The following is a 136824-nucleotide window of genomic DNA, read 5'->3' as shown; positions in this document are numbered from 1 at the left end:
ATTCCGACTTCATTTTTAAAAGTAAACTAAAGACCAATCTTTTTCATCTGTTTTTTTTTATTTGGAGTTAATAACCGGCCTGGTTTTTAAGTTTTAATTATTGTTTTTTATCCCTCGTGTATATTTTGCTTTATTGATCGATTGTATTTTCTATTTTTTATTTGCACTCGGGGCTGAAGGCTTGCATGAAAGTTGTTGGATAAATAAAGCTGAATTGAGTTCACGCCGCGAATGCACAGAAAGACGGAGACAAGTTCTTGCTCCTTAAAATAAAAAGTTTGCCTTTTATAAATTACCCCGTTAAATCAATCTCAGTTCCTCGTTTGTCCAACGAACAAAACAAAATGTGACTATCGAGGTTTTACTCGCGCTTCCAGCAACAGTGTGAAGTCTGTTGATCCCACCGACTTTGGGTAATCTTGATTTCATGGACAACTTTCGACGCGAAAGCATGAATTAGACTCACCATATTGAAGTATTATCTTAGCCTGCCAACTGCTCAAATTGACTGCAGGAGCAGAAACTAAATTTATGCAAACAATATGTCGGAGCGTGTCCGCCGCGCCGTCTATTTATCATATGCTCGACGTTTTCTTGACACGAGGAAAGACATCGAAAACACTCCTGACAGCAGAGCATGTGCAAGAGAGGAGCGAAGTTGCGCACACGCGTGTCTGCGTGCGGTTCTCGTGTGTACCGTGTGTGCTTGTGTGTGTTCTCTCACCCTGTGATGCCAACCTCTCCGCTCCCTCCCAGCTCTGGCCAGGCACGACCCATCTGTCACATTCCTCCTTCCATCCCTTCTTCCGTCCCTCCCCAACCCGCCTCACTCCGTCCATCCCTCCCTCCCTCTGCGTACCCGTCCTCCCTTTCCATCCCTCCTGTTTCTTTATTTACCTCCGTCTCTCTCTCTCTCAGCCTCCGTCACCCTCCGTCCTCTCCTCCGTGAGCTCCTCGTATCTGTTTTCTGACTCTTTTTTTTTTTTTTTGTCTCTCTAACGAAGTTTCCTCCTCCGTGTTTGCTCGTCCCGTCCTTTCGCCGCTCTCCGTCTTCGCGGTCTGCGTCTCGAGCGCCGGTGGATAAACCCTGACGAAACTGAGACAAACGTGTGGTGGCCGACTCCAGGTTGTGTAACAATAGTAGAAACAGTCGTCGTCAAAAGATAACACAATCGAGCCTCGGAGCTTTTTTCCACCGCGGCCACGGCGACTCGAGGCCACCGTGGGACCCTGCAGGCCCATGTAGAGCCCTAAGGCCCAGTGTTACTGCTCCATGCTGAACCAAAGTGATCCAATCTGGGCTAGGGAGACAGGGGTCCTGCCTAGGGAACTGGCACTGTCTCTGTGTGTGTGAGTAGTGTAGCATCATGGGTGTAGCCTGGGGTGTGCTGGCATGGCTGTGCATTGGATTATTGAAGGCAGCTTGGGACCATCTGTATGGTGGCGGGGAAGAAGGAGGAGAAGGAGGAGGAGAGACGAAGCAAAGGAGTGAAGGGGATCTGTCGAAAGAGATGGGGTTTTTTTTTCATTCTTTTTAGCAACATAGATTTTTTTTTTTTCATCCTTACAAATTCAAACAGAAACCGAGTTTACCAGCCTCAGTTTCATCAGCGTTTTAGTCGCGTTGTCTCCTCGCGTGTGGAAGAGAGACGGGTGGGAGGGGGGGGATGAGGTCAGCTCCAAGAGATTAAAAAAAAACCGGACCGGAGGAGAGAAGCGAACCTTTCTTCTGCTTCAAACATACCGTAACATATTAATTTTCCCTTCTCACTCTCGAGTTGGCAGCGTCAGTCACAACAACGTCTGGACGGATGAAATTCTGCACGTTCATCATTCCCAGATCATCAGTCCCGATGACTTCCATTCACGTTTGTGGTTTTGAGAGGAAAATCTTTCTCTACACCAATTTCGGCACGAACATGTCCCCCACCAGCCCCGTATCCCCCCTCCCTCCCCCCACCTGAAGCTCTGTCCATCGGTCCACTAGAGGACACCGTGTCAGTGTCCCGTTTTGCCTCGCCTAGTTAAAAATACACGTATCTATCACAAGCTAGTTCTTATTCTAAGGGGTTAAAAAAACAAAACAAAACAATAAAGGTAAACTCCATGCAGGGAGGAGGCCGGGAAGGATGGAAACACAGAACCTTTGACCCGGGAGACCGGCGCTGAAGTCTGAAAAAGTGGACTTACTTCTTTTAAACTGACGTAAGTAACTTGCATACTGTAGCATATTCAACCACGGTAAAGTGCGTTCATTTACTTATGTGACAAACATAACATTGCTTATGTAAAATGATTCATTCTAATCCAAAACACGACCTTTTTGTTAACGCTTATAAAGAGTTGTTTTTTTTTTTCTTTCCTAAACTTAACCACGTGATTTTTGGTGCCTGAACCTAACGTGCCAGGTCAGCCTACGATACTGATGAGCCGTGACGCCGGGTCGCCCCCGCAGGATGAACTGTATTTACTTCGATGTATTTACTTTTCACCACAATCGGGTCCGACTGTACTTCCAGAAATAATGTCATCGGCCTCAACTGTACTTTGTGCTTAGTGCTAAGTAGCAAATGTTAGCATGCTAAACAAACTCCAAACATTACCGCGGCAAAATATCAGCATTTTAGCAGTCATTGTACTGCTGTGCCTCACAGAGCTGCTGACGAGGCGGTTTGAGCCTTGAGAAATATTTCAAATAACGCCGTTTGAAAAAGGGAAAATCTCGTCGTCAAAGGGCTTATGCAACTCACCGACGTACGGTATGCAGCATATGATAAGAAGCTGCCAGAGGGGTTATAAGGTATAGATTTAGGAAGCAGTGAAGGATTTCTTTTGAATTAATGGAAGTATCTGAATTTTTGTAGTTTATTAGCACTAAAAAAAAAAAAAATCACAACTGTGGCTAAAGCGTAATAATCAGGACTATCAGTCAATGCAGTAAAACGTGATGAATGAATCTAAATTCTTACACAGCAAGGTCAAAGGTCAGGGTCGACTACAAAACAGCTTGGGGGAACTCGGTGTCCCGAGCGATGTCCTCTCCACTCCCGATATCGATTCTTGAGACCTGAACAAATTTGACGATGTGTGACAAAAAAAAACAACAAAAAAAACGGTACTTATTCTAACCGGTACGATGAGTCGGCACAAATCAGTTCAACAAGTACCGACGCAGGTGTCAGTCCAATATAATAAACACGTGCATGCAGCCTTTCCCTTCAAAGAAAGCCTCTGAAGGAACTCAAAGACTCATCTTGAGTTTGTAGTTCCACTAATTCGGGACATTTGCCGGTAAAAAAAAAAAAAAAAAAAATGTATCACAGCAAAGTGGAAAGCTTTCAATTCACCCGCTCAGAGGGCTTCTGATGTTCGGCTGCCTGCGGTAGGAGGAGTCCTTCCCGGCACACGTCGAGTGAGAGGTGAGAACGCGCCGGACAGGTCGCCGGTCTATCACAAAGATGACACACACGCAGGCAAACGGAAACCGATACTTGTGGTTTCCAATTCACCTACCCTGCACAAACCGGTGCACCCAGAGGAAAGGCAATGGGAACCGCTTCACACAGAAATGAATGTCCCAGCAAACCAGCAGCAGATTGGATTTCCAATATGGAATGCTCTGATCCAGCTTTCTCGTTTTATAAATACAGATTTATGTAAAGTAACATGAGACCAGAGATCGTCGGGCCACTAAAAAAAGAAGGTGGTGGCTCATCACATCTTATTGTGGGAAGTTCCAAGTGGAAGCATAAAAAGAATATACTGTATGAATGGAGGTGACAACGGAGAAGGATTGTGGCAGTTTGACGTGAAGCATCTTCATCTGAAAACACGACAGGACAGGACAGGACAGGACAGGACAGGACAGGACAGGACAGGACAGGACAGGACAGAAACCCCCCCAGAGTCCAGATGCTGAAGGTGGTGAAGTAAAGCCAGCAGGTGGTTAATGGAAACCTTCAGTTCGTGACATCAGGAGACCGACAGACTGACAGAACTGCAATGAAGTCCAAAGACGGTGTCAAGAGATCGAATGACCGGAGAAATGCAGGCAGAAAGACCACCGATCCAAAACTGTGAATGTAGAGATGTTGCCGGCGGAGGAAAGCAGAAATTTGGAAGACAAATGGAACAGGAAGAAGTTGATTTTTCACGAAAGAAACGACAAAGGCAGAACAAAGACTGTGTATGCATATGATAAATAGACAAAAAACTGTATTTACCGTGAATCAGTCAAGGTCGCTAGCTGAACCAGGTCAGTATCAGCATCAATACCTTCGATGCATCCCTAAAAAACGGGAACAAACTGGTACCGTACTGTCCAAAAAGTTCAAAACTGCTATAACCTCTCCGTCACTTCAGAAAGTTTTCATCTACTTTAAAATAGAAATCACCTCAAAGCTTCAGACGAAGAAATATGAGATCAACATTAAAGGACCAAAAGGCTGTGTGTGTGTGTGTGTGTGTGTGTGTGTGTGTGTGTGTGTGTGTGTGTGTGTGTGTGTGTGTGTGTGTGTGTGTGTGTGTGTGTGTGTGTGTGTGTGTGTGTGTGTGTGCGTGCGTGTGACATGCAGTGAGCTTGTATGTGTGTGTGTGTGTGTGTGTGTGTGTGTGTGTGTGTGTGTGTGTGTGTGTGTGTGTGTGTGTGTGTGTGTGTGTGTGTGTGTGTGTGTGTGTGTGTGTGTGTGTGTGTGTGTGTGTGTGTGTGTGTGTGTGTGTGCGTGAGACATGCAGTGTGTGTGTGTGTGTGTGTGTGTGTGTGTGTGTGTGTGTGTGTGTGTGTGTGTGTGTGCGTGCGTGTGACATGCAGTGAGCTTGTGTGTGTGTGTGTGTGTGTGTGTGTGTGCATGTAGTAGGTCTTCCAGAAGGTCTTCACAAGAAGGCAGACAGGCTGGCAAGCAGCTGTGGTTGTAACTCTCTTTTCTCACACACGCGCACGCACGCACACACACACACACACACACGTGCACACTCACCACAACACAAGCTGTTGTTGCTTAACGACTGGGCTGCTCCGGAGCACATCTGCACTCTGCATTATCATTAGCTCTCTCCCGCATCCCCAGGATCGCTGACAAAGTGAACAATACCGACAATCACCCCCATCAGCTGCGGCCATATGGGCGCCATCCATAGCTGGAGCCCCCCTCCCCCCCCCTTCCACCTCCCCTCCCTCCCCCTGGCTGGCTAGGTGGGTGGAGGGAGTGAGGGGCAGAGTTGGTGCTGGTTGTCGGGAATGTGTGTGTGTTTGTGTGTGTTGGGAGGGCGGGAGAGGAGGGAGGTGGAGGTGGAGGGGGGAGGGGGAGGGGGGGGGGCATGGCAGCAATTGTACCGGCATCTGTTTGGCCCTCCCTTGCTCACTCTGCCATTTTTGAAGATGAGTCGGCTGAGTTGGCGATGAAGAAAGTTTCTTTTTGCTGTTATCACAAACAATCCTAACGCGTGTGCCGTGGTGTTTTTTTTTGTGTTTTTTTTTACCTAATTACTTCCCTTTCCCTCCCATCTCATTTGTTACTCCTCCTTTTGCTGCCTCCTTCTCGACCGGCCTCTTCTCTCCCCCTCGCCCCCCCTCCACCCCCTCTCTCTCGCCCTCCTGTTTCCCTCCCCTGGACAGTTAAATGTATTGCCAGGTACGCTCCTGTCGGCTGCGTCTTGTAATTGCCACCACCTTAATCCTCCCTCCTAATGGGCTGGGAGGAGGAGGAGAAGAGGCAAGGAGATGCGTGTGTGCGTGCGTGTGTGTGTGTGTGTGTGTGTGTTTTTGTGGTAGGGGAGTCGGCCCAGATGGCACAACAAGGTGCGCTCCACCACTCTTCTGCTAGATCCCCAAATCTCTCCCTTCCTGTGGCCCTCTCTCTCTCCTTCCCTCTCTGTCTTGTCTTCTCTCCCTCCTGGACTTTGAACCCAGCTGGCGGAGGTGTTTTTTCTGGGATCAGCAGCATAATTCTTCACTGCTGTTCTAATTATCTTTCAACTCCAAACCCCAACTGTATATCATTCTTTTATATCCACATTCCTCTCCAACTTCTCTCTCTCCGACAGGATCACAAGCAGAAGCTTCAGTCGCTCTTTGGAGACTTTTGAAAGAAACACAACATTTCACCGCCCGTGTGTCACCTTGCGATTACCATTTGTTGATGTGCAGTTTTAGCCCCTTCCGCGTTTCTGCTGTTGTCTCTGTATAAAACATGAAAACGTCGACTTCAATTAATGCCGCTCTCTTCTGCGGCCATTTCCTGAACGGCTGCTGTGCAGCGGTTTCAAACTCGTAGGAGGGGGAATTATTTGGGAAAACCTCGCAGCGAGCTTGTTTGCAGGATCAGAGGGAATCATGAATTCCCTTTGACTGGATGCAGAAAAGGTGGAAATGTGCGCACAAGCGGACATTATTTCACTCTTCGTTATGCATTGTGGTGTGATAATTCATATAGATGAAGTTCAATATTTGATCAGAGACGAGCCAAATCCATTCACTGATATCGGAGTAACCAGATGCGGTTGAAAGCTCCTGAAAAACAAGTGCGCGGACTTCATTTGGTGAAATCGGGATGTGTATTTCTACATGTATGTGATTCATTTGAAAGGTGAAAATTAACGAGAAAGGTTTTTTTGTCGTGACTGGTGAGGTCAAATATTCATTTACGCAGTTTCGAGTCCCTATTTTTGCCTTCCTGTTGCAGAAAGCTGTAAACGAAAACCTGATGTCAAATCCCTCTTTAAAATTGATACGAGCATTAGTATCGATTTGGAGCTTTGTTCCCAGCACAGGATGAAGGAAAGTCTAATATTGCAGCTCTGTTTTGCTCTTAAGAGTAATATCAGATTCTTTAAACACTACTGTTTTAAACTTTCTCTCTTCAGTGATTTTTGCATACAGAGCTGAAGAGGAACTGCACAGGCAGGTGATAATAATCTGTAGCTACATTACTTCACGATACGTATTTAATTTTTTTGCGTTAAAGAAGTCTGAACTTTGTATTTACTACAGTAAACCCACTTCTGTGGTAATTACTGTAAACGAATCGTAATCTGCATAAAATTGTTTGTTTAGCAGCGAGTTCACACCCACTAAAAGTATGTCCGCACTACAATACGAAGCCGCATCATAACTTCACATTGGAGACCTGTGGTTTCTACGGCTGACGTTTCTTTGAGGTGCCATAAAATCCCAATTCTCTGAAGATCCATTTGCTGTTGGCTGTTAAATCCTGGTGTGTGGTTTTTTTTTCTTTTTTTTCTTTTCATTACCCGTCAGGGTCACAGATCACTGAGCGAACTGTTTTACTTCTCTGTGTTTGTACACTAACAGGCTTTTATTCTTGAAAACAAGATAAACCAGCTCTCCACCTCTGCCCATACAGGTGTGTGTGTGTGTGTGTGTGTGTGTGTGTGTGTGTGTGTGTGTGTGTGTGTGTGTGTGTGTGTGTGTGTGTGTGTGTGTGTGTGTGTGTGTGTGTGTGTGTGTGTGTGTGTGTGTGTGTGTGTGTACACGAGGGGGGAGGGGCACATAGGCGTACATATTCATACACGGCGAGTGTGTTTGTGTGTCCGCGTCCCGGGCGTACTCTACTCCTCTTCAACCCACCCTCTTATTGCCCAAAGACAGCGAGCGCCTCCTGGGCAAATATTTAAAGTCAAAACAGGCCGGGCCCATAAAAAGCTGAGAGGTGGCGGTGGTGTGGCTACATCTGTCGGGGGGGGGGGGGGGATGAGAGGGGAGGACTGGGGGTGAGGGGGGGGGGGGGGGAGGTGGCAGCAGCTGCTGAAACGAGTCTGGACACTGCTGACGCCAACACCTGTCCATACTGGAGACACGCGGCTAACAAATGTCCAGCCACAGCCCTTCAAGTGTGTACACACACACACACACACACACACACACACACACACACACACACACACACACACACACACACACACACACACACACACACACAGAGAGAGAGAGAAAACGTGTGAATCGATCTCTAATTATGGAATAAGCAATTCGGCAAACACACACATATTAAAGAGACACAGATAGAGACCAGGACACAAACACACACCTCACCCTGGCCCTTTGTAGCCCACCACGCCCCTTTCCTCTGGCTGACCCCCATCTGTTGCCTCCCTGGGGAGTGTGTGCGTGCATCTGCGCGTGCGTGTGTGTGTGTGTGTGTGTGTGTGTGTGTGTGTGTGTGTGTGTGTGTGTGTGTGTGTGTGTGTGTGTGTGTGTGTGTGTGTGTGTGTGTGTGTGTGTGTGTCAGGGTAGGAGGTCAGGGGAGGGGACAGGCAGGCGTTGGCCCCGACAGCCCATTGATCAACAGCTGCTCGGCTTCTCATGCTGGGCCGGACGGCTGGGAAGGCGACAGCAGCTGGGTTGGAGAGAAGGTAAAAGCTCAGGGCCAGAAGCTGGGACCAGGGGTCGGAGCCTACAGGCCGGGACCGGGAGCGGGGTCGGAGCTCGGGCTCGGGCCGCAGTAGAGATCAGACAGGAGTGAGTTTTGAGGGGAGGGGTGGGGAGCAGTAGGGGCAACAGGCAGGGGATAAAGCTGCCAGAGATGAGCAGCGAGGCCTTGGACAGCGGCCAGATGCTGAGCAGGGGATGGATGCCAGAAAGAAACAATGAGGTTAGATCAAGTAGAGTTTAATCCGGGGTGTGCTTGGGAAAAAAAAAGAAAACTATTTCGTACAGTACGTAGTGTCATCGGAACATCTAAAAGCCAAAGTGACGATACAAGCAACCACACTTAAAGTTACGGTGAAAGACCTGCCGTCGCAGGAAGGGACGCCATTCAATCAACCACAACCGGTTGCACAAGTCGCTCCTCAGATGGTGTCGCCGCAAAGCCTGGCTTCACCCGCCTACCGCTCACAGCTTTAGTCTCCGCCGTGATCGTAGTCTGGAAACCCTGTTTGCATTAAGGTTTAAAGGGCAGAACAATCAGCGACCGGTGGGAGAGTTCGGCTGCTGTTTGACTATCAAGCCCATCAATTGAAGCATTCTGTCTTCATACGTTTTTTTTTTTTTTTATCCCGTCGTTGAAATTCAGGCATCTTCAGCACGAGAGCAAACGTCTGCATGTATTTAGAGTAACACAAAAATGTTCAGTATTAACATAAAAAGATCAGATAAACTAGGGATTGAAACTATGCACAATAATTGTAAATTGTATGTGCGGTATATGTGGGAAGAATAAAGTCTTAAGTGCAGCAAGTAGATTTTTTTTTAAATGTTTTTGAGAGGCTCATGACACAAAGTTGGGGTGCAAGAATTGTTTAATAGTAAATAGCATAATCCCGGTGTTGATAATGGCACCAAGTAGTAAAAGCCATACTTGTTGTCCCGGCGATTCAAACACAACGAAATATTAACACCACAACGGGAATAAATCAAGACAGACAAATTGTAAAGCAGCAATAACCAAGTCCTCCACAGATGCTGTAACGAGACCATCAGCAGGATATTCCATTCAGTTTTCTCAACTCTTTTTTTTTTTTCTTTCGCATTTTCTCTAAACGTCAGGAGAGACAGCGTCACAAAGACCGAGCGTGACACAGCGACAGTCTTTGAAAGCCTCCCTTTGTACTCAAGCGACTTATTGAAAGAGCACCTCTCGTACTTTTTCCTCCCCTATTTTAATGACTAAAGGCAAAATGAAAGTGCAGGAGATCCTGCGTGCGGTGAAGCTCAGGCTGTGTAAAGTTAAAAAAAAAAAAAAAAAAAAAAAAAGGAGACGGGGAGGATGTAAAGGATCTCGGCTCCTTAATAATCGAATACTTTCGATGAAATGTAGCGTCAGGAATCAAATAAAGGAAAAAAAAAAAAAAGAAACCTTTGGCCTTCTCTGACTGGCAGGTTGGGTTTCACCCTTGAGATTTGCACCACAACTGTTCGGAGACTATATACTGCAGGTTGGCGCGTGGGGTGAGAGGCTGAACAGGAGCTGATATAAGAGCTGACAGCTGTTAACGGCGTCGGCCGTCACACATCTGCTGCATATGGGCTGTTTTACAGAGCGGCCACAGTTCAGGAGGGCGCGGTGGTGGGGGTGGGGGTGGGGGTGGGGGGAATAGGAGGGGGGGGGGGGGGTATCCGGGAAGAGAAGGAGAGAACAACTGAAGCAGGTGAAGGAGGGTCGAGCGGGATGCCGAGCAAAAACAACTTTAAAAGGCTTTTACAGCCGTGCATTCCTCAGGAGAGGTCAGGGTGACGGGTGAACGGCAGAGCAGGGCAGGCGGAGGGTCGCCGGGTTGCTCAAGGGCCCTGCGGAAGCTATCGAACACCTGAGTAGCGTTTGATAGGACGAAGGAGACCCCCCTCCCTCCCTCCTCCCCCCCCCACTCCAAAAAAAAAAGAAAAGAAAAAGAAAGCGTGCCACATTTGATTTAAGAAAAATAAAACAAATCAAAAAGCCTGACATCAACCTTCACACTGGAGCGCCTGACGTCGAGACTTTCGAGGTAAAGAGCAAAAATGTTCCCGTAAAAAGACATTTCACGTATCGAACTTTTGTCGTCAACTTGCCCCGGGGTGGAAAGTCCCTTTAAAAAAAATAAATAAATAAAAAAGGTGAGAATGCGGGAAAAGGCCTCCGACCGTCTGCCCGAACAAAAGCACACGCGTGACCTGAACGCTGCAAGCTGTTGACCTTTGCACGCGAGTCAGACCACCTTTGCCGAGAGGACAACACGAGCCCATCGGGCCAGCAGCGCCCTCAGCCCCCGGAAACACATCAGAGCTGCTATTTAAAGGAATATTTTTGACAGTTTAGGAAACTCATTTATTAGATGATTGTATCTGCGTGATTAATCTGATCTGAGAACCAGGAGCTTAGCTAATAAAAAAAAAAAAAAAACAGTGACAGGACTCCTTACTTTTGTCGTTATGGTAACAATCATGATTGCTAGGTCAATGGAAGTCAAGTTTTTAACCTCGTTAACATGTCCGCGCGGTGGTTTTTATACAAGCAAGAAGATATATCAACGAAATATCTCAACGTCAGTGATGATTTTGATTTTGTGACATTTTGTCACAATTCTTTATTTTCTGTGTTTCAGCTTGTAAATCTCAACGGGGACTTCCTAGAAGCTCAAAGCCGCGCCAATCAATATTTGTACGCAACGAAGGTCGCGTGTATGATGCGAAACGAGCCGACGACCGTGGCAAACCCAACTCTGCAGATCTGTGTGGAGCACTTCAACCATCTTTCAGCTCATTGTTTTGGCACAACGGCCACCGACTTTCCCGCTTTGAATCACTCTCTGCTCTCCCTACGTCTCAAGAGCTTCCTGGTACGAGAAGGATCGCAGTGAAGTAAAGTGATTTAAAAAAAACCAAAAAAAACCATCATCAGCCGCCTTTTCTAAAGCAGAGCTCGGAGACTGAAGGAGAACATGATGGATTTGATTATAGGTGAGCTCTCTGCTCTCTCCCCTTCCTTTGTTTCCAGGTCAAAGGGTCAGGGACACACAAAAGAAAGACAACATTCAGTTCAAGAAAACGTTTAAAGCTTCCTGAATGGGTGAATCGTTGCATGTATGTTTGTGCATGTCGGGGAGTGCATCAGGGCGTGTGTGTGTGCGTGTGTGTGTGTGTGTGTGTGTGTGTGTGTGTGTGTGTGTGTGTGTGTGTGTGTGTGTGTGTGTGTGTGTGTGTGTGTGTGTGTGTGTGTGTGTCCAAACACCGCAGTCATCTGCAGGAGAAAACTCATTTGCTTGTGCATTTACTCTGCTTCCCTTCTCAGCACAATGCAGCGGCAGCGACTGGACAAAGAGGCCTCACTGTGGGATTCAAATGAAGGGGGGGGGGGGGAGGAGGAGGGGCAGCAGCGAGGCAGTGAGGCTGAAGGGGCTGGTGCTGGTGGTGGTGGTGGGGGGGGTACGGAGGTTGGAGGGTAGACAGGACTGAATGAGTCGGACAAGGAGAGGGGGAGGTGATAGATGTTGAGGGGGGGGGGGGGTAAAAGAGGAGGGAGGGGCGCGCTGGTCACAAAATTAGCGCGGCCCCGACCCAAATCGCGGGGCAGCGGTGCCCTCCGGCCCGCCGTGACGCCGTCCAGCCTCTCATCAACATAGTCACACAATACGGACGAGGGCTAGGCTTCATGCCAGATGCCACTGTGTGCGTGTTTCAAGGTGACACACTTTATTCAACATAATGACCTCACTCTTGGCCATGCAGCTGTGGAGTTTTGGTACACACACACACACACACACACACACACACACACACACACACACACACACACACACACACACACACACACACACACACACACACAATGAACGTCCAGGCGAGGTGTGTTTCGAGCGCCCGGACGCATCTGGGCAGATCCAGTGGGTGTTTGCGGGTTTTCGGAGGTTGTTGGTGCATTCAGATGCAGTCAAATAGGGAGAGGAAGCCGGGCGAAAGCAGGGAAATGAGCTGCAGGTGAGGCTGTGGTCAGAGCCAACTTGTGGTCACATATTAATAGTAAACACTAAAAGAGAGGAGAGAGGCTGATGTAAAACAATAACTAATTTAAGCTGTGTGTGGTTCGTTTGTCTTTCCGTGAAGTGATATATATATATTATATATATATATATAAAATTATTACGTTGCCTGTCTTTCTGCACACAAATCCTGTGGAGAGAATAACGACCTCTCAGTTCATTAACAAGTGTTTAGCAGTCATTTGCGGTGGAATGGCGCCCTCTAGTGCTCGGGAAGAAAACTGTTCTATACATTTATATTCGCATTAATTTAAGGGTGGACCTCCCCGAGAAACCAAGACAGAAAGTAACAAACCCAGAAAGAAAATTAATAAGACTGATTCTTTATATAAAAAGGAAAAACTAGAGAATGCAAAACCTCTGCAAAGTAAGACATTAACATGACCAAAAGCCTATTTCTGATTGGTTGATTCAGTCTTGTTGAAGCATAATAATAATACCTCTTTACCACTATATGTGTAACTGCAAGGTAAAACTAGTGCTCTTAGCAGCAGTGTGTAATATTGCACACGCCACATACATATTTCTTCTTTAACACCTGTTCACGTTCACGTTATCTTTAAAATGTTGTTTCTCTTTATTTATTGAATTTTTCTGTCATGTTCCTGCAACTATTTCATTTATATTAATGGTCAAATGAATGCAGGACTTTAACCTGTAGTTAAGTAAAGGAACTGAATACTTCTTGCTCCACTTTAAAATGATTTTCACAAATGTCAAACACTTATCTGTCACGGACTGAGATGTGCATTTTGACTTGTTTGACTGCCACCAGGTGGTGTATGTATAAATAAGGCTTTTACTGACGCTTTATAAAAGGATCAACTGTGGCCAAAGCAACGGCCTTTAAAATTGTTTGTTTACAGACAGTACGATCTGTACAAGTCAGAAGTTCAGCCTGTTTTAGTCATTACCAATTTTTTTAAGCTGAAGAGCACACATAATAAATAATTAGTTATTTGAGACTCTTAAGCCTCAAGCACACTAGTGCCCACAGATTTTGTGTCTGCCAGACAGAAATAATCCATCCTCATATATTGACAAACAAATGAGACTACTTTATTATCATATCTTCATCAAGTTTATTCATCTTTGTTTGGACATCATTGCACTATTAATACCAGAAAGGACTTGATTACGTCTGTTTTTTTGTTGTTGTTTTTTTTTTTTTAAAGAATAAAGCCGTCGAGATCCGTGAAACTAAATGTGAGGGGAAAAATGAGAAGTTAAACCATTTTACCTCACTGATGTGAATGAATGTAGCTGCTACCTTTAGGACTGACTGGGACTGCAGAGCTTTTAAGACGCCAATACCTGCGGTGTAGAAGGTCTGCAATCAAAGAAAGGCCCAAATTAACGTTAGTGAGAAGCAAATATATTCATAAATCAAGAACAAAATATGCTGCCTACTGAGTGCACATGAGGCTACGGTGTTATGGAATTAGACAGGTCAATTTGTGATCCCGTCAAAGCATATTTCAGTAAACACAGTGCTGAGCGTGTGGGACTAAACACTAAAAAAAAAAAACAGCCGCAAACAAGAGCAGAGAGAGTGAACCAAGCAGTACAGCTGCTGGACATGAAGCCAAAACAACGAGCTAAAAGACGCTTAAATGCTCAGAAGAGTTCCGACTAAGCGACAGACACGCAGACGCCTTTTAAACGTTTTTCAAACGGTCAAATTAATTTTCTACTTAAGGCATCAAAACACAACAACACAAAGCAAATGGAAATTGTTTTAGTAAAAAACGATTGTGTGTTTAAATGCGTTATTCCATAAAATTTGAATGACTTTTACTTTTTTTTTTTTCTTGAACTATGTTGACTGGCGAGTCTCCAGTCATCATGGTAATGAATGCTGAATACAAATTAAATAAATAGATGGATGGATTTACTTTGGATTAAAGAGCAAAAAAAAAGAAAAGAAGAAGAATGTTTTCGCGCCTCGGCGCGGCCACGTGACTCCCTAGCAGGTTGAACACGTGCACCTCCGGCGACGCCACACGGACACAGGAAGTGACAGAAGATGTGAAATACATCGCGCCCGACGCCACGCAGGGGGCGTAACTACTAAAAACGAAAATGCTGAAAACTCCACGACCGCGTCCGTCCCCGTCCCGCTCGTCCCCAAACCGGGTGCGAGGGTCCATATATCTGCTGCCTGAAGTTTTAATTCTCAGATCTGAAACCCCACTGATGTTACAAAGTTAAGCTCTGCAGACAAATGTTGTTCAAACCCACAGAACTTTATTATTATTATTTTTTTTTTAATTCTAGTTGAGATCCCAAAAGTTTCCAGAGACACCAAATATACCAGAAACAGAGAGGAATATGAAGATATGGTGATTTTTTTTTTTTTTTTTTTTTTCAACCTGAATAGAGGAGAGCTGCATCTAAAGAGGTTAAATGAGACCAAACAGTTCACAGAACGTGTGTGGAGGGTTTTGTGTGAACGTTGTGCGTATGTAGCTATTTAGTCTTGACCAGATGTCTGGTAGGAGTCTGTGATTCAGAGAAAGCTGGCAGTGTGGGCAAGTAAAGGGATAAACGTTCATTCAAAACAGGAAGAGAGAAAAAAAAAAAAAAAAAAGTGCCGCTGTTGGGAAACAGGAAATAAAGGGTCACAAATGTCAAACATACTGTTCAGTAGAGCAGATAGAGATAACAGAAAGATCCTGTTTTGTGGTGGTTGTTTTTTTTTTAGCATCCGAAACTCCACAACACACAGACAGAAGCAAAAAGGGTGTCAATGAATCAGTAGAAAACACAGTTATAAAATTAAAAGGAGTATTTGAGACCATACAGACTTTTGGTGAGTGAGACTCAACAATCTAAAGACAAAAGAAACATGAAGAGTTAATACATTTCTTTTTTTTTTTTTTAAATTATAAAGGAAAATTGAATCTGTCCTGAGGTTTCGCCTGTATGCGGGTTACGTTTATGTCACCGGAGAAGAGGTGGATTACATTTTCTAGGACTCATATTCACAAACAAAAATGACATATTGATCATTTGACCGAATGCATCACTCATTCATGTCATCAGGTTTACAATTCAATTAATTCAACAAATTAAAAACACGACTACATTCGGAGTTCACCCGGCTGCAAATATCGCCTCCAGAGATGTGAAATTAAAAGTATTCCAGAATCTACCAGCGCATTCAAATATCGATAACATGCCTTCAAATTGTGGACTTTACATTTACGACAAACGACCGTGTCATATAAACCCGTGATGGTTTTCCAGCCAAAATTGGTTTATCCGTGTCGTTTTCTTTCACCTTCACCTCCGATCAAACGCCCCGCCAGTTTAACACTTGGGAGTTCAGTTTCGTCCTCGCGTCGAGGGGCCTCCGGAGAAATGTCACTGTGTAGTTTCCAAAGTCAGGACAAATTCTACATTCACGTCATAGCAAAGTTACTGCGTGTAGCTCAGGCTTGTCGAAAAGGTCCCTGTCAAAACCAAAGTGGCAACTTACAACCGAGCAGCTGTGATGAATGCAACTTACAACCGAGCAGCTGTGATGAATGCAACTTACAACCGAGCAGCTGTGATGAATGCAACTCGGTGCTTCATGATACGGAGGCGTCTGCAAAAACAAACTCACGTCATCGCAGTTGGCCGTTTACGTGATGAAACTCACATTTAACAGATACGGTGTTCATTTATTTTGTCAGCGAACTGCATTTCGTCACTCTTCCACGGCAGTTCATCCAATCGTGTGAGCTCACCTTGTCTTTTAGCCTGCAGCATGTGAATGAAAGCTGCTGAATACCTTGAGGAAAATGTGTGGTACAACATTTGAGGGGGGAAAAAAAAAAAAAAAAAATCTGGATAACTTTGTCTCTGCTTCTTCAATTTTGACTGGTTTTTTTTTTTTGTCTTTGAAAATCTCTTTCTTGTGTATACAATACTTTAAAATCACAATCTGAACAGATTAAAGCCAGATTAACATGTATACAAACCTGATTTAGACCAGAAACTGGCAGAATAATACCATGTTCATGTCACATGGTTGAGACCATAATTACAAGCAACCAAAGTTGGGAAAAACTCACGTCAGCTTTCTAGTTTCAACAAGTAGTTTAAAAAAGAAAAATGGTTGGTAGCTACTAAAAATGTAAACAAAGTAGGATAATAACACTTAATACTTGTGATTCGGGGAATTTAAAATAAGCTCATTGATGTGATTGAAGGACTTGAAATCAGGGTGGCCGTGCTGAATGAGCTGTGAACTCTCCCAAAGCTTTTTCCATCCTGCAAAACATGAACGCAACATTAAACACTAGTCGTCCATTTCGTTGGTGAAACGGCTTTTCGCACCAGAAAAGTTCTGGTTATTGATCCAGGAACGTTTACCCGCAAGCTTTTAGCATCTTATTGTGAATATCTATTTTAATCTGACAGAGCTACATGATCTAATTATGGATAATTCACAGATGGAAACGAGTACCTGCCAGAGGAACGGAGCGTACGGGTCGGCGATTTCAGGGTATTTCTGCCATATTCTTGACGATGCCACAAAATACTGAAAATTATTTTATTATTAATCTCAAGAACATTCAATTGCAATAAAATAAGTGATGTGATATAAACGAAGTTTGTTGGACATCGTATCTTTTAAAAACCACTTTCGCGGAAATCTCTGCTCGTTTTAGAACTAACTTCTACCACCATTAGTTGCAGATTAAGACGCACACGTGATGTTCATCGTGCTGTTACAGAAACGCAGCGATATGACGGCGTTACGTCAACAAGTCAGAACATTGCCAATATCGCGTGATGTTTTTTCCATCTCTAAAATCATACCAATATTATTAATAACGATACGATACGGCACATTCCTGAAGGCATGTTAAAACACTTTTGTATTTGCAGACGCTTTCTGTTGTTTTTCTCTGAGAAATAAGATTTGCCCACTGATGACGCTTCACGTTCCTGTATTTTGTAGTTCAGGAACCAACCATTGGGTTCTGAATCCTTTATATTTGTTTCTTTTTTGGCAGAAACACATGGAGCAATCCAAATCTAGTTTTGTGAACCAGTTCAGCGTCAGTCGAAAACGCTGTGAGTGAGTAGTACTGTTTTTTGTGTGTGTTTTTTTTTTTGTCCTGATGGCAAAATGCAATACAAGACTTGACAAGCCTTTTCGTCTGGATTGAATTTTTTTTTTTTTTTAAATACACGTTATAACAAAAGCAGAAGACTGGACACAATAAAGATGATGACCAACTGTCTGATGCAGTTATTTATCAATTCATAAGTTATATAAGTAGTTGCTTCCCTCCCACATCAACAGAACAGTGTGCTCAAAAATCAAAAGGTAGTACCAAGATAAATAATCACGAGAATGTGAGTGGAAAGATGCTGGTCTACTGAAGTGATATTAAAAAGGGTTTCATACACCCGATTCTCTGTACCATTTAATGAAAAACTCACCTGCTAAGTTTAAACCTTGAAACAGTACGCAAAGATGTGCGCCAACTTTTCATCAGCAGCATTCACTCGAAGCAACCGCTAGCTACAAGAAAATGAAGCGCACATTTCTTTTTTTGGTTAAATGACAAGGCAATATCAGTCCAAACACCCGTCCGACAACCAAAACACAAAAATAAAAAGACACGTTTAAATTATTTACGGATCGCTTTATCGTGTCAGGATGTGCCGCACACCTGGCAGAATAAAACACGAAGCAGACGTAGTCCAAAGCATCTAAAGGGCTGAGGTTAAAAACTGCTCAACTGATTTACACCAGACTGGCACAGCGCATTTAAATCAGAGCATGGATCAACAAAACAATACACGTGAACAGAGTTTGACCAACCAAACGTCTGCCGACAGTCCCTCCGGGCAGTGATCCCGGTCTGCGTCAATGTGTGTGTGTGTGTGTGTGTGTGTGTGTGTGTGTGTGTGTGTGTGTGTGTGTGTGTGTGTGCGCGTGGAGTCCATTCCCTCACGTCCTCTCAGACCTGATGGCAGCTAGTGTCGTACCTCTGAGTGCGTCGTACCTCTGAAATAAACCGCCACAATATCAACAGATACAAATAAAAGAGGGACTTGTGACGTCGAATCCTAAAGTAAAAAAAAAAAAAAAAATCCAGATGGAGATGTTTGAAACGGGGGTGGGGGGAGGGTGGGGGGGGGGTGGTGTAAGTCAGTCTGTTGGGATCCAGAGAGCTCCTCTCTGTAACGTGGGACAGTCTGATGGTACCGTGATGAAGCACTAAGAACAGACAGGATGCTCATGTCTGCGTCGGGAGTCGAGACAGGTAGGTAGGCTGTGTGTCGGAGGGGGAGGGAGAGAGGAAGAAGGGTACAGTTGATTCGCCGCTGTGCATCCCCTTTGCTTGTTTTTCTGCTCCCCCGGTCTAGAACAGCTGGATCATGGACTCCCGAGATTTTCCCACCCCGATCCATTTGACTGAGGACACAGGAAGCAGAGATAGTTGTTCATTTCTCTCTAGAATAAACAACAGGATGGACGACATGGCAGCACCTGAGAAGTTATGCCAAAGCAACTCAATCGCCCCCTGGTGGCTGCTTTCTGTATAAGTCAAAAGCCCCGCCCCCCTTCATGTTAGCAGATTGGACGCGAGTCAAACTTCTGACATATTGAGCACATCTTATGACGGTGTTGTTTGTTTTTGTGTTTATTTTTCAGTGCTTTGAGTTAGTTACTCAATGCTAGTAAAAGCGTGTATATCATCAGCATTGATAGGTGCTATAAAAAAAAAAAAAAGAAGTAGCCATGGCTACACCTGCCAACCGAAATAATATTTAAGAACGTGAACAGATTGCTGCTTTCGTTAACGAAGCGAGATTTATCGCCGTCTGCCACAAACCACAAAAGAAGCCGTCCTGCGGTAAACCAAACGAACCGATTTACCCAGCTGCAGTTTGTGTTTTGAAAGCCAACTTATTACCAAGTTAATGTTCATGTAATAGACAACAGGCAAAGAGCATAGCCTTCGTACGAAGAAAAAGTAGCGGATATCTAGCGAGCTAGCCAACTGGCAGTTACTCATAAATATTATCTGAAAAATAAGAGAGTCGGCTGGGCAACCTCGATACGACGACCCCACCGCGCCCCGCGTCAATAGGAGGAAGTGGTGGCATATCGTCCATCTTTACATATAGTTTATGTTTTTTTTGTGTTTTTTTTTTTTTTATGGTTTATGGTCGGTGTTTATGTGCACTCAGAGAAACCAGATCACACCAGTAATCGCAGAATGTTTAATCGACGCGTGCAGCGGGTCAGTAATCAGATTTCATTGCCACCCGTGATCTTACATCAGCAGCACGTCTTACTTGTTCTGACTGCATTAGCGAGAGAAGACCCAGTGAGGGTGAATTAGCGTGTGATATGTAAAATTATGACGGACAGTCTTTTCTGACATTTAGTGGACCAAATGAATAATTGATTAATGCAAAGACTACTCAGCACATTAATCAATTAAAAATGACCACGAGTCGCAGCCCTGGTTGTTTTGCCGGGTCGCAGCTCCTTTTAGTCACATTAAAAGAAGGTTAAAGCAGCACTGGGATTAAAAGTGAAAGCACTTTACGAGACGTACAAATATTTCTGCAGCATTCAGCTGCGACACTTTAAATCCTCTAATTTATAAATTAAGGCGCTCAGTTTCCCTGTGTGCGTGCGTGCGATCATACCAGGCACTCCCACGTGCTCCTGAATGAAGTTGACATATTTCCGGGCGTTCTCAGGCAGCTCCTCGAAGCTCCTCGCAGCCGAGGTGTCGCTGTTCCAGCCGGGCAGCGTCTCGTACTCGACCTCCACACGCTGCAGCACCTCCTGATTGGCTGGCACGGATCAACGAGAGCAGCAGAGATTGGGGCGGTTAATATCACACCATTAGCTTTACGGCGGAGCTCAATCAAACAGCGATGACAACGGGTCGATGTGTTTCTGCCTCGAAGTGGAGCTCTCTTGTAATAAATCATAACAGCCAGAAGAAGAAGAAGAAGAAGAAGGAGGAGGAGGAGGAGGAGGAGGGGCGGGTCAATAGTATCCACCGAGGGCAGAGATGCATCGACCCCACTTTTTTTGATACATTCTTGGTTCAGTATCTTTAAATACCACTCATCTTGTTAGTTTGACACCGCTGTGTACGAATACCTCCAGCCTGTCTCATCCCTCTCTATCGAGCCCCGAAAAAGGGACAACCGGTACGACAACGACATTGTCGATTTGTTGACTCTGCTCACCTGGGAAGTGAGGTATAGTTTGGTTGTCGACTTTGTACGCTATGCCCACTTTGATCTCCGGGAACACGTCAATGATGTCGAGTTTGGTGAGCGCTAAACTGAAAGAGAAGACGGACAGATTTACAGCAGCAGCAACAACAACAACAACAACGGAATAAAATATGTAGTTGAGACATTTTCACAGCAAATCACAGATCAGAGAAAACTGATGTACCTTGTTATTTGGAAGGAAGAAAAAAAAAGTTTGCTGTGAATTAATACTCTCTGTTCTTAAAACTAATCTTTTAAATCAAGGCTTTTTATGAATGTTAACCCAAAATTTCGCCCTCCCAGTTCCGCTATAATTTATGCATTTTTATCCCATCTTATTTTGCTGCAGCACTTTTACTAGTTTATTAAGATCCCCATTAGCTTTCACCACAGCAGTTGCCAGTCTTCCTGAGGACCACGAGCTCAAAATACATCATGAAGGCAAAAGGAGCACATATAAAAGTATTTTATTAAACAATAACTAAAGATAGTCTTTGTAAACAAAACAGACCAGGAAAACAGCAGGTAATATCAAAGCTGTCATATAATAGCGCTAAGAGGTGGGTTTTTTTTCATGTATTTGTAGTGTTTAAATAAAGATTTATAATAGTAATTATTAATACTATTATTATAGTTATTTTATACTCTAAACACACACAAAAAAAACATCTTTCAAAAACATTTTAAATTTATGTTTCTTTCTTTTTTTCTTTTTTTAAACCCTGGAAACTCACGCGGTGAAGCCATTAATCATGTGTGCATATTTGATAAGCACCAGATCCAGCCAACCACACCGTCTCTTCCTGCCCGTGGTCACACCGACCTCCTTCCCTCGAGTCTGAAGCAGCTCTCCGATCTCCTAAAAACAACAAGATCAGATCCCGAGTTCTCAGATAAGCTTTTTTTTTTTTTTTTTCTTTTTTGCGAGTGTTTATCGAGCGTCATGTCATCCTATAGTGACCAAAGTAAAAAAATATCTGGCCATTAAAGCTCGGCCTCTACGTCGGGGCTTCAGTTCTAGTCGTGAGCCGGTGTCACGGGCTGATTTATTGACCTCAGTGAACGAGGTATGCTTGCAGCCGGTTGTCGGTAGCCGTGGAGCAAATTCTCCTCTGGGTGGTGCTGCCGTTTGAAAACAAACTTCAGTCACATTGTGTCGTTACACAAGTCATATCAAGCCGTTGCACCACGTTGTAACTATGTACATAGAAACCGCTGACAGAAAGACGTGTGGTTTGGGGACGTGTTTTCCTTCCCCAAACGCTCTTGATTTTCTCAGACGCACAAAGTTCTGGCTTATCCCACTGCTGGCCCTGTTAATCCACATTTGGAGCCAAAAACAAACAAAAACAAAAAAAACCAGTATTTAAAGAGCTCCACTTTATATTTCACGTCGTGTTTCTGCGTCTTCTTACGTTGCTCTGCTCTGAAGGGAAAGCTCCGATGCCCACTCTGGTGGTGTACGCCTTGACGACCCCGTAAACCTTGCCGACGTTCTGAGGCGGCATGCCGAGACCGGTGCACACCCCGCCCACCGTGCAGTTGGACGACGTCACGAACGGGTACGTCCCTGCAAACGACAGCAGGAATGCAGACTGATCACACTTCTCATTCACACTGTGGAAACTGGTGGAGCGAACGTGCAACTTAAAAACAAGATTTTTTTTTTTTTTTGGGGGGGGGGGGGGGGATTTGTGCGGAGCAAAGTTTAGACACCGTGGCCCCGTCAGGCACACCTTCCCAGATCTTAACCGATCAGTTGTGGTTTTATCGACTCTGCATTTGGATTTTTGCGTACTCAGCCAATCATTCAAGTCATCGTTTTGTAGCAAGTTCTTGGAATTTTTTTTAATTTTCCGGGCATGTTCGCCTTCGTTAGCAGCGACGGGAAAAAGCACATCTTGACTGAAGTGATTGTTGACGAGCGGGACGGGGGACAAAACCAAACAAGTTAGATAACCATATATAGAAAAAAAATATGACATTTTCTTAAGCAGCAACTACAATTTAAACATGCTACAAAATAAAACTCCACGTCTTGGCCCAAATTTTTTTTTTTTTCAAATGCCGAGACTTTCCACGTCTGGAATAGACTTAAATCGATGGTCTTCCATGTGGGAAAACTGTGAGACTGAACTCTGACCTGCCTCTCCCTTTAGTCTCTGGACGCTACACCTGATCAGACAAACCTGCCCACCAAGAAGCTGCCTTGAAGCCAACGGGCTCTTTGATAATGGAGCTGCTCAAGAAGAAAAACACGACTTTGAAACAGAACAAAACTCTGAGTTTAAAGCACTTTTACTCATCTTGTCTTTTGTCGAACAAGACCTGAGGACGTCCCTGAGGTGGTAACCACTGACAAGACAGTAAATCAGCTCTGCCTCGGATATTCAGAAAATACTGTGCTCCGTTTCAAGTACTGTTGTGTAATCAAAGAACAGGTCTCGTGTCTCCAGCAGCGAGTGTGCTCTTTACACAAATGAAAGTTTTGTGAAGCTCAAAACGAACAGATTGAACTTAAGACTTGCTGCTACTGTCACATTTTCTAATCAACTATAGATGCAGTCAGTCAGACCGACAGAGAGGTTGTGTGGCTGTCAGTGTGCAGGACACTGTGTCCACTGGTTATTACCAGCATGGTGTTTTCATAATAGCTCTGAACCTTGACTGCAATTCAGTCTGATCGCTGCTCTCGATAATAACAGGTCTGCTCTGTAACAGCAACAGACAACTGCTCAGTCTGGCGTGTCATCATCTGGAAGGCAAAAACACCTTTAAAACATCCGTCTTATGTAAATACTTGTGTGATTCTGATTGACTGACTGACAGACCGCTGACACAAGGTGCCTTCGTGCTCATGCGCAGGCAGGTGGCATTGAGTGGTTTTAAACTGCGTGAGCGTGCACGTCAAGCCCGGATGCCACAGCACATCAGTAACAGTTCAAACTTACCGCCGTCCCTCGTCTGAGCTCCGAGCAGCCTTTTGTAAAGAGCACCGCAAAGCTAAAGTGTTTCTGGGCAACATCACTGGGTCACTGCAGATGCACCAAACGGCGCGTTGCAATCAGAAATGACATTTATTCTGAGTTCAGGTTAGCACAAGGAAGAAGGCTTGTTTTAGAAACGATAAATGTACCAGTTAAGATTAAGGCATGCTTAACTGCAGTGCACGTGCACACACAGAGCTTCACTGACCGAAGTCTATGTCCAGCAGCGCCGCGTTGGCTCCTTCCACCAGGATGTTCTTCGGAGGACCGTGAAGCGCCTCGTACATGTAGTGCACGCCGTCTCTCACCATGGGCTTGACCCGCTCCACGTAGTCCTAAAAATAATACATCATGTTACTGCAAAAAAGAATGAATACGTGTTTCCAAAAAAAAAATATGTTTCCGGTTGATTTGTGTTACCTTTAATTTGATCAGCTCTCCCTCTATGTCAATCTCCAGAGTGGGGTACATAGCCTTGTACTGCTGGGCCAAAACGTTATACCTGTAACAGGAAGAGGAATTTAAGGAAGACTGGTCACTGTTGCCTGTCATTCACTCCCATAAGCAGGCTGATACGATACCACTCTGCATCATCTTGCAATGGGATTATAAAGTCAGGCAGCTCGCAAACAATTTATCTCTTCTCCTTAATGTCGGTATTTCTGTCACATCAGCAAAAAAGATTAACCAAACTATATCAGTAATGGAGACAGTTATTTTTGGCTTTAAGTGACGTTTGGTTTGACCACACTGATCCACAGTCATCAGGAACCATAACCCCTGAAGCAGACTTGTTTTGTTTTGTTGTTGTTGGGGAGGCAGAAAGTATTTCCTCAAATAAACCTGAAGAAAGGTACGTGTTGTTGGAATGTAAATGACATTTCTGACTCCCAGACTTTAATCTGGGAGTATTCGGCCAATGCTTTGTGAGGCGCGTCACCATTAATACACTGAGCAAATACATTAAAACACAGCTATCATTAAAAACCCCGGTCATATAACAGACCTTTCAGAGAACTGCGTGAAGTCCGCCAGCAGATCACATATCCTGAGTCCGTTGCGTGCTGCCTTGGCCGAGTACACCGGACCGATCCCCTTCTTTGTTGTCCCGAGGCTGAGCAGGGCCGAGACAGGAGGGAGAAAATACAAAACAAAATACCATTAACATGTGATCTCTGTCTACAACATGCCTTATTACCGTTTCAAAGTTCATCAGGTCATCCACACACCTCTGGACTCAGTGGTTTGAGTATAAAGGAAAAATCCCTGAGTCGAACAAGAAGAAAAGTCCATCGCATGCAGAATCTACAACAGACATTCAACCCGCCATGTCGGATTCAACATCACCAAACTGGATCCAAATACAGTAAATTTTGTAAACTTGTGATGTGAAAACTTTCTCTAAATCGTTTGCTGATGCTTGATTATCTCCCAAAAGACATAAAGCAGTTGTTTAACTCTTTTCTGAATCTCTACAGACTTGAGAAATCCAAATCCCCAAAACATTAAGGCCAAACTCAGACACAAAATGTCTTCTGACACTTCTGTATCCCAACAGTATGGTCCCTTAATATATAACAGAGTACTGGAGAAGGACTATTCCAAAAACTTTTTATCTTTTTACCTTTGCATGTACCCATGATAACTCTGCCGAATAAAAGGAAGGGCACGGCAAAGTAGACATTTGCTCACCGTCCATGCAAACTAAAGAACAGAAATAGTAAAAGATCCTCTACGGTTGCTAACTTTTATCATGACCCATGTAAAACGTGCAATATACCGTGTCTGCAAAGTGCACGAGTGAAAAGCCGACATGTTTTTGCCAGCGGTGGGAGAAAGTCACGACAGAAAAAATTCAAAGCTACAACATAAATTTGTGAAATTTTTCTCTAAACTTTACTTTTTTTGAATGATCAAGTAAAGTGCAAAAACCTCAAAATTTTATCCACGTACAGATTAATATATTTCAGATTGTAAATGTGGCAACAAAAAGGAAAGAAGTATTTGTCACTTTACATGTGCAAAATGAAAAGTATTTAAAGTGAATACATATCATCGGAAAAGACACGCTTGAAGGTTGAGTACCTTTTGTAAAATGGAAATATAAATTTGTAACTGTATATCCGAGTGAGCTTTAATTATCTGTATATTTTGTAAACTGCTGGATTAAATTCAAAATGTTTATAAGCTTTAATCCAATCTGCTGTAGGATTTATTCAGATTTATAATGTATGTTAAGTAAATGATGCGGCCATTTGGCCCGTTTCTATAATACTATTACAGGCAGAAACCTAAGCGTACAACATTAATTAAGGCCGCAAGCTTTGAACACAGGATTAACAGTTACAAACAGCTGACAGTTGTGATATTTCATGAATCTGAACTGCGCGATCCGACTCCGTGACTGTATTCTGCTCGGACTTCCGGCAGAGCTCGTGCTCTGGCATGCCTGGAGATCCAGCAGCCTGACAGAGCAGTCTGCTGAAAGCTTATAATGGCTCTGCCATTAAGGCACCTTGGTGAACATGCACCCTGTCTCTGTCTCTGTCTCTCACTCTCACACAGACAAAATGTTATCAATGCAGAAGTTAAATACAAGTACAGTGAATTTACGGACACATTTAAACCAGTTTAACTCGGCGGCTTGCGTCAGTGGAGAGTGGTGTGGTGATCAGAGCTAAACGGCAGGCCTCCTTATGGTCTCGAATGTGGCAGTTTGCCCCGTGCGAACAAATCAAATTCGATTTTTTTTTTGGAGTATACTCTGAAGACAACACACACACACAAAAAAAAAAAAAGAATTTGGAAGGTAAAAGCCCTCAAATGTCCAGCAGGGGTGTTCGTCTGTGGCAGGACAAGCTGGCCAGATGTCGAATCCCGACCACTCTAGCCCTCGCCCTACTACACACACACACACACACACACACACACACACACACACACACACACACACACACACACACACACACACACACACACACACACACACACACACACACACACACACACACACACACACACATCAAACATGAACATGAACATACACACACGTGCTGACTGGGGGAGTTTGTGGCTTTGGTTGCTAAGCTGCTAAAGACAACCGAGCTTTAAACAGAAATACAACGCGTCTCTCTTCAGCTTCTGCTGCGTATGATTTACTGCCTGGACAAATATCAGGAATGTCTTTGAATTTGGTGTGGAATGAAACAAACTAATGAATACCTGGATTTATAAAAAGAGGGTAAAAAGCTGGCCCTTAACAGAAGCCACCTGCTTCAGGGCTGCGAGACTCTGCCCACCCTGCGACCTCTCTGAGTTAGACTCCGGAAGGAGCCGTGTTGAGGTTAAAGTCATGTATGACTGCAGAAAGACGTGCATATGCACATATGGAAACTGAAGCCAAATGTTTGTGCAAATAAAGGAGGATAAGTAGGTTTCTGCTCCATCTTAAAGTAATAATCTTGAATATTTTCATTTAAATAAATATCTTTTAGGTCATTAGCTATCGCTCGATGAGGCAACACAGTGGTTGATTGATCCACTGATGAAAGCCTATTTACAGTATTACAAACTGAAGATGATGAGTGTTTGTGGTGAAATTTGCAGGAAAACAGTCACGAGCAGTGCGCGATTAGTGGCAAGATTTCATCAGCAGATAGGGGCTATTCCACAAGAAAGGACAGACAGAGCAACGTTCTTTCTAGGAAGTGAAGTAAATCAGCGATAAACCATCTTAAACCCGCAAACACAACACATTTGACAGTTGACACATCCAGCAGCAACACGGTGACATTAAGTCCGTTATTCCCTCTTTTAGCTCCGTTTCGGTCTCCACCAACTCCTGAAGGAAATATCAAATGCTTTTAGCTGCTGACTCTTCCACTGTGTCCCTAACAGTGTCCGTTTGGTGATGAGCAGGTTGTGTAAAGTTGATTATTAAAGCTGCTTCTCTAAAAAAAACAACACGGTGAGAGCAACGAGAGCGAAACAAAACAGCCGAGCAGCTAAACAATGAGCTGAAAGTCACCGTAAAGGTCAGTGACACAGAAACTTTCACACCATCCTTTGCTTGTTACTAGAAAAACATCATTTATCCCCGCTTTACGTTTCTAAGCAAACTCCAGAGGTTTGTCCGAGGCAGGAATACAAACTGAATTAGTAACTACAGCTTTAGAGTAACAACACAGTATGTTGTTTTCAGGTATAAAGGTGTGGTAATATTGTTTTTTTCCTCAAATTAAAGTTATTACATTCCACTTGCAATAAATCTAACATTTGCACAGCAGATTTAGCAACTTCATCAAGGTTATCGTGTGTTAATTGAGCGGTTTTAGTGTATTATATCCGTAGCAGTGTTGACCCTGAGACAACAAAGAGGAATAATCTCTAAAGTCATCCAAACGGAGGAACGGAGACTTTACTGAAAGTCACATGACAAGAGGATGAATCACTGTCAACGAAAATAAGCTGCACACGATCTGAGCTGAGGAACGCAAAAAGTGGTGCTTTTTTTTTTTTTTTCTTAAATCCATGACCTACTTTAGTCTTTGTTTTGTTTACAAACAGACTGAATAGTTGGATGGGATGTAACACTGAGTGACTTGTGAGATTCAAAAAAATACCTCCCGAAAGCAGAAACGAAGGCCGATCCGATTTCTCCCTCTAAGTTTTGTGGTGAAAGTGAGTGAGTGCGTGAGTACGTGTTGCAGCCATTGTTCAAGCAACAGGTTTCTTACTTCTTGCCTGCTTGCTCTTGTCTCTGCTGTTCCTGAACGCCATCAACCGCTTGGTGGAAGTCAAACACTGCGGAGGAGGGAGAGAGGGGACACACACTCTCACACACCTCGGAGAAAGCAGGACTCGCGCACCCACATTTCTTCATGCACACGTTCCAACTCTCACGCACAGATCCGTGAAAAAGGAGCAGACCCGGGAGGACTTACCAATATGTGCTCTGTCGGAGATGATCAACCTCTTCTCCCAGTCCTTCAGACCTACACACACACACACACACACACACACACACACCCACGCACACGCGCACGCACGCACACATACAGAAGCACACTTTGAGTCTCAACACTGAACACAACCTTGTTTTGCCCGTTACATAAAAAAGAAGCTGCACATAACTCACTTTTTCCTTTGCGTTCGTTTTTTTCTGCCTCTTCAAACAAGCCCGGAAGATGGATCACCACACCATTACCTGAAGTAAACAAATAAATGAGGTTTAAGTTCACAGTCTCTGATAAAACAGAACCACGCACAGTTTGATTTCAGTGTCCACTTTACACGATTTACACAAGTTGATACAGACTTGTGACACCTTGGAAATACGAAGCTAAAATCGACATCTAAAATGCAATAAAATAGGTCGATCCAGCGGGTCGAGGGCTGCCGGCTCCCCGACGTGCATCACGCGAGGGTCCGCATATTCCCGCTTAGTCTTAATTTTTTTCTCGATCTTGTTCCTTATTCTTCTTAAAAAAAAATTGCCTTTTTTTGGCGGCTTTAACATCTTCAAAAACTCATGAAAGTTGGTGCCTGACGCATGTGCAAAGTTTCGTCAGGTTTGGAGCATCGTTTGACCTTAAACATCAACTTCCTGTGTCATGGCGAAACATCAAACTTAGCCGCATCGCTCCGGCTATACTATATACTCTATACTATGTACTATATACTATATACAAAACTGACTTTTGGGTCACTTTTTGGACGACATGAGATAGTATGACTTTTTGAAGTATGACCTTTTTCTGAACGTGCTTCAAGTGGAGATCGAACCATTACTTCTCACTGTGAGGTTTGTGATGCTGTGAGACAGAGTCGTCCTGAGCAGATGTGAGGAGCGTTATCGAGGCCAATCCAGGCTTATTTAATAGATGAGTATCAGCTACAATAAACCTGATCAAATTCCAAGCCTGTTCTTACAGTACTGTGTGTTTGTCCATCTCAGCCTGCGAGTGTTTCAGCACCGCTCATACGGAGCCGCATTTTGCTCCGTGTAAACCAGTGAAAGTTAATGGTGCTCTGAAGCGAGTAAATCTGACCTATGACACCTGAACTTATATCTTCTCCGAGCGGAAAACAAAACATCGGGGTGGCAACTTCTCATTTCTAGCCATCACTTTCACCGGACTCACTAATTCAGTTCAGTCATTGAGTAACTTGATGAGTGTGACCGTTTCTCTGCAGTCACTGTTTGTACTCGGGTTACTCTGTAGCAGCACTGTATGGTCGTGAGTGGACTGATTCTGTCGTCCCGATAACTCAAACAGAATATTTGGATGAAGACACTTGTGAAAAATAAGATGCACTAACTTTAGTAGGCAACACCTGAAACTCTTACCGTTATACTGAGAAATGTATAAAACTTTTTGTCCAGCCACTTTATCTTCAGTCACTATTCATGACCTCCTGGCACCTGAAGTCGAATTACAAGTTGCATCTCAACAAAAGTCAGTATCTAGCATTGTGAAAGGAGTGCCGGCTGTGCGCCGCCATCCTGACTGCGACGTTAAGAGAAATATGTCTGTTCAGCACAGCTGAACAAAACCAGCTCACCGGAGTATTCAAACAGCTGGCTCTAATTATCCTTTAATGGGGCTGCATTAAGTGGAGGAGGTGAGGTAATTACTTTGACCAAATTAAATGTACGAAATGTGGAACGGAGCAACAAAAGCTGCAAATTCTCTTTTCATTCACACTGTAGGAACACAGTGAGGGTGATGTAGATAGAAACCGTTTGTAGCTCAAGATCAGGAAAGACGTGAACAGATTTACTGTCAATGCTAGAAACCATTAATGTACTTTTACATATAGGAAGTAAAATGACAAACAACAATCCCCCACTTTGTAAAAACACTAGAACTAATTTTCAAACAAATCTAGATTTTCTTTGCAAAATGAAAAGCAGGTGCCCAAAATATCGGACTACCATGACTGACAGACCAGCCTGTTGTGTAATTAAGAAATAATCTTCACACCTTCCACAGCACAACTAGCCCAAATGGTGATTTCAAACTAAAATTCTGATCACATTTATAGTAGAATATACAACACAAACTAATCGCAGCCTGAATTAGCGTTTTAGTAGTGTTTTTGGTAAAAGCTGCCACCAAATTGAGCATATAGTTATATTATACATGCTTTATGTCTCGTAAAGACTGGCCAGTGATGAGAAGAACTCAGAAAAGCACTTCTCATGACAAAATGGCTTAAAAGTGTCATGAAAACACCAAATGAGTTGATGAGAAAAAAATGTTGAAAAAAAAACTATATACGTCTGCAATTGAATAACGTCTTAAGTTGTTTTGTCAAATGAACTAATAAATAAAAAAAAAACATGTCAATAATTATGGGTCGTACAAGTGCGATGTGTGCTAAAACACACCTTCATGTCACACTTGCTGCAAACCTCCCTGAATGTTAGTGCCTGCAGAGGAGCATTAATGTGTCCTATATCAAGGACGAAAAATCAGAAACGTGATTAAGTATCGACAAATCATACAGCCGAATATGTTAAAGTGCAGATGTGTGGAGGGTTGGGAGCCTTAAAGAAGGAGTAAAACCCCATTAGCTAATGAAGTTACTGCAGATGAATGGATGTGATGTAGCCTGCAGTCTGGCTCCGCGTCAAGCCGATCACACAAACTGTAGCAGCCGTCAAAATGGAGGCTGCAGCAGCGATGACGTGCACCCGGCTAAAAAGGAATCTCGATCAATTCGCCGGGGAAAAATAGCGAGGGGCGGCGGCCTTTCAGCTGTGGGTAACCGCTGTGTGTGTGTGTGTGTCTGCGTGCATTACACACCGATGAAGGCGGTGACCTTGGGGTTGATGATGCCGCTGGGGAGGAGGTGAAAGTCGTACTCCACCGAGTCGACCACCACTGTGTGTCCAGCGTTGTTGCCGCCCTGCAGAGAGGAAACAAGAGTCCGATGAGGCGAGGCAAACGGAAACACGGAGGCAACGCAACTTTTGTTTTGAAAAACAGGAAGAAGGAGGCTGAATGGTTTGACGAGTAACAACAAGCATCGTACATAAACCGCTGGCAACCGTCGGTTAGTATGCGTGTTACTCTGCGCTGTTGCATAGAGACTCCTGTCCTGCTGACATATAAAGGCTTCTCTCAAGATTAAACATATTTGACAAATGACAAGTATAAAGGAGTTAAACTTGTACATAATCTTTTCGTTTCCACACCCTAAATCACCGACACGTCCTGTCAGGACTTTGCTGCTCTCGGCACCAAAATAAAGTATATTAAAAAAGAAAAAAAAAATCGACAACTTGTTGCAGTTCATAGTCTTAAAAACATCTGCCTTGAAGCAATACAACCCAATCACACCCCATGAGAAAACATGTAGCTGGAGGAAAAGAACAAGCTAAATCAAATGTGACGATAAAACTTTTAACGACATTTACAGGTTTGGCAGCAATAGTCACTTAACTGGTAAACATGCTGGAACTCAGTTACAAGACTCTGCACCAGTAACACACCGATTCAGTGTTAAAGGACAGATATCTTCTCTCTGGTTGCGTACTTTACATGCAAACTCAATCGTTCTCTGTTAGCGTGTCGTGCTATTTGTTGCTGAAATGGCCCCGGGACTTTAGCCTCAAGCAGAGATGAAGAGCGAGCTACAGAGGCTGGTTTCTCTCCGACTCCACACCACCACATTTCAATGCGAGATAACATAACCTGAAACAACTTATCAGACTTTGTGCACCTTCCTCTGGCGTCAATAGAGGTTTTCTATAATTGTATTTATTAACCTCTAACTTTGCAGAAGGGGCACAACAAGGACATTTCACTAAAAGAGCTCCAGTCAAAGTCCAAATGATGGAAAACAACGTGGAAATACTGGTTGAAATATAACATTTCTATTCAACTATTTACATACAGATGAATGGAAACGACTCTAATGATTATGCAAAAGCATTGCAGTCAGCTCAAATAATCGCAATTATGTAATAACTGTGACAGGCCAGGCCTATAATGTACATGTATTTATGGCAAGATTTCCCAGAAACAATCACGTATACAGCCTCCTTAATTAGGCCTGTTAACCAATTCAAGCATTAATTGTAAATAGCAGCATTTTTTTGTGTAAAAACAAGCACTCTAACCGCACAGTACTGAAACATGGCTTTACACTGATTCAGTTACATCAGGAGAACACATCCACCAGTCAAGAGGGAGCATAGTTTCCAGACAGCCAGACACCGAAGACTATATTTAATCTTGCTGTATTTGATTGTGCTTGCTGGGTGTTAATCATCGAGGCCTGTACATGACTTCGCACAGCTGACTTCAGAGATATGAATGCATAAGCAGTGAGTCCTCGGGCCAGAACGGCACGATCTGACCCGCTTTGCTCGTCTCTGCTTTACTTCAGTCAGAAGTTAAAGATGATTTCTGCAGATAAAAAAAAACAACAACAACAACAACACACACACCAAGAGCAAAAAAAAGAAAGAAAGGAAGCTAGATACAACATTTTAAGTACTTTTGCTGCGACAGCAACACAACTGCAGATCTGTTTTTGACTCGAGAGCTTGCGTCACCGGCCACGACCCGAGGTGCCATTTCAAATCCGTCTGTCCTGCGACCAGGATGTGTTCCCAGCACTGTAGCCTGCGGATATAAATCGAGCACAGCATGTGCTCCGACCACATGGAGTTATTCCTGGCCACAGCGGCACCCTGAAGATGGAGCGGGGGAACAAATGGGGGGGGGGGGGGGTCAGATGCCTCTCCTTTTTAGATACTAGTTTTACAATTCACCCCACCCCCAACCGTACCGAAGAACTCTGGTCTTCCTGCGGTCCCATGATCGGCCTCCCGTTCCCATCACGAGATACGCAACCTTTGTCACCGCTCTATGGTTTGTGCACTGCTGTGTGTTACAATGAGACGTCCCTGTACCTGCAGACGAACACAGAAGTGAAGGTTTGAAAAGAGAAAGGACCTGGATAAAACCTGAGCTGACCTGGTGGTAACGGATCCAGACTGTCCTGCACCCGATCTGACCCTGAACTTGTGATAAACACGGGACTCGCAGCTCTCTGCTTCGATATAAAAGGGCAGACACGGGTTACTATTCCTGCTGGGAATGTCGTCGTCATATCAAGTATCAAGTCAAGTAATTAGTCGATCCACACATGTTTGTGATGAATCCACCTTCACTCTACCCTTTAGCTTTAAGCATGCAGGTTTTTTTGGTGCTTTTTTTTTTTCTATTTTGGTTCAGTCTCAGCGCTTTCGTAGCGGCATTTTTTATTTACTGCCCTCCAAACCTTCCGCACACATTTGCCATGTACCAAACAGGCCCGAGACGCAAAGGGTGCGTGGCGTGCGTGTTTCATACTGGCGACGTGTCTGCTGCAGTGCTGCTGCTGCCAGTCCCGTCATTGAATCAGTGAGTTTTCCTTTGATAACGGCCATCATGAATCAATGTTTGAGGTCCAACAAGTGAAGAGTTGCAACCAAAAAGCAGGCACGTAATTTTTGCTAAGACACCGTCCTTCACCTGATAAAATATCACCATGACATACCAAGAGCAACACTGGGTGTCTGATATGATTACATAGTGCACATGTGATCACACATCATTTCGATGTCTATTTTGCTGGGAACAGTGCGTGACAAATGGGTGTCAGGTCTATTCTGTAGACGACACGCCGTACTCGCCAAGTCATGCCGAGTGGCGGCTCAAACCTGTTAACAAGAGCTCCAAGATGAAAACCAAGACGTTACATGACCCCCGCGCACATGCAGGCAGTGTGTCCCCGGCTGAACTACACAACTGAGTGACAGACTAGACTATTCAGACTATTTGGCAGCGAAATAGCCAGATGTTTCCCTGCGGTTATTTGGAAAAAAAGAAATGGAGCTAAAAGAACAGAAACTACTGGACTTACATTCACTGGGTGTCCACAAACACCAAATCAATGTTGTTTGGTTTGTGTAAAAGGGCCGTTTGCTCAAAAAAACTGAAAGAAAGATTGAAAGAAAAGTTATTTAGATATTCAGATTTTAGTGTCTAAAAAGGGTCAAATTCTTGCACTTCACATCATAAAAGTCAATCGTCTCATTAAATCCTACCTGCAAGGTAAACACCCAGTTTCTGGCACATATGCACTGTAAATGTTTGAGGAGACATGTCTAGAAACCAGATCCACAGACGACATCACACATCTGTTTTCAGTGGCAGAGTAGGACTCGGACACCTTTGGGCTTTTTGCTCGTCAGATAAATGGACTTCTGTCACAGAAGACATTTTGACATGTCAAAGTGGGAAAATCACAAGTGTAAATAAGAAGCACTGAGATGGTTGAAATGAATTTAGCTGCTGCTGGTGGTGTTACAAACACCATCAGTGTTCAATGGAACACAAGACACATTGTCTGTGGTGAAAAGGCCTATTGATGGGAGTTTGTGCTGCTCTGTCAATGCTGCCGCTTCTTTGATTAATCTAAAAACACATTTAATAAATCTATAACGTGATAAATAAAAGAAAGTAGCCCTGTGCTTTGATAACCATCGGATTACAGTACTAACCTGAGGTTAGATATTAAGGATTACTTCAGCCACCGTAAATTCTGCTTATTTTGATAGTAAACATCATTCTGTTATATAAATTCTTCAGAAGCAAACCAAATAAACAAAACATTTAACAATTTGCCAAACTGTGCGCACGCTGAATCTTCGGTGTAAAAACAAAACGGGAACTTTTGATTCGAGTTGTTTCAGGTTAAGACGTGATCTTTAAAATAGCAACAGTCCAGCGTAAACTCCGTTCTGTTTAATGTGTCAATCACTTATTAGTTGATACCAGATGGGGGTTGTGTCAAACACACGAGTTGTGAAAAAGCACTTTTGTCTCTGAGCAGCAGGGTGTCATGGTGAGCACACGAACCGCCTCCTGAATAGGATTGAGGTTCTCAAGGACAAACCCTGATGTTGGCAACCACCTGCCCGTCATGAAGTACAGTTTGACATTAATCTGCGGGTACTTGTGTCGTGCATTTCCGGTCAGTCAATACAAGCTGAATCAGATAGTTTGCTCAGCCTAGAAGACATTTAAGCTACAGTAGTTAGCATTTAGCAGCACTTAGTTTTCTCCATTGTGCTTACATTTAGTTGCAGTAAATTTTCTTTAGCTAACGGTAGCTGTGATTGAACTCAGACAAGCCCTGACTTAGCGCAGCCACTGTGGTTTGATTTTTATTTATTTTTTTATTTTTTTCCCGGCCTATTAAAGACATCCTCATCTGGGTATATGTTGAGCTATATGTGCCAATATAAAACTTTTTTTAAAGAACATAATGCAAAAAAAAAAAAAAAAAGATGCTTGTCGAAAATGAGAAACTGCTCCATTTTTCTTTTTAATTTATAGTTTTCTACAATTGTTAAATTCCCAATGAAATTTCAGTGCACTGATGTCTGTGTGTACAATAAACTGTAAAATATTCTGTGTCAATTAGTTATATTTGTGATGAGTGTCAAAGTTGTTCAATAACCATATTTGAGGGATTGTTGCAAAAACATATATTTTTTAACATTTTGTATACTACAAATATAAATAAAGAATATCGGCCAAAATATTGATATCGGAATTTTTATACTCCCTAATATCGGAATCGGCACTGGCCCAAATTTTTTTTATATCAGTCGGGCTCTAAAAATGACACATTTCTGATAAATAATCGATAAAAATATAAATGTGGAAATTTTGAAAGGTAAACCAATCAAAAGCACAGATTCTTCAGCAAATTGGTAGTTGCTGCGTTTTGGCTTTGTAGGCCTGTGCATGGATGGATGTTTCTGCAGCGTCATGACAGATAAATACATATCCAACCTTTTTAATAAACCCTTTTAAGTCTTGAAAGATCTTACGCATACAACCTCTGTGTACCAAAACCTCTAGTGAAAGGGCGAACAAGGCAACAGTCTCTGTTAGCCAAACAAGCCTCGTTTTGTTTTGTTTTTTAGCAAAAAATCTCCACAGCAACAGAGTCCAGTGCATCGAATCTGCGTGTGTGGTGTCGGTGCGGCCAGCTGAAATCATGCATCACTATGACACAGCCCATTGCAAATAAAGTGACTCCTGGCAAGACAAACACTGGCTGAACCTACAGATTAAACATGGCTCAGCTTCTCAGGAAAGAAATGTGATTTGTTTAATCTGATGAGCTTTTGTCTGCTTCAGGTTCGCGACCTCAAAGCTAAAGAAACCATCCAGGGTTTCTACTGTAAAATCAAATGTCAGAGGATGGTGAAACATATACCCATTATCCTTTCCCAAACACCAAAACGCTGTAATACACTAACAAAAGCAGCAAATCTTCCCATGCGAGTGGCTCGGAAATGCTTAACGTTGTTAAAAACAAAACGCCTTGCATAATCAATTGTCAAAATAGTTGCCGAGTCATTTTCTGTCAACTGACTCAGCTCTAAAAGAATATTTTTAAGATCCTGTTCATTGCAACCCATGTAGATAACCTTGTTGTCAACTCAACTTAATTTTTTGGTATGATTTTGTAAATTGAGAGCAGACATTTTTGCAGATCATCAGACTGGCTGGCTGCTAACTTGTGGCTGTTTAGTTTTGGGGGAAATTATCCGATTTATTTTTTTGTTTATTTTACAGTTAAGTAGCAGCGCCAGTTCCCTTCCTGCATAATTGGTTACAACACAATAAGTGCTGTTTTTATCTTCTACTATTCAACTGATGCGTTCAAATACAACTCCAGACTGAGAATACTGAGTTTGAGTTTTTTTCTGATTATCTAAACGACAGAACTGCTCAGTGTTTTCATCATAACTAAAAATCTAACCGTTGCAAGTAATTGTTTTAAGAAGCTACATGTAGAAGACCTGTTTTAAGAAGCTACAAATTATATCCAGCTACGAAAAAAAAAAAAAAAAAAAAGAGTTCAAACAGAAGTACAGAGAGACGTTACTATGGAGACGGTGTAAACTGGCAGCATGTTACAGACTGGCTAATTGGGAGTAGCAGAAAGTTTCAAATCGGCACGTCGTGAATCTTTGATCTCAACTGGCCCGAAAAGGTTTTCAGAGGCTTAAGCATCTGCAGTATTTGCTCGGCGCAGCGTATATCTGCATACGACACTCCACAATAATTACTGACAAACCAACCGCCGGTCTCCTCGGCGGTGCTTTTCGGGTATGACGCCCCCTCAGCTACGCACCCCCTCTCTCCATTGTAACCCAAACTGTAACTTATGGGCTGTCTGGACTGTGATGCGCACAGAGCGAGACTGCTCACGAAGCCTATTTCATAAAAAGATCAACGTTATCTGCTCACTCACACGTTCACCAGCGCACGCGCGCGCACACGCACACACGCACACACACACACACACACACACACACACACACACACACACACACACACACACACACACACACACACGCACTATAATGTATGGAGGGGACGCTGTGCGGGGCCCTCTGCCAGAAAACGGTTTATTTTTACACGTCTTCAGCCTTGGCAGGACCGCAGAACTGCAAGATAAGGACGCTCCAGCACTCAGGAGAATCTTTGTTGTGTCAACTTGTTATTAACAGTAAAGTAATAGGTTAGGTTAGGTTCGGTTAGGTTAGGTAGTTACTTTATTAATCCCCGAGGGGAATTTTTTTTCGCTACAGCAGCATACAGAAGCAATAAGATAATAATAGAATAATAGAAAAGCAATAAAATAGCAGTAATATAGTTCTCTGAACTTCAGTTATTCTGAGTGTTGACCGGGTGCGTTATCAATGAGGCCGAGGAACATGCTGCAGTTGAGCTTTTTATTTATTTTATTTTTTTTCATTACCTACACCAGAATTTCCTCACGGAACCAAATTTTTCGAACAATTCGACAGGAAACACACTTTTCTTAAATTACTTTTTGCTCGAACAGTTTTAAAGTACACGGAAAGCGCCGTAATAATGGGAAAATAACATCGTATGGGTCGACTGACTCAATATTATGACACGTCTTCCTCTACCAACCACCTCAGGAAGTCACAGTGTGCAATGCTAACACTATGAACACTATGCTCATACACCAAAGTAGGACACAACCTAGTACAAAAGCCTTATTGACGAGGTGAGAGTGTGCAGCATCTCCCGGGCGGTATCAAGTACGTACCTCCACGAAACGTCCCAAGCGTCTCATACATGCTTATTCGTGACCACAATACAGTTCCTTCTGTCAAATCCAGAATCTACCCTGCCAGCACGCCTGACTTGTGACTTCTGCTCGAGGAGATTTAAATCATTAGAAAGGTTTATACTGTATCTAAATTAGGCAAAGCTCTTGTATGGTTGCTTAATATTAGACTACGTTCTGATAGTTAAAATATTTTGTCATTTTTCTTAAATTAAACGAGACTGAATCTCTGTACCTACATGAGCACAGCAGAGGGTTGAGCTGAAAGGTAGCGTCAGTTGAGCTTCGTCTGACTTGTATTAATATATTTAACTTAAAACATTCAACACATTAATCAATAATTAAAGTGACTATTCATTGCTAAATGTCACATATTCAACACAAATAGGAAGTATTGTTACACAAGCCAAACTGACTAATGTTTTGTTGCCTTGACAATAACTGGACCAGTCCAAAGCATTGGTATTTTAAGTGCAGACAGGTTGACTAAACACACTCGATGTGGTTACACATCATACATCAGGGACCAAAGAACCAAATATAATATGACCAGTCTACGACAGGCAGGCCTGACTTCAGCTTTGTTCTTCGGTTGAATACGTGACTCTATGCCATCACAACGGAGACTTTAAAATAATAATAATAATAATTCTTTCGGGCTTTCACTCCCTACGTATATTGTCTTATTCACGGGGGATCGAAGACAGGAAAGTTCCCGGGACCCACTGGGCAAAGAATAGAGAGTCATATCACAAGTCAAAGGCTGCGACTCGTCGAGTCTCCAATCCACCTGTTTTGAATGAAGAAACCAGAGCGGATGCAAAATCCAACACATCAGGAGATGAACCACCGAGGGGAAACGCACACCGGGCATTAACAACACCTGTACTTTTATCTGATCACTCGTGAACCAGGACAGACGTTGATGCCGGGTGTCCCAGTGCCAACCCGCTGAGTACTTCTGACCAAGTCTAGATGGGGCTGTCACAATCGTGAAATTTGAGTTGCCAATGTATTAACGTACGGATCACTGCAATTAATTCTTTGTCTTTTTCTGTTCATTTCAATTTGACTCCCAGCTTTTCGCTGCAAATCTGACACATCGCCTCTCCTAATTTATTGGGCTCTCAGTTTTCATCTGGCTTGAAACCAAAATGCTCTGTGGTGTTCCGCTTCGCGACTAAATCTTTGATGATCAGGTGCCGTCGGACAAAAATGAGAGGCTAAGTGCCTCAAGACAAACAGTTTGTGGCGCTAATTCGCCGCTAATGTGCCATTAAGCCAAAGCAGGAGAAGAAGGCAGCACAAAGGGAGGGCGTCATTCAGAGAGAACCAGATGAATGAAACGACTCAAATGAATATGCAAAATTAGTATGTTCAGTTCAACTGCCACTTTTTAAAAAGGTAAAATAGCAACAATCACAGTCATTGAAGGTAAAAAACAACTCATCATTCGCTAAATAATCCCATTCACACGGTTTTATGTATCGCATATGACCTAATTATACAGCACTAAAGGATCCCACAGAACCAGTCACGAAGCAATTGTCAATTCTGAAGTCGTCATGTTTACATTATCAACCCATAGATATGCTGTGTCATCTTGTTTTGCACCCCGGCCCCTCCCAGCTTGTCCGAACTGATAAGGCGATGAATACGTGATGCACATGTACGGTGTAAGTATGAGTATGTTGACCAAGTGCAACTGTAGTTTGTACTTTAAAAAAAAAAAACAACACACACATCTGAATGCTCAGAAATGATTTTACACCAAATTACATTTATGTGTTGATGGTCGACTCCAGCGGGACGTTAAAAATATTTAGTATTGTGGATGTAATTAACAAAATAAAGGTGGTTACATCATTCGCTTCATAACGGTGAAGCATGTTAGTGTTGTAGCTGCTGCAGATAGATTTTATAACTGGTATCTTTATAACCATGTTCATATACAGAAGCAGCAGATAAATCTTTAGGGGTTGTCAGGTGATTACCGGGAAAGGAAAGAAGAAAAAACTAAGTTGGTTTTCAGTCGTATCTAATCTTTGATACTCGATAAGAAATTGGATCAACTGAACATTTATTTATTTATTGTTTCCGCTCTGCAAGAACCTCTTAAAAACAACAAAAAAAGTCTACAGGCTCATAAAAACAAAGCCAAGTGTTGTTTTTTTTTTTTTTTTAAATAGTTTATGTATCTTAAAAAAGTATGAGAACCTTCAGTTTATCATAAAGATTAATTCCCCCAAAATTTATATGCGTTTTTCACTGGACAGGAAGAAAAACTGGTCTTAAAGGCTGTCAAAATGTAGTCGAGTAAAAAAAAAGGTACAAGATTTGCAACTGAGATTTAGTGAAAGAAAAATACTCAAGTAAAGTACAAATACATGACTTTTTTTTTTTTTTTTTTTGGTGTTGAGTGCAGTACCGGAGTGAATGTACGTAGTCATCTTCCACCACTGTCAGCCAAGATGAATGAAAACCAGACCTGTGGCCAACAACAACAACAACAACAACAACAACAACACAATAAACCAGCCCACCTGGTCACCAGCAGGTAAACCAAACCCGCCTCCAGCTGTCTTCTCGACGGGATGTAATTCATCACCACGGTGAGACGTGTCCGCGGAGCTGCGCAGTTAGCAGACATCCAAGGTGACATTAGCGGAAACACCGACAGCGACGCGGCCGAGATGTTCGTTAGCTAGCCAGATGCTGCATTCGCGTCACGTCGGCAAAAAAAAAAAAAAACACACACAACTCTTATTGAGGTTTTTTTTTTTTTTTTTTTTTAAGTGATTAAGCGCTCGTGCTAACATTTTTTTTTTTTTTAATTTTATGCACACCCGGTAAAACAGCCTGCTTGTTTTGTTTGTTGTTGTTGTTGTTGTTTTATGTATTTTGTACGGATACGACACGGTGATGTACGTGGTTCACCTGTGCGGCCACCTTACCGTCGTCGCTTCGGTACCACGTCCGGATCAACTGGTATCGTTGCTGTACAGAAACTCCTACAATCACCCCCCCCCCCTCTTCCTCCTCCCCCCCCACCTCCTCGTACTCGTAATCAAAACAAAGCGAGATGAACGCGGCGCTTTCGCTGTGACGGTTTACCGGCGGAGAGAGGAGGGGAGAGGGGAGAGGAGGGGATGGGGAGTGGGGGGGGTTCCCCACCGGGGAAAAAAAAAAAAAAAAAAGCCGAATAAGTGAACGCAAAACCTACCTGACATCGGCACACCATGTCCGCGTCTTGCGCGAGCAGATCCACAACTTTTCCTTTCCCCTCGTCGCCCCACTGAGCCCCCAACACCACGGTCACTTGGTTGCCAACGGCCGGTCGAGGCGCCCGTTTCGTCGGGCTGTCTTTGCCGCCGTTTGGGGGCCCGGCGGCTTCCTGGCGCCCGCTTCCTGACATTTCTGCTGCTTTGACTTGTCCACCCTAAAAAAAAAAAAAAAGCACCGCGCTGCCCGCTGCACCAAAAGACGGCAGGGAGAACTGACTCCCCACTCCTCCCTCCGATGACTCCTCCACGGCAACGTTGGACGCTAAAGCGGAGTAGCACATCTCACGCATGCGCACAAACGTCTGAAATCGCCACCAAAAAAAATTTAAATAAATAAATAAATAATACTTTCTTCACTTTGCGGTACCCTTTTATTTTTTTTAATTCTTTATTGTATTATACGAGCGCAAAAACAAAATATAAGAAGTAAAAAGGAGACAACGGTCAATCATACACAAGCAGGCTGCGCAATTGATGTGCTCTTCACGTTAACTTTTTCTGAACAAATTTGGACATTTTATGACACTCCAGCTGATACTAACCACTTTTAAATCTAAACTAAAGACCTATCTGTTTACCACTGCTTTTGACTGACATCTGTGTGTTTTTGGTTGTTTGCTTTGTTTTTATTGATCGCTTCTGATTGTGCCTGGCTTTTAGCCTATAATTTTATCACTTGTTTTTCTTACATTTTGTAAAGCACTTTGTCTGGCATGGAGGTATGAAAAGTGCAAATTAATTTCACCTTGCGTTATGTATGGCTTGGTTTAAATTTTCAAATGTAATAAATAGTGGATTGGAGTTACTAAACCTGGATTTGTGGATATGAAATTTGGCAAAGAGAAGGATCAGGTTGATAATATAATATTCTTTGATTTTATGGTCATTATATTTATTGAAACATTGCATGAAGTCAAATTAAAGTCAATATTATCATCATACAAAAGAGCAGCTGAGTTTCACAGAATAGTAAAAGCAACCATTTTAATGCTAAGTTATACAAATGAAAAGTAAAAAGATTAGCTGTATAACAAGAAATGTATCTGCTATTGCAGCATTCACACTTATTATATTGATCAACAAGAGACCAAAGGTGTGAAAAAACAGTGAAATGGAAAATAACAGTAACTTAAGTATTTGATGTCGACATTTGGAAACAGCATGTCGCAACATAAACCATTACAGATCTGTCAAACAGCTGCATCCTGCCCCTGCGTGTCTATATAAGGAATAAGGATTACTGACTTTCTCTCAACAGGCAACAAGCTTGTAGTTACAATACTGAAGCTGTAAAATGTCATATTTTGAAATATCTGGCTCCCTCTGATGGTGACTAGAAATGCACGCATGTTCCCATTTCCTCAGTATGAAGCATTGCTGTGTGCTGTGCTTACTACACTCCTTCCTTAAGGAAAGATAAAACAAAAATAATATGTGGAACCCACCGATTTTGCAAAACTTAGTTGAAACAATGACCGTGAAACACAACATGTTGTCAAAGTTGTTCAAATTAAAGCTCGTTAATCAATCAATTATAAAAACGTTTTCCTTTTTTTTTTTTTTATTTTTTAACATAATTTGTTATCTGTTGCAGATGGAGGTCAGCGGTCCTCGATGCAGCTCACGTCACGACTGTGCTTTCATCTCCTTTGAGCTCAGCGTGGCACAGATGGTCAAGTGGGTGGACAAGAGGCAGCTGAAGGATCAGGTCACGACTCAGGCTCAAACAACCTAACGTCATGCAGGTTTTTCACACTGACCTTGTTTTATGAAAATAGTCAGACAATTATGTCTCCATAAGTCAACATTAACTGGAATTGTGCTGTGAGGTCACATATTTCCTACTAAATCCATGACATTACTGCAAAAACTGATTTCATGTGAGTGTGACTATTTACCTGTTTACACATATTTGTGTTTCGTCATCCAACAGCCCGCCAGAGCACTGAACTCCCTGAACTGCTGCCAAGGAGCTCAGTGCTGCTGCCTCAGACCTTGTGTTCACTTGTCAGCTGTTCTACACAGAATTGTTAAAAAGGAAACTGGTGTGAGAGGATTTCACGTTTGCTTTTCCATCACTGCTCTGTTTGTTTCTTCCACCAATTATAAATCTCTTTATTAGGGGTCCAAGCAGCAAATTTAGCTACTAGGTTGCAAATTCACCCCGCTACTCAGACACAAATAATGACACATTCACCTCAAGGTGGCGGTATAACAATCAACTATACGTTTATGCAATTATTTGGAAAACGGTGAAAAAGATGCATGCTGGGATTTCTTGTAGTCTTTTCTCCGAAAACTCAACGAATACATTCCCAGTCAGCAGGTTTGCTTCTAAATGGTGAGTCAGAATTATTCTGAATATCACTTTTTTTTTTGTTAAAACAACAACAACAACACATTGCCCCACTGGTAAGTCTACATTAAATTACACATTAAAGTAACCTGTAGGTTTATTTTAGTGTGAATGGTTTTTTTGCAAGAAAAAACAACAACTATGGCCTTACTTTTTAAAATATTGAACTTTTTTTTTCTAATTATTTGAACCTCGCGCAGAAACATCTAACGGTTCAGATTTAAGTTCAGCACCAAAATTTACTTTACTTTCGAGTTCATTCGCATCAGAACAAACATCCTCCGTCTTCCTGCATTGAGTAAGAAACATTTGGTACAGAAAATACAAAATAATGCAAATTAATTAACTGTATAGCCACTCAAAATACCAAATGATGTATTTGGGGGTATGCGTATGTGAATATTTAGCAAGCAAGACTCACATGTCAACATGTCAGGGTTTCTCAGGTAAGGCGCAGATCATCTGTTGTCCTGCAGGGGGCAGCGCATTTCTGATGCGTCGGTGGTCGCTGGCCGCTACACTCTTTGTTTGTTTTTATTTCCGTAGCATGTGAGCTCACGCCAAAGGAGCCGCTGCTGCCGGTTATAACCTCCTCCATACGTGGGGTGTTTCACGTCCTTAACATTGTCCTGAAATGTCTCCTCAGCTGCTTCTCAGGGCTTTCGTAAGCGAGCGGCTGACGGCTGCTGCCGAGGAAATATTTCATGTTTTTGAAAAGACGATAGCAAAATACGAAGAAGAAGCTTCCAGCTCAAAGCAGGAGATCGAGCGGCTGAGAGGCCTGCTGCAGAAAACAGGTGTGTTTACAGGTAATTTAATGCTGTTTAGGTGTCACACTAATCTGGAGTATTTATCATACAGTGTCGTCTCTCCGAGGGAATCTGTTTTATGTCTTTTTTTTGTGCTCCGAATTTAAATGATAATCTAAAAACTCAAATTATTGATATTGTAATTGAATGACGTGAAGGTGATGTTTGAAAGTATTAAAAAGTTTTTAAAAAAAGAAGAAGTTTTGCCTTACATTAGGGCCAAAGATAACATAGTTTTGATTACTGATTAACTGTTGAATATTTGAATTTGAAATTTTGGAAAAAAATATTCAAAGATTGAAATTAAAGCGTCAACACTTTGTCGATTAATCAGTCGATTGAGAGCAGATAGGGAACTCCTATGCCATTAAAATACTTACTTGTAATCTTTTAAGTAAATAAGTAGATTTTATGCTTTTGTTTGTCATACATTATACAGAGTAGGCTAAATTTATTTGGCTTACGGACTATTTGCTTAACAAAACAAAGACATATGAAGAAGTCAGCTTCAGCTGTGTGAAATTACAGGAATGAGAAAATAATCAGCACATTAAAAATGATTACAATAATTATTCTGAATGATTATAGTTAAACCACTCTCTAGGCGATAAAACTGATGAAGAAATAAGATGCTTTTACTCTTCTTCTTTTTTTTTTTAGACGTCTCCCAGTCGTGTGTCTGTAAAGTGGAAACTCCACCCGAGCAGCACCAGTGTGAGCAGGAGCTGAGCTTCAGCATCCATCAGGTGGATCCAGAGCCTCGACACATCAAAGAGGAAGATCCTGAACTCTGGGCCGATCAGCAACAAGAAGAGGGCGAACAGGTAGGAGAGTTTAAGGATGCCGACGTCTTATATCCACCCGATTCCTCTGTCCGGGAGGAAAACCAGCAGGAGGACACAAAACCGTCTTTGCAACATCTGGCGCAAAACTGCGAACGCGAGGAGGAATTTCACGAAGTGCAGGAAACCAAAACTGCACAGTTCATGTTACCGCTCGTCTCACCGCTGTCGTCACAAACTCCGCTCCAAAATGAAAGCGTCCAAGACGAAAGGGAGAGCGAGAGAACTGCTTCGAGTTTTACATCAGACCAAACGCAGACAGAGCAAAGCCCGACCTCTTTCATCACTTCCAGAGAAACAACTGAGTTTTCTCACTTGAACTCGGTAGCGACCGACTTTCATTGCTATTTGTGCGATAGATCTTTTTCCTTCAGTAATCACTTGATAAATCATGCTTTTCGCAAGCATTCAAAGGACGCGGGCGTCCTCTGCGCTGTGTGCGGAAAGACCTTTGAGTCCACCGAGAGCCTTCGCGTGCACCTCGGCTCGCACAGGGGCTCAAAGTGTCACATGTGTGGCAAACAGTGCAGAAGCGTGTCCGCGCTGACCGAGCACATGGCCAGCCACACCGGCGTGAAGCTGCATCGCTGCCACATTTGCGGGAAGGAGTGCGGCCGCAAAGGAGATTTGAAGATCCACATGAGGATTCACACGGGCGAGAAGCCTTTCTGCTGCTCCTACTGCTGCAAAAGTTTCACCTCCAGCGGACATCTGAAGAAGCACATGAGGAGCCACACGGGAGAGCGACCGCACCGGTGCCACGTCTGCGGCCGAGGATTTCTACAGAGCGGCCACCTGAAGTACCACCTCGGGACTCACACTCAGAAATACTGACTGTTTCATCCACCGGGACACGGATTTAAAAGGTGCCATTAGGAGATAAAATGATCAATCACTTCTGGCTCTGAGCATAAAGAGTCAGTCCCTCCAGGATATAGCTATTTTTTTATTTTTTTTTGTGATTGTTGCAATCAAAAGTGCTAAAAAAAATTCCAGCATATTTTCTCAAAAACTTCTGAAGTTGGAGTTATCAAGACATGTTGACCTTTGTAAGGTATTGTTAGTAAAAGGCAGTTAACGAGGATATCGAGATCTTATGGATTATATCGTTAGCAATATACTAACTTTGAGGATGCTGTCGACTTTATAATAATAATAATTGGTCAACTGACAGTTGGAGCAGGTGCAGTGCACTTTTTGCTGGCAGAAGAAAGCCTGTTGTGCTGTGCCGTCTCTCTATAAAATTATCCTCTGCGCCTGGAATTAATTAAATTGTAGTAACAAATTAATTAAAACGTCGGAATAAAGTTGGTAACACGGCAATGTAGTAAGGCATCAGAATAAATATTTTTCTCTCTCTATGATCACTCCAGGACAGCTGGAAATGAGTTAAGTTCTCATCTGTATCTTACCATCTGAACTAAAAGAAACACAGGGCTCAAAGATACAAAAAAAAGTCATAAAAGTGACATAGTTTTACAAAACATGATAAAGAACACACAGACTGCTACTTCGGTAAAACCAGTGCTTTGAAGGTGCCTTAAAGTGCTTTAAATGCATTTAAAATTATATTAAATCAGACTGTTTGCACAAAATCACAGTGAAGTCTCTTCCAACTGAATGTCTGCAAACTCTTGTCTTGTCGATGAAGCAAATTGTTTGTCAGGAAAGGTTCACGTTGTGCCATAATTCCCTCTGCAGAGCCTCTCCTTTTTATTTTCGCATCAGAGAAATTGTGGAAATCTTGCTAAATTGCAAGCTTGTTTGAATTTGCATAAATGATTGCCTTCGCTGGCGATTCCCTGGAGGGACTGAATCAGAGAAAATAAAATCTATCTTTTAACAAAGGTATTACATTTTACCGAGAGACGTGTCTTTATTTTTAAAATTACTGAGATGGAAACGACAAGAAATACAAACTGCAGCAGGACACATTTTTGTCTTATTTTTAAGTAAAAAAGTTTTACTTTTAGCTGTTTGATAAATGCGGTTTGTTCCTCTCTAAAAGAAGCAATAACGCTGCTGTAAACATCAAGAGAAATTTAATGGCATTAAATCTGTGCATACAGTTTTATTGGTTCAGATCAGACTTGCTGACCAACACTAACCACTAATAGTAGTTAACTAATGACAAACTGGAACATGTTGCACTATCTCACCAGGATTTAATCAGATGTGCTGTCTGATACATCATCTGATTATGTCCATAAATATAAAACAACACTTTCACACTTTTACACTTGTGTACTGACTTGTTTAACAGCTGTTTTTATTCTGCTCTGTTCGACTTGTGTCATTGGTTTATTTAAAAGGTTTGGATTTTTATTGTGAAGAACTTTGCTACGAATTACAGGAAAGAGTATATATTTCCGTGCAAGCACTTATTCATTCACTGCTTGTTTACTATTGGAAGTTAAATTTTTCTTATGTGTTGAATTGTACACTTGCGTGCAAGTTTACAATTTTCTGTAGAAACAGATTTTCTGCCTGTAGTGTCACAAAGAGAGTTTATGACTGAAACTGACTTCAAACCCTTTTCATTCTCTAAAGAAAATCTTTAAATGATGTTGAAAATATGCAACTGAGATTTTTTTTTTTTTAATATTAAGGAGCTGTTCCTGTGAATTTCAGGAGAAGTCATCAACTATGAAGTGGGTGAAAGACATGATATTGTAGCTGCATTACAGGTGACTAAATCTAATCGGTTAAAAAAAAACACGGTAATAAAAATAAAAACTTCTGTATTCATGGTAGAAGAGAATTAATCTAATGTCCCTTTTTTTGCACCAAACAAAACGATAATTAACAATCATTTTTACAGGAGGACTGTTTCTGCTGAAAACTACATTATAGTGTGTAAAAAAACTGCATTAAATGTTTATCTGCTTTTATGGATTCTTAATAGCACGGGTTGCAGAAAAGTGTTAACCTATTTTTTTAGTCTTTACATCGCTCGTTTCTGATCTGAGAGAAATGTAATTTACCACTAGGTGGCACTGCAGGAGCTTTTATCTCACGAGCAGGTCAGTCAGAGTCTACACTCAAACTGCCACTTTTATATCGAGGTTGAATTATTATTTAAAAGACAAATCTAATTAGTTTGAGAGTGATTTTAATCATACAACTGTTAAAAAGTATTTGTGAGTTAATGACAACGTTTTTTGTTGATATTTGGCACATCTTGCTCAGTCTGAGAGCAGCAACGTGTTTAAATTTGTAACTTGTTTAAGTCATCTTTCCATTTCCAAAGAACTACTCCTCCAAGAATTTAAATCACACATATTTTTTTTGTCCAGAGCGCTCTTTCCTCAGATCCCCCGTCCAATGTTGATTTTATTTCAATTCTCACCTTCATTCACACAAGTCATAAGGTTTTGAGCCATTCATTTGTGACTTTTTGCTCGAATCAAAGGACCATAAAAGCATAAAAAGCTCAATTTGGTAATTTCACTCAGAACAGGACCTCATTCAGGACTCTGTGTGTTTCAGAAGCCGCTTCAGGCGCTTCAGATTTTAGATTGTAAAACTGAAGAGCTAATCTGGCCTCAGTGACCCTCGAGCCTAAAGCTAATTGCCCTAATCTGATTATGCAACACCCCACCCAAAAGACACGGGGTCGCCAGCAGACACCTCTGGATCCTTGCGGACAGTTTCCCACGTGTCAGCTCATGTCTCATCTTAATGGGGATTCAATGGTTAAAATCAGATAAGATTATTTGTTTAAAAAACCCTCTGCTGGCCTGATCTGCTTGAATCATTGCTAAATTATAGATGAAAATTATCTGAGCTGCAGCGTGGTTTTACACTACTGTACTCTATAGTCTTCTGTTGTGTTTGATCCAGAATTGTGGCTATTTGAGAAAATTGCCCCATACATGCCTGAAAAAAATGGGGAAGAAGTTAATCTCTGATTTAAATAATGGGACGCTTACTCAAGGGAACTGGAGGGATTTTCTTTATGCGGGTGTGTCTCTCAGTCCGCCACAGGAAAAAAGAGGGGTTTACGTTGGCAGCTTCTCTGCATATTTGTGTGCAGGTTGTGTGAAAACTGACATTTTGCACCCACAAAGAATTTAGCTGGAAGTCGGCCACAATCAAGAATTCCACAAGTCCTCGGCTGCATAACTGGGTCACTGAATTACTAAACCAGCCAGGGAAGTCTCTGCACAGGATGAAGGAGAAGCCAAAGTATTTTGGGGGGAATCCAGTTGTGAAAGAAAGGGATGAGCTCTGCCTCGCATCAGCATCATCCCACATGGGCCGGGATTGGTGCAGAGGAGGACGGGAAACATCTGGTGGACATTTTCTAGAAAATGAAACACAATAACAGCGACAAGGAGGGTGTTGGTTAAATGAAAATAAGTTTTAGTATAGTCTCACATCCGTTTGAATGTGGGAGTTTGAATGGGAGGAAAACATTTGTGTTTAGGATTGTGAACAGTGATGATGGTTTTGATGGTGTAGATACTGTGCACATTTCTGTTTTTTTATTTTGCAGTCCATCTAATCACATTCCTGCAGGAGATTTTATTTTATTTATTTATTTATTTTTTTTATCCAAGGCGTGAACTCGAAGACGGTTTGTTTCGTGGAAAAACCTTGAGGATGGCCAGATGATCCATTTGGCTTCTTGTTTACTTTTTATTGCTAATCCCAGTGGATATAAATCACACGCAGAAGAATTCGTGCATGCGAGGAGCTCGGCTATTAAAAATGGAGTTGCTGCAGTTGTTGCTGTGTCGTCGTCTCCCACCCCCCCCCCCCCCCCCCACCACCAACACTCACTTGCCCTTTACAGATCAGATGACTGGATCGAGCAAAGCCTCACTTGTCATCTGTTACCTTATTTATACGAAAAGATTTCAACCAGAAAAATAGGATGCAAAACATAACCTTTTAGTGGAAAGCTACATTTAATACACATTTAAAGTGAGTTTTACATGAAAATCAACAATAAATAGAAATTATTTTTAATGCATAGGTGAGTTGTCAGAATAGACAGAGAATGCAGAAAACAGCTGATCTGCCTCAGAGTAAAAGCAGCATTGCACAACTCACTTCCTTTTTTATCTTTGCTGATCAGTAACAAATTCACCCTCATCAGACTTCAGCGGTCGATGCAACTCATGCCTGAAGATGTTTTTATTGACAAAATATGATGTAACACGTTCTCAATAAGCCAACCAACGACAGTGTGAAGCAGACAGGCTTCTTCATTTTAAAGAAATATGACGTGGATTACTTTTCTTTTTTTTTTTTTAAAGCAACATAGCCTGAAGAAGCATTATTAATCCACATGTATGCCATGTTTTTACATCTGCAAAATGTTAAAACTTTTCTCAGTATTTGCTTACAGCCCAGTATCACGCCAACGTGTGTCAGTGTCACGTTTTGCCTCACTTCAAGTGTGATAAGTACTCTCGGGTATGATCCAGAGATTGGTTGGATGGATGGATCAAACCCGGGAGACCAGAGTTTAAATCCAACAGAAAGCAAAGTGGATTTCTTTAAATAAATCTTACCCTAACCAAGTAGTTTGGTGCCCAACCTGCTTTTCCTAAACCTATCAGGCAAAACTGACACAGTTTACAGAGTTTGGGGTGATACTCGGTTACGCAACATCTGCAGGCTGCGTGCAGGAGATTGTGTTTACTTTATTGACATTCAAATGAAACCGCTGTTTCCCTAACGTTCACAAAACCACGAGACTCAGACTGCTTTTAAGTGCTGAGCTCTGCATGCCGGTCATCCTCCCTGACCTCTTTCCTACTTGCGTGCTGCAAAAAAATGTAGCATTTCTTAAATAATAATGACAGAAAAAAAAAAAATGCCAGTGGAGAACAAGTAACAGTTACTTTTCCCCTCAACATATATGTTGTAGAAACCTCAGAAACAGCTTTCATCGGATTGCTTCATAGTTCTGGATGTTTGATGTGTAAATTATTAGTGGTGTTAGGTGTGAGCCGGTGAGAGGATTGTTGTATGAATAAGGAACTTGTGACTCCGTCTCTCTCTCTCTGTCTGACCCAGTATCTGGCTCTGCTTGTTTTAAAAGGATTATAAAATGGTGGTTTATTTGTAAAAATTCCAAATAACCAGGCGGCCTGCTATTTGTCGGAATCTGGACCAGTCACGCACCCCCCCCCCTCCCCCCCCCCTCTCTGCCGCCCTGCAGCCCGTCTCTCTGTGCCAGCTGCATGAATACGGAGCTTTGAGTTTTGCGGCTGAATGAGACCGGAGGGGGAAAAAAAAAAAAAAACAGACGAATGCGCGTGCCAACGCTGTTGCCCACGAACCGGACGTGCTGCTCAAAGGCATCGCAGGCCCGTTGTATGAGGGTAAGTCTGTGTTTGTCATACGTCTGCTGAGAGTAAAAGACGGTGTGCAGACTGCTGACACAGCCTGGCAAAAAAAAAAAAAAAAAAAAAAAAAGAGCCCGGGGGTGGGGGGTGGCGCGAGGAGTGCATGATGCCCACAAAGTGCACGTTAGTATTCTCTGCTAGTAAACTCCAGTAATGCATATGTTTGCTTTTAGAGAAGAGCTGCGCGAGCTCCAGCTGCAGCAGTGACAAGGTCAAATGGTCACCAAGTCGCAGTGCGCTGGACGTGACTGGCCCATCGCGTTTCCACGGAGCTGAAAGTGCGCGTGGCTCGGGGCATTTACTGAAAGCTATACTTGACTTTTGATATCAGACAGTCTAAATGCATTTGTGCGGCTGCTTTAAGAATCCACATTGGGACTTGGGATAGTATCTCTCTGTCAATAATCCTGCATCCATGTTGTGATAGCTGCAGAGGACGTTAAAAGATGACAAGTCTGTGGATTCAAAGGTGCTGCGGGTCAGAGGATGAGATTTATACACAGTCTGAGTTGAGGCATCACAGCAGGGGAAAGTGTGAGAATATAGATCCTACACACACACACACACACACACACACACACACACACACACACACACACACACACACACACACACACACACACACACACACTGTCCACAGCAGGAGATAACATGAAAGAGCTCTGAGAATAGACCCACTGAGCTAAAAACACTACCGTATCATGTAAACAATGATTTGTTTCATTGCACACACACTTTTCCAAACTCCTCTCTCCTCAGTGTGCTTGATACAATGTTGGTGGACTGTGTTTCGCAACTTTTGAAGTTGCTTGCTTATCAGTGGTCCCGGGGCTTTGAGAAAGCTGCTATTCTCACAGTGATAAGCTGCTCTGTTGATGTCAGTTTTCACCTGCAGCGAGCGCTGCTGGGTTCGTAAGGAGGAGAGAGTTTAAGATGCTCCGCTCAGGTCCAATAAGCTGCTGTAGCCAGAGCTGAAACATGTGTCAATAATCCGTTAATCATTAGTACAATAGATCTTAAAGATTTGCTGCTGTTCTCAATCTTGTGTCGTAAACTGAATCCATTTGGATTTTGACTTTTGTTTAGACGAATAAGAAAGTAAAGACAAGCTTGTGTTGTAGAAACTTAGTCCTAATTTTCTGCCATTGAATTGACTAAATAAAAAAATAAAAAAGAATGGTCACAATCAAAACAGCATGTGGAAGTTATCATATACCACCAGCCCAAACCCACATAACCCTGATGACATCACTATGACATCATCAGGGGTTATTTTCTTGGATTTCTCCTTTTCCAGAGGAACAAAAACCTCTGTAGGTGGGGGCGATCAAAAAGTTCAGAGACTGCTCCAGTTGCATGCCAACAGAGTGTGGCATCACGACGGGCAAAACCAAAGAAGGTGCATCGGGCCAGGCGCCAACCAGGTGCTGATTTTAATAAAGCAACGAACCGTGGAATACTCCCTCATGAAGATTTCATCTCCACTTCGGTCACAGTGCTCCATTTGCTCCCAATGGGAATAGTCTCTGAACAGTTTGATTGGCTCTCGTATACTATTTTTCACAGGCTGAGTAATAGTTTCTGTTCCTATAAACTGCCGTGTATGTGCAAAATCAGTAGAGTTCCACTTTAATCAGTTATTCTGAAAAATGAAAGGGGAGATTAACTGTTAATGACAGGAACCCCATGTGACATCCCCGACTGCTTTCTGTCGTAATTTTCTTAAGTGGCCGAAGAGTATAGAAAGAAGTTGGACATGTCACGTGAAAGCGCCTTTGTATGGGACTCTGAACCTCCTACTAGCTTTGTACTCAGCCTCCAGCGCTGCCTTAACCATAACCCAGTTGCACTGTCACTTTCTGCTGCTCTCTCAAACACTTGATCTCCCACCAGGACCGTGTGTGACCGTGAGACAATTAGACGGCTATTCTTAGAAGGCCCAATCTGAAAACCAGACAAGGGCAACAGCACGTACTGTAAGTATGCAGCAGGGTAACATGATGCACCAGTGAAACCAGGCGACCAAAACTGGATCATGAAATTCGTCATTGTGTTTACAACCCTCTGATGCCCTGGATACTGATGATCCATCATAACGCAAGAGCAGGCACGTAGACATGAGTAGACTGGGTATTGTTGGACCTTTTGTGGGATCTTATTATTCGTGTTTTTGTGGTTAATCTTTTAAAATTGTTGAAGTTCTGAGTAGATTCCATCACGGCTTTGGTTCAGACTGATACACTTCAACAAGTTTGTCAACGATTGACATGAACTGTCAGATGTTCATGGAGTCCAGAGGATCAACCGTGTTTTGTATTTCCTGCGTGCGTGCGTCCGTGCGGTCCGTTCAGATGTTTAGGTTGCATTGTATTCTTCATGTAAACTGACCTGAAGCCTTAAAGACGGAGAGAAGAAAGGAACAAGTTGAATTTAGAGAGCTCCTATATAGTCATCGGGAATAAAATGCTGAGGTAAAAAAAATCTCTGAGGTAAAATACTTAAACATATTTGTTCAGAAAGTATGTCATGCGACAGGTCAGTTTAATGTAAACACACTGGAATGTGGTCTCATTAACTTTCGTAAGAACATAATCTCAGGTTTGTTTTTACATCTTGGATAAAGCATCTTATACACACACACGAGTTTGTTGAGTTTAAAGGAGGCAAATTGGGGTCAGTTTGGTTTTTATCAACAAATATTCACACAGATTTATATTCACCACAATGTTGATGAATATGATATGTTTATGATAAAAGGAACGACGTCGTCTCATAATGTTTCTGCATGAAGACTGGGAGGGTCGGAAAGCCATTTTTCATCAAGGGATGAATGTTATGATTACATAACTTTCCCATGTTGGTTCAGGAAAACTCCTCGCAATAATCAAAAACATATGTTTGCCATTTTAAACGTTCAAATATCATAGGAACATTGTTATACTGCCAGCAGCTTTACGTCTGATGCTATTAATGTATTGTCCATAAAGTAAACCGCGTGAAGACATTCAGTATCAGAAAATAATTTCACTTAATCACACGACTAATCAGAGTGTCTGACTGATGTTGAACCTCAAATTCAGGAGGAAGAATTTTAGCTTTACAGACTTTGAGGAGATATCCTCATTTTGTTTGTATGTATTTTGTAGGAAGCATACGACCATCATGCATTACTTATAATTAGGCTACTTTAAGAGACGCACGTTTTGAAAAGATCAAATTTAGCACATGGATTAAATCCACAGAGGGCTTGATTTAATATAAACATGTAAATTGACAAGCATGTATTTAAGAGACTTGCCGTTGCCTCATGTTGGACTGCTGTTCTCTTCTATTTGTTGTTAGTTGTAAATACCAGCGCCGTCAGGTTTTCATGTGTAAACTTAGGTTTCACCTTTTATTGTGTTGTATAATGACCTCGGAGCCACGCGGGGACACGGCTAAAAGCAGCACAGTGACTGATAAATAAATATTGTCATTATTGTGTCGTTAGCTGTGTTTTATAAGAAGTATGAGAAAATTCTAATGTTACAATATTCTTCAGGAGACATGTGGAACTTGAACTTTTTCATGATCTGTTTGTTAGACTTTCATTTCAGAGATGTGGATTTTGTGGTCGGTGACACGTTTCACACGTGTTCTGTCTTTGGGATCTTCTGTACATGTAGCAGATGCATCTCATTTAATCGTATAAGTGTCACACTGCAATGCAGTACTCATGCAGCTGAGGGGATCTAGTGTCAGCCTCTGAAAGTGCTTTACCTCAGCCCCTAAAAAAAAAACTGGGAACCTTAGGAGCAGTGTAAAGGTCTAATGAGGGGACATTCATAATTATTGTTTCCTTTAGAACTGTTTGGCCCCAAATTAGTACCAGAGAAATGGTTTCTGTTTAAAAAGGCAAACTCAGTGAACATGAATGTGGTTGATGTGGGTCTTTCAGCCAATTACACATTTTATTTTCTACAAATTGTGCACAGGAAACTATCTGACTGTAGTAGTTTGTAAATATGTCCTCGTAGATAAATATTTTTGTATTAATCACTGACTTCTTCTCATTATATGTTCCTTTTGTTTGAGAAAGGTCTCTGGATCTGATGGCTACAGCAGATGGCCTTTGAGTTACAGTAAGTGGAGAGGGTTGAAAACAGTCAGGGTCTAATTGGCCGGTGTCAGTAGGACTGAAAAGTACTACCGGTGCGTCTCACGTAGGAGCAGAGAAAGAACAATTGAGTAATGGGTTTCGAATGGGCAAACAGGATGTTGAATTCTCATAACAGAAGACGTGGTGATGGCAGCCTTCCAAAATCTTATAAAAATAAGACCTTGCCCCCAGTTGCCTCTGTTTGATTATTTTCCGTATCGGGACAGTCCAGCAGGATGGCTGTCAACATCTGATAAGATAAAAGGACGGACGAGGATGAGGACGGAAAAAGACGACACGTTAGAACGAGTATCAAATAGACAAACTTCACCGAGCATTTCATTACATTACATTTCATTTAGCTGATGCTTTTATCCAAAGCGACTTACAATAAGTGCATCTCAACCATGAGGGTACAAAACCCAGAACAACAAGAATCATCGAGCAGAAGAGTCGATCTATAGATGGTCACGAGCTGACTGCAAAATTTAGGGCCAAGAATCTGGGCAGCTGCGACTGTCATCGGGGAATTCAGATTTCCTGAATTGATTTAACAGGTGATGTTATGTACGTGGGGATAAGAAAACATATGTGGCCGCTGGCAAACACAGATTCAGGCAAACATATAACGCATAGCACACTTCAGCCTATGGTAAATCTGATTTGTGTGAGTAGTACAGGAATGAGCTGACACGCATGAAACCTCTGAAAACCACAGATGTACACTTGTACAGACTGTACCATGATAAAAAAAAAAAAAAAACTGCTTAACAAGCAGTTACAAAAGTTGCTGTTGACACTAAAGAGATAAATGTAACTATACTGTATTCGAACGTTAGGGATGCTGCAACGTTTCTTTGGTGGGAAAAGACAAAAGAAATGTGTGCCAACATTAAAATTTAAACTGAAACTTATTTTGCAGCAGCTTATCTGAATAACTGTAATGTAATTTATGACCTTATTTGTGTTACAATGTTTCGCAAAAACTGGAAACAATCAAGTGAATCAACCAAGTCCAAGTTACTTTCATAAACTGGATCTCTTGTTATTTGTTGTTGCGTGTTTAAACCCACAAACTGCAGGTGTAACTCTGTAACTGAACCACATGACAAAACTAACATGAGCTAACATATAACCTGTTTAGGGAAATGACCAATAGAGTTTATTTCAAATCCAATCAAGTTATCTGATCTGAATCTTGATAAATGTTCTTTGATAATAATGTAAATCTAAAACATTTCAATTTACATTTCACAAAAATAACACAACATACCTTAAATAAAACAATTTTAAAATGATGTGGAATGAATAAAAAAACATCAATTAGATTTTCATATCTAGATGGTAGCAGGTCAAATACCTTCCTCTAAAACTGTCATCTTTGGAAGTTATGGTTGCTTTTGATAGTACAATGAGTTGTTGTTTCTGATGTTGTTTGCTTGTTGTCTTTACTATCAAGTTTAAGTGAGGCTAACAGTTACTAAGAAAACTAGTAGTTTGAGCTAAATTCGCTTACGTCATAAAAAAAAAAATCTCTTCTTTGTCATTTAGGTAGTAATGTTCAGTCCTTACTAATACAAAGGAAATTACTCGAGGCTGAAATATCAACCGGTTCAAATAAATCCCTGTCGAAACTTTGTTCTGGCGCATAGAGGAATTTCTAAGGAAAAGGGACTGGCAGGCCTGAAGGGCGCCACTTTTATAACTTCCTTGAAGAGTAGTGAAGGTCACCGCAGTGAGTTGGGGGATTGTTTTAAAGTAAAACAAGGCGGGGAGACTTGATTTAACAATACGTTTCTAAATACCACCAGGGAATGCATTACAAGCCCTGAAGTGAAGCATCTGCTGGGACATCACTGACTGCAGTGTAGCCAAAGGTTAAACAGACTCAAGAGGGTTTTTTTTATTGCTTACTGCATTAACTTTCTGTTCATGTGAGTCAGCGTGGATTTGATATTTAAAGATGGGTTCAGACAACATGATATTTGTATCTGATAGGATGGTCAGTGTCTCAGATTAGGCCATTATGAAGTCCTGAGTTCTGTACAAGAGGACACCGCGAGTTAGCATGTCTGAGTTGGATGAAGAAAAGTGCTTTGGGCTCCTCTTGATCAATGTCGCAGACAGTGAAGGTAACATACCTAAAATGTCCATAAACCATGACCATAAATGTCATCTATAATAAGCCAAGTTCCAATTTACTATCTTTAATTTGATTTAAAAAAAAAAAAAAAATCGTTTTGCTTTTTGAATATATGAAATGATGTCATTGTGCTGTTCAATCATTTATTTGACCGAAATAATTTTAAACTGGTCAGAACTCTCTAGCTTCACATGATTGAATTATCTTATCTCCATTCAAGTAAGCATAGGGCTGAAGTGGAAGTTACACGGGTGGGCCAGCATAAGTCTCTGCTGCACAGGCTCTGCCTGTAGAGCATGCTCAGTACGTGCCTCGTCTGGCCAGTGTGGGAATATCTCATCAGACACAAGTTATATAGTATAGTGTCTTGTCTTGTTGCTAGGATACAGTCAGGGATAGTGAGAGTTGTTAAATTCAAGTTGTCCATAGATTTTTATTCCCTTTTGTCCAGTATGTTGTGATTGTAAACTCTTAACTACTTGCCACAAAGTGTTGCAGAGGAGTGCTGCCATTTTAAATGTCATGTTTTAATCTGTTGATATGGAGGATTCAGTACCTTTAGTTTTGGGTGTAGTTTAGTTTGTATTGTGATTTCATTTTAATTTAGGGACTTTTGGTTTGTTGTCTTGACACGGGTTTACCTTGAAGTTTTTTTTTAAATTTAGCAATAAAAAAAGACTGAAATGCCTAACTTGACCCCTCAAATATCTTTAGTGAAAACCTTTTATTTGTTCACTCTGATCCACTCTAAGTGATAAAACGATCAATTGTCGTTCCCAAATTCACATAGTACACATTGAATTCAAGCATAGCAGCGCGGAAATGTAGAAATGAAAGGAATGCACACTCACATAATCTTCCTCTTCATCCTCAGAACAAAATCTGAACTGTTAATGTAACGCACACGGGGTTAACAGAAGACTCAATATGCTCTGGACCAGTGTCTAGATTGGTAAGGGAGAGATTGTAAGGAGATAACAGACACAATAATCAACTGGAGCCGTAGGCTTACGTTCAATTGTAATTTGTAATAACTTTAACAAACAATAAAACATTAAACTATTTACACTCACAGTTTAGGTTCAACATATGCAATACTTAGTGCACAACAATAACTGCTTTAGCAGCTCGAAAACATAACACTCATGAACTTGTTATCAATATCACAGGTGATGAAAGAAAATTGTTGCTCGGTTCACTTCCAGGCTTCTGAAGTTCCTCTCTGTGTTTGTCTGGTTTTGGTATTGGTAGTATCAGATTTTGATAATGCGTGTTTCTGTCATCTCATGTGATGGTGCAAACTGAAAACAGATTTCATCATCCTCTTCAGCTGAATTGTAGCCTTCCGGTTGGATTGCACTTTGTCGCGTCTGTGGCGTCTGAGGCTTACTGGTTCCTCTTCCTCTACTTGTGAATGGAAGCCACAAAGGGGCAAGAGATGTCTACGGAGCGTTCGCCGTGGTCCATCACCTTTCTCTGGTTTCAGAGTATATACGGGCATGTCTCCCCGTTGCTTGGTGACCAGGTATATTGTTGGTTCCCATCGGTCAGCCAGTTTGTGTTTGTTTCTGAGACGGAGATTGTGGACTAAGACCCGGTCCTCAACATCTAACGTGGACTCACGGATAACTTTGTCAAACCTTCTCTTGTTCTTTTCCGCCACTTTACTAGCATTCTTGACAGCTACTTGGTAGCTTTCCTCAAGATGGCCTTTCAACCTTTTCACATACTGCGAATGTGAGAGGGGCTGTTTGTTGGTGACAGGTAGTCCAAAGGCTATGTCTATTGGCAGCCGGGGTTGTCTTCCAAACATTATTTCATATGGGGAGAAACCTGTGACATCATTCTTTGTGCAGTTATATGCATGTGTGTGGGGTTTGACAAAATCCCACCAATGGGATTTCTCTTTGTTCTTTAAAGTACCCAAGTCCATGCAGACGAGCTCCATCGGCCTGGATGTCTGTATGTTCACAAGTTGAGCTGCCTTATCAGGGGGTGCTTTTCTGCTAACACACCTCTCACAAGCTTTCACTTTACCATCAATGTCTGCGGACATCTCAGGCCAATAGAAGCGAGACCTCACAAGTTCTAGTGTGCGCTCAATCCCTAGATGGCCCCTTTCATCATGAAGGTTCTGAAGCACGATGGGCCTGAGGACTTCGGGAAGAATTAGCTGCATCAAGGTCTCTGCTCCAGATAGACGCTTTCGGTAGAGAAGATCATCATGAACCTCCAGACGCTTCCATTCTTTTAAGACCAAGTGGAGACCAGGGGAGTTGGCTTTGAAATTAGCAGGTAGGTTGTTTCCTGCTTTTAACAGGCTAATAACTTTGCCGATCACAGGCCTTGCATAGGCCATCACACGTGTGTTTCCATCCTGTTCCTGGTACAGTTCTCTTGGAGTGTACTAGAAAACACAATTAAATCATCCAGGAAGACGAGGACCTCTTTCAAATTGATGTCCTTCATGCACTTTTCCATGAGCCTTTGAAAAGTACTCGGGGCATTCGATTGAATTCATAGAACCCAAAGGGGCACACAAAAGCTGTCTTTGGTTGGTCTGCGTCATTCATTTCGATTTGATAATATCATGATTTGAGGTTCATCACAGAGAACCATTAAGATCCAGCAAGAGCTGAGAAGGACTCTTCTAGATTTGGAAGAGCATAGGCATCACGGATGGTCTGCAGATTTAACTTCCGATAATCCACACAAAGTCTGACATCACCATTCTTTTTTCGCACTACCACAATAGGTGACGAAAATGGGGATTTGGACTCGCTGATGACGCCAGCATCAAGGAGAGCTTGAAGATGCTTTTTTACTGCTTCAAATTCTTGAGGGTGAATGGGTTGGGTTACATTAACATCAGAAAAAAAAATACTAAATTTAATGAGCACGCGCCGGAGGCAGGTTAAGAACTGGCCAAAATGAATGATGTGACCTCCAGCTCTGTTTCAAAAACCTTTTTTCAGTTTCGTTCACATCATATGAATGATCACACTTGCTTGCGCTCGCTGAAATACATAATGAGGTTGTTGATAGATGAAAAAGACAATAGATGTTATTGAACTTTATTTACTAGGCAAGCACCTAAAAACAGAGATGGATGCATCTGAGAAATGGAGCAATAAACATTTCAGTTACAAATGATAGGGTCATAAACCTCAAATGTAATATCACTGTGAGGATCCCGTCATTTCTTAGATTAGCTTTTGCCCAAAGTTATCCTTCTCAACATTTAGCACATACCATGTTACTGATAAAGGAGGAGTGCAAGTAGGAGTGAATTCAACACGCTAACGTGATGTTTTCTTTAGGATTTGGGGGGATTTTCATGGCTGCACAGAAGAATGTGAGCAACAAGTCATCACAAGTGCAGAATTTTGGGACTAATGGCAGTTTTTAAGCTGCTGGACTTCAACTAAAAAGGTGAATCCCTTAATGGACGGTTTCAAATATCACTCTTGTCCGTGAACACACTTATTGGATGACAGGAATGCATTGTTTTGCGGACATTTCAGGGATTTCAAACTAGTGCGTGACCCCGGCTGACCACTCACACTCTGTTGGGAATTTTAAGGAGCTACTAAGGTAAAGATGGAGAGGGCTTCTCTCACAAACCTCCATCAGGAGTTTTCTTCAATCCGCACTTTAATCCCCCACAACAGAGCCTGGCCTAGAGTTTTGTAATCCCAAATGGGATTTCCTTCACTGTTTCTGTGTCTCCCGCTTCATTTAGGGGTTGAAGAGGCCATCCATTGGAATTCCTCTTTGGACCGCTTGGCCTCTTAAATCTCAGTATGTGGTCAGAAAGCCACTTCCAGCCCATTCATGTCATGCCCTCCTCCTCTCCCTGAGCGCGCCTCTTATGCCACAAACTTCACAGGATAGTCTCGAATTAGACACGTGTGATGTTTATTTGTTTGTAAACTTCTGTTCTAAAAATGGCATATCAGAGAACCGTCCGGGTTCAGCGGGAAGTGACGGGGTTTCAAGGTATTCATCTGACAATGGAAACGCCTACAACCATGCGACAGAGAGACGACCATTGATTGTTTTTTCAGGTTCTTCTCAACAATATGAAATACAGGATTTAATATCAGGTTGATTTTGCAGCTTGTTCCTCTTGTGCAGGTTAAAACGGATTCTTTTGCTTTCTGGCAGATGGTGCACATGTGACTTACAGAAATCAGTTAGCGGCACAGACCTCAGCGACGCACACCTGTTGAGCTACAGTTGAGACTCGCTGCCTTCAAATGGAACTCGTTAACTCGTGGTCACAACATGGTACGTGTGCATCAGTGGCACCGGCAGGAGCTTATTTCGTAATACGCACCAGTAACGCCTGCCAATTTGTAGTCTACCTTTGGCTGCAGTGCTCTTCAAGCGCAATGTTTTCGGTGACAGTTTAAAAGAGTCGTGAGCTATCAGGAGCTCATGTATGACTTCAGGAAGACTTTCTTGCACACCGGAGACTTCACTGTCGTATCTGTGCATTTGCTCTGTAATCCACATCTGCCGATTGTGATAGATATATAGCTTCCCATCTTGTGCGCTTGTGGTTTTGAGTCACAGCCTTTTTATGTAGGTTATCTTTTTTTAAATTTTATTACTTTTTTTAAAAAAAAATTATGTCTTACTAAAAAAAATATTATTTCTACCCATCACTTACATCTATTTCATTTGGTTGCTTAATTTTCCAAAGAAGACATGCTGGGATTTGGTAATCTTTTTGTCCAATGATGCTCCTTGACATTTGTGATATGTCTTGTGAGGGGCGTTTGGGGTGAGGGCAGGAGCCCAAGAAAAATATATGCACCAGGCCGGGGCCAATCATAATTATGTAATGCTGAACCATAAAACTCTGATCAGCCCATTTGCTTCATAACATTAGTGAGTTGATGGAGCCCCAAAAAAGATAGGATCTGTTGTTAACATTATATTTTTTTAAGAGTGAATGTAAAAAAATAAAATCATAGCCTAAAAAAAAAAAAATGATTTAAGAAAATTCAGAGGTCCTGAGTAACATAAGAGAGTAATGCTCACACGGACTCTTCTCGGGAACACGGTAAATACGACCTCATTTAAATCACCTGCAGTCATCTTTCCTACATTTACTGTCAATTTTGTAATTTCTGGATGGATGTTTCGCCTTTGTCTGATGAAAGCGGTCTCTCAGAAACCATAATGTCTCTTTTTTCCTTGACTATATTTCACTGCTTCCCCCGTTTTCTCTTATTTTCTTTTTCCCTCTCTGTCTCCTCCATGGAAAAACCAAGTCAAGTTTGTGGCCTGCAGCACTGAGACGCTGCAAACTGACTTTCCCTATTGGCCACACAAGCCAGTAAACAAGGCTCGGAGGAATGCAGAGAGTAGGGAGACATATTTAGCGAAATGAAATAAATACATTGGATGGAAATGAAGTGTAGTTTTGTGTCTTCAGTTCACACCAGCTGAGAGAGACAGTGGTCCCTCAGTCCTCTGTGGCTGAACTCCTCCTCGTTGGGTTTTGGTTTAGCGAAGGAAGCAGCCAGACTAGCGCCCCGTCACAGATGGTCTCTGTCCAAAACCACAGCAAGCTGTTTTTAGACAGGAGGGGAGACAGGGTGTGGATGACTGCGTACCTACCACAACTATATGAGTAAACAGCAGAGGCCAGAAGCTTATTTTGTTCAGACTCGCACACGGCACACAAAAAAATGTCCATAAACAACGCCTCGGCACGGCAGTTCAGACGGGCCCACGTGTTATGATGAAATTATACATTGGTGTCACTTCTCGCAGGCACTCAACAAAACAAGCTGTGTTCGAAAAGAAATTCGAAGAGAAAATTGTGACATTTTACTTTGTATTTTTTTCCCCTGAAAGATTTTGAGCTGGACACTGTGTTACATAATAGCATCAATTGATTACACATTTTCCCTGAAGTAAGTCATTTGTTCCATCCTGTGAAAAGAACAAGAATTGGATATTTGTCATTTCTCTTCGTGCAGTCACACAGTGCCTCCCAGACACTTGCTTCCTTATCTGGGCTGTTTTGTCCTTTGCGACATGCCACAGATTGTTAAACACGAACAGCATTAACCTTCAGCCTGAATTAATGTGAGAAAACTCTACGGGTATGAATAATGCAGCAGATGCATGATTTACGGTACAGTTTGAAGACAACTCCCTCCGTGCCTGTTTATCCACGCTCTTTACAGTCGCACGAACCATTGTGTTCAACTATAATTTTCTGTCAATCATCTCTCATGTCTCACTCATCACTTATTATCTCATTTCAACTCGGTTCAGCAAATTCTTCTTTTCCAACGAACCAAACATGTTAAGCATCCAGGAAATGGTTTTCTTAAATGAGAAACTGATTGTATTCATTGATTTCAGTGCACAATAATCAGTAATGCTTTATGCCAATATTGGATCTTGATGTTGTTTTTCCATGTGATGAAATAGCTTGATATGTCTGGTTTTTGCCAGATTAGCCAAAAACAGTCCAATGATTTAACCTATAAATAGTTTTTCAATAGTTTACCATGTCAATATATGTGACTATATAACATAAATATTAAAAAAATGTCCATGATAGAGAGTTTTATATACAGTATGAGTCCAAAGTTTGGACACATCAAAGGTTTCTCTTTATTTTCTACATTATTGAACAACACAACAAAAAAAAGATAAATCTTATATTTTATATTGCTCAGTGTTGAAAACTGTTTCCTTTGCCAGCACCTGGCGATATCAAATGTTCTCTATCGCATTATAATCTTAATGTTTTCGAAATCAGTTGTGTTCTGTCGAGGTAGTTATACAGCAAATTGCCCTATTTGACTATTGTAGTAATCTATAGTAATACATAGTAATCTATGTAGATATCTATAATATCTCAGAAATCAACAATTAACAGCATCTCCAATTAGAGCCAGCGTCAATGCTCTTCGCAGTTCAAGCAGCAGAAACATCTCAACATCAACGGTGTCAATGCTCATGGTGGCACTGCTGCAAAGAAACTACGACTGACAGAGACCAAGAAGAAGAAGTGAACTGCTTGAGTAATTCAAGGAATGGAGATTAGACCGGTTGAAATCTGGATTTTGGAATCCAAAATGGGCAATTTTGGTTCCATGTCCTTGTGAGACAGAGACAAGGTGAAAGGATGGTATCTGCATGCGTGATTTCCCTTGTGAAGCCTGGAAGAGGAGGTCTGATGGTGTGTGTTTGTGTGTGGGGGGGTTTCTGGTGACATTGTTGGAGATTTTATTCAGAATTCAGGCTCTGTGATGCAGGAGAGTGACCTGGCCTCCACATTCACCAAACTAAACAGTGTTCAGATGGTTTGGGATGAATTGGAACAAAGAGTTAAAGAAAAACAGCCAATAAGTGCTCAGCATGTGTGGAAACTCAATACTTGATGGAAAAGCTCCAGTTGATGACCTCATGCACAGCTACATTGTGTGTCTAAACAAAAACACGAGATATGGAGTCAATTATGAACAAAATATGGGATAATCTAGTTTGCAATCACTCTGTCTAACCACCATTTCCAGTTAGTGAGCTCTGAATCACAGTAAACTGCACCTTTGATGTCCCTCATTAAGAGTGAGTATCTATGGTTGTGTCAGTACTAATGTTATGTCATGAACAAAGACATGAACCAAAATACTACTAACCTTTCTCCTCCTCCTCAGGGACTTCAGGGACAATCTGAATTGCGAGTTCACTGAAGTTGAAACAATTAATTGGGATGCCATTGCATGTAGTGGAAGAGATACTTGCTTTAGAATTTTACTTGTGTAAAAGTGCAATATCCAAATAAAATTAAAGTTCCAAAAGTACTCAGTTGGGCTCATTTTAATGGCTTTATTCTACTTGGTAGTTTGCTAATTTTCTCCTGAAGTGGTGAACTCTTGTTATTTTCCTTTGGCTGAATAATAATACATTAGAATTCATTTGCTGATTACAGGCTATGTTGTGTTATTAATCTTACCTGCAAACTAAGTAGTTGTTAAAAGTGTTGGGTAAATATAGCGGGGTATGAAGTACAATATTTTAATCTGATGTGTATAAAGTATAAAGAAGCTGAAAAAGTACCACAAAATACATTGGTACAGCACTTGAGGAAAGTTTTAGTCACTGGCTCTAAAAGGCTTTTTTTTTTAAAAATTATTTGTTCTGTTCTGGCTCACCTTAAGTTTTTAACAATATTTTAAAAAAAATTTACACTGGTGTGTGGCAATAAAATACAAAGTCATATTTTATATTTGTAGCTAAAATATTTGTTTACGTTATTCAACTTAAATTGTATTGAAAAGAGTCTACGTGGAGCCGTGGGCGCGATTGAAACTGTTTTTTACGAGGACACTTGAATGGATCGGCTGTTGCCCCTCGTCCTCTGCGCTGAGGACACAGAAGCAACAAGACTCTCCACAGGCTTGAAACAAGGTAAGAAGACGTCTCACTGTAGTTCATTAACGCAGGTGTAACGTGACTCAATGCCGCTGTTTGATCACAATCTGTTTCAGTTTGTTTGCTGCGTAAAACTGACCGTCAAAGGCGAATTTACCGTTACAACGTTTAACTTGTCACAGACGCATCGCTTTTTGGTCGTTTTTTTTTTTTTCCTGTGTTCATTTGACGAGTCCGTTCCTCGTTTTGATGTCTTTGAATGGCACAGAAACGATGATTTATGGTACAATATAACATGCCTCCTTTTTTATTTTTTATTTTTTTTTTAATTGAAACTGGGAATTAAATTTAGCGCCAATTTCAAGCGTGGTCAGATCAGTCGGCGAGATCATCCGTCCGTCCATCCACCCGGCGGGTTACAGTGCTGAGAGAGAGAGAGATGTGTAATTGACGCGTTTTAAGACTAAAATCCGGTTTATACTTCCAGTAGCCAAAACGTGGTCTGTTTGAGTTTCACGTTTTCTACCCCCCTTGGAAACATAAACCAAATATCCTTTAAACTAAACTGATTTAAAAAAAATAGTTGAGGCACCATGTGTCTTATTTTTGGGGTGTTATATACATGTAATAAAATGCTCATATATTTTAAAACGAGATCGTGCCCCACATGTTAATCATGAATCATGCTGGCATGGCTGCGTGAAATCACGTGTTTGGCAACCTTATTCAGATTTTGAGTGGGAGCACGTGGGAGGCCATACATACTGCATCACAGGACCTGACCTGAAACGTTAAGAAGGGAATCTTTTTTGAAAGCTTCACAAGTCAGGGTGACTCAAAACCAAACGTGTGGTTGTAACAAGAGGCTCCCTGTTTGTTGAGATGAGCAGGATTTTGTCAAATCTGTTCACCTTAATATGCTTTGAGTCACTTTAAAGGTTCAGTTTGTGAGTAATTTAGTCCTGTCTTGTAATACCACTAAGAGGCCGGCTCAGAGTTTGGGAAATGTAGTTAAATTTTTAAGTTGTCTTTCCCTGACGTTATTTAGTTAACAGTTGAGTTATTTTTTTTAATTTTTTAATTTTTTTTTACTAATCGATTCATTTATTAAATGTTATATTTTTGGACCAAGTTGTGGATTGACTATAGCCTATAGTTTACATTACAGCTTGCTTTTCTCAGTTTTTAAGCAAGACCACAGCACCAAGAAAACAGCCATAGAAAAACAATGTATTTATGTCGTAACTCTTGATTTGGTTATATTTTAAGTTTTCTTCTTCCTCTAATGTTGAATTGAGGGCAGACTGGATGCTGCAGTGACTCACTATCGCCTCTTCAGGTGGGAGCTGGTATTACAACGGAAAAGGCCCGGGCTAGCTGGTTATCATGTATTTAGACCTCTTTGGTGTAATTTCAAAACTGCTACTTTTTTAATATTCTGTTCATTAAAAAAAAAAAAAAAAAAGTCATTCTTTTTATGTTTTAAACTAAAAATCTTACATATTGTACCTTTTGAAAGTTAATTTAAACAAGTTAGCTGTAAGATTTTCTGTGACGCACTTGTCTTATCGCGGTTGAATGATACTTTATTTATTTTTGGTGCTATATATTCTTCGAAAGATTTCTTACAAGACTACTCCTCTGAATGACGAGGCATCTCTCTGACAGTGATCGTGTGTTTCCTGGCCCGGCTCCACGTCACACGTGTCTGTTCTATTTGCGACTGTGGTGACCCCGAGGCAAGGAAGAAGAGCGCACCAGAATGATGGCTTTGTTTTCCACTGAACAGCTGACGGGACATCAGCATCGACCCACCGCCGGGCGCACATGAGCATCTGTTTCATACGAGTAGGAGTTGCCTCCCCACCTGTTCCTTGAGTTGACCGCTGCTTCGCTCAAAGGAAGAAGCAGATGTCATTTGTTGTCGTCCGTGCTGACGGAATGAATTAATCATTTTTTGGGAGAAAAAAAAAAGATTGGGCGAAACTAACTCACCAAAGGGAATATGGGAACCTTAGGGTCACTCATTGAAGCCCATCAGCACCGACTGGTTTCGTAATGGTGATCAGTGAAGTGGCTGTTATCAGTTCATCTATCCAAACCACTTGAAACAACTCTAAAGACAGGCAGCTGGAGATGGGCTTTGTTCCTGCTCAGAGTGGCGGGAAAAGGATTTGGATGTGTAAAGGGGGCGGGTCACGGCGCAGACAATGGATTTGGAGACCTTTTATCCTCTCCCCTCCCTCTTTTGGCATTGATTTTTTTTTTTTACTTTCCACAGTTTTCCCCGAGGCCCTTAAGTTAATGCTGCTCTCATTAGCGTCTCAAAAAAAAAAGTCGCTTTTCCTGTTTCTGCTATTGTTTCCTGCTATTATTTGTACTGTCCTGATTACATCCCCGTCTTCACAAAGCATGACAATCTCTGTGGTTCACTCCCCTCACAAACCTCTGTCTCGATGAAAGTACGTTTAGGTACAAATCACAGATATAAGTCATATTATACACATAATAACTTTTCAGCACTGAGTAACCAGCAGAAAAGCACAAACTGGGGGTAAATATTTCATCAGATGGGATTAGATACATTTATGATAGGAATAGAAAATATTATTATTTGGATGCTGCACCTGATTTCCATTCAGTTGTTTGTGCTTCCTCAAAACGATGAGAGGCTTGCAGTGGTGTTACTACCACAATACCACCTGTTGAAAGATGGATAATTATTCATTTCACCTTGTAAGAATGATATAAACTTTGTAAATCTGTTCATCTACACGCTAAAACAAACTGTGTTACTGGTGAATTCTGCAGCATGTTGGGGAAACTAAATGTTGTGCTTTGATTTGAGCTTCACTCCAACCAGTGTTTTTAGAGGTTTGTTTGAGGTAATTATGTCAGTCTCTATGTTTCCTTGTCTACCAGAGACAGTAGTGTTACCTAGGCCCGCTGTGTCTGCTTGGTTTTCCCCTGGATGCCCAAATCCTGCTCCGTCCGTGTCGGTGTGATGAGGAGAACTATGTGTCAGGGGGATTTCATTTGGCCTCTTAAGAGCTAGTGCCCGACATGAAATAGCCGTGTGGACGAGCTGTTTGAAGGGACGGCCACTGGCTGTGAGATTGAGCCTCAGTGTTCATGTGATAGAACATTTTTTACATTTTTAATGCAGTGTTGAATTTGCTACCGGGACGGCTGGCTGCAAATACTCAACAACTCCATCTCGAATTGTGCGATGGGAAAGCCATTTCTGCTCTCTTGTTATGAGGTGTTGATATGTTTGCTCACGATCTCAGTAGCAAGACAAATTCTTTTTTTTTTTTTTTTTTTGAGTACAACATTTTCATATAGTTTGGTTGATGCTATAATGCATTGAATCTTGGACAGAAGCTTTCAAGTGAGAATCTTAAATCCATTCAAATCCTCCCGTCACCCACACGTCCCTCCATTTTTCCAGTCTGACTGTTGTTGAAGGTCTCTTCAGACCGACTGGGGCCAGAGTCAATAATACTGTCCTTGAAAGTGCAGCAGGAGGAAACACAGCGTGAAATTGGAATCGTGGTTGTAAAGAGCTATGATGTATTCTTGGATGTTCTTGACCTGGGCTGTTGAACAAGATTTGTGTGTGTGTGTGTGTGTGTGTGTGTGTGTGTGTGTGTGTGTGTGTGTGTGTGTGTGTGTGTGTGTGTGTGTGTGTGTGTGTGTGTGTGTTACACAATTTTCCATTTGTTCTGTTTTTCTGCATAAAACACACATGTTGGAGGGATGGTTGTGTGTGTGCTTTTCTCCTGCAGTGAGAAAACCAAATTTGAGTTCCTTTTCTGTGGTTTTCTATTTTTTTTTTTTTTTTCCTGCTGCTATCTAATTAATTGCAGTTAATTGCACTCAGGTTGTGTCTCATTTGTCTCTAATTAGATTGCTTGAATGCAAACCAGGAGGTCTTTACCTCGGGAAAACATCTGGGTTGATATCCTTTGACTTTAATGACGCTATAAGCAATCTTGCATTAAACAGGTGTACAGTTTGAACATTTGTGTAAATTGTCAGATTACGTTTTATGTATTTGAAATGAGGACATTCAGTAATACCAGGCACCAGAACTCTTTACAGAGTGGCATAGCTGTTAAGAGATTTACATATAAATGGGAAATATGTCAGCACAGATGGCGTAAAAAGAAATATGTCACTGCTGTCCGTTTCCTCTTGTTAATTACCAGAATGGATCTTGGCCAGAGAAAAGGTTGAGACTTGATAAGTGTGTTTGTCTTCCATGACCTCGAGGGAAAATGTTTCTCTTCCTTCTCCTCATCATATGGTAACCATCGAACTATGCTGTGGCTCAGCCCGGGAATAAAGGCCACCCTGTCAGAGAAGTATACTGGTGAGAGGAACCAACTCCTGTCTTTTTCTATTAACATCTAGCACTAATGTCGGGAAAGGTTTAATCAGTTATCTTAAGTGTTTTCGTTTCCTCATTGTTCCCAATTAGAAAAGTTTACGTCCCCGTGTGCTGAACTCCTTGTCACTCCTTGTTACTGGTGGCCTGGACTTGGTAACAAACTGACATTAGTCGCCTCTATAGTATATGGTGTTACTAACCTGTTTTCCAGCCCAGTGTCACGCTAAAGCATCAGTCCGAGAGGATAATGTGTCAGTGTCATGCTTTTCATGCTTTCAATCATTATAAAATCATGAACGGAATTATGAGGCAGGAAATTTAGATTTTAGTAATTAAAACATTGTGAGGTTAAAAAAAACAACCAAACTGTGGTATTATTTTTCATGTTGGATCATTACAATTTTGGACACAGTTGTGGCCAAGCAGACTGGTCTGAACTGGCCTAGTTTGGCGTGAATTGAACTGTTGTTTTGTTTTACCTTGACATCTGAAGGGGAAACAATAAATTTGCATCACTTCTGTTAAGTCTTTGTCCACTGGAGTGCTGGTTGTTAGAGTTGGATGTCGCCGAGAGGCCAACCCAAGTGTACCACTCCACAGACTGCAAAGTGCCCATGTGAGAGAGTGTGTGTCTGTGTGGTGGGCAGCGTTTCAGCACCGGGCAGCGTGTGCCAGCTGGCTCATTTTGATGACACATTAGGTTGAGAGAGGCATACTTTACAGGAATCTGGGACATGGCGAAGCCAGTGTGTTTTAAGCTGTGACTTGTTGTGGTGTCTGTAATGCCGCCGGCTATGATGGGGTTTGACCTGACTGAGCCGAGCGGAGAGATTTCACATTTGCCATGACAACCAGAGGGAGAAAGCAAGAAAAACTGGCCAAGGCAAATGTGTTTAGGAAGAGGTACACGTTTTAATTCCGACAGCTGCTTGGATCTGTGTTCAGCAATGAGTTTTGTAACTACATACAAAAAAAAAAAAAGAATGGTGTTTATAGTTGTGGTTATAATGGTATACATTTTCCAATTAGTCCTCCAAAGCACCCCACCATATAGGTACCTTTAAATCCCTAAAACACCATCGTTTGGGTTCCAGTAAATTATCCCAATGCAAACTTTTGTTGTCGTGGCAACAGTAAACCCATTTTTTTTTAAAAACCGGTCCTGGCTCATGGTCAGAAAGGTCTCCTGCAGCCAAGTCTCCTGTTGTATCCAACCATCCACCCAAACTGCCACCCCATAACAAGGTAAATCTGTCGTTATTTATACAACTGCAAGAGGTCACACAACTTTAAAACGTAACTGTAGGTCATAAATAAGCTGCTTTCACAAAACACCCACGGGGTTGCATTTTGGAGGATGACATGCTCACTATTTCGATCTTTCCTAGAAGTCCTTAACTTGAGACAAATAAAAATGAAGAAGTTGTGTAAGAAATAAAAAAGGAGCTAGCGAGAACTCAATCCTTGGTTCTTTCTCACCTCTGGACGACTGGCCGGTCTCAGTGTTAAGTGGATGTAAATCTCCCATTATCGGATTTGGAAAATGGTCAGACATGGTCCCCCCAGTCATGACATCAGAAAGGTGTTTGAGCGTGGGATTACCAAAGCCTCAGACACCTTCAAAACTCAAAGAAATCGTCTCTTCGATGGATAAAACCACCAGAAGAATGCCTTAAAACTCAAACTAAGCCATCAGACTGAGACAACCCTCAGGGTGGTCCACTCGAATTAAGATTCAAGACTTAATTGCCCTTGCAACATAGAATTTGGAGCAAGTTAAAATCATGGTTAGCAAAGTGAGAGGAGTTTTAGATTTCTGCAAAGCATGGTAGCTCCTACGTTTCCTGCTTTGTTCTGAGATGTTTTGCCATACCGCACAAATATCCTAAATGTGAGGTCTGTTTGGATTTTTGTCCCATCTCACGTGCCATACAGACCTTTCTCATAGACCGCTCAGTCAGTCCCGTGTAGTTTGTGTGTGTGTGACCCCCTTCATATAGAGGACTCTTTGTCCTCACTGACAACACACTTATGACCAGCCAGATCAACCCTGGGATCCAATATGTTTGTCACCAACAACTTACAGTAAACATCATGCACTTTGGAGGAGCCACCAACAACAGTCTATTCAACTTAGACTAAATCAAATTGTACATGCCTGTCTTATGTTAACGTACTGTGATTAAGGAATTAGGGATGGTCTTTTAAAATGTCAGAAAATGGTGACGAATGTTGCCCAGTGTTTCCAAAAGCCCGACGGTAGACAAAAAAATTATTGGTTTTGTCCTGAACAACAGTCCACAACTAAAATAAATTCTGTTTACTATCAAGTAGGATTAAAGGAACCAGATGATATTTATTTTTCAGATATTTACGTTTTTTTCTGTATGATGAGCGATCGTTTAAGTTTACCTGAGGAGTGCTAAAAAAAAATAAAAAAAATCATGAAATTCAATGTTACGAAATCACACAAGTTTATCAAACGTATTGAATGCAATCCTCATAAAATATTTGTAAATCAGAAACAAATGTCTAAAACCTGAATTGTTTACATCTGTATTTAATTGTTAGCGGTCTCCTTCTGTCTTTTTACTGCAGATGACGCCTCAGCTCATTAATAATGTTAAACCGCTGGCAGGCATCAGCATTGTCCGCAGAAGAACAAACTAAATCGAGAACCATTAACTTTTCAAGAGGCATCTGATTAATTATTTCCTTAGCTATTGGATTTAAGTCCTCGTGAGCCATGTACTTCCTGAGACAAACTAAAACGTAGCCTCGGTGTAAGCAGATGTGGGTGTATAGATAAAAAAAAGAAAGTATCATAGTGAGAACAGTACAAATGGGAACATGAAGGCAAGAAACTCAAGAAGATTGTGGAATAAGTGAATAAAAACAACATCCCTTTATTAACATTTTGTGCTCAAGATGATATAAATCCAGGAGGTGGAGAATGTCACGCATTCTTGGGACGTATGTGGAAATGTGTAGGAAGGGCTCGGTCGAGGGCAACAGGGCATTCGAAGTACAAGGAAGAGGGAGGGATGGACGCCGAGATGCAGAAAGGGGGAAGGTCCAATGGGCAGAAGACAGCTGGGTGTCAACCTATACCTCTGTATGTATAAAGTGAAGCATGCAGAGCTTGTTCGGGCCTCTTGTTAGTAGTGAATGTCAGTAGTGAATGTGACCAGTAGAAAGAGGAATCTCCTGTCTAGGCTTGAACTCTTCTCAAAGTAAGTTTCCTTTTAAGCATTTAACGTGTCAAATTTATTTCCCATCTATGAGGAATGTTGCACTGTGAGATGATGCAAGTGTGTTTGAACAATTTAACGGTCTTGTGAATTTCACAAGTGACACAACTTGACCTCAGGATTTCTTTGAACTGTCTTGTTTGTTGCTTGTAATCCATCCTTGTAGCTGGTTTGTGTGTTTGTCTCTATGTTGACTGTATTTGTCTCTTTATATTGGTTTAAGGCGGTGCTGCCATTTCGAGCTGACTTTTAAACTGTCAGTTTGAACTGAATTGTTTTTTTGTTGTCTTTTTGTCTGTTGCAGACACACACAAAAAAAGTCTTTTAAGTTGTTTAACTGTAACTGTAGGATTTAATTACGATGCAGATCAGCTGCCCCCAAACGGGAACCGAAGACGCCTCAAAGATTAAATAAATTAAATTAAATTTTAAAAAAACAACTATGCTACTTTTCATTGAGGATCTCGTGCAGTGGAAAGCTCCTGTGGCCTCCTTGTGCCAGCTTGTTGTGAACACCTGGCTGAAGCTCCTATTCTTATAATAACTGCTCCTCCTCATCTGGGAGATAACCATTTGTAAATCCATTAATTTACACGAGTTGTTTTGTTACTCGGTGTGTAAAAGAATTCCTTTAACGGTACAAAAACACTTCCTGACATGTTTAAAGAGTTTGTGTTATCATTAAGTGCTGGATTTCCTCCAAAACACCTCACAAACCCTCTGGGTGCCGTTTGGAGGAGAGTTTAAAACCATGCAAACATTAATCAGATTAAGATGCTCTGTGTGATGCTTTCTTCCTAAGAATTTTTTTTTTATCATTTGGCCCATGCGTTTACATTGAAATATCTAAATATAGGAAGGCGAAACCGATGGGGAAAAAAAAGATTTGTCTCTTCCTATTGTTTGCATTGTGGCTCCAGAAAGTCTCTTGTTGTCTGTCTTATTTGCAAGTGATTCCTTTATTGTTTTACTTTCCGCATCTAATTGACAACTCCCTTGTGTCCTTATCTTGTGCCCTACAACCAACTCAGTATCACCACACGAAAGCAGATACAAAGGGAATGGGGGTGACTGTCAACTGTTTGTCACACTGTATAAAAGCTGCCCTACGGAGGAGATCTGGGAGCACTGCTGGGGGGGGGGGGGGCATTGCTGGACACCTCTCTTTGAGGGTGGCATGTATTTGCGCCTTCTTGCAAGAATAAATGTCCGACATGTTTGATTTTGAACCAAGCCTCTGAGTAATTTTTCCAACACTGTGCCGGCACGCTGCATGCTTTTCGGTTCCGTAACGTATTTCTTATCTGTATATTGCAGATTCTGGTGCCAGACTAATCAAGCGTTGAACACGTTCCTCCTGACTGCCTGACCCGGACCATGACGGCCATCAACGCACCTCGAGACAAGTAAGAGACGTTCTGTGAACGGCGAGGAAACAGTGTGTTTGTTTAGGCCCATTCAGGACCCGTCAGGGTTTTCTGTTTGAGCTTCAGCAAGTTCAAAATGAGAATAGGATGAGACCCCGGGAAATGATTTGTTGTAAACTGTTTGTTGATATTACGATGAATGACTTGATTGATGTGGATTTCCTTTGGCTGCTTCCCCAGATACAATGCCGTATGGATCATCTTCTTCATCCTGGGCTTGGGAACCCTCTTACCGTGGAATTTCTTCATGACGGCAACAATGGTAAACTGCAGCACTTCAGGACAATTGTAATCGTCTGAATGAGAGAGCATCTGCAGGCTAATGCGTTTAAAGCTTGGCAAAAGAGACGTATGGGAGTGAAGAGAGGAGCCCCGTTGTTCCCTTTGTGGATATTTAATTCAGAGGTTGGGCTCTTCTTCCAGGAAGGTCAAACGACTTAGCGAAAACAAAGATTGTTTGTTTACCTTTTTTCTTGAAAGCCACCTGGCTTCACTCAGGGTGACTGAGGTGACTCCATCCAGGTGGATTTCTGTGGCAGTGGCATGGTCTCCCTAATCCCATCCATTCTTCTTGAGTTTTAAGGGGTTAACTTCTTAAGACGTGGAATTCCACTTTTGTTTTCCTGGGAAAGTTAATGTGGACTCACCCTCACAGGAAATTGTTGTTGTTGAAACGCAAACAGCTTATAGTGCTTTTTTTGTTTTTTTTCAAAGAGAAATTGAAGAAACAAGATGTACTTTTAAGTATAATGCAATAATAAAACAATTGATCCTAGACTCTTGAGGTAGAAGTGCTTTTCAGTATTGGCCTTATTTGGGCCGTCGTCCTTGCCCAGTCTACATTTGAAAAACAAATGTGCTAAACTCATTGGGAATTATTTGGCGCAATAAAGGTTAGATAAATTTAAAAAAAAGAAGAATTTGCACAAATGTAATTATTGTGACAAGAGCTTGTGACTGTATGTTACTGCAGAGTTATAAGAGAACCACTGTAATAAATGCATCCTTCCATCTTTTTAAAAAAAATAATTTTTTCCCAGTACTTTACCAGCAGACTGAAAGACCCGCCCATTGACGTCTCCTCCAATCGGACGGACAACCAGACTGTGCAGAGCGGGGATATTCGCAATGTCCTGGAATCAAAGTTTAACAACGTGATGACGCTTTGTGCCATGGTGCCTCTGCTCATTTTCACCTGCCTCAACTCCTTCATACATCAGAGGTATCCGCCCTGCTTCATACTGACAAACTCAGCAAAAAAAAAAAAAAAAACACTCTTCTCCACACCCAGGAAGCAGTAATAATAAAAACCAAAATAAGTCCGACTTTGGTAAATGGGAGTCTGTGCTCAGCTCACCCTCACCCCACTTTACAGTCGGTAACATGATCCTGTTATGTGAACATACGTCTACAGAGTGTTTGGTTTAATTAGAGTCAGATTGAGAGAAATCTGGGGTGGACCCCGACCACGGCCGACTCTTCCACTCTGCAAACACACCCAGGAATGCTATTTATGTTCTCTACTTTCCCCCCATCTTCTTCCTCATCTTTACCTCTCCCTGCTTCTCTTCAAAACGTTCTTTTCTCCAGCTGTCTCTCTTTTCCTTTTGTATTCTTTACTGCTTTATTTTTGCTTTTCTCCGGAAAGAGGAAAACGCCTGCTCAGAGGAACTGATTCAGCACACTCATGTTTTCCACTTTATTGAAATATGTTTCTGTGAAGAATCATAGTAACCTCTATTCTCGTTTTGCCCTTTTGTGTTTTTTTTCCAGGATTCCCCAGAAGCTGCGGATCTCGGGCAGCTTGACGGTCATCCTGGTGGTTTTCCTGCTGACAGCGGTGATCGTCAAAGTGGACATGGCCCCTATGTCCTTCTTCACCATCACCATGATCAAAATTATTTGCATCAACTGTGAGTTTCTAATGCTTAACAAATTATAATGGCATTGTTGTTTAGGAAAAATCTGATACTCAAAAAGCAACAGTCACAGCACAAAATGAATAAATGTAGCCTCAGAATTCCTCACAAACTGCACAGTATTATTATTGCCAAATATTAATAAAGTGGAGACGAACGGTGGAACCTGCTGAATTTATTTAGTGGGAGGCAGATTGGGCCAGTGAAAATCTCAGCCTGGCACACTAAGAAGGCTATACAGCTGAAAGGAATTTGAGTATGCAAGTTAATACAAAGGATAAGATTGCATATTATTGTGTATAATAAACTGCATACCGTATCATTTCTTGGCTGATCTCACATGAATATCAGATTAAGATGTTCACGTAAAATCAGCCAAGAAATCATTCATTCGCCTGTCAAATGCCAATTTAAGTAATCACCAATAAATTAATAATTATATTTTATATTATTAAAATTATTTATAAGCGTATTCCATTCTTTGAACCATACCCTCAAACAAAAATTTTATTTCAAATTTCAAGCTTCTGTGTGGTCAAAAAGCGGTTTTACACCAAGTGTATGACCTAAAGTTCTAATCCGATTACACAATGCCACATATCAGATTTCACACTCAATTTCTTTATTGCTTTTATTATTTATTTCATTTGTATAATGTAATGATAACCAACATGGCCTCTGTACACTAGGGTCAAGATAGAATACTTTTACCTTACAAAATTGATATTCCCCTTCACCTGAAGTGATGCAAAAAGAGGAGGAGGGCGTGCCAGGTGGGGTGGGGAACTCCTAAAGGACCACGAGTCCCCACGTCTCAAAAACAAAAACATGATCTATATGAAGGTAGCATTACATTCAGGGCACCGTTGACCTCATTCCCACGTCCAACTCATGTAAATAATTCTTTCCATGTGTCTTCTCCCTCTTTGATCCAAATCATCTGCATCCACCGTATTGCACACGCACACACACACACACACACACACACACACACACACACACACACACACACACACACACACACACACACACACACACACACACACACACACACACACACACACACACACACACACACGCACATATTCCCTCGTACCACACTGAGCTTCAGAACACAATCTGTAATCTCACAGTGTTTGTTTATTTACAAAGAGTCCCTGAGCAGCAGGGATAAGCTCACCCCCCCTCTTCATCCCCAGTGGTGCAGTCCTGACCCCCGGGTCCTCCTGAGGAACAGCCCATCGTGCTTGGTTCAAAGGGGTGGGCGCTGTAACCTTAAAGCTTTGATATCTTCACCGGCACATTCCTCTGACTGGACACGTTCCATCCGTAGTAATCCATCAGTGTGGTGGGAGTTTGTATGAACATTTCTGTGAATAGCGATAAAGAAAACAAGAGACAAGTTTTGAATCAGTTATGTAAAAAAAAAAAAAAAAAAAAAAAAAACGACTTTGATCCACGTTGTACTGGTGTCATTTCTCTCTGTTTGTGACAGCAGATATGTTTGTCGGGCCTCCGTCTGTTGCTGTGTAGCGGTGCGTTTTTTTTTTTTTTTTTTCTGGTCCCAGTGACTCTACAAACTCCACTTACTCTTAAAGCACCTCGTCTTCCTCTCTCTGTCCCTTGCCAGCGTTCGGGGCGATTCTTCAGGGCAGTCTGTTCGGGCTGGCCGGGATTCTACCCACCACCTACACCACTCCCATCATGAGCGGACAGGGGCTGGCCGGCACGTTCGCTGCTTTCTCCATGATCTGCGCTCTGGCCTGTACGTCTCGCACACACTCCAGAAGTTACACCTCTTCCTCTATAGCATGGTCGATGCACAAGTGGTGGACAAAAGAATTAAATACAATATGTACCGCCGCTCTGCCGACAACAATTCAGCTATTTCTTCATTACAACTATAGAAATATGACTTCCCGTGTCGCACAATTCACAATTTTAAATTTGGAGTTAATAAGACAACGTTCGAGGCATGCATTCACACACAAATGTTTGATATTAAATGTTTTCAATGATTTAATTTGGTTTTGGTAGAAGGTCAGCCATACGTTTGATGATTAATAATAAATTCAGCGGACCATTCAGTGAATCTGAACTCCTCATCAGAATCACTACCAATAAGGAATTAGTTCCCACGGTGCTGAGAACTTGGCCTTGAAGCCAGGACTCATTTGAATCATTAATGAGTCAGTAAGTCAAGTTTTTTTATACAAAAAAAAAAAAAAAAACACAGACAAGAAAAACATTGCCTGGCCCCTCATTATCTCCTCATTGTCATCTTTTACATTTTTCTGATTCTACTGTAAATTAACAAGCAATGTTTTTTTATTTATTTATTTATTTATTTTTTACATTATATTTAGTACATTTATCAAGAATATAAAGAAATTAAATGATAATGGAAATAAGTACGAGTTCCACCTCAAAAGAATTATATAAATCGACAGCTGGATTTCAAAGGTCATTCAAAAAAAAAAAGAAACACTGGCTCAAGAAACGTAGCGGGATATAAGAACACAAAGCACTAACGGTTGTTTTGTTTTTTTTGTCTTCAGCTGGATCAGCGCTGCAGGACAGCGCTTTTGGCTACTTCATCACAGCCTGTGTTGTCATCCTGCTGGCCATCATGTCCTACCTCACTCTGCCCAAGATGGTAAGACCTCATAAACATTACACTCGAACAGACGCGCCTTCTTTCTCGTGTTATTATGTTGGCTTCCTCGTGGTTTAATGTTGTCTTCCTCTCTTTGCGCCACTGGCTCGGTGGAATTGGCTCATTGTGGTTGTTGTTTTTGTCAACAGGAATTCTTCCAGTACTACACAGAGAGTCACGGATCCAGACCGTCTGTTGATGAGGAGAACAGCATGGACATACTCAAAAAAGGTGCATAAAGATTTCTCAAGAGTCCTGTTTAATTACAATAATGATGACGGATGAAGCTGTGAACATGTGTTTTTGCTGGAGGGTGACCTCGGTGTTAAAGTTGGAGAGGATGTTGGTTATAGCATGCAAACAAACAAAAAAAGAAGCATTTCTCGTTAATGACAGAGCTGCTGCAGATCCTTTTATCACGGTGCTAAACTTAGACTGCACACATTCTCAGATGAAGCTCACATGTGGAGTTATAAAGTGGGAGGAGTTACAGAAGTACTTTACCAAAGTGGAAATTCCCTTTAAAAAAAAAAAAAGTTTTTCTTTATGCATTCAACATAAAAACAAGTTCATCTTGATAAAACATGAATCAAGTTTGTTATACTTGACTAATGTTTTAAAAACAAGTTCATCTTGATAAAACATGAATCAAGTTTGTTATACTTGACTAATGTTTTAAAAACAAGTTCATCTTGATAAAACACGAATCAAGTTTATGTTATACTTGATTCATGTTTTATGAAGGAGATTCATTTATTTTTATGTTGGATGTTCATCAGTTTTATGTGTTTTCAGCTTTTTGTCTAAGAAATACATTTTTGGGGGTATTTTTGTGTCATTATGGCTCTTGTTGCAATTTAAGACAAAACACAACTACTCTCACTGCAAACTGCAGATGGTATCAGCAGGTTTTTATTAAGAATAATCTGGAGCAGCACACACCAGTATTTGAAGCTCTGTTTACTCCTCGTAACATTTATACGTGCACAGGCTCGTACCTTTTGACTCGCGTTATCGAACACTGCTCCTCATCTGTAGTTCTGGTGATTCAATCGGGAGGCTTTCATCTCCACATCCAGGGCTTGAAGCTGCCAGTCTCCACACCTCACCTATGCAGGAAAAGAATGGGATGTACAAAAAAAAAAAAAAAATCCTCTCCTAATAAAAACACAGTCATGATGAGTCACTTTAAATTAGGAGTGCCGTCTGGATTATTTTGAGTCGAGAGCATCGCAGGATTTCTCTCCAGACTCACTGAAACCACGCCTGGAAACCAAACCTACCAGCAGTTTGTTTCGGTTTAAGTTTTGGTGACAACTCGTCTGACCGGTGTGAGTCTGTGGCGGAACCTACTAATGTTTGAGTGCGTAATGGGAACCTTGCTTTGAGCCTTTGTGAGTACGCCCTCTCAAAGGTGGTTATAACGGTCTTAACCTCCAGGTGTCACCAGACCGGTATAATGACAGAGCTGTTTTGTTTGTTTCCTTCCCAGAGAGTCCAGCAGAGAAGCGGCCGGTGGTGAATCTGACGGAGGATGAGACCAAGCCCAGCGTGTCTGTGTTCAACATCTTCAAACAGGTGAAATGACGACTTCCTCACATTCGAACAAACGAAAGAATTCGGAGAAAAATGTGCACGCGCGGCTATTAAATCCTGATTCAGTTAGCGTCCCAACTATTTTTGGAATATTTTGTTGATCATGAAAGACTTTCCAGCAACCAGCCGCCTTTGCGTCAGTTAGAAATACGGTATATGCAGTTAAATGACACCCCGGTGTTCGCTTAACCTCTCTTCTTCCTTTGAGATCACTATTTACACCTGTAGATGTGCAGCCAGCCGTCCCATCACCAGTCAGCGACCTTCAGCTCCCCTCGGGACAAACCTCTTTATGAGCATTCCCCAGCTGCGTGGGCAGAGATGAAACTGGTTGCGGTAACATCGAACATGCTCTTCCTGTGCTCTCTAACCAGATCTGGGTGACGGCTCTGTCCGTGTGCTTCATCTTCACCGTCACCATCGGAACTTTCCCGGCCGTGACCGTCGAGGTGCAGTCGACGGCGGCAAACGGAGGCGCCTGGGGTGAGTCCGAAGCAACCTCGCGTAGCTACGCTCTCACGGCAGGTCGAGAGACGGTAACCGTGGCAGTCTGACATTTTAAAGCGATGACGGGAAAGATAATGATAATCAGGTGCTGAGATTTTTTTTTTTAAACCCAGAAAGTAATATTGTCTACTTCTACGCGGTAAGAATGTCATCTCTTTCTAAAGAAACCAAGTATTTAAACAAATGAAATAGTTCAAACATAATCACATCAATTCCTTATTTATTCTTAAAAGATGAGGGCGCCACACTATACTACTTAATGTCAATCTTTTAATTCTACAGTTGGATGGGCTGATTTGATTGGATCGTTTTCCTTTTATGTTCTTTTTTCCCCCTTAATGCTAATTATTTTACTCCCTACTAATCACCAAGATTCTCAAAATTACACTCAGCCTCCGCTTTCATTGCAGATCTGCATAGTTTAGATTTTTTTTAAATAGCGTGGGAACGGCTTCATTTTCAAACACGAGGACAGCCCGTAAAATTACAGGAATTGGTTTGAATCTTTTAGGCACGAACAGTATCTCCTGAAAATGTGTATTTTATTGCGTAATATCACCTCTTCTATGCGTTCGGAAAAGTTGTCAGCTTGGATTTACATGAGCCGCAGTCGCAGCAGAATAAAATAGCTGCTGTCCTCCATTAAAAAAAAGAAGGAAGCAACAAACTCTTTCACCTTCACCACTCGAGCCAACAGAAGTTTGATGCAATTTGAACGTTTTTAAAGCAAAGATATCTGCTGCTGTCTACTTCAAGCTCGTTATTTTTGCTCCCTTTTCAGAGATGTACTTCATCCCCGTGTCGTGTTTCCTCCTCTTCAACTTGATGGACTGGGCTGGCCGGAGTCTGACGGCCGTCTGCATGTGGGTCAGTAACAGCTCTGAAACATTTCATCGAAAGGAATCCGTCCGTCTGTCGGTACAGTAGGCGAGATCACATCACGAGATCAAAAAGCCGGGGTTGAGGCTCCAGCTCGCTGCCAAGTCCATTATTCAGGCTTGATGAGACCGGTTCCGGACGTACAGATGTGTGACGCCGAGTCTTCTGGTTCAGAGCCAGATTGATTATAGATGCGGACTTAGTTCCCACTCACTGTGACGTTCCTGCAGGATTAGCAGGTGAACTCAATTGACCGAAACGTACAAAGTGATGACAGCGACCGAGGCCGCATCAACAAACCAAACGTTGAGACTCTTTGTGTGTAAACACTACGGACTCCGCTTAAAATGACCGCATCGAAATGTTTTAGCGTGATCCGCTGTTTTCTGGCGAGCGTCCGGCGCCGCGAACAACAGACGCACTCTGTGACCACGTCAGATGTTTACCCGGCAATAAATCACTGAAGTCAACAGAGGGACGCTGGAAAAACAAACGCTTATGGTGGAAATGACGGAGGCAACTTTTGGAGTTGAGGTCAGGACTTTGTTCTGAAGAAAATCGTGCATCTTCTGTGTGAAGGAAGTTTCTTCAGGGCTCGGAGAGACGTGACATGGAGGATCGGGGGGGGGGGGGGGGGTGGACATGGAACATAAAAAAGAAAAAAAAATCAGATTTTCAGTTTTTTTTTAACATTAATATTCATGATGGTCTGACAAAATACTGAAAAATACATCAGTGAACATACAGCTGCTTTTGTCAGTAAAAATGCAGATCGCCTTCAAATATTCAGTGAAGTTCCACACACGCACGATGGTCAACAGTACGACATCATCACGTCTCCTGATCAAAACATTTATACCATTTATTTTTTAATTACATACAAAATGATAAAAAAAAAAAAAAATGTTGTTGCTGGTGGGGAAGGTTTGCTCCACCGTCTCCTACACATGGATGAACACTGGCAGCTGGGAAGTTATTTTAATCTTCAAGAAGCCCTCAGTGCCGTTTCACATCTGAAGTCATGAAAGTTTTTCTGGCTAACATCTATCCTACTTTTAGATTCGCAGTATTTGTAACTGTTACTTTTGTCCCATCTGCTCCCGGCAGGACTCCTTCAGCTTGCTGAGCGTCTTCTCACTAATCCGACTCAGAGTTCACACCCAACTCCTTCACGTTTAATTATCCAGGCTGATATTATTTTAAAACACGTTGGCTTCTTTTCTGGCACGACATAAAGTCAAAGCTTTTCAAACATATTCCAGAAAATGACAAATTAACAGAGAAGTCCAATTTCCTGTTATCCAGAGGAATTAATCTAATTTAATCAAGTCACCATGCACAAACTGAGTACAGTGAGCTGACAGCCTGACCTGCAGGGGAATGCAGCTTGTTGGTGCAGATAACAGCAGTCAGCTGCTGCAGGACCATGTGAGTTTATTTGTCGTCATTAGACGACAATGATCAGGATTTAGGGTTTAAGAGGTCCAGGGCTCCGGGGCTTCAGGTCCTCTGGTGAATCATGTCTGCTTGTTTAAAAAGGTCAAATGAATTGAGACGGCGTCAAGAAAGTTTTGACACGTCACACGTTCAGTCTTATACAGGTGACATAAAGTGGAAGGAATGTAAACGCAAACATTTATGTTTTTACTTGTATTTAAACATGTATTTTTTGTGAGGGTATCTGCAGGCACACGTGTGTGTGTGTATATATATATATACACACACATATATATATATACACACATATATATATATATATATATAATAAAGTGCTTCAACAGTAGTGCATACATACATACATACATACATATATATACACATATATATACATACATACATACATATACATATGTGTGTGTGTGTATATATACACACACACACACACACACACACACACACACACACACACACACATATGTATATGTATATGTATATATATATATATACATATATATATCTAGATTGATCTAGAGGTTATTTCATCCATGAATTATCACTAAATGATGACAAACACTCTTTCCAGGTTCATCTGTAAATGCACACACGTCATTTATGGTGTCTGGTTACAGTGTCACTGCAGCTGTGAGGTCCTCGTCTGTCCCCGTGGTGAACTGTGTACGTGTCTCTTGTGTCTCCAGCCGGGTAAAGACAGCATCTGGCTTCCCGTCCTGGTGGGCCTGCGGGTCGTCTTCATCCCCCTCTTCATGCTGTGCAACGTGCAGCCTCGTCACTACCTCCCCGTGCTGTTCGCCCACGACGCCTTGTACATCATCTTCATGATCATCTTCGCCTTCTCCAACGGATACCTGGCCAGCCTCTGCATGTGCTTCGGACCCAAGTAAGGACCACACACACACACACACACACACACGCACGCACACACACGCACACACAGACCGCACACACAGACCGCACAGCACCGTCAATGTTACACATCCAAGTCTGTTTATAGTATTTGGTAGAAAGTCTTTTGTGGTTTCAGAGGGAGCGGCAAGAAATCGGATGACAAAGACAGAAACTCGTGATTCTACGCAACGATTTCTGATCCTTTTAAAAAAAAATTAAAAAAATAATCATGAACACAGTTTACAGCAGTGCAGATCTGCGTTTCTTGAGCCCGGCGGCCTCGCTTTGTATAAAGAACAGACGCAGAGAGAAATGTCCAGCCTGGCCTGCTCAGAGCTTTAAAAAAAAAAAAAAAAAAAATTCCTCTAATACTCCGATTAACTCACAATGTGTACCGACTGGAACTATTTCTTGGTCGCTGTGACGTCCCGTCGTCTCGTCACTGAGGTAGGAGATTCTGCATATTCAATTAAATCTCGTTATTAAGCAGTTACAGCTTGTAACTCCCCCTAATGGGCTTATCTCCAAATTAAACAAATTTGATAAGATAAGACGCATATATGAGTTAACAACGGTGGTGGTCAGATTGTTTTAACTTCGGACAGGTTGGCTATCTCCCCCCCCCCCCCCCGTGTCCCCGGGGTACCGGCTTCTAGCAACATACTTGTACTTTACTTTGTTAAAGAGAAGTTTGCTTTTCACCGACATAAAACAGAACTCGCAGAAACGGGAACATGAAACATAATAACAACAACAACAAAAAAGAAGTATATCATAAAAAGTGAAATGAATAATAAAACCCTGTACACACAAGCACGCAGAATTTATAACGAGCACATTTTGACCCTGTTCTGTGTTTCGATGGCGACGCGTTCATCCCTGAAGGTTTTTGTCCCTCTGCTGTCTCCGTACAGGAAGGTGCCGCAGCATGAGGCAGAGACAGCGGGAGCCATCATGGCCTTCTTCTTGTCCCTCGGCTTGGCGCTGGGCGCTGCAGTCTCCTTCGCTTTCCGGGCCATGATCTAGAAGCTCCAGCAGAGCTAGTAGATGTAGATTAGACCACCTCGCCCTCCCAACAACCTTCTTCCCCATCACGAGCCTGAGTAGAAGAAGTTTAAAAAATAAAATTTCCCCTCGGGGATTAATAAAGTATATATACCTACCTACCTACCTACCTTTCAATAAGTGAGAGGACACAGAAGACTCTGGAGAGCCTCCGTCTTCCTGATGTGAACAGCAGAGACTCATCCAGCCAACTGAAGTGGAAATCTGTTACTGAACTTTTTTCTTTTTTTTTAATGTGCAAACGCTCTCTCTCTCTCTCTCTCTCTCTCTCTCTCTCCCGGAGACGTATCTTAATCAATACCGCTGATCGAAACAGATCGTTTGAGTTCAAATCAAAAGTAAAAAAAAAAAAAAAAAAATTTGTAGTGGACTTCTTATAGAAGACGGCAGAAATTCTCCAAAACGGTTTCTTGTTGTAAAAACTGCCTCATCTTGAGCAGCCTGTACTCGTAGCGTCCCACAGCTTCATTCATAAAAAGTTAGTTTGCTCGAAATGATCAAAAAAAAAAATCTTAATGTAAGATTACATTAAAAACTTTTTTTTTTCTTTTTTAGAACAATTGCATTCTTAGAAATCATATTTAACTATTATACGGTGTGTGAATAATGTCAAAACAGATTATGAATGAGGCTGTGAGATGCTGCTGTTCGGTTCGTCCACTCAGTAAATCTTAATTTGTGAGCTGTTATCATTAAGTTGATGTTGTTGTTGTTGTTTTTTGTTTTGTTTTTATGATCTTTGCACATCAAACATGAAACGTGACTGTTGCATCACTCCCGACTGTTGCAGCTTTTGACTCTGAACAAGCCAAATACACAAAGACGACATGGGAAAATCATGAACTCTGAAGGGAAGTCTCGACCCATCAGACAGCTAATGAACCGTTTCGCTCCTTCTCTCTGCTCTCAGCGTTTCGAATCAGGTTAATTCTGTCGTTAAGCTTTCTCGTAACTGATCGGTAAACTCTCAAAGAATGTGAGGACGGGACTCGGTCCTGAAGGTGAGTTTTTTTTTTAATGTGTAATCTGGGCCGCTGACCGTCTGGAAGCTTTCCTGCTGAATCTTCATCGTCTCGCCGAGTGTTTTGTAGTTTTTAGACCAAGTTGTGTTCGCAGCCTCGGTGCGTTTCTCTTCCTTCAGTCTGACTTCACATTTCCTGTTGCAATTTTCAGACAACATGTGGGTTTCTTTTTTTTTTTTCTTTTTTTTTTTTTTACTGTTGCTGTGTCTTCCTGATAAAACATGAATATGCAGAAAATACGCTGCTCTCAGAAGCGTGAAGTGTGCCATCGTGAGTGCGATCAGGAGACTTTAAATCTCCCTCTTAAGAGGTCGTTTCTCATCAAACATGTTCTCATTGAAAAGACAAGTTTTATACAAGTAGTAGTTTTTAGTATTTTCCTCTCTGGAGGATGGAAGGACTACATTTTTGTTTATGTGCATTTCTGTGGCCTTTTTGATGCTTGTTTTTTAATTGTACACTGATAAAAAACCAGCAATTGATATCCTGACAGTCTGCTTGTTTGATAGCATGACGCTGGTCTGTCCCTCTGCTGATGAGTCTGGCATAAGACTATTTAAATGTTACTTAAATTGTATTTCAGCTTAAAATAGTTCTGTGATGAGAAATAATAAATGTGTATTTTTAAGACTCTGGCTCCTCCGGTTGGCCGTTCTTGGAAGTGCAGCGCTCAACATTAATCAGGTGCTGATACAAAAAGCCCTTCATTCACTTCCTGCAGTTGAAGGAAGTATTCAGAAGTAAAAGAACTACTACCTCACTGTGAAAGTGAGGACTGAAAATCCTACTTCAATCCAATTATGCAAATCAAAAAATACACTTAAAGTTATTAAAGTAAAAGTTTACTGTGACTGCGTGAAGAGCATTTTACTGTCACGGCTGGTTTTATACAAGAATGCATTTTTTTATGTAATAATCTGATGATCGTTTCCTTGATTAATCAATAGATTGTTAAACATCCCCAAGTGTCACCACCTCTTGTCAGCCAAATTTTGCAACAAAAAAAATGATTCCACTATTATTTTCCTTTTTTTTTTTTTTTTTAAATGAATGATTTTACCGTCAATACATAAATTGATTGTTTTCAGCTCTAAGTGTCTTGACCCGTAACAAAGCATCTTAATGTATGAAGTCACATGTTTTGTGTGTAACAAGGCCACTGATTCCCTGCTAAGAGGAAGAATTTTAAATCCTCGTATTCAGCATCTTTAAGCACCACGTACATATTTAACACACACACACACACACACACACACACACACACACACACACACACACACACACACACACACACAGGGTTACACCAGTGACACTTCCATCAGACTTGCCCTGAGTTAAATGTCTGAGACACTGGATAATTTTACTGCAACCCCATTTCACACGGGTGCCTTTTAGCCCCATGTTAAGTAATTTTTTTTTTTGTTTTTGAAAGGATAAGCCTCTGAAATCAGGGTTAACTTTGCTCCAGCAGAGCCAGCGAGCCGTGGGATGAAGTCAGGGCCAAGTTTGGAACATGCCCCTGTGAAAGCTTTCCTTTGGGTTATTTACCCCCGGGGGGGGGGGGGAGCTGTAAATAACCCAATTTATGTTTCACCTCTAGCTAAGGTTGACCTTGTTAAACAGTTCATTTTGCCGTTTTATTTTGTACTTTACCATACTTTTTTGTTTCGCACGGTGCTGTTTCCCCGTTTTCATTTTTAGACGCTTTTATTTTGAAAGGCGCTCGCTTTAAGTTCCTGTCGAGCGAAACTGAAGTAAATCCACCTGCGTTTGAGAAAACGGTGAAAGGAAGGCAGAACAGTTTGAAGATATTAAGAGGTACAAGGTCAGCATCTGTTGCAATACAGTTTTTAACTACTGGAGCCGGGAGGTCCAGACCAAGCCCCATACACATCAATAATAATTAAACCATCGTTGGAGGCACCTGCAGTCTCTCCTCCAGACATTGTAGCGCCATCTTGTGGTCAGAGCAACTCAAACAAATGTCAATTAACAATTAACAGAGAAGTGCTCGACTGCTTCAAATGAAAGGCCCGGTTCAAGAAATAAAGAGACAAAAAAAACAAAAAACAAAAAAAAGGAGCCCAAAGAGTTGCGTTGATGATTTATTCTTAAGGTAAACATTTTATTCAAAAATAAATTACCGGAGATATCTTCAAAAGGCAGACAAGACATTTGTCTCCAACCCACTCGAGACAATCAAGAGATCCCCCCCCACCACCACCACCACCCCCCATTCATAAATCGAGTGTTCACACCGTGTGTTTCTTAAACTGATGTAAAACTACAGCAGAGACTTGTCGCTCTTTTAACAAACCACAGACTGCTAAACTGATCGAGAGGAGAAAAAACAAAAACAAAAAACAAAAAGAAACAGCCGTCGTCAGCTCATCCACTAGAAAACATATACAAACTTTATTTTAAATATTGAATTCAACATACATGCCCGATTTGTGACGTGAACACAAGACTGTACAGTTTCGAGACTGGCGCTTGAGGTGAGAAATAATGTGGATGGAATCGGGACGCACAGACAGATGTGCTGCAGCTGTTAAGTGTGACGAGCGGATTTAGTCAGTCCTTTTAAATAATGTCAGATCAGCTTCCTGCCGTGGAGGAATCGGTTTTTTTTTTATTATTATTTAAGCAGCCTCTGGGGGAGATCCAGATGTGATGGAGGAACGGTCAGCAGCCTGAATTGCCGCCGCCTCAAAAAGGGGGGCAGCAAAAAAAAAAAAAAAAAAAAAGGAAAGGCAGTGGATTGAATTATCACATGTGAAGTTAAGACAAGTTTTGGGAGATTTATTTTCTTCCTGATGGGTAGATGAGAAGATCGACACCCCTCTCACGTCTCGTCAGTTACACGCGATGCTACAGTACAGCCAACAGCTGGCCGGCTTAAGTTTAGCACGAAAGACTATGAAAATTGCAAGCAGGCTAGCAGTTTCCCCCTGATTCCAGTCTTTGTGCTAAGCTAAGCTAACCAGCTGCCGTGTGCAACTTCACATTTCACACACAACCGCGAGAGCAGCGTGTCCTGTCTTTTTTTTTTTTTTTTTTTTTACTTTCAGCAAGACAACAAAATAAATAAATTTTCCCAAAAATCCTTTAAAGGGATTAAAAAAAAAAAAAAAAAAAAAAAAAAAAAGGGCAACAATTCAAACAAGTATTATAACAATGAATGACTCGCAAAACATTTGAGCTGGAGCTCCCAAAAGCAAGAATCAAACTTGCAGCCTAAAACTGGAGCGAACAGTCGGAGCTAGTGCAGCTTCAGTGGAAGGCGGTGGAGGAGGACGTTTCCTCACTACAGCTCTGAAAAGCTCTACAAAAAACAACAACTCCTCGTGATGCGACAACAGTCGGTGTTAACGCCATGCAGAGAGTCAAAGTCCGCTACGAGACGCCAAAGTTCAGATAAAACACGTCGGTTTTCTAAAACACAAAATGAAACAAACAAAAAAAAACAAAAACAAAAAAAGGAGGAGAGAATCAGCCGAGAGGCTTCCTGCAGCTCTTTAGTTTGAGAAGTCACATAATATTAAAGGGAAAGACGTACAGATCATCTAGAAGCAACCTGAGCCCAGATTATACAAATGTTTACTTGGCCTTCTGAACTTAGTGTGAAAAAAACCAAAGAATCGAGGCAGACTGATTTAAAAAAAAAAAAAAAAAAGAAATACAGCTTTGCTTCATTTCCTGCGCTCATCTTTTCAGTTCAGAGATAAATGTGATTTTTTTTTTTTTTTTTTTGAATCTACAGTCACCACAGTACAATCAAATTGGTTGATTTTACTGAAAGAAAATTCAGAACAATCACCTTGTCATTATTTGATTCGTCTCTTGTGCTTGTCAGAAATGTTATTAACAGGCTGAAGAGAAAGTAAACTGAGCTCTGAACTGTCTGCCTGTAAGACAAAATGATTAAATGCACATTACAGTGATTCAGCTTGCATACAATGTTGATAGTAGCTGCACACAGCAGCCTCAGTTTTCCCTGAATTACATCTCTGCTACCAGCGACAGTGTGTGTGTGTGTGTGTGTGTGTGTGTGTGTGTGTGTGTGTGTGTGTGTGTGTGTGTGTGTGTGTGTGTGTGTGTGTGTGTGTGTGTGTGTGTGTGTGTGTGTGTGTGTGTGTGTGTGTGTGTGTCAGTCAGCCTACAGTATGTGTTACAAAGAAAGATGCGTCTATCACAGCATGGCACACTGGAGAAGATCCTTCAGGTCCTGTTTTGGCAAGAGGCGCCGCCGCCGGCTTCTCTTCTCTCATGAACATGCAGTATCTGATCTGTGGCACTGGGGGGGGGCGATGAAGAGCAGGGCAGACTGTGATCCCGCAGGTCCACGACGGACAAAAGAAGACGTGATGGGTGGGCGTTCGGGGAGGACAAATAAAAAGGGGGTCAGCTTTGGTGTTGAACTAGTTCCATAGTTCTAGGACTGAACACGCTGAGTGAGTGGGCGGGAGGGCGATGAGTATGACGGGGAGGATGAGGAGGAGGAGGAAGGGCGTCAGTGAGTCTTTAACTTGGTGCGCTGCGAGCCCTGTTCTGTCAAGGTGGCTTTGAGAGAGTTAAACACCGTCTGTCTGACGTTGTCCTCCATATAATGTTCACTTAGTGGCTTCAAAACCTGCAAGAGACGAAAGAGGAGACAAAAAAAAGGGGGTTTAGTGCGAGAACAAATTATAAAAAAAACAAACAGTCAATAATGGGGACAGACGAACTGAAAGAAAGCCAGTTAGGGAAGAAAAAACGTTTAAAGGTCAAATAAAGGAACAAAATAAAATGTAGTCTTCGACATGTCGACCACAGAAACGCATCCAAAGCATCCAAATTCACAACTCAACAAAACATCTTCAACTGAAAAGAAGTTTAAAAAAACAACAACAACAAAAAAACAAAAAAAACTTTCTTTCCACACTCAGTAAAAGCTGATTAAAAACCACGTGGGCAGGTCCGGGTCCTCGAGATCCTGAGACGGGCTTTTTCTTCAGGCGTCTACGTCCACACGCAGGAAGTTAAAGTATAAAAATCCAGCACCATTGGACTGAAAGTTAAAAATGAAAAAAAAAAAAAAAGCCAGCAAACTGCAGAAGTTTTGATATGAGAAGAAAGTTTAACAGTCTGTGAATCCGCCAGCAGCTAGTTAGTCTTCTTGTAGTTGTTGTTGTTGTTGTTGAGAGGAGACAGAGCTCCGAGTCCCAGTGTTGCTCCTGACGGGAGGGAGGGGAGAAGAGAGACGGGCCACGCCAGGCGGCTCCTGACTGGCTCCAAAAGTTTGGAAAACACCTGAGAGGACAACAGGAGAGTTACACAAGGACCAAGACGGACAGCGGAGCAGAGGGTGGGACAAAAAAAAAAAAAAGATGAGAGGGATCGAAACGGAAGTCTGAAGGGAGATTAAGGACAAATAAAAAAATAAAGGCACATTACGACAAACGACGAATAAAAACTGAGGAAAGGAAAGGAAATCGGGCAGGATGTCGAGGACGGCAGGCAGGCAAGGCGGCAGATCAGAGAAACGGGAAGCGACACGTCTCACCTTTCTGACCGTCCTCTGTAAAGCAGGAGAGGCGGGAAGACGGAGAGAAACACAGCAAGGAGGGAGAAGACAGAAGACGTGAGTGACGGCTGCGTTTGAGGCGAATCCCAAACGTTCATCAAAATCTCCGAAACGGGATAACAAACAAAACTCCGGCTTCACATTTGTTCTGCCGAGCAACGTCAGCGCAGGTCGGGGGAAGAAGGGGAGCTGCGAGGAAGGAACTCTGAACGTGAAAGCACGAATCTTTGGACTCGGTGCGACGGATGATGAAGACGTGGAAGAAAATCATGAGACAAAACCTGACGCCCAGGGGGGGAAAAAAAAAAAGAGAAAAGAAAAGGCAACGAGCCGAGTTTCAGATCAAATACTTCTTCTATACACACGTGCGGCATTATTATATTCCCGTAGAGAAAAACAAGTTCAAACATTTTTTTGCTCTCTTAACTTTAAGTTTTGATTTCAACCGAATTCCAACTTAATCCAAACGAATACCTGGTGTTCACAAATGTATCTTAAACAATATTATAAAAAAAAAAACATAAGAAATCATGTTGGAGAACCAAACACTGGCAACAGCATCACACAGCAGCATCAAGAGAAAATGTCAAAGAAAAAAAAAAAGAAGATGGAAACCGTTTATGGTAATTTGCAGTAAAATAAAAGAACAGTCTGACCCGAGGCAGGTTTAATCATTTATAAATGTACCTCTCAGAGCTCTCGGTCTCTGCAGGATGAAACAATTAGTCCACTTATGGATAATCAGAAAAATGAATCACGGGATAAATTTGTTTATCAAATGCAAATCTCAAACGTTTGCTGGTTGCAGCTTCTGAAATGTGATGATTCGTTTCTGTTCTCAATTAAGTGTCAAAAAATGAGTGGATTATTTATGAATAGATGCAAAAGGAAACGGGTTGAAAATCAGCTGGTGATTTATACTCAGTTATACGTCTAGTTTAAGTCTTGAATTGACAAAAGAATATGAAAACACGATAAAGTAAACTGTCGCTAGTTTCAGCCAGATTGCGGTGGAGTCATAGTTTCTCCGCTTTGATTTGCTTTTCATCCGTCTTAATACCCAAAATATTTCCAGCCACTGCCATAACAACAACAACAACAGTAATCATCACAAATATAGACATTTAATTGACCAAAAACCAAGAAAAACAAAACAAAAAAAACAAAAAACATCTGGACATTCTTTGTTGTCCCCGTGCGGGCTTGTTGTCACTCGCACGAACACACTCGTCCTCACACACTCTGCCGACCTCTCACGCAGACGACCCACCTGTTCCCAGAGCGTCTCGGCCACCAGGTCTATCATCGTCCCCACCTCCCGGAACTCTCCGGAATACTTGACGTACGCCCAGAGGCAGAGCGACAGCAGCGCCGCGCCCATGGCCAGGTTCGCCAGCGCCGCCAGGGTGCTCAGGCCGACGAAGCCCGTCACCCCCGACACCAGGTAGGTGACGAACATGACGGCGAAGAGCGTGGCGGGCGTGCGTGCCGCGTAGAAGATGTTTTTGCTGTCGTTGTGTTTGGAGAAGTTGGCGAAGGCCTCGTCCAGCTCCGACTCCAGCCGGTTCTGGTAGCGCTGGCAGAACTCCTCGCCGCCCATTTTCTTGACAGAGCGGAAGTAGCCCACCGAGTGCTCGCGGAACTCCCCGTGGCAGCGCTCCAGGTCCGCCGGGGCGATGTAAGGCTTGTCCCCGCCGCAGATCTGTGGGAATCAGTGACAAGAGTGAGTGACTGACAGAAGAGAGAAAGGCTTACTGGGATTCCTGCAACTCCAGTTAGATGTTCACGTCGTCCGTCTTTGCAGGAGCTGTGCCGTCAGCTTCCCCAGAACGACATGAAAATCGGGCCACGACCGCTGTCGCCGCCGTCCTGCAGCGACACCCGCCGCTCTCCGAAATCTTTTGGGACTCGTTTGAATTGATCACGGTTCATGATGTCGGGGAAAGAGAAACGCGTCCTAACCTGTTCCATGTTCTTGCTGTACATGTCTTTGGCTCCTGCCACAGCGGTCAAGTTGTTGGCTTCTGCCGTCGCCTGACGAACGGGGAAAGACAAATGAGATTGGAGATGACTTGGTCGTAGGAGATGAGGATTGAAACCTATGACGTGAGACGAGACTTAAAATCATCCCCCCGGTTTTGGGAGAGTAACTAACCTGCAGCATGGACTTTGGGTGAGGCAGTTCCTCTCCTTGGTAGATCTTTATGTAAGCCTGCAGGGAAGGAAAACGACGCGTGTGCTCACAAACGTGGTTCATATGCAGCGTTGATGTTCTGGCAGCAAATACAAGGAATTAACAACGTGACAAGAACTTAAGACGCAAGTCTGCTGGTTGTGTGTCAAACTAAGTGGATTTAAAAAAAAAAACACCAAAAAACACACACACACACAAAAAACCTGACCACTGTTTGTTTTTTTTTGGGGGGGGGGGGATTCGTTGGAATCGCCTTTGACTAAAATCCCAAATCAATTTTGTGTCGTTTATTCACTTCAAAGCTTTTGTTAATTATTGTTCAAATGGCAGATTGCACAACACGAGGCTTTGACCTATCAGAGTGAAAACCATCGGACTTGAATAAAATCCTGCAGGACCTTGAAGTACTCCAGAAGATCTCTGCAGGTGACTTTGTTTCCTCCGATCTCCTTCTCCACGAGTCGCTCCGGAGCCAGGAGGAGAGGCACCAGCTCGGCCAGCTCCTTTTTAAAATCGCCGTCGATGTCTGCAACACACAAACGACACAAACAAACAAACCCTGACTGGTGTTCTGGTGCGCGGCGGTTCAGTCCAGCATGCCGCAGCCGTCGCTCAGCATCTTCTGCTCACCCTTCAGCCTGCCGTCAAAGTACGGGTTGGTGGCCACCTTGAGGCCGGGATGGGGCAGCAGGAAGCAGCCGATGCTGGAGAAGCAGGAGTGGATGTGCTTCCTCACGTTCTGCAGCTCCTCGTGTTGGTTCTGCTTCACCTGCGTCAGCGAACAGCAAACACGGAGAGAGTGCGTCAACAACGCGCGGAAATTTCGGGGTAGAAAAACAACAACAACAACAACAACAAAAAAACAGTTTGAAAAGATATTCTCACCTGCAGTCGTCTGTCCAGGAAGGCGTTCCCTCCTTCCAGTCCGTAGTAGTGTTCGTAAGGATAACTCCAGTCCCGGATCAGGAACATCAGAGACTGAAACACGCAACCAACAGCAAAGAGACGCAATGAGACACGTTATAGTTGATTTTGTAAACAAAAAATTGTGGTTTGGATACTAATATCGATTGTGCGGCTTGATATTGATCTCTTCTCCGATTACACCCCTCTCCCACCCCCCGCCCCGACTAATATCCATCGCGTTCAGGTTTTCAGTTCCATATTATTTATTCTAATTACACGACTCGACAACAGAAGCCGTCAGTACCTGGAAAGGTTTCAGATAGATCTCTTCCATTGCCAGCCGGCCATATTCTGTGAATAGCTACACATGAAAGGAGACAAAAATAAGAACATTAAAAAAAAACAAGACTTTGATGCTACTTTTTTTTTTTTTACTTGCAGAAGAAGAACAGGTGACGCCAACCTGCAGATGCTGCAGGTCGTCCTCCTGTATGTTCTGGGAGAGATTGTACACCTGAAACAGAGAAGAAACAAACGCAACACGAGACAGAAGTGTTGGATGTTTTAAGAGACAAAAGGCAGAGGCGCTGTCTCCAGAAAAAACAACAACAACAACCCTGCTTTTAAGTGTCACCTGCACAGAGCTGGTCATCGTGCTGAGGGCAAACACGGTGGCACAGTCCTTTATGGTGGACTGGCTGTCGAACGCTCCCTGAGTGTCGACGAGGAGCACGGCCACCTGTCGGGACGACACGCACGAGAGAGAGCGAGTCAGTACGAGTCCGCGATTCGTGTGAAAACTCGTCGACAAAAGCTGAAGTTAAGACAAGCGCAGCCGGAGACGGTCCACCTTGCTGCCGTCGGGTTTGTCGACCACGAAGACGTCGCTCCAGATCTGAATCCCCGTGGTCTCCCGCTCGCAGCCGCCCCTCCAGGTGAACCCCGTCAGGGGCTCATCGTCGCCTCCCATCCACGAGTCGCACTGCTGCAGAGGGAACGAGGGAGGAGACGGAAGGAAGAGGGGGGTGGGGGGGAAAGAAAGAAAGAAAAGAAATGGAAGAAGAGATGGTTTGGTTAAGAAGGAAAACCACGTGGATCGAGAGGACAGATGAGGAGTAAAGTACGACGGGCAAGACGAGACAGATCGCGGCGACGAGGTGGAGAAATAATGGCACGAGTGGAAAAATGGAACAGAAGGTCAACGTACTGAAGTCGGCCAGCGTTGGTCACAGATTAGGACCAGAGGGAGACATTCATGTTTCACCAGCAGCTGATTTGAACAGGGATTTATGGAGAATGATATTATTTTATTGTTTTATTTACCTTCCCTTTTGTTACCACACCATCTTCAAACCCCGAGTCCATATCGGTGTGAAATCTGATCTGCAAATTCACACTTTTGTTTGAAAAAGTATCGAGATTGCTGACCCCATAGTCAGGCCACTTATTGACTAGCGTCATAACTAACATGTCATCTAACAGTTTAATTATTACGGAGAAAATTACACCCTTATCTCACGATCCTCCCAAATCACTCTTTTACTCTTTCTGTGGTTCACAGTCTTTTAGAGCTTCCCGTCACAGGTTTGAACTATGCAAGAAAAGATCAGCATTACGCCGCAAAAATTGAAAATACTCCCCGAAAATAATTTTTGGGGATTATAGTGTACACTTTGTGCGTGCCATTTCTCGCAAAACAATTGTTATGAACACAAAGTTCGAGTAAAAAAAAAAAAAAAAAAAAAAATCAACTTATTGAGATCTTGTCCGTTTATGCCAGAGTCAGGTGAGGACAAGAAGGGAAAACGGCTCCAAAAACAAATAGCTGAATTTGCGCCTCAGAATGTGGAGACACTGATTCCTGATTACGAAAACCATAAAGTACATCTGAGTTCCGGGTCCAACTCTGATCTGATGACAGAGCAAGGTGACAACGTGGCATTTGATAATAGCAAATACCTGCGATCTGATAATACTCCAAACGCACAGCCGTTAAAGTTGTACACACTTATTAAAATTACTGGAAACATTAACTGTCAACGGTTGAAGCAATGGCATCAGTGTGAAAATGTGCAGAGACTTGCATGAATGCCCACGTTCATGGTCCCGAGCAGCTGTGAGTCATAACGCTCCTTCGTGTTTTCATGGTGGGTGTGTGTGTGTGTGTGTGTGATTGCGTTATCAAGAGTATTTGCAAGAGAGTGTAAGGTGATCCCGGTTACTTGTGTTTTTAGCTGCAGTCAGATGGTCTGCAGGACTGGCTGTTGACACTTGTGTCGTACACATTTGTTAGATGCACATTAACAAGAAGGTGTGTTTGCGTGCCCTGTGTGTACATGTGTGTGTAGTGTGCAATTTTTTTTTCTAGCTCATATTTACAGACATTTATACAAGAGCCAGTAACCACACAGGAAAATGAAAACAAAACTGTTAAAAATTTTTTTTAGAATTCAACACCAACAAGTCTACGACTCCTATTCTGAAGATTTATTGTTTAGAATTGCCTTTCCGGACCAGTTCAACCACCCCGTCTACTTTATGTACTTTCTTCCACATCGACCTCTCCTGGGTGAACCAGTATCTCTGTACGAGACCTGACTCATAGCACTTGTCTTTGCTTGCCACCTTCACACGAGAGTACTCGATGTAATCTCATCTGTTGACCTTGTTCATTTAGCCCGGCAGGTTTCACAATCTGTGCTGACTGCAAGTGTGACAGTATGAAGCCCCAGGGGGACGATGAGCTGTTGTCTGTTAACTGTGGGGGCCTTTCAAGGTTGGGACTAATGTCAACCATTTATTTTACTGATCTCACTGAAAATATGGATGGTGGATGAGTCCTCTGCTGTATGGTCAACATTTATGAATCGTCAGTTATTTAGTCAATTATACGTTTTGCCATTTCGATTTTATGGCCGGGCTGTTGTATTGGATGACATTAGATGGTACAGGTGTACCTAATAGAGTGGTTGTTTTTTTAAAACTGATTAAGTTGATATCAAATATGTGCCTTTGTAAAAGCTGCTGTGATTCTTCAACAGATCAGATTATTCCTTACTGATATAAATATTAAAAAAAAACACTGTCACAGTCAGCGTCTTGAAAGGACACTTTAAAGGACTCATAAATTATGTAAATTATGTCCGAATAAATGTACATCTTGGTCTACGTGTACTTATCTCCTTAGAAACAGTTTAGGATTAATAGATAGTCAGAAGACATGTGAACAAATCAGATCGTTCCAAACTGCCTGCATCTGCAACAACATTATGTGTTTGGTACTTCGCTGAGTAACTGTCTTTATTTGTATGAATCCCCACAAGAACATGTTCCTTTGCAAGTCCAATAACATGGAAAGAACACGTTGTTCATCTCACCTGATGCATGTAGCGCAGCATGAAGTCCAGCAGGAAGGACTTGCCCTTGCGAAAAGCTCCAGCCACGGACACGACCACCACGTTCAGGTCCTTCACGTGATCCTGCAGCAGGATCTTCTCCAGCGCCGCCTCGTCCAGCTCGAAGCTGTGCTCGTCATCGTTGGCGAGGACGATCTGAACGGGCTTGGCCTTCTCTTCCTCCACCACAGCCTGAAGACACGAGTTGGAAATCAATCAGGGGCTTTCCTTGGCCCAGAGACAGGTTCAAGTCATTACAATGCTGATGAGGCAGATTTCAGGAACGGGGACAGAGAACTGAAAATTACAAAGCTGAGATCTTCCGGCAAAACATCACATGAACTCATTCTGGTGTAAAGAAACACTGCTGGAACTCAAAAGATTTCAACATGGTAAATATAGAAAAATGCCAGAATAACTACATTTTGTGCTTTGCCTTGTAAAACAGAAAATGTATTTTCTCTGTTTAAGTATCTTTTGGTTTTTGATTGCTGGCTGAACAAAAAACATCACCTGGCATTTTCACCAATTTCTGGTGCTTTATCGACCAAACAATTACGTGATTAATTAAGAAAGACAATCAAACATATCATTTACCATAACTGTGAATACAACCAATATTTGTGGTCCTAACTGCCATCAGTTGATGGGAAATGGAGACCATTTATCTGGACTTTCCTTAAAATGTACAGTCTGTGCTATTATTCTTAACAAAAATGTTCTACGATAATGTCCAGAACAGTGTTACACATTTATCAAACACTTGAACTCTTCACCTCCTCTTCCTGCATCTCCTCATCTGCTGAGTGAGTGAGGCTGGTGATTTTGCCCGAGTTGGAGGCCCCTCTGCTGGGAAGCAAGTCATCATCCAGGTCTTCGGGCATGGCTAAAGGAGGCCTCTGATTTTGCCTAAAAATGGGGACATCTTCCACGCCGCTCAAGCCTTAAAAAAAAAAACAAAAAAAAACAAGGACAGCGGAGGAAAAGATAAAATTACACTGGTTACGTCACTTCACGCAGCATGTTAAAAGTTACAGTGAGAAGGAGAAGGACTTGGCGGCAGGTTCACGTTTTAAGAGCGACAAGGTTTTTGTTGTCATAAGTTGGTTTGCGTGAGGGATGGATCATTGTTCCGAGAAGATGAGGAGAAAGTGAAACGCCTTATATGGATCAAAATGAAGACAGAAACCTTTTTTCAGCATTGTGCGCTGGGCTAAATACCGTTTTCCACTCTGATCTTCCCATTTAGGTTAAGTTCAAAAATAGCCTTGCAGCGAAAATCACAAAGGGCCAGAAAAAAAAAGAAAAAGGAAACGAGTAAAGTAAGTTACCGGGACAGCGTTTTCACGCTCGTCTTGTGTTCCTGTGAAATTCTAAACCTCGTTTCCTTCCTTCCTGTCAAACTACCACCGCTGCAGTATGAGCGAGAGGGCTGAACCACAAACTCCGACGTATGTGGGTTAGTAGTTCGTCTGCATAGCATTATTTCGGTACATTCCAAACACAAAGATATTCAAAGCGTATTATTATGCGAGAGCAGGGAAAGCATAAAATATAGACTCCTCACAAACTGGAACTGCCTCAAAAACGACTCCAAATTATGAATCAGTGATTGAAATGTTTGCTGGTTCAATTCCTTCCCAAATTAAGCTTCTAGAAAAAAAAAAAAAAAAGAAGAAATATGCTTGGTTCATTGTCATAGTTTACCAAAGTTTTCATGTTCTCCTGGGAAGAATACAATCTTTTTTTTTCACCTCCTCTGCAGGTGTAGAAACCACAGGTCCAGGATGACACTCCCTCGAGTGCAGACTGAACGTGACAATCCCGTCGGCCGTACAACTCAAGAGTCCATCGAACAGGTTTGACCACAAATATTCAACATTGCTCATTCAAATATTTTCGTAATTAGATGTTGATCCAGCAAGTCTCTCACAAGATTTAAACTAGGTTTCGGCAGCAAACCATCACAACTCATCTCTCCAAATCTGGCAGCCACTCGTGATAAGTACATGACAAACATCAGTCACTGATATCCATAGTAATCACAAAAGGTCAGTAAACTTTCTAAAACCCTCAAAGATATTGAATTATCATAAGAATCACGTGAGACAAAGAACAACGACAAATCATCACAAATAATAGGTTTCGATTTGGGGAGTGTTACGTTTTAGTTTTGTGTTGAATGACTAAACGATTAATGGATCAATTGTTTCATCTGTAGGTTGATAACTACCACAAGATGAAGATGATCAGAGTCAAGAGTTTTTTTTATTTTTTTATTGTCGTTTATAATGCAGATTTTACTGGTTACTTCCAACCCAATTGTCTCCATGTCGGAGTGTTTCACAGAAAGAGGACTGAAAGTGGTGAAACTCGTATAAAACAAACTTGTTGAGTATCGGATGCCGATACCTCGCCTGTGTGATTGACAGGACGAGAAGACTTTACGCTGTACAGGCGTTCATTTCAAACTTCTTCCATGCATGCGGAGTCTGTGCTGTCCTATGCTAGTCTTTGCTTACAATAATACTATATATGTATGCCATATTATATTCCTTATATACAATCTCGTATTAATCAACTATTAATCCTCAGGCGTATGCAACAGGTTGTGTCTGTAGAGGTCAGCGATACTGCTGAGGTCAGCGATCCTGTTGGGGTCAGCATGCTGCTGTGCATAATAACAAGGCCACAGCTGTAACGGTTGATGGCACGACCATTAGTTTCACCTCCCGTCTTTCTTATTTCTTCCGAGTCATAAAACAGGAATAAGTTACTGACCTGAACAAACACGTCCCCACAAGGCAAGACGGCCCACCTCGACCAATCAACAAAGGACACATCACCATACATGACTTTTTGGTTCCTGTACTATAAGAAGACCGGGTCAGGGAGGGTCAGGAGGTCAGACTTCGTAAACTGACACATACTCTGTTGCGGTCAGGGAAACATAGTCGTTACCCAGAGCTCTGTAACACTGATTATTCTGCTGCTGTTAAATAAACACCTTGAAGCCTGACATCTATTGCCTCATTAAAGAACACGCAGGACTGGGGGCTTTACACATATTGGCTTTGTACTAGCAGGAGCCCGAGTCCAACAAGTCCCATCAGGGAACTCAGCGGCAAACTCACAAATATTAGATTTTGTGCTTAACAAGTTAAAAACCGGTTACGGATCATTACTTCCCCACAAATACACGAAGCACCGTGAACTTAAAGTGAGCATTTCCATCAAATAATGGTTCTCTGTGACTTGCACAGTCAATCTGCTGGTTTAAGCTAAAGCTGGAACAATGAGTCAATTAACATGTTAAAGAATCCTCAACAAGTTTGATGATGAATTGGTGAAAAAGGTTCATCGTTTGTCAAAATAAATTGATGGCATACTTCAGGCAATGAAGGCAATCTTGTTTTGCATTATTTGAACTATTCTGTAGAACAATTGATCGCTTTAACTACTTTTCATGCTCGTCATTTGTGACACTTGCTGCTTTTCTTTGTCTCATGATTTAGATAAATTAAAAGTTTTAAGGTTTTAAAGTTTGTCCAACCAATGTTGGTTGGACCAAAAAAAAAAAAAAAAAAAAATTTTTTTGAAGGTGCCGCTTTGGGAAATTGCATTTTCACCATTTTACTAGCAAATCATTAATCTTAAAAAATAAATAAATAGCGGGTTTATAACCAACGACGACAACAGTGGAAGCCCAGTAACATTTCAAGGTGGCTGAAGGGCAGTTTTGTTAATACAAAGCGATTCTCCCTCCAGAGGACGACTGTAAATAAATAGGACATTTGAAGATCGACCGGGAGGTGCTGCAGTGCTGCGAGCGCAGGGCAGTTACAGTAATCTGCTCCGCACACAAATTAAGCCCTGAACGTTTCCCCCAGTCTGTTGCACTGCAGGTCCCCATCGAGTCCAGAGCAGCACTCAGCAGAATGAAGTGGCACAGAATGCAGCCATAGAGGGGACACCCACACAAAGACACTATTCTGCCGGGTCTGCGAGGACTCTGGATTGCAGCAGAACGTGAGTGAGAGACAAAACACAATAAGCATGCAAAGAAGCAGCCGGTCAACAAACACACACACACAAAAACAGCTCTGCCAATATACGCACACGTGATAACCCTTCGTGATAAAGCGGCTAACTGCTCCTCGACTTGCAGAAAACCAGGACAGAACTGAAATTAGCCACGTGAGTTCTGATCCTGTGGAGGCGCTGAGCAGATGTTGACTGGCCTACATGTCCCGAATCAGCTCTCCCCTCCCTCGACTCCTGCACTACATCTGAGGCAGACTTTCGCAGCACCGTGGTCCACTTAACCCCAAGCAGCTGACCGAATATGGACGCTTTCAAACTCGAAAGAGGTCATTTCAGCAACACTTTTAAAAGATATAAGTGTAGAAATGAAACCTGTGGGGGTAAAGTAGTCGAGCTAGTAGTCGAGATTGTGTCAAATATTCGCTGACGTGTTGTCGGTTATGACATTTCACCTTTTCTTCGGGATCATGAGGGAGAAAGCTGGGGCTTAAAGCGTTGAGAAAGCAAGGGAAATTCGAGCAACCACCTCCTCTCTGCTGTTGCAGCACTGATCATTAATGTCAGTGACCCTGAAGCAGAGTTACAAAACCCTCCTTTAGACTTAAAACACCCCCGCGAGTGGCCAGGCAGTGTTTGTTTATTCTATGGGAAGACAACAAGCCTGCAGAGCCGGAGGAATCCACTGTAGCCTATTAGGATGCAAGTACACTGACTTCCCCGCACACCGGCACCAAAAGACAACCTGACTCGGCCTCTCTGGACTCGAGTCAAAGAGGCCAAACGTTCAGCTGCAGCAAGCGGACCGAGTGGGAGACGGAGAGGACAAAGTGCAGATTGAGAGCAGTCGCAGTCAGTGAATGGTGTTGCCACAGAGTCTGCTGGCTTGTGTGAAAGTAGGCATAAAGGTTATCAGGTTAAGGTCCTCCTGCTCATTTCTCCAGATCAGCCTCGGGCGCTGGGTCTTAGGTATTTTTTTGCCCGTCTCGACAAGGTGTAGTGAATGTAAACTGTACTGATAAACAAGGTGCTGGTATTAGCAATACATCCTCCCATTTGACAAAGCGACTAACACCACAAACAAGGGCTGCAACTATACAATTTAGTCTAGTTATCAATTCATCTGCATCATATTTTCCTCAAATAATAACTTCCTAAGGCTCAGTCCCGATTATTACATTAATCGGCTGATCGCAATTATTTGAGCTAGTTAGAATCGTTTCCATTCATCTGTATGAAAACAGCTGCATTACGTCTTAATGGCACGAGTGGATAATGAGCTCCCTTATAGTGCCCTGTTTATTTTCAATTATGGCTAACTGTCTGTCAGCAATTTCTTTGTACATTTCAGTAATAGGTTTCAAATTGTGATTTATGTCAAATCTTACCTAAAAGGCTAAATTAGTATCTGCGCTCCAGTGTTAAATGCTTTTACTATAATAGTGGAAGACAATTAAATAGTCATTCACAGGTATTTGGATGAAATTGACCCGATATGGAAAACATCAAAGATGGTCACAGCCTTAGACTCGGATCTTTTTTTTTAAATTTTTTTTTATTACTGATTGATTAATACTTCTAAACGAACCGCTTGATCATGATATAAAAAAAATTAAAAAAATGACTTTGAACCCCGGTCAAAGGAGGTGCTGAACAGAAACGAGTCATATCTACATTTATAACCAACCCACCCTGAGATACTCGGTATTAAACTGAATTAGACGCCACACTGAGTAAAGCAAAATACCTGAAATGTAAATAAACCTCTATGGTCAACAGCATGTTCACGGTTTACGTCTTTTCTTTTGTTGTGACTGACAAAAGTCTCCTTCTGTCTGTGAAATAGACATGCAGTCGTGTATTACAAATTGCCTCAGAGAGGTGGATCAAGTCTGCTGCCAAACTGAACACACTAATAATAGGGTATTTAAATATATCCGACTCATTAGTGGGATTAAGTGTAACGTTTAGTCTATATTGACCGGTACTCCCGTTTCAGGAAACTGGTTTCAAAGTTCAGAAACAACACACTCGAAAGCAACTCGGGGTGACTGAGCAAATAAAAGGCAGGTTTAGAGAGAGGAAACCCCGGACCGGACCACACCGGACCGGACCGGACCGGACGAACCGGACCGCTCCGCTCCGCTCTCCTCCGGGTCAGGCCCCGCGACAAATGAGCCGACAGGTGTCGCGGTTAAACGTTTGTATCCGGGTCAGAATCACTTTTAGACAACAGCTGTTTGTTTTTGTTTTTTACATTTTTTTTTTTCTGCCCAAGTTACCGACAGAAGAAAAAAAAAACACACATTTGAACGGAGAAAAAACAAAAACAAACACAGGCTGACAAAACGGATCTCGCTGTGGCTAATTCCCCCCCCCCCCACACACACACACACACACACAGTTTGGGCTGTTTTGACACTGTGTTTTGCTGGCTGCAGGACACGCATCACGGTTAGGCGGAGGGCGGAGGTTGGGGAGCGGGACGGGACCACATTTGGCAGGACACCGCGGGTCCCCAACTGAAAACAGAAGCGTCTGGCTAACGGAAAAGCAACTGACAAAAGACCACAGAAACACGAGCGGTTTAAATCGCAATCAGCCCCTCGGCTTCGCGCTCCTGATCGACTCGCCGTCACACACCCAACAAACAAAATCGACAACGATTTACCTTCCTTAACGACTCGGTTTTTGCAGTTGGGCTCGAAGTGATTTCTGCTCCTCAACCCGCTCACCTCCGCCATCTTGGACTACTGAAATTTAACGTGGCTGACGTCAAAGGAGCTTTTTTTTTTTTTTTTTTTTCTTCTCGCGCAGCCTGCTGAAGTTCGTACCGCCCCGAGGCTTCAGAGTCGGGCTGCACAAAGTATCACAACTATTTATTTAGTGCCTTTTATAATACAGCACATATCCCTTTAAGAACTCCACTATTTGCATGCGTGATTTAGTTGTTTTTTTTAGTTTTTTTTTTTGGACACTGTAAAGTCTGAATTTAGGGGGCATAACTGCGAGAGTATCTATAGGCAGGAAATATAGGTCATGTTCTTAGTGTTGCTTTTGAAAATGTGAAGGTTTTTATAATAACCTGAAGGAGTTTACAGTCTACCTAAATATAAATTACACTGCTCTCTGTGGACTCAATTTACAGATAAAATATCTTACTTTTTAATGTTTCTGAACATAAACACATCGTCAATGAAGTGCAAAATAAGAGAATATGCAGGTACGTAACGCCTTCTGATTATGATCATTGGCGATATTGTTTAATACTGACTTTGTGCATGGAAATATCATCACATCTCTCAAACAGAAGCTCGCAGAAGAATATATTTGAGAAGATCACCAACAAAATCCCTTATGTCAAATATTTAGAATCACACAGAATTACTCAAAGCAATCTGGTTTTCAAAATTTATTGTGATAATATGCCATATACCATGATGATGTTACCTTTATATTTTGAGATTGCGGACCCCAGGAAGACGCAGCTGCTGTGGCAGAAGCTATTGGGGATCCAAACAAATGACCACAGTTCCTTTTAAATGGCATGTTTAGCTTTATTATACCGTAGAAAGTGTCAGGAACACAGGCAGAGAGCTCCATGTGAGAAGGGATTCGACTGACAAACTGATACTCATTCATAGATTTGAAACAGCAACTTGACTCAATTGACCACAGCTTCACCAGAGCTTTTGTTATTGCTTTTGGGCCTCATGATCATATATCATTTTTCTTCAGAATACTACCCCAGCCACTAATGTTATCATCATCAAGATAATTTTACATTACAAGAATGTAAGATAGGAATCTCAAAGGAAATTGGATCCATTTCCTCAAAGTCACTTTATAATATTTCTCGTCTCGTCTCGTCTCGTCTCTTCTCTTCTCTTCTCTTCTCTTCTCTTCTCTTCTCTTCTCTTCTCTTCTCTTCTCTTCTCTTCTCTTCTCTTCTCTTCTCTTCTCTTCTCGTGATCACAATGAAATGTCAGAAATTATTTACCAGAGGCCAGATGCAGCATGACTGTCTCAGAAAATAAGGAATTGTTAAATTAACGTAAGGATTAACGTATAATGATAAAATAAACTGTTTAAATAATTAAATAATAATATATAAAAGTTGGAATATTTTTCTGAATGTCTCAACAACAATCTAATTGCCAGCAGGTCCTATTGTTCACTTATCTGATGAAATACCTCTAACATCTAACAGGCTGCATGGATTGTCACAAAATATTTTACACTTATGGTCCCCAGAAAATGAATCCTAATAACTTTGGTGATCCCTCTTCTTTTTTTTTCTCTCCTCCCATGTCGTCATCAGGTTGACATTGTTTGGTTTTAAATGAAATATCTCAACAGGATGGATTGCCATCACACTTTGTACAGTAGTTTCAGGTGCACTTTGTGTTTACTTCTTATTAGTTAGTATGCTAACATCCTAAAAGTACAATGGTTCATATGGTTAACATTGTACCTGCCAGACATCAGCATGAAAGCACTTTCCCTGAGAGCATAGACTGCTGACATCAGCATTTAGCTGAGCACTCTACTCACAAAGCCACTCGTTTATTTACTATGTCATTTCTTCACTCACTCACTGTTAGCCTCTCCACCTATTAAGGCCATTAGCAGGCGTGTTATAACGTCTAAACACAACCTTCCTCTTTATCACCTTGAAAAAGGTTCACTTTGCCTTCACTGGCAGATTTCTCGTTCAAGATAATCCCTATCTCTTGTGTTCAGCCAGATATCTGCGACGCAGATAAATGTTGTTCTCTGCTTACCGACTTAATGGTGTCTTAAATGCACTCAGTCATGATGACTGGCAAACAAAATGTCATAAAGCTCTTGTTGTCAGTGAATAAACTAATTTATATGTTTACTCAGCTGTCCACAGCCCGCAGTATGGACCGACAAGTGGAAAGACATAAATCAGGGCTTGTAATTCCACCTGGCTGGGGAGGTCTCTAGTGTTAAAACCAACAAATTAGCTTTGATAAAGTAATCACAATTATTAGCATGATAATGTGTATCTGCTTTTTTCATGATTTTTAAAATTAATTTGCTTCTTCATAAATGAACAAACAAATATTGGACCCACAATCAGCAAAGTCAAGCGCATTTACGAGTAAACACATTTGATTATATCAGCATACCCATGATCATATAATTAGGTGACATGGTAAATTACAAAACATGTTTTTCTACTGGAATTATTTGAATTAAAAGTAATAGTCCAGGAAAAATGGATTCAAAAATATACTTATATATCACTACCTTGTACCTAAATGTTGTGATGTAATTGTGGCATCCCACTGATGTTAAATAGTGGCTACATAGCTACTGTATGTTTATGATGCAACGGGGTTGTTACACAATGTACCACAACAGAATACCACCAGCTTTCTGTGGTCATTAAGGTAAACTGAATAATGAAGTAGCAAGCCGGATTTAAACAACCTCACGTTGTACATGTGTAATTCTAAGAAGTTTAGATGGAAACTGGAAACTTAAGAGTCTTGAACCTATGTATAGCATATTTGACACAGTTCAGTCATCTGTGCCACTTTTTTGACCCAACTTTGGGCTTAAAAGTGGACTGGAACTAAAAACAGCAGCTCTAAATACATAAATAAATCCACCTACAAACAACCCAGAAGTCATTAAAAAAAAAAATATGATGAAAAATGATCCAGTCTATTTCATATCATATAAGAAAATGTGTCAAATAAAACCCTAACAGCAGCCACTATATGGACAACACAGTTGCTTATCTTCAGCAGGTGTATATCAGTCAGTAGCCTCCCTTCGGCCTGTTTGCGTTACCGCCTGTCAGTCAGGTGTGTTTGCTTTGGCCTTTAGCTAATCTAAATGCTCATTGGAGTTGTGTTACGCAACAAAGCTGGTGTTTGAAGAAAGTAATCAAAGGTACTGTTGTAACTTTCCATCTTCAAACTCTTAACTGATATGACCTGGACACACCAACACACACACATACATCAACACAGTCAATTGAAACACAGTGCGAAGACGTCACAGGAAGACTGAAGGAACAGGCAAGTGAAAGATGGATTGAAAGTTCACCTCAAACAGCCTTGCAGAGGAGCCAGTCAGGCTTTAGATGACTCACTGTGATTGGTTGTCTGGCGGATGCTGGATCACCACTCCTCTTTCTCTGAGGGACAACCCCACATATCCAGGAGATCCTGCTCCATCCCAGGATTAGATGTGACATTTCACTGGAGGTGACTCTCTTGTCTTTCTTGTCTGCTATACTGCTACACATTCAACGTCTTGGATGAAGTTTTGTGTGAAGGACGTTTCCTGGTTGTAAAATGTATTCTTTTGCAAACAGCTGTAAAGTGTATTTAAAAGTTTTGTTGGCACATGCTGGTAAAACAGGCAGTCCAATGTGAGAGCACAAAGACGTAACATGCAGCAGCTTCTCACCAAAAAAAAGAGAAACAAATGATTTACCATCATTGCAATCCCTTCACTGGCCCGATAAATATGCTACGAATTCACATGAAGACAATCATTATATGTTATCCATTCTGTTCAAATTATTGAGTGCTTATGTATTTTTGCTTTGCAGCTTCTGCAGTGAGCTCCTCTCCCTCCATAAACTATAATGGACGAGGTCAGTAGTTAAACATAGGAAAAGGTCAAGACACTCGCAGCGAAGGAGAAGGTCCGGGGCTGTAAGAGTGACAGATGGAAAATAATTGGTTTTTCGAAAGAGTGAGAGGGAGACCGGGACCAGCAGTGATAATCTGTGTCTGTGCTATTCTTAGCTGGTCCCATCGGCCGGCAGAAATATGAGACACGCGTGATGTCAAGTCCTGGTAAATTTAGAGAGAGGGTCAGAGAACAGTGACAGAACCCCCCTGACCTCTACTGAAATCCAGATGTGTGGACTGCATGTATGTCCAGTGTATGTGTGTGGATGGTATGGAGGAGCTGACTCAGTGCCGAGTCTTCTACCAAACCCCCGGGACCTATTTGCATCCTGTTTTGTTTTTTTAGGCTATTTTTTACGTCCACTCCAAAAACTCATTGGGTTACCAGTCCCTTGACCTTATGTCACCTTTAGTTCAGATGAGTTTTACATACTTGAACACTTATTTAAGTTCAGGAAAATGTGGAGACCGTGTAGATGGCTCCCTCTAGTGTCCATACCCTGAAATACGTGTCTTTAAAATAAAGAGCGACGAAGCAGCAAGCGCTTTGTTTTGACATTTAAGATCAAGGCCTGCATCAAACAACTTCACAGCATAAAGTTCATAATTTGCTCATTGGTTGATCTTGCTGTAGAAATAACACCAAATAAAAATAATAATAATAAAATAAGTTTCTCCATCATGCAGTTCCCCGTTTCTGCGAAATGATTGCATCATTTTCATGCAGTCTTCCACAATCTGCAGTAGATGTTACTGTAAACTTACATATAAGTAGACTATAGCAATCTACTGTTAAGCGACTGTTAATTTACCACTAACTCACAGTATGCATTGCTTACTCAGTTTACACATGACAGTTAATTTACTGTAAAATAACTGCTATTATATTTTCATCAATTTGTACATTACTTTTGTTCTCTTACATTTTCACTTCACTGAATGTGTTTTTATAATAATCATATCTGATATTATCATTTATTATCATATCATATCATATCATATCATGTCATATCATATCATATCATATCATATCATATCATATCATATCATATCATATCATATCATATCATATCATATCATATCATATCATATCATATAGTATCTTATAAGCGATCGTTCCATAACCATAATGTTCAGGTCTATCACAACGGATTTCTATAAGGCCTTTGAAGTTATTAGATGCAGATACATGCATATTAGAAGAAACTCATAAATAAATATTTTTTTTTCATTTACATTTTTCACGTTTTAAGCAAACTTATTTGACACTATTTCAATTGTTCATTTTGATAATATTGATGACAGTTCTGGAAAAACAATTTTTTTTCCCCCTGCAGACGTTTTGCTCAAGTTGACCGGGTTTCAGTTTACCTGTGATAGGTTTCACCTGGAGAGAGAAGAGAACAAGGTTAAAAAAAAACAAACAAACAAAAAAAAACCCATCTGTATGGAAATCAGCGAGGGACGTTCAGACACGCAGCGTGAAAACGGATTATATGCAACCCGCGTGGAGAAGACCTCATCACGGACGCCTTGTTCCTGCTGACTGATGGGACATCCGACGGTGAGTACGTGATCTCTGTTGTTCTGTGTGTGTGTGTGTGCGTGTGTCATTATATATATCAGCGGTAAAGAATATATCCAGGACGTGGAAATAAGTTGACCATTTTCCACTGCTGCCACGTGGTGGCAGTGTAAGCCTGGTTCATGTTTGTGCAGCCCGCACCTCCCCTGCTGTGCTTTCACTTCATTAGGGCCTCAAATACATTTTGTAAAAAAAGTTTTCCTGTGCTCTCTTTTTTGAATAAGAGACACCTTTTTAGTTTCCCTCCCGAGCTTCAGCAGATACAACAGGTTATTAACTAAATACACTTTTTACAATCTCAAACTCAAAGACAGAATTAGAGGTCGCATGAGAAAGTCATTTATGCCTCCATCTCCAGCAGCATGGACTATTTCATCTATTGTGTCTCGTCTCATCTCCCCAAAAATACAACTAGACAACTTCAGTGCGTTCAAAATGCTGTTTTAACACTTCTTTTGTTAAATAGTTACTCTGGCTTCCTGTTCATTTATAGAAGAGATTTTAATATAAATGCTGGTTGATAAATTTCTCGATTAATTTGGCCTAAAACATTTGTTTGAAGAACGTGGCCTCAACATAACACACATGAATCTTAAAATATGCCACAACTCTATCCATTCACAAGCTCAGCGCTTATCCTTTAGCTTTGACCAAATATTACTTTTTATGTTCCTTATTGAATTCAAAGTGACTTACAATTTATTAGCGTTTTAACATCTTTCTAAATGTTTTCACCCTGCATGTTTGTGCACTGCCTCAGCGTTTTAACGGTGCTATACGAATAAAGTTACCTCACTTTAGAACAATACCAGAAATCCCATGCAAGTGGTAGTTTTTTTTGTACTGTTTTTTCAATTTGATATAAAACCTGACATGACATAACATTCGAAACATAACAGGTACATATAAATTAGTACAAATATTGGGGTTATAAATCAATGACTACATGGTGATTCCTATGGGACTCATTTGCAAATCAAGGGGGCAGATAACAGATGTGCAGGAAAGAATCACTTCATTTGTATTATAGTTTAAAAATCTGAAATATTTAATCAGGTTATTGATTGGGATGGGCCACAAAATACCATGAGAATAAATATTTATATTCTATTCTGATGTTGTTGGTTTTTTTTACTCTTATTGCGTCAACCAAATGTTCCAATGTCAACACAAAAATGTCAGCGAGACTTTTCAACCCTGTCATGTAGATCTAAGATTATATGATCAGAAAATGGTTTGAACAGATGCTGCTGGTTAGTGTTTTAATCCATTTCAGAAAGAAAAGGCCAAAAGCCTCGTTTAGTTTAAATACAAAAAGCAGGCCACTCTACTCGATCTATTTGTCACCATCCCCCTGGACACTGAATGTCTGACCCTCGCATGTAGGCCTCCTTGTGTTATTAGTAGGAAGTGTGAACAAAAGGTTTTACTTTTTTTTTGGTTTTGTTTCTCTTTTTGGTCATCCCCACCATCATCCCCTGTAGGTTTCCCAGTTCATTCATTTTCTAACGGCAGATTTTATTTATAACTCCAGGACAGGTGCTCCCATTCTGCATTATTAAGTAAAAATATTTGAAAGGACATTTAACAACCTCATAATCGTGCAAGACAGACGGCAAGAGGGAAGTAGAGAAAAATGGAAACAACATTTTTTTTTAAATACTTTGGGAGCATATTTTTTTTACCCTTAGAGCTAAAAAAAAAATTCAGTTTTATTTTAAGTGTAAAATCAACATGTAAAATGGTCACAAAAGCAGACACAACAAGGAAACAAGATGACAGAAACACATTAGAAACATCAATGTCAAAAAAATACCAACTCTGCCTTATAGCTCCAACTGTAAAATTGATCAAATGGGCTCTTCTTATTCCTCTGCAGGTATTAAAACACAGCTTGTATCCAGTATAAGACTTTGATCCCACAACACCAAGCTGTGTTTCCTCCCCTCAGCAACATGTTTATTGTCTCCTCTCTCCGAGTCCTCATACAGTTCGGCCGGGTTGCTGAATCAACGGCATTGCTGCCAGGTTGTCATGGCGTCTGATTGTTGAGTATCATGTCACGCGCCCCGTCACAGCCGGACGTCCCCTTCGTGTCCGCAGCCCGTCCCATGGTCGCCATGACGTTTACCTTGGCAACCACAAGAGGCTGGCAAAGAGTGGTGTCGTGTCACCTCATGTCGTAGCCATAGTGTTCAACAGAGAAAGGGTTGAAGGCCGGGTCTCCCATGTGAAATTATTTTTTGAGGCTCTGGAGGGAGTCGATAACTGCTTCTTGAGTTTCTTCACAAGCTTCTAAATGTGTCACAGCTCATGTTTTCTTGTTCCGCCGTGTGCGTTGTTCTCCTACTCGGGCATCAGCATCAAATAGGAAGTCTACATACAGTTAAATGTCTCTATGGTATGTTTTGAGGCCACCTTTGACAGTGAATGGTCAAAAGTGGATCCATATATTGGATCCATTCAGAGCAACTAGAGAAATGTCCAGTAAACTTAACAGAATACAGTATTTAGTCTGTATTCATCTGTATAGCTCTAACCAACAAACCAGGTGCCAAATTTCACTCGAGTATAAATATTAGCAACAACATGTACTTGTTTCGTACAAGTACATGTATTATTGGATTATTTGTATTGATGGTTCAACAGGCTTATTGTCAGTTTCAAGTATTTCATACAGTTCATCCATAACAGTGCATCTTTTTCTAACATGATCATCATTGTGTTGTTTGCGAAATATTTGTCTGGAATAAGTAACTATAACTGAAATATTGTAGCAGACAAAAAAAAGTACATTATTTCCATTTAAATGTAGTAAAGTACAAATAACTTGAAACTATAGTTAAACACAGTACTAAGTGAGTAAATGCACTTAATTGTTTCCACCATTAATAATTATCCTCTTTAATCACAGCAGGTTAATGTTCAAGCGCTGAAATAAGCTTCTCACTCTGCCAACATCCTGTAGTAATCAAAAGTGGACGATTTTAAAATCCGTGTCAGTTGTTCGGTGGAATCAAAAGCTTGTTTTGGAGTACGAGTGGGCCACAACATTTGCACGAGAGGTGACCAGTGGGTAAAAAAACCCGGGAGCTCGACGTCTGCGGGGCTCTGAGCCCTCGGGGGCAGCAGTCTGAAAGGGAAAGCCCGAGAGGAGACTCCGAGGCCAGGCTGGCTCACACAACCAGCAGGGCGGCTCATCACTCTCTCCACACTTCTGCTGTCAGAGCTTTTGTTTCAGCAGCATTACTCACTCGCAAGGTCCTGCCTCCCAGGTAACTATACTGCTGAGCTGGTTGGGCTGGAGGGAGACGCAGTTCTCAGCACCTCAGCACAGTGCCATAAAAAAATGTGGACTATATGAAAGCCAGAGAAAAAAGAAAAAGTCCCTCAACTGCTGCACATCCTCTTAAAAAAAAAAAAAGAAGAAAAAAAAAGAAAAGAAAAACACAAACTCGCTTATTATCTGGGAGTTTTTCTTCTCGTGCCATCACTCTGAGCAGTTACGTAAAAAAAAACAGTCAATATGTAGTAACAATTTAACACGAATACATCCACCACAGATCCTAAATGATGTATTTTACAGTTTAATACACAAGGGGCCTTATTTACTAAACGTTTGCGTGTGTAAAATCACGTGCAAACTCCACACCACCTGCAAAAAAAAAGTTTCAACTAATCTACTAACGACGTGCAGTGAGGATTGCGTCCTTTCAAATGTGCAATTTACCACACGTTGTCCATTTTGCCTGGATGCATATGTAATATTGGGCGTTTCTACTTGAACGTGCAAAATACTAGGAGGGAACATACAAATGCATAAATTTAGCGCCCGCAATGATATGTACTAAACCTGAAAGTAGAAAGAAGAGAAGTGATTGTTGTGTATTTTAGTACGACTGAAAGGAACGTATTAATCAGGTGAGCACATCTGGAGAGACGGCTGCTCTTATTGTGGTGAGAGGGAGAAACGGGGAAACTAAAGAATACGTTGAGAACGTGGTTTTACACCCGTGGAAACATTTTGGAGACGTCAGAGGCGGAAATTATTCAGATGTAACGTCTGTCCAATGATGACATTTCTGAGTTATTGAATGAACTGAATGAGGATTGACCGCCAACAACAAAGAGGAGCCACGAACTACCAGCAATTACTTTTTACGACTCAGCATTTTCCCGCCTCTGTATCCCACCTTGTGACGTTTTTCAGGTGTGCCGTCACACGTCCTAAATACGATGTCCTGCAAAAATACAGTTTCGCATTTAATCCATAATTGTCATCTGTAGCAGAAGTGGATGTTGTTCATCAAAAGTTGAATGTGCTCTTTTGAGAAACATTAAAAAAATGTTGTCTGCTTCTTATAAAGGAGGATTGGCCTTCGACCACAACAGGGAAAGTGTTTGCAGCTACTTTTTATATTCAGACGCGTTTATGAAATCTGAAGCTGAAGATCAGTCTTTGGTCACATGCTGTTACCACATGTACATTTTAAATAAATAAAAAAGAACTTGTAAATATTACAATAATTTATTTTACTCCAACATTTAGATAAATACATTTATTTACATAAGCAGAGAAAAGCACATTACGTCAACTTCGCGACAGTTTGGATCCGTATGCGTTGACAGAATCCGTAGCAGGTATGTTAAACTAGCTTCAACGTTTGAGTAATTGTGAGAAGTAATGTTTTGTCTTGCATCGTTTTGTGTTTCTTTGAGTAGAAAAGTTCTCAGTCACTTCTGGGATCCATCGCTGGTGTAAAGATGCGGTATAATAACAGGGTGCAGATTTGATTTCAGTGCTCAGCGTCAGAGCTGCTCTTGTGTACCTGAATCCTCCACAGACCGAAGATGGATTTTAACAACGTTGTGTCTTCTGCTTTCTTTCACACGCTTCCATTTACTTCCACCGACGATTCAAATTTACAGCTTACCCCCCGGTGTCGTGGCATATACGGGGGGGAAAAAAACTCAATAAACAAAAAGGTAGCATGTTGAACACTTTGGCAGGAATCCTGCTGTGTTTTTTAAATGTTCTTTTTTTTTTCTTTTCACGTTTTAGCATTTACTCAGTAATTATCTATGCTTTAATTCTCATCAACCAAATTTAAAATACTCCCAGTAAGCATGATTGTTTACCACATTTTGCTCTTTCAAGAATCATTTCCAAATAACTTTTGTTCTTCCCTCAGAAGAAAATAGATTTTTTTCCCCCTCGGGTCTGAGCAGGAGAATTGAGAATATAACAATAGTGTATCTTTATTTTGTGTTATTGTCATACACTATATGAGCGAGCATTATCATTGATATGTTCAGTGTTTTGTCTTTTTTTCTTTTTTGACATGTGGAGAGGAACTTGACCGCAGGGTTTAATTAACCAGGGAGTGTCTTAACATTATTGATATTTGTTTATTATTCATATTTGGCCAGAAGTATCTGGTCGTAATTGCATCCCTGATTCAAGTCACATAAATAATTTACATCGTCCACATTCTTCAGCACAATAACACATGACCTTGAGACACTTTACAACATGTATATTCTTGATGAAACATGTTTTAAATCATCTGATCTGACTGTTGTCAGAACATTTTCTGGTCAGCTATTATCACAATAAAATAGTTACAGTAAGTACGACCTGTAGTGGCCGTAGTGATCATGAGATGAGCAAAGCAAGAAGTCGGCAACCAAGTAGTAGGGACAGATGTTGGCGGTGGCTGGAAGGCTGTGGGAAGTAGGGATGCATCACCCCCTGATGTTAGAGGCTCTACATGTCCCCACTGATAAAGTTTTATTTAACTATTGTTAATTACTTTCATATTATAAACCCATTTTGATTTCAGTAAGTGGTTAACCGAGGATGTTTGGATAGAACTTTTCAGTCTGGTAGGAAATGACGTTTAAGATCAGACAGAGAGGTCAAAGGTCTCGCATGACGTGACCCCAACAGCACAAGAAGATGCCGACATAAAAGCAAATTTTGTATTTATTAGTAAAGCCATCAATAACAGTAGTGGATCAGAATTTTTTTTAAAAACTGACGGTACCAGCTGCAGCACAAATACCTCGGTGAAGTGTTTTGCAGTACGAGAACAGGGAGCTCGCGTTTACCGAGCTGGAGGAGAGCAGGAAGATGTCGCCAACAAGTCATATTTAAGTGAATATTACAACTACAATTTAAGGTGCTTTACAAAACATCATGCCGAGAGACTCTTGGTTGACTTTACTGTTTTTCAGAGGTGCGTTCTTTGCACGCGAATATTCACTTTTTGACGCTTTCGTCATCGAGATATTTTTGCAAATCTGGCTTTCATAACAGCCAGTGCGTAGCTGCCGCTGATTAATGTTTGTGTTTACTCTGTTGCATGCTTGCTATCAGATCATCATTTGTTGTGTAAATCTGGCTTTCCTATGAGCCGGAGCCGAGCCGCTGTTGTGTGTCTGCGTGTGTGCGTAGTCTTTATTTTGTTCCATGATTGTTATTTCTTTAACAGATAAATATTCCATCTCCATCAAAGTATACAAATTCATTTTCAAAGGCCATAAGAGAACATGCACAACCAATGCAGTGTTTCCCATACTTTACTTGGGCGGGCCGCCCAGGTCAATGGACGGGCGCCCAGGCATATTTGGCGACCCACTTTCGCATTTTTTAATTTATTTATGAATCTGTCCGAGAGGACGGGCGGGTGATCTGTGTGGGGAGCGAGCGGAGGGGGACAGCTGTCGGTCCCGGCTGCAGCAGACACTCGGCCACAGAGATCGGCCTGCTCGACAGAGAGAATAAACGTGGAAAAACACCAGGAATTTGTCGAGACATCCAGAAAGTCCGTCACATGCAGACGGAGAGATGAAAGGTTACCGGCAAGCTCGAAGTTCACGTGTCGCTGCTGCGGCATGAAATCAGCCTGCAGCCACACACACTGTCAACCAAAGTATACCAACGTGGGTTAACAATTATCTGATGGTCATCGGTGCGTTCATGAATTCAGTCTGAAGCCGTCAGGGTGTCATCGGAGCTGTCGGTCAGAAACTCTCTGTTTCAGTTTCATATCAGTCAGAGCGGGCAGATCAATCATTCAGTGACGAGGGGGTTGCAGGTAAAACTGCTGTCAAAGAAAAAGTCCAGTTTAAAATAATGCTGCTGCAGTTTGCTAGTCAAGACTGTTAAAAAAAAAATATATATATATATATATATATATATATATATATATATACACACACACACACACACACATATACATACATATATATATATATATATATATATATATATATATACGTATATATACACAGTACATGTTTTTTTTCTCTTAAAAACTCAAAAGAACCAATGACAGAGTCGTTACATTATTAAATGAATAGACAGAATCATTAACACGCGTCAACCACCACCAGTAAACCTATGGGAAACACTGCAATATATACTTTACATATTATTAGATATAATTGATTCCGATTTTTTTTTTTATATGGGTGTTGATTACTTTTCCTGTGGAAATATCTGCTTGATTAACCACCAGATTGTCTTTGTTCCCAGAGGATGAATCTTAATGACTTGATTGGCGTGACGTGATTCCTTTTTCTTTCACCATCAGGAGGTTCACGTTTTTTTTGTTTTTTTTTAGGAGGGAAATGTTTTACTATACTTTTTGTCATCCGCTTTTGTCACATCAGGATAAACGAGTGAGTTTGTTTGTGTTTCTATAGTAAAATAGAAGTTTGTCATTTTCAAGCGGATTCTTTTATTGTGGGGCGTCTTGCATCAGAGGACAGATGTTTACAGACTTTGTGTCGAACTGAGGGAAAAGAAAAGAAAAAGAGAGAGGCTTCAGACTTGTGCCGGCTTCTCGTCCAGGCTGTTGTCACACCTGTGAGTTTTCTGATAACGGATATTGATCCATCCTTGTTCGGTCCTCGCCTGCCCCGTGTGAGTGATGGCAGAAAGAGGCCAATTAAAGTTTGGCTGATTTTTAATTGGCCATAGAGAAGAATATGAAGTTATTCAAATGGATGAAATCCAAAGTCAAGAGTCACTGGTGGGGGAGTGTTTGAGGATTTTGTCAAGTTGAGTTTGAAGTAATCTGATATTTGTCTTTGTATTTGAGAGAGCGAGAGAGAGAGAGAGAAAGAGAGCTCCACCACCACCACCACCACCACCTCCTCCCCCTCCCCCTCTGTCCCGGTGTAGCTTTGTGTGCCATCAAAGGCCCCTGAGCAAAGAGACATGAGCCTTAATTGTTGTGCTTTATCAGGGGGATAAAGGCGGGATGGGCAGCAATTTAGGACGCCTTTATTAGACTACAAAGTGTGACAGACTGACGGAGAGATAATTGGCAGAGAGGGGAAAGGAGGATGGGATGAAAGAGCAGAAGGATGGAGAGATGAGGAGGACAGGGGACGTGGGTGGAAGCGTATTTGCTCAACAGAAAGGAGCAGAGGACTCGGATGACGATAAAAAGAAACTCCACCAGATGAAGTCGCCCCATCCGCTTGAAGACTTCCAGCTTGTTTTGAAGGAAAGAAAATCGGTCCCGCAGCCATAACTTCCCCACTCACAAGATCCAAATTGTGGATAAAATATTATCATAAATTCAGTTTTAAAAACTTTAAAATGCGATTGATCATATTAGTTTTTACTGCCTGTAATCATTCAAAGTGCAGCAAAATTTTTTCTAAAATCTGAATCCTCATTACCATATTGATTTATTCAGCAACCTTGTGAGTGATGTGAACTGTTTCAGTGCAACAATAATCTTTAAATATTAAATTTTTTTAAACAGTTAATTAACAAAGAAAATGTTTGCCATAATGCTCAGATGTGTGCAGTTTAGCAATTAAATGTCTGTCCCCGACATTTTGAAGGATTTCCTGAATTTAAATGTTTGCCGAGTTAAGAGTCGGATATTTGTCGGCGTGTTGGATGGTGTTTTAAGGCTTTGTGCGGAGTCAGGATGCACTTGCCGCTGAGCTCTCCTGCGGTCCACAGCTTGTTAATGTGACATGATAATGTTGGCCTCCTTCTATTACATCTGAACTAATGTGTTTGTCTGATTATACTGTGGCGATATGCGGAAAGTAAAACAAAAGCTTAGCATCATTTCCAATCTGCTCTCTACTCAACACAGTAATTACATTATTTAGTTTTGACGCACGTTAAGAAGCGAGTCAGGAATGCTGAAAGAAAATGGGCAAGAATCTCCCAAAACAATTTTATCGTTTTCTATTCTGCTCTACTAAAGAAGCATTAGAGCAGTTGTCGGGGTGAAACTCTGTACTGTCATTCCCACAAATCACACACGCTCTCATCAGGCCCGAGTTCACACACTGACTGTGCGGCCCAGAGTCCCCGTCCCTCTCCTCTCCACCCCTGACATGAATATATGAGTGTTTTTATGTGTGCAGTGAAAAGGCATCGCTGAGTTAAGTGGCCTTGTTGTATTCTGCCTGGGCCCTAACGGCCTCCGGTGGGGGGTGTGGATGAGAGAGGGGGCGGCGGCGGCGGCGGTGTTGGTGGTGGGTGGGGGTAGATGAAGGAGAGGCCTGCAGCACCATGCCTAATCAGCCTTTCTCGCCAGGGTCAAGACTTTCTGTCTGGGTCCGCGGTGCTCCCTGCCACCGAGGACTCGCCCATTCAAGCGCACAATGTCCCTGTCAGTCCCGACAACACTTCCTGCCTCTGCTGGCTCCAGCCCTCGCAGGGATACACAATATTTCACAGCTCCCAACAATGGCCTGTCTGCCTGCACCCACCATATGGTTACTATGGGCCACAATATTGACACACATCACTAATTATTCAAAGAGCCTAGAGAGAGAGAGAGCGAGCAAGAGAGCTGAGGAGAAGGGAACTGAAGGAGGCGTCTACCGGTCGCTTCTCTCTCTGTATTTTAATTTAGTGTGAGATTATACACTCCCTTATACAAACACCAAGAGGAAAAGGACTTAACTAGAGCCCCAGGTTGATTTTGCTTCTTTTTTTGGCCATATTAATGGTAACGTTTTCTTCAGCACAAACTCGGCTATCAGTCTTGAGTTCTCATTTTGTCAATTTGACAAAGTATAAAGCTGACAGGAGCACAAACGCGTTCAAAATGACACACAAACCTTCAAAAATGTACAAATCTGAAGTCGGAGGAACTCGGCAAATTATAATATATGTAGTTGACATGACAGGCATATGACTCTAAATTACTGACCTAATTAATATTTCACAGTTTTTAAAGTGCTTTATTGTTAACAGGCGTGATACTTTGTGGTCACCTGGTTTTCTCAGCTTGTCTCCACATCAAGTGATGTAGAGACTTTTGAGTATCAACAAAAATGTCTGCAAAGTTTGGGATGTTTTGGATCTGAGAGCGATGAAGCTGTGATCCATATTGACTGCGTTTTGTGTGAACGGGAGGACATCTGTGCTGCAGTCTTTAAGCATCCAGGACCCCTCTGCCCAACATATGTCCACAGACGCTTCCTCCTGGGCCGGGACATGGACATAATACAACACGTTGTGACTGGATCTCTAACTTCGGAGAATTTCTTGGTAGTAACTCACAAAGGCACTTTGCTACAGTATATTCTTTAAGTATCGTACTTTTTTTTTATTTTTTTTTTTAAACAAAGCGTCTCATGTTCAGGGTGGTTTGACAGAGTTTGTTTGCATTCTATAAAAACGGAGGCGTAGAAACACAAACCAAACAACAACAACAACAACAAAAAAAGAGCTTTTCTGACCACCTCACACGGCTGTCTCGTGTCTGTGTCCTGTATGTTTGTATAAACGGAAACGAAATACGACTGCCTGCTTCAGCCTCACCCTCGAAAGTCAGCTAATTACCTGTTGTCTGCTCTAGTGTGAAATTGTTCTGTGATTGTTTAATTGAGCTTCAGTGGCTGTTCCACTGTTATTATGGTTTACCTAGTGTTAAATATTATCAAAGAAACCGCACTAAAATACTTTATTTTTTTTTCTCCCCCCATCAAGTCCTTGGCAGGAGGGAAAGTTGTTTTCAAAAAGACTTAACCACATATTCCTGTTTTCAAATCTTAGAATTCGTTTCACATCCAGTAAATCTTACAAACTTTGCACTTCTTTTGGAGTAATTGAACTGCAGTTTCAGAGGAGTGATAATTATTTTAAGGCTAGCGGCCACTATCGGCAAAGTGCCCCGATATGTATTTTGTTTTATTAAAAAAAAAATTTTTACGACCAGGTCGGAGAAATGTTTTAGACTACATCTACGTCAAGCCAGCTACATTTTGCAACCGTTTTAGCTACATCCACGTTAGCTGCAGACTTTGAACGTGGCAGTGGACACCCGCGTGGTTTTCATTCATAATTCATTTTCAGGGTGCACCACGATCTGCTCCGTGCGCACTAAGCATGGCTCCGTAGCGTTGCAGGCATGAAAACCATCTGTGTGACCGTGTACCTTTCTGATGATGAATTATTTAGGTGTGGGTAACACAGAGTCTCTTTGCACACCCTCTTAGCCCTCTTTAGGGTGCAAGTAGGGATCTGTGCTGACCCTCGTGGACTCGGGCAGACGACACAATGTGCATCACGTGCGTTCGTATAAAAGCCGACACAGCCAGCCGTACTCCTTCTGGGCATCTGCGGACAACACGCGAGCAAGTCAGCCGCAGAAAACAAGGAAAGATAAACAGGTGTGCTTTTTTTTTTTTTTTCCCGTTTCCATGGCAGCTTCTTGCCTTTTTCGAATGCATCGAAAATAACCGAGTGCCGTGTTACTGCCTCCATCTGTCGGCAATATTACATTATTTCCACAAAGCTCTGTTCCCCCAGAACACACAGTTATGCCAAGCAGGTACTTTCAAATGTTTCAGTGTCTGTTCTGGATAAGATAAATGTTTGAGCAGAGATGGTGAGAAAAAGAGGGGTTTGAAAAATGAACCTGGTTTAGTGTGGACATGGTCGGAGTTCCTCTTGTACCTTCCAGGCTGCCGCTTGCATACTTTGTGTTGAAGATGATGTGAATGTAATTATTTTGCAGGTATTTAGTCATAAATTAAAGAAAAATGGAAATGGCACCAGCAGAAACGGCACAGGATAACTGACGTGATTACAATTCATAGACGATGTCTGTTCCAAAGTTGGCAATCCATCTAAAAAACGATATAAAGACATTTTGCTCCAAACCACAAATGTTAACCTTATAGTGGCGCTCGAGGAAAAGTCAGGGGGATCACCAAAGTCATAGGTATTCATCCACTGGGGACCACGAATGTCTGCAAAATGTCACGACAATCCATCCTGTAGATGTCGACATCTTTTAGTTTGGACCAAAACAACAAAGGAATATCCCTCATTAAGGGTCGGTGTTTTATTAGGTTTTGTTATATTTTAGATAAAGTGAGGATAAAAGGTGAGCAGTTGTGTCGAAGGTAAATCACTGGAGCCAAAGATACCGGTGGCAGTGTGAGCGGGAATCCATTCACGCACCTCTACCAGTGTCTTTGCTTTTAAAACCCTCTCTCCCCTGACTGGCCCTCGTAGAAGTCCCAGTCCGTCCCAGCCTGGCTGCCCCCTGAGTGGTGGGAATGTACTCCTGTGCAGCAGGCCATGACAGGCCCATGTTGGGACAGGCCTCAGCGATCCACTCCACAGAGCAATTGATTGACAGCCCTCACTGAGGGAGGTGGGATTCCTCATCTGTCAGTCAGAATGCCGCTTGAGATAAAGACGCGATGTAAGGGATCGCAGGGACGAGTGACGCGTTGTGAGCCAGCGTCTCCTCTTCCTCCTCTTCCTCCTCCTCCTCCTCCTCCCAGGTCCTCAGCAGCAAGGTAAAGTTAGCTTGTTGGCTGAGGGTGAAGGTTGCCACAGGTCCAGATGTTCCTGAGGTTTCCGATCCCTCTCCCGGCTCGCCGCGATGTGCTGTGCCACATCTGTCCGGGCAGAGGTGTGCCATATTGCTTCCCATCTGCCACATGGCACACTCGCATTCGCACAGAAACGGAGGCACACACGTGCAGCGTTGCCCAGAAACTGCCCATTTTAACCAGGGCCATAAATAGTGTAATTCATGGGTGTGAAACAGCGGGTTTTTAAGAGCGCTCAGAGGAATGGAGCCGAGCTGGAACCTTTGGCAGCTGACGGACAGATTTTCTGTTCCTGGTAGCCACATGAAACTCTGTGAACTGCACACTGAACACACTGAGACAGGAAGGCGTTGAAGACCTGCTGGTGCAAGAAAAAGAGAGACGAACCATCTTCGTCCTCCTCTTTCTTTCCTTCTGTATTTTTCTGTCCTTGTGCAGCTTCGCCATCTGTCCCCCTCTCGCTGTGCAGCTCTGTCTCAGTCTCTCCTCTGTCCTCTTTTTGAGCCAAGGGGGCAGTAGTGGAGTGAATGTCACCCCTGTCCCAATGTTACTTGGGGGAAATTGACTCCTTAGCCACGGTGGTGTCAGCAGCCATATGCTGATGTTTTCATATTCCAGAGAAATGAGTAGAGGGAGTCGTAAAGACCGCTCAAGTCAGAATTACAACCCTGGCTACTACTGGTGAGGAGAGGGAAAGGCCCCTTCTGTCACACCACGAGCGCTGTTAAAGCTCCATTCTCTCAGTCCTAGAAAGTGCCGTGGGCTTCTGAAGCACCACATTAATGCCGGCTTTTTCATTGAAAGTCAGACATTTTTTTTTTACGTCGCTCCAATGGCAGGCGATTCACTCTTATTCATGGCTTGTCAGGCGGCATGTTTAGCTTCACTTTCTTATTAAACATTCACAGCTGGATGGTGGATGAGGAGCAGTTTAGGTGCTCTGCTGATTGTAGCTTTAGGAGACATCGCTGTCTTCCTCTGCATGGACCGCGGAGCTATAGGCGCCATTTCCACCTTATCTATATTTCATGCTTTTATCTGCTCTCAGCGTTTAATTAGGCAGTTAGCAGCTCGTTAAACTCTATTGGGAGCAAACTTTTACCACGCTGCAAAGTTGTGCTGATGTCGAGCTTTTCCAGGCGACACAGCCTTTTGATTACCTTGCATCCACAGTGTCACAAGCTATTATTGAGTTTGTGTTGCCTTTGTGGTTTAGTACCTCCTTTTTTTTTTGGAGGAGGAGGGGGTGGGGGGGTATTCTCTTCTGACGTTTCTCTCTTCTTATTGAGACAGATGGAGCGATAAATGGTTCTTAAAGGAACTGGAGACTCTCGTATACGACCTCTTCCACTAGTTTGAGGGAATTCCCATTTTTCAACCTCATTGCTGTGTGATTATACAAGTTTGGGCACAAATATTGTACTTACACGTGGTAACAGCTCCCACTAGCATTATTAAGCCATTAGCACCTCCTGAATCACTGCAATCTGAGGGGTCGTCACAAAATGCCACAGCCTGCTCCTGTTGCGTGCAAATGAAGCGCTGCGATGTGCACGGAGCAGCGATGACCTTCGTGAGTAAGTATTACAGCGTTACGTCGCGTTATCAACATCAGCACCTGAGTTAAGCGTGTTTTTGTGACCACTGCATTTGCCTGACGAGCAGAGATCGGATATTGTGTCAAAGAGAAGTCAGAAGGAGCCAAATCCCGCGAGAATGCTGTTTAAAACGTTGTCCTCGGTCGTTGCTTCAATGCTGAAGGCTTTCCGAATGCATTTCAAAGGTCTCCGTTGCCGATTTCCCGGAATCTGATGTTCGCTGTCTGCTCAAGTTCATAATGAAATTGCAGATGCACACATACCAGTGGTCAAGAAAACGCGTGTAACTCGTGTGTTGATGTTGATCTAGTGACGTAACTTGGTTTACTTACTCTCAAAGGTTAAAGCTTCCCCTTTGCTCAGTGCACGTTCCTGCGCTGCGCTCAACACAAACAGTCTGAATTGTTTTGATCCACCCTCATATTTCTTCTCTTGCTAGTTCTTCATTGGCTATATAGGAAATATCTGACTCTTTAGCAGCTAAATGCTACACATGTTTATCAGGTAGCCTCCAGCTTTGGCTACTATTTGGTGCTGGGCAGGTGGTGTGCATTGTGTTTAGCCGAGGACAATAAAACTGAACCAAAACAGTGAATCTATTGGCCATAAAACTAAAACAATAAGCTCAAAAAAGCTAAAACGCACTGCAGAGAGCCATAGAGTTGTTTGATAATTGTCTTAGTTTTCACTACAAGTTATTATAAATATATTAATACAAGTTTATTTTCTAAACTAGCATATTAAAGAATTGTAAATTTTATTTCTCTCATTTTTCCTAAGTCACCAAAATGTTTTCACACCACTTGGGTTCACAAAGAGATGCTTCTCCAACCACAGTCATATGCAGGTGCATTTCTTTCAGCTTTTCAAGGACAGATAAAAGCACATTTTCCATATTGGAAATTCTCAGTTATATATGCCATCAGTTTGTGATTACCCAGACTTCCACTCGTGCCCTGGGAGAAGGCCGTTACTCCGAGTTCGGTGTCCTTTCTTTGCTCCGGTGTTCTGGGCCACTGTTTGCGCAACGGCTTCCAAAACCCAACTGCCAACCTGCCACTCATAACAAAACGACATGTGTTGACCTCTGATATAGCAGAAAGAAAAGACTCGCCTCTCCTGCCCCTGAGGCTCGGCCTGCGACGACGTTGCAGCGCGAAGCCTGTCGGTGGAACTAAAGTTTCCCATACGAGCCAATCGGGGCGATTACGTAAGTGCGAGGTGTTTGAAAGTGCCGGTGGCGCGGTCACTCGGATATGGCTTGTTGCTGATAATCGGTGGCGTGGCGTGGTGTGGTGCGGCGTGCGGCTGACAGATGCCTGCTCCAGCTGGTACAGGGGGGGTTTATCGCCCGGTTGGAACGCGGGTCCTCACACCCCTCCACTGTGCTGGCCACCGTCGCCGTGTTTAATGAGTCACGAATTGCCTGTTTGTCTTCTGCTCCCTGCTGTTTCTGCACTCCCTCTTCCAGAACAATCCCTGAAACACATGCTGCTGCGCTCCGCAGAGCAGCCAGACAGGCAGGCTGAGCCAAACTGTTGTAAAGAACAAAGTTGTCATTTTTTATTTTTTTTGTCTTTTTTTTGTCTTTTTTTTTGTCTTTTTTTTTTTCGTTGGGTCTTTTCTTCTTGGGCGTTCATCTAAGAGAGGGATGGGTTGTTCTGTAATAAAGCTGCCTTTTTAGATGCTGCGCCTGACCTCGCCAATATGGCTACCCCGAGAAACCAGTGCCCATTTGAAGCCCCTGACAAACACATAAATGGCTCTATAATTGGGCCGCTTTGTTGTGTGAGGCGCGAGCTCGTCTGAAAGTGCTGCTCAACACTTTGTGGTAAATGGAGTTGCATTACGACAACACATGGCAGTTGCTAAAGGAGCTGAAACTGGCACGCTGATAAGACATAAGCAGGTGGTGTTGACACAGAAATGGTTTGTTTTAAGTTGCTAGTAAGCCACAATTTGAAAAAAGAAAAGAAAGTTTTCTGTGACAACTGAGCAGATCGCAAATTAATCTTCAGGCCAGCAACAGAGCTGTGTGACTCGGCAAGAGAGGAAGGATCTGCCTCGAAGTCCAAGTAAACACAGAGATGCTTGGATGACCATCAAATGGACCGGAGCAGACACACACACACGCACACACACGCACGCTCGCAGAAGGGGTGTTTGTAGCCGGTGTTATGGGATGTTCTGCAAGCTGCCCAGAGCTTTGCCTTAATCTCACCTGTTTAATCTGCAAGGTTGGGCGACAGCTTCTGTAACAGGAACAGGTGGCTCAAGCAATTGCTGCTGGACAAACTGAGAGAGCGAGAGTTGATTCAAGCCCAGTCTGATGCGTTTTTTTTAGCATATTAATTGGACAATGATAATTTTGCAATATCTAGGAGAATTACTTTAGCGGAGAAAAATATTTTTCGGCTTTTTGGCACTCGGTTGTTTCTGGTAAATAAACTTTAAATCGGCCACTTTGTTCATTGGTCATGTTAGACTTGGTAGAATTTACCTGTGTCAGTAAATTCAAGCAGAACGTCCAGATGCAACATATTTTTCTGTCTCTGGACACACACACACACACATACACACATACATACATACATACATACATGGAGGCACACAGTCGCTCAGAGTGTGTGATGGTCAGAAGAAGTGAGAACTATCCGTGGAATCTTGGCAGCGTCCGGATTCGACCCAGTGCCGTGAAATCCTCATTCTGCGGGGCTGCTCTTTGTGGCTGGCTCTCGGTTCTCGGAGTGGCATTCTTCTCATTGTACAGGTCACCGAGACAGAGGCGGCCGGCCTGAAAAGATCCTCGGTGGGGGAAAACAATGGCTTAAGGCAGCCCATAAATGTCTCCTGTTCAGCACCGGCCCATTGACTCTTGGCCTCCCTGCCAAGCAGGGCCCTGTCAGACCAGCCCCTCTCTCTAACAGCTTAATTAGCAGAAAGAACAACAATGCCCGAGCCTGTTTCAACTGAAATAAAAACAAGAAAAGACCTAAGAGCTGCTCTCTCCGCCTCTCATTGTCCCCATACGGCCCGTGATAACAGAACTCTGACTTTTCTGTTCAACGTAGTACAAATAAAACAACATTCCTACACTGTTTCATGAGGAGCATGACGACCGGGCTCACGGAAAAGCAAGGGGGGAGTTCTCAGCCCTGTTAATGCGGGACTCCGGTCTCCTAAAAAGGGAGTGTCTGATTTATTATTATGCTTTTATGCCAATTCTACAACTTTTGACACCAGTACGTTTGTGTGTTTGGAGTGTTTTCTAAATGTTAAACCCTTCGATAAGCAGCAACGCGAGGAGACGCAGCCTCCACATTCCTCAGGTGTGGATCCTTTATTGAAATCTGTCCGACCGAAGGCTTCGCGCCGAACTCTGATTTTCATTTTTCATGATAATGGTGATAATGATAATGCAGTTTGCATTGTGATGATAATCTGAGTTCCTGGCGACACAGGGAGACGGTTCACTGTGTCCACCACGCTGGCTTTGAACCTTCTGTTGCCCTCCGATGTCTGACTGACTGATGGATTGTGTCCGTCTGTCTGGAAGACAGTTTGTCTCTCACTTCATTCTCTCACTTGCATGTGTCTGTCAATCAGCTGGTTTGATGTTGTCGATCTGTCGTCTGTCCGTTTCCTGTAGCGTTTCCAGAAAAAATGATGGCTCGAGCGTCTTTTTTTCGTCCTCATCCCATGTTTGTACACTTGCTTGTTCAGATGCCTTATTCCTGTTGATGTTTGGTAAACGTTGCCCTCTGGCACCTCTTCATACCTCCAGCATTTTTTTTAATTTTTTTATCTGCCTGTCCCATTAATCTCCATGTCTGTTTGTGCCCCATCTTCTCATATCTCCCCGCTGTCATTCTTTGTTTTGTGTCTTTTATCTGCGGTTCACATCAAACCCTGGCACCAGATTGATTCTCATGTGAACAAGGCTGCAGTGGGGGGGGCCAGGGACCTCTTCCTCGGGCTTTGAAGCTCCTTCCCATCCTGTTCACTGCTTCGTCCCAGCACACCCACGAAAACACACAAGCCCTCTTTCTGCCCTGACGTTTACTGCCACGTCGGAGGCGAACCAACCCATTTACACAATTTTCCTTATTGTTGAGTAAAGCAGAAGACAAACACAATGTTTTGGTTTTTGTAGAGATTAAGCCGGCCAGGCAGCTCTCTGCAGGATATTAGGGTTTTGCCTTTCAAGGTGTGGAAGTGCCTGTACGCTCCTCGCCCATCAGGAGGCCCAGAATGAGCATTTTGATCGAGTGTTCAATGAGAAGATGAGTGATTTGCCTCTGACCTGCACCTTGGAGATCACACGGTAGCTCTTCTCATATTTAGCTTGGCCCTTAACTTGAGACAATGTAGACTCGCATCAAAGTGTGTAAAAACTCAGTTGGTACGCAAATATGTTGTCCTGTAAATTGTCCTGCAATGAGGGTGCAGGTAATGGGAAGATATGCCTTTCTGTAGTTTCAGGGAAATGAACCTTAAATAATAATAATAATAAAAATAGCAGAAATAAATATTCAATGTGGCACAATAATTCCGTCTAGCACCGTGTATGCGGCGGGGCCTTCGAGCAGTGTCTCTCTGAGGCTCTTAATGCTTTTACTATGTTCAGCTTTCAACCATCTATTTTCTTTCATTGCCGCATTTTTTTTGTTTTTGTTTATTTCCATTTTTTCTGTCACTGAGTTCAAGTTTATCGTCATAGCTCTGAGTGCAAAGAGCGTCAATGAATATATATATTATATGCGCACGGTCATTGTGTTGATTTTACACCTCTCGTCTAGCCGGGGCTTTGATGTGCCGTCAATAAATCCGCCGGAAACAAGCGATGTTGTGACTCTATTTTTCAATTGGACGGTCAAGCATGAAGTTCAGCTTTAGGACAGCCTTGTGCCTCACTGCGCCAGCATTGTCAATTTCCTGACTGCGTGAAGACGTACAGCCCACATAACTTATTTTTTTAACAGCAAGGCCCTTTTAGAGAGTCCGCGGCTGAACCATATTTAACCTTTCCGTGTCAGACCACCCGCCAGTGGCTGGGCCTCTGGCGGCCCATTCACCACCTCGGTGGCACCCACAAGCTAGCCGAATATGATATAGAGCTGGGCCGCAGAGGAACCGCAAAATTGTCCCCACAAAACCCAAACATCTTTAGAAGATGTGTTGTTCGCTGCCTCACAAAGGCTCCGTGGGCCACAATGCCACAGCAGCAGCATAAATTACCTTCAGTTTGAGGTGGTGGGTTTTATGTAGAGAACGTCCTCACCCTGCTCTTCCCATGATGAAAAAAAGCCCTTTTTCCCAGGTTGTATCACACACAGGGGGTCCGGCTCAGCGAGTCGGGGCAACCAGGAGCTTCATCAGTGATCATGTCATGTTTGTTTAGTTTGAGAACTAAAGAACTTAAATTAAAATGTTAAAATCATTTTTGATTAAGTAAAGCTAAATAACTTGCATGTTATTAAGCTAACAAGGATGCTTTTAATAAAGTTAATCCATAACATCTGGAACACAAAAAGATCTTTGATGCTCATTAATTAATGTGATTTCATAATAAATTGTTCACAAAATATCATGTAAACTTGACATGTTTATATTGTCATTTGTCCTGAATTTTGTGACCAAGAAAATCATCACAGCTGACGTTAATGAGTGAAGATGAATTTATTATCAAATAGTTACAGATTTTTTCAGGCATTTGAGTTGCGTTCAAAAAGTTCACAGACTCTTCCTGTTTTACAGTTATGCGCGGTGGGGGAAGCAATAGCCTTCATGAGTGAAGCATTTCATATTAAGTCGCTTCATCAACATCAGCATCTGAGTTACACGCGTTTTTGTGACTATTGGTCTGCGCTCACCATGGAGTTGAGCAGAGTGAACATCCAATTTCGTGTCAAACATGGAAAATCGGTAATGGAGACTTTGGAAATGCTTTGAAAAAAAATCTTCAGCGATGCGGCAATGAGCTGGGCCAGACATTCTCATTCCAGAGGAGCAGAGCCTCACCGTCCGATACCAAAGAAGGTGCATCAGGTCAGGAGCGAAGCCAAGTGGGTTTTCTTTGAGATTCAGGTGGTTGAGCGCCGTGAATTCGTCCCCCGGAGTCAGACTGTCAACACGGAGCTCCACTGTGACGTTCTGAGGCATTTGAGGGAAAAACTTAAATACAAACAACCTGATCTGTGGCGCAATGGCCCATTGGATTTCTAACATGACGCCCCTGCTCACTGTAAATTAAAAGGGTGCAAATTTCTCGTCGCTACCCACCACTTCCACTCACTGGATTTGGCCTCCTGTTCTTTCTTTCTTTCTTTCTTTCTGTTTCCCGACAAATTTTAAACAAAACTTGATGTGCGCTCTCTGCTTAGGTTTAAAGATTATGACCAAATTATGGTCAAATTATTAAGATTATGGTGAAATGCGAATGTATCACTGGTCACAAAAATGCATCTAACTCGGGGGGCTGATTTTGATAAAAGGACTCAACATGAAATACTTAATCGTAAAAGTTGATTGCGTCCCCCTGCTCCGTGCACGTTGCCATGTCATGCTGAGGTTGTGTGCAACTGCAGATTAATACAATTGTTAGTAGAACCAATTCATTGTTAGTTTAAATCTTGGGATTTTTTTGGGGGGGGGGAAATCAGAAAACTATAGATATAACCAAACCTATTTCGTTCGCCTTTAATTCATCAGTCTATTTTCACTCCTTATCTCCTCATCAGTGTCTTGACTTGTCATGACCTTTGCCGATTGACACTCAGCAGTCCCTGATGACCGGAGGGCTGCTGGACAATCCCAGTGGGTTAATAATTACTCTGTCCACAGTGAAGGAAGCCTGACCCCAAGCACGGCACAGCAAGGCACGGGCAGCCCACGGCACCGCTGATAAATGAACAACAGCTTCTCTTGCTTGTGTGTTTTGAAAGGAGAGTGGGCAGCATACCTTCAGTGTTCCCATTTTTGCACAATTGTAGGGGAACAAAGACTCGGGGGAGGGGGGGGGAAGAGATGTCTAGCTATAAGTTTGAGGTGAAGGCATACGGGGAAGCAATTTTTTACGTCTCTGCAACGCCAACAGTTCTTAAAATTATCCCATCATACACTCATTAAATCTTGTTATTGTAACTTATTTGAATTTTTTTTCAAACAGAACTGATGCTGATAATGAAATTGTGACAATGATTTAAATTTCCTTTGTTGATTTGTGTTTTTTTTTTTTTTTTTTTTTTTTTAGGGGGGTGTTTCTGTTTATGCACTGGAGTTGAAAGAGAGAATACCGCGTGGAGATGGCAGAGCTGCAGGGAGATAAAGTACAACAGAGAGAAGAGAGAAAGTCCAGCAGAGAGAAAATGACAGAGCGATGCAGAAGCAGCGAGGCAGAGGCCGTGGCTTTTCTCAGAGATGAACATTAATAATATCACGAGCCACAATAGAAGCACTGAGATCAGAGAGATCACCTCCATTGTCAAGCCATCTCCTACTGACACCGACCGCTCTGGTGAGGAAAGAATAAGAAGAATAGAGCAGCATAACCTGGCCGCTCACCATGCCCCTCTTTTTAAAATACATAATGGCCTGTGGTCCTCTGCTATGCCTTTTAAGTCTGTGTTGTGTTACTGCTTGATGTTGCAGAGAGGCTGAGGTAAAGACCACGTTTCAGATCAAAGTCAGCGCTGACATATGGTGGGATTTCTGCAGATCTCTGCAGAGTTTATACATATTGTTAAGCCATCCCAGCAATTTCAGGTAATAGTGCCTTCATAATTCATTTAAATTATGCATTGATTTTTTTTAATTTTTTTTTTTGTTGCTATTCCTCTTTGTAATATTCAGTTAATATGCACATGCATGCCAATCATCTCCAACACTTTAAAAGGATAAAAATGAAAAAAGTATAGTGTCCACATGAAAAACAAAGTCCTGATCTCTGGTTTGATTTCAGTGACATATAATATAAACAAATATTGGCCGAACGGAACTTGAACGTAACGGACATTCACTTATATGTTAATCACAAACTATATGTTTAACATATACCGAAAGCTAATCCACTGACCTTTGCTGTGTTTGTATGAAACAATCCATCCAAGTGTTGGATTGTTTTCTCTGCAAAAACCTTGATCTTCATAATACTTTTCTTAAACATGTTTTTGATTTAAACCAACCTAATAAAAGATATTCTAGAAACTGGTGTCTGTCTCTTAAAACAAGATAATAAAACAGATGGCTGCAGTCAAATTATTCCAAATGTTTTTGAACATTTTTGAAAGAAGCTGATTTACCAAAACAATTCCACAGCAGTGATAATTTTTTAAGAAAATAAAACGTTAGGAAATCAAATTTTTAAAGTTTTCGTTTTAGTCCTGAATATTTTAACTCGGGCCAGCTGGAAGCATTCGTGAAACTTCGGTAGATAAAGGCAACAGTTCATCTCTAATGCCAGTCGTCACATATTTAATTCGTAGGATGTCTGATGAGAGCTGTTCGGTGGAGCCTGCTGAAGGCTCAGTGAGGCCCCGAGGTGCAGCAGAATATAGTGAACGGAGGACCGGTGTCAATGGAGCAGAGGTTCGGTGGCTGACCAGGGGATTCCCTCTGGTCATTAATCATAAGACTGGACAGCCACAGACACGCGGCTCTGAGGTGGACAGGTCTGGGCCACCGGACTACATCATGTCCTTGACCTTATTTGCTCTTTCATCAACTTTATTTGAGTGTTTTGCTTTTTCCATTGTCACCGTTTTTTACACTCCCGATTTGAGTATTTTCTTGCATTTTCTCGCATCTTCGTGGATGAATCATGTCGTGTGGATACATTTTGATTGATTGATTGATTGATTAGCTGCTAATAGAAGACAGGCCTCTCTCCCACTGATACGACCCTGTATAGCAGAGGGCAGCGTCCCAATTTAGCTTTTCAGTTGTTATTGGCCCCTAAATCGGGGTGAGCCCTAAAGCAATGTTGTTCCAAGATTGGGTCATGACTTCAAGGTGGGTCACGGGAAGATAAATATGGATTTTATTTTTTTATTTTTTTTAGGGGGGTGGTATCTGAAAGTACAACATGCAGTTTTCAAGTTGTCAAGAGATTCCCATGTCGGGAGAAAATTAAGAAAGTTAATTAAGCGAAGAATTGAAAACTGACCACCGAGTCTGGAGCTTAAAAACTGCTAAGAACCTCCCGTGTCTGTTTCCTTCTGTCCTCTGATGCTTTTCTGCTATCTTCCTATCTTGCAGGAGTATTTATTCAAAGCCTGATGGACCTGAAGGCCCCCACACTCGAAGTGTTAAAGCTCAGCCTTCTGTCTAAGCATAAAGCCACTTTGGCAAATAAAGAAGATGAATGTGTATAAATCTGAAAGCAAACAGCCGAGATTGTCAGCACCGCGGGAACACGATCGGGGCCGAGTGAATGATGAGGTCGCTTAGCTTGCTGACAGATCATTTATTGGGCATAAGGAGGTCCCTCGCTCCTCTCCTCTCCTCTCCTCTCCTCTCCTCTCCTCTCCTCTCCTCTCCTCTCCTCTCCTCTCCTCTCCTCTCCTCTCCTCTCCTCTCCTCTCCTCTCCCTCTTCCTCTCCCTCTCCGGGGACAGAGCCTCCGTCCAGAGCCATTTTTCAGCCAATTTATTTATTGATGTGGTCTAACCTGGGGCATCTCCCGCTGGGGAGGCTTTATGTGGTGATTAATGACG

General features: G+C 42.1%; 4 protein-coding genes across 9 annotated transcripts; 2 read left to right on the top strand and 2 right to left on the bottom strand.

Annotated features, from left to right (window-relative positions):
• Window positions 1–17712: 17712 nt before the first annotated feature.
• On the bottom strand, window positions 17713–42465 carry LOC138617725 (adenylosuccinate synthetase isozyme 2). Of its 2 annotated transcripts, XM_069692968.1 has the most exons (13): window positions 42127–42462; window positions 31529–31631; window positions 28855–28923; window positions 28661–28711; window positions 28454–28520; window positions 24724–24831; window positions 24138–24219; window positions 23926–24052; window positions 22146–22300; window positions 21465–21589; window positions 20701–20798; window positions 20146–20295; window positions 17713–18898 (listed from the first exon to the last, which is right to left on the bottom strand). In XM_069692968.1, the coding sequence occupies exons 1-13, from the start codon at window positions 42316–42318 to the stop codon at window positions 18846–18848; spliced, it is 1380 nt and encodes a 459-aa protein (XP_069549069.1). In that variant the 5' UTR covers window positions 42319–42462; the 3' UTR covers window positions 17713–18845. The 2 variants fall into 2 exon arrangements, with proteins under 2 accessions (XP_069549069.1, XP_069549070.1); XM_069692969.1 differs by lacking the exons at window positions 17713–18898; window positions 20146–20295 and adding an exon at window positions 20305–20421 and having other exon boundaries at window positions 42127–42465.
• LOC138617727 (zinc finger protein 37 homolog) lies at window positions 41329–48991 on the top strand. Its single transcript, XM_069692975.1, has 3 exons — window positions 41329–41460; window positions 43782–45340; window positions 46013–48991. The coding sequence occupies exons 2-3, from the start codon at window positions 45178–45180 to the stop codon at window positions 47026–47028; spliced, it is 1179 nt and encodes a 392-aa protein (XP_069549076.1). The 5' UTR covers window positions 41329–41460; window positions 43782–45177; the 3' UTR covers window positions 47029–48991.
• LOC138617726 (equilibrative nucleoside transporter 1-like) lies at window positions 46114–87330 on the top strand. Of its 4 annotated transcripts, none has more exons than XM_069692974.1 (13): window positions 46114–46176; window positions 76208–76296; window positions 76498–76579; window positions 77358–77539; window positions 78091–78230; window positions 79867–80001; window positions 80795–80892; window positions 81042–81123; window positions 82385–82470; window positions 82863–82971; window positions 83777–83862; window positions 86013–86212; window positions 87135–87330. In XM_069692974.1, the coding sequence occupies exons 2-13, from the start codon at window positions 76268–76270 to the stop codon at window positions 87244–87246; spliced, it is 1341 nt and encodes a 446-aa protein (XP_069549075.1). In that variant the 5' UTR covers window positions 46114–46176; window positions 76208–76267; the 3' UTR covers window positions 87247–87330. The 4 variants fall into 4 exon arrangements, with proteins under 4 accessions (XP_069549075.1, XP_069549071.1, XP_069549072.1 ...); XM_069692970.1 differs by lacking the exon at window positions 46114–46176 and adding an exon at window positions 52359–52532; XM_069692971.1 differs by lacking the exon at window positions 46114–46176 and adding an exon at window positions 67201–67282.
• Window positions 87331–90698: 3368 nt separating this feature from the next.
• On the bottom strand, window positions 90699–107258 carry atl2 (atlastin GTPase 2). 2 transcript variants are annotated; one of them, XM_069692955.1, is made up of 16 exons: window positions 107081–107258; window positions 101145–101311; window positions 100351–100560; window positions 97824–97958; window positions 97608–97712; window positions 97437–97487; window positions 97278–97334; window positions 96953–97045; window positions 96698–96836; window positions 96466–96593; window positions 96029–96085; window positions 95836–95907; window positions 95144–95575; window positions 93853–93867; window positions 93254–93599; window positions 92859–92940 (listed from the first exon to the last, which is right to left on the bottom strand). In XM_069692955.1, exons 1-15 carry the CDS (start codon window positions 107151–107153, stop codon window positions 93453–93455), a joined length of 1881 nt encoding a protein of 626 aa, XP_069549056.1. In that variant the 5' UTR covers window positions 107154–107258; the 3' UTR covers window positions 92859–92940; window positions 93254–93452. The 2 variants fall into 2 exon arrangements, with proteins under 2 accessions (XP_069549057.1, XP_069549056.1); XM_069692956.1 differs by lacking the exons at window positions 93254–93599; window positions 93853–93867 and having other exon boundaries at window positions 90699–92940.
• Between the last annotated feature and the right edge of the window lie 29566 nt (window positions 107259–136824).

Source organism: Brachyistius frenatus, unplaced genomic scaffold (assembly GCF_029030835.1).
Source record: "Brachyistius frenatus isolate BFR_SWC_R1_liver_20210118 unplaced genomic scaffold, ASM2903083v1 Contig_13, whole genome shotgun sequence".
In the NCBI taxonomy this organism is placed as follows: Eukaryota; Metazoa; Chordata; class Actinopteri; family Embiotocidae; genus Brachyistius; species Brachyistius frenatus.
The sequence above is the reverse complement of the archived record's forward strand: the minus strand, read 5'-3'. Positions and strand labels throughout refer to the sequence as shown.

What these genes read in the sequence shown, in the direction of transcription:
- LOC138617725 (XM_069692968.1), bottom strand. Translation starts at nt 42,318, where the DNA reads ATGTCAGGAAGCGGGCGCCAGGAAGCCGCCGGGCCCCCAAACGGCGGC. An exon ending in CAAGAGCAAGCAGGCAAGAA is followed by an intron (nt 24,832 to 28,453) that starts GTAAGAAACCTG and finishes GGCCCTGCTCAG; the next exon opens with CCTCGGGACAACAAAGAAGG. An exon ending in GGAGCACGTGGGAGTGCCTG is followed by an intron (nt 18,899 to 20,145) that starts GTATGATCGCAC and finishes CTGTGTCCTCAG; the next exon opens with TCAAATGGATCGGGGTGGGA.
- LOC138617727 (XM_069692975.1), top strand. Translation starts at nt 45,178, where the DNA reads ATGTCTCCTCAGCTGCTTCTCAGGGCTTTCGTAAGCGAGCGGCTGACG. An exon ending in AGGCCTGCTGCAGAAAACAG is followed by an intron (nt 45,341 to 46,012) that starts GTGTGTTTACAG and finishes TTTTTTTTTTAG; the next exon opens with ACGTCTCCCAGTCGTGTGTC.
- LOC138617726 (XM_069692974.1), top strand. Translation starts at nt 76,268, where the DNA reads ATGACGGCCATCAACGCACCTCGAGACAA. An exon ending in TCTTCATGACGGCAACAATG is followed by an intron (nt 76,580 to 77,357) that starts GTAAACTGCAGC and finishes ATTTTTTCCCAG; the next exon opens with TACTTTACCAGCAGACTGAA. An exon ending in GGCAAACGGAGGCGCCTGGG is followed by an intron (nt 82,972 to 83,776) that starts GTGAGTCCGAAG and finishes CTCCCTTTTCAG; the next exon opens with AGATGTACTTCATCCCCGTG.
- atl2 (XM_069692955.1), bottom strand. Translation starts at nt 107,153, where the DNA reads ATGGCGGAGGTGAGCGGGTTGAGGAGCAGAAATCACTTCGAGCCCAAC. An exon ending in ACAAACCCGACGGCAGCAAG is followed by an intron (nt 97,713 to 97,823) that starts GTGGACCGTCTC and finishes TCGTCCCGACAG; the next exon opens with GTGGCCGTGCTCCTCGTCGA. An exon ending in CTTTGACGGCAGGCTGAAGG is followed by an intron (nt 96,594 to 96,697) that starts GTGAGCAGAAGA and finishes TGTGTGTTGCAG; the next exon opens with ACATCGACGGCGATTTTAAA.